The 119962-nt window shown below is 49.9% G+C and overlaps 7 protein-coding genes and 1 non-coding gene across 32 annotated transcripts; 2 read left to right on the forward strand and 6 right to left on the reverse strand.

The window, feature by feature from the left end:
• Positions 1-299: 299 nt before the first annotated feature.
• On the forward strand, positions 300-3185 carry GAPDH (glyceraldehyde-3-phosphate dehydrogenase; the record flags this gene model as incomplete). The annotated part of the gene is made up of 10 exons (XM_062617201.1): positions 300-551; positions 760-866; positions 953-1043; positions 1209-1324; positions 1418-1499; positions 1645-1796; positions 1927-2005; positions 2211-2294; positions 2437-2534; positions 2884-3185. Coding segments are annotated over 10 exons (1131 nt in total), but the record flags the coding sequence as incomplete, so codon positions are not given.
• Positions 3186-14009: 10824 nt separating this feature from the next.
• IFFO1 (intermediate filament family orphan 1) lies at positions 14010-24589 on the reverse strand. 6 transcript variants are annotated; one of them, XM_062617251.1, is made up of 10 exons: positions 23726-24588; positions 18753-18813; positions 18571-18666; positions 18185-18325; positions 17678-17740; positions 17090-17274; positions 16497-16617; positions 15718-15810; positions 15400-15530; positions 14010-14776 (listed from the first exon to the last, which is right to left on the reverse strand). In XM_062617251.1, exons 1-10 carry the CDS (start codon positions 24403-24405, stop codon positions 14674-14676), a joined length of 1674 nt encoding a protein of 557 aa, XP_062473235.1. In that variant the 5' UTR covers positions 24406-24588; the 3' UTR covers positions 14010-14673. The 6 variants fall into 6 exon arrangements, with proteins under 6 accessions (XP_062473235.1, XP_062473209.1, XP_062473217.1 ...); XM_062617225.1 differs by lacking the exon at positions 17678-17740 and having other exon boundaries at positions 16509-16617; positions 18176-18325; positions 23726-24589; XM_062617233.1 differs by lacking the exon at positions 17678-17740 and having other exon boundaries at positions 17090-17250; positions 18176-18325.
• A 6817-nt stretch (positions 24590-31406) lies between these two features.
• NOP2 (NOP2 nucleolar protein) lies at positions 31407-37352 on the reverse strand. Its single transcript, XM_062617408.1, has 16 exons — positions 37201-37352; positions 37072-37117; positions 36894-36988; positions 35700-35962; positions 35365-35408; positions 35041-35204; positions 34213-34412; positions 34037-34126; positions 33867-33954; positions 33632-33772; positions 33316-33455; positions 32960-33049; positions 32371-32493; positions 32192-32289; positions 31968-32098; positions 31407-31857 (listed from the first exon to the last, which is right to left on the reverse strand). Exons 1-16 carry the CDS (start codon positions 37301-37303, stop codon positions 31604-31606), a joined length of 2070 nt encoding a protein of 689 aa, XP_062473392.1. The 5' UTR covers positions 37304-37352; the 3' UTR covers positions 31407-31603.
• A 1288-nt stretch (positions 37353-38640) lies between these two features.
• On the reverse strand, positions 38641-61144 carry CHD4 (chromodomain helicase DNA binding protein 4). 15 transcript variants are annotated; one of them, XM_062617284.1, is made up of 40 exons: positions 61004-61144; positions 59898-60058; positions 57840-57967; positions 57452-57643; positions 56940-57058; positions 56270-56511; positions 56061-56188; positions 55785-55920; positions 55130-55311; positions 54770-55009; positions 53624-53827; positions 53315-53520; positions 52938-53069; positions 52527-52623; positions 51960-52151; positions 51672-51872; positions 50555-50692; positions 47596-47717; positions 47297-47470; positions 46847-46988; positions 46246-46377; positions 46018-46135; positions 45691-45815; positions 45174-45411; positions 44830-45002; positions 44498-44678; positions 44310-44420; positions 44051-44157; positions 43846-43979; positions 43179-43323; positions 42824-42989; positions 42334-42443; positions 41961-42096; positions 41620-41697; positions 41364-41501; positions 41159-41267; positions 40703-40835; positions 39566-39761; positions 39315-39458; positions 38641-39192 (listed from the first exon to the last, which is right to left on the reverse strand). In XM_062617284.1, exons 2-40 carry the CDS (start codon positions 59992-59994, stop codon positions 39131-39133), a joined length of 5808 nt encoding a protein of 1935 aa, XP_062473268.1. In that variant the 5' UTR covers positions 59995-60058; positions 61004-61144; the 3' UTR covers positions 38641-39130. The 15 variants fall into 15 exon arrangements, with proteins under 15 accessions (XP_062473268.1, XP_062473276.1, XP_062473315.1 ...); XM_062617292.1 differs by having other exon boundaries at positions 41961-42093; positions 60972-61143; XM_062617331.1 differs by having other exon boundaries at positions 44051-44136; positions 60972-61142.
• On the reverse strand, positions 42658-42796 carry LOC134163832 (small Cajal body-specific RNA 11). Its single transcript, XR_009964863.1, has one exon. It is a non-coding gene; the product is annotated as a small Cajal body-specific RNA 11 (non-coding RNA).
• Positions 61145-79149: 18005 nt separating the features above from the next.
• Positions 79150-91648, reverse strand: LPAR5 (lysophosphatidic acid receptor 5). Of its 2 annotated transcripts, none has more exons than XM_062617423.1 (2): positions 91230-91648; positions 79150-84194 (listed from the first exon to the last, which is right to left on the reverse strand). In XM_062617423.1, exon 2 carries the CDS (start codon positions 83871-83873, stop codon positions 82761-82763), a length of 1113 nt encoding a protein of 370 aa, XP_062473407.1. In that variant the 5' UTR covers positions 83874-84194; positions 91230-91648; the 3' UTR covers positions 79150-82760. The 2 variants fall into 2 exon arrangements, with proteins under 2 accessions (XP_062473407.1, XP_062473397.1); XM_062617413.1 differs by having other exon boundaries at positions 79150-84191; positions 91226-91648.
• Positions 91649-93577: 1929 nt separating this feature from the next.
• Positions 93578-97335, forward strand: LOC134162841 (protein Wnt-4-like). Its single transcript, XM_062617132.1, has 4 exons — positions 93578-94842; positions 95672-95815; positions 95988-96115; positions 96829-97335. Exons 1-4 carry the CDS (start codon positions 94593-94595, stop codon positions 97333-97335), a joined length of 1029 nt encoding a protein of 342 aa, XP_062473116.1. The 5' UTR covers positions 93578-94592.
• Positions 97336-97699: 364 nt separating this feature from the next.
• ACRBP (acrosin binding protein) lies at positions 97700-112862 on the reverse strand. Of its 5 annotated transcripts, none has more exons than XM_062617163.1 (10): positions 112802-112862; positions 111430-111642; positions 108007-108101; positions 107788-107890; positions 107265-107667; positions 99606-99738; positions 99205-99384; positions 98934-99101; positions 98773-98859; positions 97700-98209 (listed from the first exon to the last, which is right to left on the reverse strand). In XM_062617163.1, the coding sequence occupies exons 1-10, from the start codon at positions 112824-112826 to the stop codon at positions 98096-98098; spliced, it is 1521 nt and encodes a 506-aa protein (XP_062473147.1). In that variant the 5' UTR covers positions 112827-112862; the 3' UTR covers positions 97700-98095. The 5 variants fall into 5 exon arrangements, with proteins under 5 accessions (XP_062473147.1, XP_062473133.1, XP_062473125.1 ...); XM_062617149.1 differs by lacking the exon at positions 112802-112862 and adding an exon at positions 112486-112795; XM_062617141.1 differs by lacking the exon at positions 112802-112862 and adding an exon at positions 112436-112550.
• Between the last annotated feature and the right edge of the window lie 7100 nt (positions 112863-119962).

The following is a 119962-nucleotide window of genomic DNA, read 5'->3' on the forward strand; positions in this document are numbered from 1 at the left end:
TGGAGGGGCTGGGGTGCAGCGGCTGCTGAGTCACTTCCATGCGGGTTCGGGGTGACTCACCCCGGAAGCGCAGCCGCTGCCCGTCTGCCCCAGCTCCCCCCCCCCTCCCTCCCGGGGGTCCCTGCACCCCACCGGAGGGCTTCAGCCTCCTGCAGAAAGGTCGTCCGATGGATCGTGTGTCGGTGGTGGTTCCGGGAGTGTGCCTGATCCCCCTGGGCTGAGGAGTAACCGGATCCCCGGGGCCCTCAGTAAATTTAGCGCTTGACCTTTTTGGTGCGGGGGTTGATCTTAATCTTTAACTGAGATGCATCGGCCTTTGGACACAGCTGCCTGACTCCCTGCTGACCTGCAGGGCAGGGAAGAGCGGATCATGCTGCGGGAAGGCAGTGGGTCATGCCCGGCCCAGCAGGTTCCCTGTTGCTCTCTCTCATCCGTGTCTATCTCTCCCCAGATTTGGCCGCATCGGCCGCCTGGTCACCCGGGCTGCCGTTCTGTCTGGCAAAGTCCAAGTGGTGGCCATTAACGATCCCTTCATTGATCTGAACTACATGGTGAGTTGCTTTGCAGTGCCCCCTCTGGGCCTTTCTGAGTAGGGCTCCTCTGGCTCTGTTCTAGTAGCTTCCTGGGAAAACCGGGTGTGAGGTAGAGGACACAGAGCTGGGAGCTTCAGCGCAGTGGTTAGACAAGGTCACTGTGGAGGTGGGAAGCTGAGATGGCAGCTAGCGTGCCTGACTTTTCCTCTCTATCTCTCCTTGCTAGGTTTACATGTTCAAATATGACTCTACTCATGGTCACTTCCGGGGCACTGTTAAGGCTGAGAATGGGAAGCTTGTGATTAATGGGAATGCCATCACCATCTTCCAGGAGTAAGTATCTGTCTCCCTCTTCCCCCCCCTGGAGAGCAAACCCGGGTATTGTGCAGAGCAGCTCTTACAGTTTTGTCGCTCCTCAGGCGTGACCCCAGCAACATCAAGTGGGCAGATGCTGGTGCTGAATATGTTGTGGAGTCTACTGGTGTCTTCACCACTATGGAGAAGGCTGGGGTAAGTGTATCACAGTAGCACACAGAAGAAGGGATACTGCTGTTTCTGCCTGTGGGATGCATCACTGTTGCTCAAAATGGGGCTGGGAGGGAGGGGAGGTTGTGTGGTAGAAGTGAGCTGTTGGAGGTATTCTGAGTTACCTAATCTTTTTATTTTTTCTTCCAGGCTCACCTGAAGGGTGGCGCTAAGCGTGTTATCATCTCTGCCCCCTCTGCTGATGCTCCCATGTTTGTGATGGGTGTCAACCATGAAAAGTATGACAAATCTCTGAAAATTGTCAGGTAAGGAGAAAGATGCTCTTTGGCCTGGGGTCTTGTCTTGTCTCTGTAGATGTGTTGTCTCTAGTTGATGTGCTTTTTTTCTCTCCAACCCAGCAATGCCTCTTGCACTACTAACTGCCTGGCACCCTTGGCCAAGGTCATCCATGACAACTTTGGCATCGTGGAGGGTCTTATGGTAGGTCTGAAGCTTGCTGCTGAGAAGAGTGCCCTATCCACAGCTCCCCTCACATGAGAGGGAAAGCATCTATACTCCCTGTGTCCTTTGGATGCTTTTTCTGGAGACTGTTGCCTGTGTTCTTATTCCTGTGCTTTCTTCCCAGACCACTGTCCATGCCATCACAGCCACACAGAAGACAGTGGATGGGCCCTCTGGGAAGCTGTGGAGGGATGGCAGAGGTGCTGCCCAGAACATTATCCCAGCATCTACTGGGGCTGCTAAGGCTGTGGGAAAAGTCATCCCTGAGCTCAATGGGTGAGTGTTGTCCCTTTGGTGTCAGGAGGAGGCAGGCAGTGCCTGGCCAGCTCTGAACCCTTCCTAGCAGCATGGAGGGCTGGCAGAGGTGTGCTGGCTGCTGTTCCCTGCTGACTTGTGTCTGTCACAGGAAACTTACCGGAATGGCTTTCCGTGTGCCAACCCCTAATGTCTCTGTTGTGGACCTGACCTGCCGTCTGGAAAAACCAGTAAGTGATATGGACAAGGCTCTGAAAACCTGAGCTGCCCCTGCTTCTTCTAAACTCTGCCCTCTCTGCATCCATCTTGTCCCCAAGATGTGATCTTTGTGAAAACAGCACCTGGCATGGTGCTTCCATGTATTGTCTCCTTCCCGCCTCTGGTGGATGTTTTCTGCAGGTGGGACCTGACCATCTTAAATTTGTCTCTTTCCAGGCTAAGTATGATGACATTAAGAGGGTAGTGAAGGCTGCTGCTGAAGGGCCCCTGAAGGGCATCCTGGCATACACAGAGGACCAGGTAAGTAACTCTTCATGTCTTGTCCTGTGGTACTGGTGGTTACATCATTTTTCTGATGCCACCAGTCTTGCTGGGATCCTAGTTTGGTAACTTCTGGCTGTGGGTAACAATTAATATGTGTTACAACTTCCCTCTGTTCCAGGTTGTCTCCTGTGACTTCAATGGTGACAGCCATTCCTCCACCTTTGATGCGGGTGCTGGCATTGCACTGAACGACCATTTCGTCAAGCTGGTTTCCTGGTAGGCAAAGCCTGGGGGTGGTGTGGGGAAACTGGGGGGTAGGAGCTGGCACAGACAAGTCACAGGCTTGTGTTCTGTTCATCACTGCTGGATGGTGGTGGGTGCATAAGACCCCTGCTGAGGAGGGTGGCTCCAGTGTGTAACACTGGAGTGAGATTGCTTGTTATCCAAAACTATACTGCTCTCACCTCCTGGAGCGTGGAAGGGATGCCTACTGCTGAGTTTCCTGGAAGTGGATGGGAAATTGCCTGGTTCAGTTGTGTAGGATGGAGCAGAGGAACGGGAACGGAGGAGGAAGAAGGTATTCAAGAAATGTGTCAGTCTTGACAGCACTTCTGTTTGTCCCTAGGTATGATAATGAGTATGGATACAGCAACCGTGTTGTGGACTTGATGGTCCACATGGAATCCAAGGAGTGAGCCAAACACACAGCCCCCCTGCTGCCTAGGGAAGCAGGATTCTCCTGCGTTGGAGCCCCTGCCCTTCTTCACCACTGCTTAGCTCTGCATCCTGCAGTGAGAGGCCAGTTCTGTTCCCTTGTCTCCCCCACTCCTCCAACTTCTCCCAGAGCCTGGGGGAGGTGGAGAGGCTGATAGAAACTGATCTGTTTGTGTACCACCTTACATCAATAAAAGTGATCACCATCTGAAATGCCTTGTCTGTCTGTGGAAAATGGGAGAAAGTGGGAGTGGGGGATGTTCAGTGAGTAAGTTTTACATGCTTGCTCTCCCAGCCTGGCTGCAAAGGCTGGGCCAGCTCCTTTGAAGCAGTGTTGCATGGACACTCTGGTAAATCTAGGCAATGGAGACAAGCAAATGCCTTAAGAGTTGCTTTGGACAGCTTAGATCATGCATAGGCATAGCACAACCTGGGCTACCTGACTTGAAAAGAGCAGCCAAGAGCCTATCGGCCCTGAGTGCTGGGCTGCAGAGAGCAGAGCTGTGGTATGCAGACTGGTGGAGCTACCTCTGCCAGATGTGAGAGCAAGACTTTTCTGCCCCTCAGCTAAAATAAGGTGTGGTGCAGTGCTGTGCTCACCAGGCTGCTGTGTAGTAGAATGAAAGGCAGCTCTGCTGCTCCATCCACCTTCTAGCTCTGGATTTGCTTGTCTGAGGCATGTATGCAGAATGAAGTGCTGAGCAGGTAACTTTTTTGCATTTGGTTTGGCAAAGGGGCACAAGAAGCAGGAATTCTTTCTTTTCCTTCCCTCTGCTTTTGCAGAAATCCTAGAAGCAGGATTGTTCATTTGCTTCTACCTCTTCAAATGAATCAGCTTGTCCTAGAGGAAATGGCTGCCTAGGGACGTGTCAGCAGCCAGTGTTACCATGGTGGAAGCTGGTCTTAATTCTGGCTTAATTCTATGCGTAAGGAGGGGCAGTTGCAGTTAAGCTCCTGAGCAGCAAATCTCTGCAAGGTAAGTGTCAGCCCTTTGACAGGGACTGTGTAACCTTCCCCAGGAAGCATGAACACTGCTGGGCAGAGGCTGAGTGTTCTGGGAGCGCTAGGGTAGATAAGTGATGTGCTGCATAAAATCATGTGGTGCTCCATTTTTAGCAGCTCAATTTACTGTCTCGGCTGTGATGTGTTGTCCTCTCCTTGGCAGTCAGGGTTGGAGCTCTTGTCTGGACCCCAACTGCTTTAGACCCTGACCTGGAGCAAAGACTTAAGCTGGAGGACTTAAACTGTCAGGATGAGGATATGTTGGACATAGTTTCCCAGAGCCGCTTATCTCCATCGGCTGGGCTGTGTAAAAATTACATGTTTACTGGACTACAGGGCAATGACTCAAAGCTGCTTTGCAAAGAGGAAAAGGTTGAATAGCCTGCCTCTGTACAGCAGCTGGGGCTCTGAGCAGCTTGCTAGCCCTAGATCAGCAGTAATACCTAGCTTACTCTGTAAGTGGCCCTGCAGGAGCTTTAGGTAACTCTGGAGTTAAATGGGAGCTGCCTGATGCTGGGGCTAACTGGAGGCAGCCCTCCCAGTGCAATTTGGTTTCTGCTGGGGAGAGGTGTAACCTGCAGCCCTCTTAGGCTTACAAATGAGTCTTGGGTTGGTCCCATCCTGTCCTTGATTGCTGCGCTTGGGTGCTCTGAATGGATGTGCTGTGTGCTGCTGCCTGCATACTTGTGTGCATGCCAAGGAGCGCCTTGCTTGGTAATCTGGAGGTGCAGAGAGGTTACTAAACACCTTGGGGGGGGGGTGGGCTGCCTGTTTTCCCATGTATAACAAAGATATTTTGAACTGGGTTTAAAGTAGGAGCATTTCTATGAGCCACGTTTTTCCTCGAAAAAGCCTTATGTTTGTTTCCTAAGCAAGATAAGGCTGCCTAGAACTTCACTTAAAGCAAAGAACTCTTGTTATTTAACAACAACCCTATCGAACTTGAGATCAAATTGCTGTGGGAATGAGAAAATTCATACAACCTGGGGGGCTAGAGGAAGAATACATGCTCTCAAACCAATTGCTGGGAAGGTCTCAGATAAAGGTTCGATTTGCTTTTAAAATACTATTTCAGCTGATTTACAGTCTTGCTTGAAATCCTTGGAAAACTGATAGGGTACCTCTGTGAGGCGAGCCAGGAATCACAGTTGCTCTTGTACTGAAACAGTGAGGGCAATCGTGGCAAACAAGTCAGGCAGCCTTTGGACTGCCTGGAGGGCTTGGTTTCCTCTCTCATGTAAGCTCCTAAAAAAGCAGAGCTCTTCCCTTAACTCCTCATTTTACATCCAGACACTGTGCCTGCAGATGGCACCACAGCAAGGCCCCTCTGGACAGATGGAAAAGCTAGCTCAGTGACCAGACTGTCCAAGAATGTGCAGTCCTGTCCTAAAAATCTTCTCTTTGTTAATTTGAAAAGCTGAGCTCTATGACTGCAGATGGCATTGGGTAAAGATGGGAGATCTGCTGTGGCAGCTGCTTCTCTCACTGGAGAAGAGTTTTCTGCTAAGTAGGGGAGCTCTAGGCTTATTCTGAAAGCATTTCTAAGGAAAACTGGTAGAAATGCTTGGTGAGGGAAGGCTGGCACTCAGGCAGACGTAAAGAGGCTCTTGGTCAGCAAAGGAACTAAAAGCAATTGTGCCACCCTGCTCAGACAAACTGGCTTCAGGAGCAGCTGCGACCAGCCAGAGTCCATCCTGGTTTATGAACACCTTGCAAGGGGAAGGTACAGAAAGACACAGATCCTGGCCAAAAGCCCTTCTTCCATAGGCCAGGCACCAGGGATCGCTGTGCTGGTGCTTGGCCCCTGGAAGAGGAGAGGAAAGTGCCTGGGAGATGGGTTCAAGCCTTTGCAGGGCTGTGTTGACACGCAGCTCTCTGGCTGACCCAAGGGACAACGTCTCCGATGGGCAGCCAGCCATTTCTAGGGGTGGTAAGCTGCACCTTTGTTTTCTGGTTTTTATAAGACAGAGGAAATTCAAGTGATGCTGCAGCAATTAGCGGTGGTGTTACAGGAACATTCCCTTTTATAGTATCTTTGAATGTTTAGACACATTATAGTCCATTTGCACTTTTACATGCTACCGTACCATTGCTCCCCCAGCTAGTTGTCCTCGGACCACCTTCTTCTCAAGATGCCAGCATGAAATTTCAGCATTAAGATGCCATGTAGTGAAAATCACATCAAAATGTAAAAAAAATGGTGACTGTAGAAGGACAGCAAAAGAAGTCTCGGACATTTAAAACATACTCTGTCCCCTTCTGAATTAAGTGAGTCTTTGAGCAAAGCACTTGACATGACCTGTGCAAGGAAGGGGAAATACAGGTCTCTGGTAGGACAGACTGTGACACAAGTGAATATATTGCACAGTTGCATAAGAAAAACATCTTGATCATGTTCCAAGCTCCTTTGTATCGGATGCCATTCGCAAAATGCAGGTTCATGACTTAAACTCGGGGTACTCAAACACCCCTGTGGGCACTGGCAGGACTCACAGCACTTCGTCAAAAACAAGCCACCTACCTTTGGGCAAATAACGTGTTGTTTACTCTTCTGAGCTGAATGTAATTCCTTACTACAGGACAGCCAACTTAATATTATCTTACTATAGAAACGTCATCTTCTTGAGGGAGTTATTCTCAATTAGATGTTCCTAGAAGGAACAGCAGTACTGGGTTATTTTGCATAAGCTTTGAAAAGGCAGCTGTCAAAAAGCTGTAGTCAAATGAATATAGCAGAAAAACTCATAAATACTAGCAAATTACACTTTAAGAGCCAAAAAAGGCAGACTTTTTAGGAAACTGGGACAAATAGAAAAGGTAGTATGAAAACCTCTTTCAAATGTATCTTGGAATGCATGGAGGAGACAAGAAAGCTGCCAAAAAGCTGTATGGGAGTGATTAGGGAAGATAAGGCCATGGCAGAAGAGTAAAACTGATCTTCTGCCATTACAGGAGCTTTTGGGTTATTTCCAGAAAGAGATTTTCTTCAGCAGCAATGAGACAAAGCCACTGCTGCAAACTGAACCATCAGGACTTGAGGACATGAAGGGCAGCAAATCCTCAGTACCAGGTGCCAGATCCAGATGCGGTCTCCAGCATGAGATGGATGAATAGGTAAGTGTGTGCTATAAGTAATTCACCTCTTGCATCAGCCCCCCACACACATGCGATGAAAAGCAACTGGATTTAGGAAGAAACAGACTGGCAAAGCCTTTCAAAGGACCTGAACTGCCCCAGAACAGGGAAAACCACCCTCTCCAGGCTGAAAACAAGTGGCAAGGCTGATGGTGATTGAGAAGGTGCGAGCGGACAGTGTCTGAAGACACCTGCCCCAGGGTTATTTCTGTTCAACACCTTCAGAACAATTTAGAGCACGGGCTGCCGAGGCTTGTTGTTTGTGCAAAATGATGCAGGCCATTCAACATTGAATCAGCCTGTGGAAAGGTGCAGAAGGATCTTGTGACTGGGTTATTAAAATGGTGGGTGAAATTCTAGGTTGCTAAATGAAAAGTAATACATGTAATGGGGGAGACAACTGACATTGGAAAGGTGCCTGACTCTCCCTAGAACAAGTAAGCAACCTTTTCTGGCCTTGCTCTAAGCCTTTGGACACAAAAAAGCCATAGGTAGTTTGTAATCTCCAGGTTTTTAGTTACTGAGTTGCTGGTTCAGGTGCTGGACCCCAAGCAGATACTTGAAATCTCACTGAATGCACATAGCCTCCAGCTTCTCCATCTCCTCAGATGCCTATAATATGTCTTTCTGAGCCTGACTAAGCTGCCATCTAGCCCATCATCATGAAGTAACTTTATGCACTGGACAAAAATGCTTGCTTGCCTTTTATGTTTTTAAGGAGCAAAATAACTAAAATTTTCCCTCTCAAAGCATTTTTCTCCAGCCTGGAATCACAGTGAGGAGTTTTTGCTTCACTTACTCTGATTTGTGATGCAAAGCACACCAATGCTTGAATATGTCACCAGCTTCAGCATCTGGCTGAGAAGTCACATGAGGGTGCTTGTGAGCCCTCCTGTTGTACAGGGCATGGTTAGTCACTAGTATATTTTGCTCTTAGAGGTATCTATGCACATCTTAAACATTGGCTACATATATATATGTATATTCACACTTTATATAAAAATACATTTTAATGCTTCTTGGCATTTTGGACTGAGATATTTACTCCTTTTGAGCCTGTATCATTTCCACGCATCAAAAACAGTCTCAGTTTTGTCTGTCAATTCCTTCTCCCTCCACAAATCTGTGCAGATTTTTCCCATTCCTTCATGATTTCCACCCTCCTCCTTCCCCCTCCACTGGTTTCTCATTGGTTTTCATACGTGGCCTGTCAGACCCATCACTGACGTCACTTGCTCACCCGTCCACTCAGTCTTTTTATAACTGCCTTCCCCAATGCATTTAGAAACCAACACCAGCAAACCACGGATTGCAGCAGCCAAAGCTTTCTCAGCACCACTGCGGTTAGTGCTTTGCAAAACACCGTTTGCAGGAGCACAACAACAGCTCTCTGCTTTTTCGCCAGCATCACTTACCTCAAGCAGCCTCAGCCTTTGTGAGGAGCCTTTTCACCCCTATAGCACCCCCTGCACCTCTGCATTAGCATGCTCTAGGTCACCTGTGCCTGGAAATGTGGAAGGGTTTATTCCGAGAAGATCCTGTCAAGGATCCTCCTTAATTGCTAATGGCCTGCAAAGTGCTTCATCATTCCCCTCTGACCACATTCTTTCCAAATACAGAACAGACATAGCTGGTGAGTACTTCCCCTTTTTTATGCCTCATTTTGATATTTTTTCCAGTTTCACCTAAGTCAACAGGTTTATATTACTGCTGGGATTGCTTTTTTTTCTTAAATATAACTAGAACAACTTGTTAGTGTCCTTGGACATGCAGCTATTGTGAGTTTTTTTCCTTGAGGTGATATGAGTAGCTGAAGACCTTGTTTTAGACAGCTTAATTATTTTGTCCCTCTATTCCTTTTTTCCCCAGCCACACTTGGTACAGTTGTTACAAGGTTTATTATTACTAAGTAGGGTCAGCCTTTATTGGTTTTATTATTCTTTTTTTCTAAGTACTATTGTCACATGGCCACTTATTCCAGAAGTAGTTTACTGACTGCTATCTTCTCATGTGGACTAACTCACAGCTTTTTGGATAACTGGAAAAATGCTCTGCTTTCCAAAGATCTCCATTTTTCAATACTTCCCTTAACTTCACTGTAAGAAATGGCTAAATAACACCATGCAATACTCTGTTATGGCATTTTGTCCTGGGTGATATCTTGATTTGTTTCTCAGTTGATCCCTTGTCTTTTAGGCAAGCATCAATCCCAACCCAGTCTTCATCTGTCATTGCCTTACTTGGGCATGCCATCATTTCTAAGTTGATAAGCAACTCCACAGCACAGCATATTTTCCAGTACCCCCAGCCAAAGACTTCCATGACAATGTAATTTGCCTTTTCACACAAAGCAGAGAGGCACTTAGAAAACAAGTCACCACCTTTTGTGTAGGAATTCAGATGTATATGAAAGACCCTTCAGTGCCTTGACACAACTGTATGTCAGAGCATATTTGTGGGGCTCTGATTTTTAGCACAGGCTGCAACCCCAGTTCACAATTGTTCTTGCCCATTCCACCTTTACCCAACAAGTCAGACTGGTGAGCTGGCACTTCCGTGATGTGGCTGTGAACATTAAAAATACCAATTACCCACATTTGCTCCTACCCTGAGAACTTCCATTTCCACCCTCTTCAGATCAGATGCAGTCTGCTGTTGAAGGTGAAAACGCTGCCTCTTCCCGTCTACCGTGATATTGGTCCAGCATGACGGTGATACCTTTTGGTGGCTGCTTGAACTCCTTTTCCACAGCGTTACCTTAGAACCTTCCCAGCTCTTACAGCTGTTCTCCAAGCTGGAAACCTGTAACCCCCGCTGCCAGAGGACCTACAGCATCCTCTCCTTGTTCCCATCTTAAGAGAAAGTGTCCCAAGCATTCAGAAAATTCACACCTAAAACACCTCTCACGATCTCATAGGAGGATTTTCCGCAGTGACTGGGCTTCCTTAAAGCTGTCTGTAGCACGCTCAGTTCTCCATGCTGTCTTACTGCTGCTCACAGTGTTACTTACCATGCATAGAGGCTTGCCGAATGCATCATCCAGGTGCACCTCCAAGGACACAACACTCCACTGTGTTCTGCGCTAATTCTGACCTCTCAAAAGGACAGCTTCTTGCCTGTAACCAGAGTATGTGACATCTTTCATCATGTGCAAGTTCTGGGACACTCTGTGCCACAGGTACCTGAGACAGCACAAACCAGAAAGAATATGGCCTTCTTGAGAACAAATTAAGCTTTGTAGCAGAGGTACAAGGCTTAGGAAAGCCAATCTCGCAGCTCAAAGCTAGAAATAAGAACAACTTTCTATGCAGCTCTGATCTCTCCTACCTCTTGCTTAAGAAACAGGATAAACAGAATAACAAACAGTTTACCAGGGAAGCAAAAGTTGCTCCAGCAGAGGCTGTCAGCATCACATTTAGGCCCACCTAAGGAATCCTGGAACAGGGAAAAGCTAACTCACACAAAACTGAGTCATGTGGAACAGCACCTTCAGTGGAAAGGTGCTGGGTGGAAAATACAGGACCTTAACTGAGTGGATGGACAAGTCAGACTCTTACAGTTCTGAGATATGATCTAAAATAGATGGGAACCAAGACTGAGTGAAGGCAGGGAGCATGCTTGCTCAATACAGGGAATAAGATCTGGGCTACTTAGTAGTTAGTCTGACTTGAACCCTCTCTACAGCCACTGAGAACATTCCACATCCACATGATGAGGTATAAGCAGTGTGATACTTCCCATCCCCTCTGGGAAGATCTGATAGTCTTCATCTACAAACTCAGTGGGGCTGGTCTCAAAGCTATCCTGCCATAGATGGCCTCTGAGAATGAGAGTTAACCTTTCAGATGAGTCCTAGGGAGCTTCAGTAGCGAAGGGACAGGGAAGGCCACTCTGCATCCACGGGATCAGAAACGCATTCAGCAGGGAGCCAGGGCTCACTTCTGCAAAATGCCTGGCACAGTCTGACATCCGTTGCCAAGAGGCTGATCTCAGCACGGGGCATGGAGCACAGTGGCCATGGCAGCAAACTGTGTCTCTCACCCCCAGCTCAAAGGCTGATTTGTCTCCCTCAGCGCCTTGTGGAGGCAGGATGCTCACAAGTGGGTCTGTCCCAGCCCAGGGACAGCTCTTGCCTCAAGGGAGGGGTTTTTGTGCCACTCCCACTGCTGATACAGAAGCTGTGCTCGTCCTCACCTACACACAATGGTCCAAGTGCTGTAGAGAGAGAAGCCAGAACAATCACCAGCATGGCTCCAGACTGCTCGAGTAAGTCTCCACCAACATGGCCTTCTGTAAGGTGGGGAAGCTGAATCACCCTGCCTAAATATTCAGTGGGAAGACCTCACTGCCAGTCCAGAGAGAAGGAATTCTGTACAGATGGTCTTGGACAAACAATCATGGAGGTCAACGGCAGCAGCCACAGTCCAAAGACGGATGCTGACAGAGGGATGGCCTGGATGCATCCTGCCATTTAACCCCATTCAGTAAGACATCAATGCATGGACTGTACTTGAGCAGTAAACATTAACGTACGTACACCAAGTGAGACAGGACTTAGTCCCCTGCGTGCCAGGGTCTGTGCTGGTGCACTAAGGACCATGTAAGACTCAGCTGCAACATGCTCGTGGGTGAGCACGGTCAGCTGGAAAGAGTAACTGTCCCACTCCTCCAAAGTTCATTTCATCAATTTATCATCTTGATCAAGAATAGGAAAAGGCCCGCTCCATCCACGCCCAAGCTGCCCCTGCAACCACGTCTTTCAGAAAGCCTAGGCCAAACAAACATTTCTGAATGGGCTAGAGCCTAAGGGGAAATGAGATACAATTATTGCCTGTGAGATGAATACAGACCAGGAAGTGTTCAGAAACATCAAGCAGCCATGACCTGGGTCTCTGCTAGACGATTTCTTCTGATACTGCTTCCTGAGCAGAGATTGCCAAGAAGCATCCTGGAAAAGGGATGAGGTTAGGGATGTGAGAAGCAACACAGTGCTGAGCAGTTCTTAGGCTCCATGGTTCCCAGCAGGGCTCCTGGTGGAGAAAAGTAGGCTAGATACTCCCCCAGGAATGAAGAGGAGCCCACAGAGAACAGATGGAAGGTTCACATCTCCTCAAAGATATGGGGTCACCACTGATGGACAGGTAGATGGAGGAGAGATGATCTAGTACTGGGGGCCTTGGGCTGTGCTTCTCATGCTGAGAAATTGCTGAGGCAAAGGATCAGCATTGCAGGCCCTGCAGTGAGATGTCAGGGGCTGTCACAGTGGTTGGGGATCTGAGCCTATTGCTGATAGTACGGAGAATACATGGGTGGAGTAGGTCTCAGCTTCACTGCAAATGAAGCCCTGATGAGCAGTGTAGGGCTGGGGTCCACATGTGTCTTGGTACACAGGCATCTGGCAGCACCAGTCAGTCCTTCTGTGCTTCACACTTGAAATCTCTCAGGGAACATGTTCTATAGTCCTGTGGGTTTCTTAAGAAGTACTCAGAGGCCAAGGTACATGTCATGGGTTATGCACAGGGGAAGGCAGGCTTAGCCAGCCACTCACAGAGATTTCCACAGCAGAGAAAGAACAGAAGACGCTGCAAAGACACATACTGGAGAGGGGATTTGCATGAACTAGAAGATCCTTCAGGCAGGACAGAACGTGATCTCTGATCTACTGTGCATGAGCCATCACCACTCAAAAGAAAAGGCCAGTTTACAGTATTTCCTCTGGCTTTAGCTCCTTTAGGAAGAAAAAGGGAAGAGGGAAAGAAGCAGAAACAGTTGGCAAGGGGGCATGGAGGGGAGGTGAGGAGATGAAGACCCTGTCTCAGGGTGGGCAGAGGCCCTCACCTCCCACTGTCTCTTACAGATGGGGCAGGGAGTACACTTCTGCGGCTACCCTGCTGCCCCCAAGGCTCCCCTGCGAGATGAAGATGGCACTTGTGAGTTGGAGCCCAGCCACAGCAGGCCCTTCGCTCAGGAGCTGCGCCCTGCCCTGGGCAGGGCCTCATGTCTCCTGCCTCACCGCGATGCTGGCTGCAACCAGCCAGCTTAGCCCATGCTCAAATGCCAGCACATGCCTTAACATGTCTTGCAGGCACAGGCAGAGAACCTCACCCTGCCCAAACACCAACCCTCTGCACTGCAGTGTGAGGATGTGCCTGTGCTTACAGCTCAAGTGCACGTCAGTGTTTGCTACCCAAGCCAAACCTACAGAGATAAAACTGTTGCATCCCTCAGCCCTCATTTTACCTTTCTTATCTAATCTTAGAGATGATCCAAAACCTCCACTGTCATCTACTTTCTCTTCTCTTCAGGACCTTGAGAGAAGCTTTTTTCTCTGGACTGTTGCCTGCCTTGGCTGTACAGCCCAGGTCAGCAAACAGCCCTGCGGAACACTGCTTCTTGGCAGGCTGTTCACCCGCTCCTGCCACCCTGCCAGACCCCAGCCTCCCATCACCAGAGGAGAATGTGCAAGGCCCAGCCAGGCAAATGCCAGAAGAGAAGGTGGGACAGGGGAAACCCCACCGTGGTTACACAGAATTTGGATGTGGGGTTGGGGGCAAGCAAGAAGATGCTCTGGGACTGATACCCTGGTGTGGCAGAGGAGACCAAGTGCTGGGAGAGGAAGGTCCACAAGTTATGAGACACATTTGGCTTCATTTTCAATCCCACAGCCCCAGCGTCAATGATGATACTGGTTAAGAATAAGGCACCCAATGCAGCACCAGTGCTACACATGGCCCATCAAGAGCCAGTGGCTCCCAGAACAGGGATCTTGCCCCATCTAGCACACCCAAAGGCCAGGAACACCCCATAGGAGGCCCCCACTGACGTGGGCTTGGGGGTCCGGTGGAGGACAACCCCAACCTCAAGCCACGCAGCACAAGGAAAGCCCACACCCAGCCAAGCTGTAGAAAAGGAAACTGTCCCATTTAATGACCCCTTGTCCCTGTAACACAGACATGAGCGCACCGCCAACGTGCGGCAAAGCGAAGTGCACCATGAGCGGGGCTCAGCCCCTGCCCTGGAGGAGGCAGGGGGGGATTGGGGTGCTCGGCTTGGCACGGGGACCAGCCAGGCACCCGGCCAGCAGCAAGGACAGAGAGCATCCCAGGCTCGGTCCAGTTGGCACCAGTGTCAGGTCCAGTTTGCAGGAAGATACGGCTCTTGTTTGGCTCCATGTGGTGCAGGGAGGGCAGGGGGCAGGACAAAGCGTACCAGGACGGAGGAGGTGGGTCTGGAGGAACCTGGGAACAGGTCCTGGCGAATGCCACTGTGGCAGATTTGGAGCCTCCCTGCCCAAACCGTGGTTTAACCATAGCAGGGAAAGGGAACAGAGAAGGGGCTGGAGGCTGAGCAGCCCCAACAAGGACTCTCAGGTCTATCTAGCTATTCCCATTTGTGAGATATCTGGTGGCAAGGGGGTGCGGGATCTGCCAAGCTCCCCAAAACGGGAGTGAGCCTGGGCGACAGACGTTTACCAGCAGCTCCATGGCCCTGACAGTCTCTCTCAGGCATGGCTCAGGCACCCCTGTACCAGGAAGGGTGTCCAACAGAGCGGGTCCTCCCCTCATTATCTGATGGAAGCGTCACTGGGAGGGTCACGGTCAGACTCCTCACTCTCCTCGTTCGGGGCTGACTCGCTGTTGGAGGCTGGGGTGAAGGCAGGAGACTTTCTGTGGAGAAGAGTAAAGGGCAACAGTCACAGCACTGACCAGAGGGAGGAAAAGGACCCAGTTCGCTGTGAGCAAGGGGCACCAGAGCAAGGAGAGAAGCTTTAGTGTCTCTTTCACTCCTGTGGGGCATGTGTGGGAATCCTTAGAGGCTGGTGAGGGTGTCCCAGAGGACACCATCAGTGAGGTCCAGAGCATGAAGCAGAGCTGGTGCTGGAGGGGTCTGCCCAGAGGAGGACCCTACCAAGGCATGTGAGAATAGGGGTCAGTGAGAGCCCACCACAGAGAGCCCCTGCCTGGAGCCACCCTGGCTCCACATGCCTGTGGGGACTTTTATGATGTCCCTGCACAACAGCAGCTCCTCTCACCAGCTGGGTGCGATAGAGATGAGATGGCTTCAGCTGTCAAAACTGACTCCTGTGCACAACCCACCTTCTGCAGCGGTGGCACCACGACCTGTGTGGACGCTGGTCACCAGGAAGCCAACAGCCCCTGGGAACTGCGCTCTCTCTGTGCCACACCAGGGCAGGGCACAAGTATTACCCTATGGAGCTCCCACTCACCACCACCCTGGCTCCAGTCCTTGCCCAGAGCACGGGTATCCCGGCCCTCCCGCTGAAGCTCACCGGTCCCCAGACTGGGTGATGAGCCGCCGGCAAGTCTCCATCTGCACGTCCAAGCCTCGCTTCATGCTGCACATCTCCATGTACTCGTGCAGGTGGCGGTTCATGTCGTTCTTGGCTGTGGCCAGCTCCAGCTGCACAAGGGAAATGGTTCAGAGATAAGCCCAAAGCACAGTGTGGTGCAGGGCAGGGGGCATGGCCAGACCCAAAGCTGCTGCCCCCCGTCATGAACCACCAGCTCCAGCATGGTGTCTCCCTCCCTGGACATTCACTCCACTCCATCCCCCTCTGTGCCATGCCATCCCCACTTCCTCCTCCTACCTCTATTTGGTCAATGGTTTCCTGGTACTCCTTCTCACGGCTCTTGAACAACGACTCCGTGTCCTTGATCACCTTTTCCAGGCTGTCATCTTGCTGTTGGAGGGAGGAGATGGCATGTTTAGAGCCACGGAAACATCCAACATGAGGAACCAAGGCAAGAGAGAGAGATATCAGAGAAAGAACTGGGAAAACATAAGCAGTGTAGTATAAATGAGGCACAAGCCAGTTCTGCCAACATGGGGTAGGGAGACCCAGGATTTGCCACGCAGGGCAGTCAGCATGTCAGATCAGAACAAGCCCAGCCACTGCCCAGCAGCTCTGGAGAGCACAGACCACCCCCAAGAGCCACACATCCCATAGAGAGTGCTGAAGGCCGAAGATGTGAAATGGTGAGGAATTTGGCCAGACATCGAGGCCTCTGTTTGGGCAGAGCTGCTGCACAGCAGGCAGTGGGCTGGAGAGCCCACCAGAGAGCAGCCCAGCCAGAGGAGGTTTTCTCTGCTGGGAAGGCTGTGGCTCTCCTCACATGTGGGCCATGCCCTCAGCACGTCTTTCATGCTACGTATCCCCAGTTTGTCTAACAAGGAGACCTTCACACGGATGCAGTAACGTATTCACGTGGAGAAGATGGGATGTAGAGAGGAAGCATCTGTACAGGCCTGCAAGGGATGGAGGCTCTGAAGTCTGGTCTTTGAGGGAGCATCTTCCCAGGCTCAGGAAGGACCGAGTCTCCCAACCCAAGGCTGATTCACACTGAGGGGACCTGACACCACTGTTACCTCCCCCTGCACCTCTGCGGCTGCAATGGCGTATCCGGAGAAGTCCTCCCAGAGGAGCAGCGTTTCTTCTGTCTCCTCCCACGTGAGGCTGTCACAGTCATCCTCAAAGTCATATTCCCTCCTGGGGGCAAGGGAACAGCGTATCAGCATGCAGCAGCAAAACCCCAGCAGGCAGAAGGCTGCACCAGTGCTGAAAGCCTCGTCCCCACTAACAGGCAGGGCTGCAGCCCTTGGAGGTCTGGTCAGGGTGAGCTTGAGTGTGCCCAAACCCAACAGTGGAATGGGAAAGGGCTGGTCAGAAGCCCTGGAAAATTCAGGCAGGGACTCCCAAAAGTTGGGAAGGGGGCAAGAGGAAGGGGGCTGGACCAGCTTCCACCCACAGCACGGGTGGGCTCAGGTCTCCTAGGTGTTTAGTCCCACTGTGCTGCAGAGCATAGGGTATATGCACCCTGCAGCAGCATTTCCCATCTCACCCTCCCCTGTGAGAGGAGCAGCAGCCCTCCTTGACCCCCCCATTCCAGGCAGCAGGGGGGAGCCTGGTGCTGGAGCCTGGCTCTGCGCCGGTGGCAGAGGTGCGGAAGAGCCGCACTCACAGCTGGTTCAGCATCCTCTGCATTTCCTCATTGATACTCATGGCTGTGGTCTCGTCCTCCTCTTCCTCTTCAGGTTTTCGGGAGGCATCGCTCTCTGACAGTGAGGTGTCTTCGTCGCTGACCTGCTTGCGCTCCCGCTTCCGCCCCACCGAGGCTGGGACCTTAACGGGAGACAAGTGCAGAGACTACAGAAACGAGGCCGGGTCCGAGGTCGGGAGCAGGCAGTCAGGAGGAGATGGAGGGGAAAGGAATGGTGGAGGGACAGAAAGGCAGGGAAAGAGAGAAAGAAAGAGAGAAAGGAAGAAAGGAAGGAAGAAAAGCAAGAGAGAAAGAGAGAGATGGGCTCATTATGATCAGGTTAAAGATGGTGCAATGGATAAAACATGGTTTTAGCATTTCCTAAAATTAAAACTAAGCAACTAAAGATGGGATCTATGACTCTGATGAGAAAATAACAATGTGGCTTTATTGCAGAAAAACTCAAATCACCCACCAGCCCCATACAGAAACAGGGAAACACAGTGACAGAAACAGGAAAAAAGACAAGAGTCTGAAGAAGGTGACATATGTCAGTATTTACAGTCCGACCTTATTTACACAAAGTTTAAAATTTGTACACTTTCCCAACTGAATGGAACTAACCAATTGCTTCTGTAAGGACAAAGAGAGCGAGACAGAAAGGCAGCGACATCCAGAAAGAGACAAGAGACAGAGACAGAGAAGAGAGACAGAGAGAAGATGACGGAGAGGGGAAGGGGAAGGAGAGAGATGGAGTTAGAGACAGACACTCAAGCAACTCATCTCCCTCCTGCAGCTGCTCCCCTACCACTGCGGGATCCCCGGGCCCAGAGCAACAGGTCAGCAAGAGGTTGAGGGGACTCTCGGTGCCCAAAGCAACATTTGGAGCTTTCCACCTCCTCTCTGTGCCCTTTCACCAGGTCCTCCGAAGAGAGACAGAGAGCAAGGGACTGCAAGGAGCAAGGGTGACCAAGCGTCTCCCCTAGCAGGGGCTGGTGTTGTCTCTTCTACCTCCTTCAGGAACTCTCCTCCCCAGAGCCAGTGGCTGAGCCTGGGGCAGCAGCAGACGCTTCTCACCTGAAACATCTTGATCATGTCCTCACAGTTTCGCTGCTGTGCCACGTCGCACAGCTTGGCAGTGATGTCAATGCGCCGGCAGATGTCCATGTCCACCTTCATGGCCTTCTCCTGGATCTTGGTGTCCAGCTCCGTGATGTTCTGAACCCACAGCACCGCGGGAGGGAGACAAAGTAGGAGCATTAGGCAAGGCAAACAGCAATCTCCACATTATCCCCTGTGTTGCAGCACCCCATCTGCATCCCCACTTTGTTCGCTGCACCCTGGACCAACCCTGCCAGAATACCATTGTGCTGGACATGTCCCACCAAGGAACTGCTTTTCTCTGCAGCCCCACTACTTGGGTAAGAGACTGCTGCTGGGTCGGAGAGGGGTTAGGGACTCACATTGCTCATCAGTCCCTTGAAGACAACAAGCTCTGCCTTGAGCTGCTCCACCTTCATGGCCAGCTCTTCCTGGCAGGCTTCAGCTTCCTGGGCTTCCTGCGCCGGAAAAAGGGAGATGTGCAAATCAGTGTTGGCACAGGGCAGCTGGGGTGCAGGGGAAGGAGGGGGACAGCGATGCTCACCTCCTGCAGCTCAGTCACCCGGTCCTGAAGCTGGACACGCACCGTGTACTCCTCTTCCCATCTAGGGAGACATACACGCTGGTCAAATCCCACCAGCCTTGCCAAAGAGAGAGGAGGGAGCGGCAGCTGCTCACCCCAAAGCTATCCAAGAGGGGGTGATGATGGGAAGGAGAACGTGCCCAGGAATGCATCACTGCCTGCTTGCAGAGGACGGCAGCTGCCAAGCCCATCAGCCCCCCTCCTGGCCACAAACCCTGCCCCACCAGCTCTCCCCTGTCCCTGCTGGGGGCTGGCCAATGGCTGCCTGCTCCACAATGGGGGGAGCTGGGGACACCAACCACAGGCTGCATGCAGCAGCTGCTCTGCATGCCCTGCCGCTCTGGGGCTGGCCCATGGCCCAGCACATCCCCACCAGCCTCTCTATCTCTGCCCTAAGCCCCTCAGCTTTGGGTCATATTAGGTTCAGCTCTGACACTCAATAACAGGATTGCAGACATAGCAGAGTTGCCCCCATCTCCATCATATCTGGGACCACATTTGCATGGCTGCAGTGCTGCAGTTCAGGCTGTTCAGAAGTACAAACCCCAACCTAACACCAAGCCATGCTGCAGCATGATGTGCACCAAAATGAAGGGCTGCTCTTCTGCCTGTACCAATGCAGAGGGCTGCCCTGCGCCAGGCCACACTATCCAGAACAGGGTACAAGCCTCCTTGACTGTACTGCTGCATAACAGGTTGGATTAAAGAACACTGTTCCATCCTACAAGGGAGCAGGATGGACTGTCCCAGTTTGTGCCAGGTTGGCCGGCGGGCACTGGATTAGGCTCTGCAGCTCTGCAAAAGACTGAGCTTCAAGGTGCCCGGCCTTGCTATATACATCACCTAGCAATTATTGTATTTCAACTGTGTGAGATCATCATTTTGGCCTATGCTGCGGTGTTGGCCCAGTCCATCACCTTCTGGGAGGCCACTAGGCTGTACTGCTCTTTGCTAAATGACTCTCTCATCGAGCAGACAACACTGACGTGTGCGCTGCAATGTGACACAGGGCAGGGCTGCTGCATTCTCACCCGGCTCCCTGCTCTTCTGGGAAAGCCAGGCTTCTCCAACAAAGTGGGATTTCTCTGGGAAAGCCACCAGGGCTGGGCCCTGCCTTGTGCTGTGATCTCCAGGTTCTATTTCATGCCTGCAAGCACCAACACAGGCACCGTGACCCTGCACAAGGATGTGAAATATCTCTCCTCTAGCTTACTCACACCAAGTCTGAAAAATAAATCCTAAGGTCTAGGAGACCAGACAGTGCATGAAAAGCCTTCCCACTTGTTATGTCTCGGGGTATCCCACAGCTGATGATGTGGGAGAATCCCAGCTTCTGAATTTCGAAGCTGTTAAGGCTGGCAACCCTGCTCCTAACTCAAAGACAAAGCATGCAGTCCTCTTGTTGGTGTTGGCTCCACACCGCAGCTATAAAAGGGGAGTCAAAGGGGCTCCCATCCCTTTGGGGGAAAAGGAGATGAAGAGAGAGGGAAGGAGAAAGATAAAACCTAGAACTGCCCTTATATGGGAACTGTTCAAACAACGCCTCGGTCCGCAGGGAGAAAAACGTCTTCCATCGTAAGAAATAATTTTTACCATCTTTCCCAGCGTGGCACTTCCTCCCTTTTTTGGTCCCCGCCTCCCTCCGGGTCTCTGTAATAGCCCGCACTGACTGGGGAAGTAAAGCACAGCTACTAATCCTTGGAAGAATTCATTTCACACAAGCACAGATCAGATAAACACCGATTTAAAGGCGGGAAGCAGCAGCGATTCACCCCGCCAGTGCTGAATCTGCACGTCCACCCGTTCCAAACCTCTCTCCTGCTCACCTCCTGCCTGGCTCCTTCTTCCCTGGCTCCCTCCTGCAATGCACCACTCCTAATAATAACCTGCCTGCAGCACTGCACCCACTGTGCTGCCCAGTGCTGCCAGGTCGCTTCCGGCTGGAAGCAAGGAGCGACCCACACAACCCCACGGCCACCAGCCCACGCATCCTTCCTGAACTGCTGCGAGACAGCAACAACCTGCCTGAAGGCTGACACACTGGGAGAAGGCAGAGAGTGAGAGCAGGAGGGTCCCAGCAGCAGACATACCCGGCCATCTTCTTGCCAGCTACAGGGCAGGCCTCCTAAAGCAGGGGACGTGACAAGATGCAGTGCTGTCCATACAGCCGCTACCCATTCCCCCAGGTGTGTCCTCTCAAGAAGTTCACTTAAACCTTAAACCCCCATTTGCTGCAAAAGGCATTGGGGCGCCTCACTGCCGGTGCCGCGGGGCAAGCTTGAAGCTTGAATGCTTGAAGCTTGAATTTGGGGCTTGAAGCTGAACTTGAACCTTAAGTTTCCCCCTCTGGCCATGTCTGGACTATGTTTGAGCTTCATCTTAATGGTGAATGCCCTGCAGCTTGGTGCACCTCCACGGAGGGTAAATACATCAACGAGACCTTCTTGCAGCCTCTCAATATGTAAAGAAGGCTTATCAGAAAGATGGAGACTTTTTACCAGGGCCTGTAGTGACAGGAGAAGGGGCAATGGTTTTAAACTGAAACGGTAGATTTAGATGCGGCATAAATAAGGAATTTTTTATGATGAGGGTGGCGAGACACTGAAGCAGGTTGCCCCATTACATATTGTGAATGCCCCATTATAGGAAGTGTTCAAGGTCAGGGCTTTGAGCAACCTGATCTAGAGAAACCCCATGGCAGGGGGCTGGATTAGATGATCTTCAAAGGTCCCTTCCAACCCAAACCATCCTGTGACGTACACACTGTGCCATAACACTACTCGCCCCACACCTCCAGCATGTCCTTGTAGCATCCAAGATAGAAACTACTTGAGAATACAGATGTAGCAGACAGCACAAACCTGATGAGACTTTCAGATCCCCAGTGCTTGGCAGGTCTATATGACACTCACAGGCACCATTTGCCCCTCTGCAAGCCATCCAGGCACAGTCCACTCCTCCCAAGTACAGCTCCTGTGAGCCTTTCTCCTGCTGCTGCATCTCTTCTTGTCCCACCCTGTTGCCCCTGCACCTCTCCTAGATCCCAGACTGGAATTCCATCCCTGCATATGCAACAAGAAGCTCCTCTGTGGCACCGCTCTGAGTGCTGTGGGGTGCACGGTGGCAACACTGCCCTGAAGCGCAAGCTCAAGCACCCAAGCCATAGGTCCGCGAAACGGGAAGTCTTGTGTTAACACGGCCTCTTCCCTCTGCTCCCAGGCAGGTGGAAAAGGGATAACACCAGCCACTCCGTCCCAGGTCAGAGCCAGTCATGGCAGGGAAGTGTCTGCTCCCCAGTGTCAGCCCTCAGCATGGGGAAGCATGTGGAAATGGGATCCTCCTGTTCCATTCCCCTGTTTGGGACCTGGCTGAACCCATCAGAAAGTTCCCGGTGCTGGAAAGGGTCTGGGGGTGGGGTCTGCTTTTCCCCAGCTCCTGGTAACACAGTCCAAAAATAGATCCTACCAACAACATTGGCCCGCAGCAGCTTGTGGTGCACCACTGCCTGCCCCAGCATCCCTGCTCTCTCCATCACCCCCCTGAAGCCTTCCCAAAGCCCACTTGACAGAGTGGGACAACTCCAAAAAGCTCCCCTCTCTCTCAGAGCATCACCAACAAAACACAACTTGGTCTCCTCCAGCTTTAAGTCTTGAGCCCTCCTGGCCAAAAGGCTGGCTCAAGCTTTCTGCTATTCAGTCTGAGAACACAAGGCAAGAAGAGCTGCCCGCCCCTGAAGAGGGAGCCTGACCCCTGGCTTAACGATAAAAGGCCTTAGCAATTGGTAGGAAAGAAGAGATACCAACTCTTCCTTTCCATGTGCCTTGCTCAGTGCCTTTGGAGAGTCTGACAGTCAAGTCTACTCAGCCAAAGCCTTATAAAGCCACAGACATAAGATGTCATCATGGATCCCTGGCCTTGATCTTGGCATCAGAGCCCATGGCTGTGAAGCACAGGTCAGCAGCGTGGCTCCTGCAGGTAGAGCACACCACTCCTTTGGGTACATAATCGGTTACTTTCAACTTGCTTCTAAAGCATCCTAAGGTGACTTCTCTTCTGAAAAAGCAGTCACTTGGGTAGTCGCCAGCAACGGTCTCACTCTGTCCCGCACCCTGACCCAGCGACGCCAGCCCCTGCCTGATCTCATTCTACGTGTGGATCTGGAAGCAGCTTTGGAAACTGGGTTGAAACAGAAGTGATGCGAGAGTGGCGGCTGCCCGGCACGGGAAAGAAGAACCGGCCAAGAGATTAGCTTTGCATTCTGCTTCACCCTTCTCCGAGGCACGTGCCAAGCCGCAGCTATTCTGGGTCAGGAGGAAAGCCCCTGAGGAGTGGGGTGCTCCCACACCGCTCATTGCTGCTGAAGCACTGCCCTGGAGAGTACTAGAGGTAGGAAGGGCCTGGGGGAGCCACCCTGCTGAGGGGCTTCTTGGTGCCTTCCTATGTACCCCAAGGCTTCTCCCCAGCAGCCTTTTCCAACCCAAACCCGCTCGCTGCTGCACATTCACCTTCCTCACCTACTTTCCAGCTGCTCCTCCTTCACTAGTGTTTCCAGACCCCCTTCCCTTTAAAACACCAGCTCCTGGAGTCACGGTATTTCTTCCCTGCTTGGAAAGGCATTTCTAGTCCCTCGTGCCGGGCCGGTAAGATGGAAAAAGGCTCAGCGACCATCCCGACAGAGTTCATACACCAGGAGGAAAGCGAGGAGACCCGGGCATAGATACATGTTTTCAGGGCTGTGTGTTTTTGCCATCGGACCCTACCTCTCACAGCCTGGAGCCTGCGCTCCCGGGAAGCCAGACCAGGGCTGACTCTCCCCCTCGCCTGCTTCTCCCACACCGGCTCCCGCCGGGTAGCGCCCCGCAGCCTTCCCGGCGATAGTTTCGGTCCCTCGGGGGCTGCAGCTCGGGCCCCTCGCTCCCGCTGCCCCTCCTCACCTGCGCTTGTACTCGTCGCGCTCCCTCTTCACCTTGGCCAGCACGTTGTAGAGCGCCCGGATCTCAGGGGTGATGGTGTCGATCTGCACGCCCACCCCGTCCGGGTGGACCCAGGAGACCCCCGGCCCTTGCACCAGGGTGGTCTCCGGCCCCGGGCCTAGCCGCCGGGCTTGCGAGAAGGACCAGATGGTGCCGGGCATGAAGCGGGAGGCGGTCGGGAAGGGGGATGGCTGGGCGGGCGCGCCGGGGCGGCAGCCGGGGGACCCCAGCGCCCGGGCCGGCCCCAGCCCCAGGGAGCGGATGGGGCCGATAAAGCCGGTCTGCACCGCCTGGTCGCGGCGCGGGGGTCCGCGGCCCCGGCTCCCGCCGCCCTCCTCCAGCGCCTGCTGCAGCTGCTTCTCCAGCTGCCGGTTGCGCCGCTCCAGCTCATGGACCTTGGCCAGGAAGCATCGGAACCGCAGGTTCAGCGTCTTCAGGACGCTGATGTTGGAGCCCAAGTCGTTGCGGAGGGCCATGGCGGCGGGCGGCGCGGGAAAGGGAGCGGCGGGTGGCGGGGCTGCTAGCTCTCCCCCGAGGGGCTCGGCGGGGCGGCCCGCGGGCGACGGCGGCAGCTCGGGGCCCGGCAGCCCCTGCTGCTCCTGCGGCAGAAGGAAGAGGTTGGGGCCCAAGAGCGGGTTCATGGCGGCGGCGGGACGGGGAGCGGGTCGCGGGGGGGGGAGCCGAAGCCGCCGGCGCCAATCAGGGCCCCGCCGGGGGGGCGGGATGCGCCGGGGGCTGCGCCCGGGCGGCCCGGGCGGCGGGGGTGCGGCTTCCGCTGCGGCGGGGATGCGGCGGGGCCGGAGAGACGCTCCCCGCGCCCCGCCGCCCGGCCCCGGGCGGAGCGAGCAGAGGAGGGGACAAGGCGAAAACCTCCCTTTCCTCGCCCGGCCCGGCCCGGCCCCCGCCCCTTCTCGCCCGGGGACCGGTGGGGGGGGAAGGAGCGTCCGGTCCGGCCGGTTTCGGGGCTGCCCAGGCAAAGGGATGGGGCACGGGCGGGCAGCGCGGCCGGGTCCAGCGGGACTCCGGCGTGCGCGGCCCGCGAGCAGCGAGACTGGGGGGGTCCTTCTCCAGCGCCACAAGCTGAAGTCCCGCCGGGCACCGTTTCCCATCATCAACCAACCCAGCACCAGCCCAGTGTGCCTGTGCTGCTGCTTTTTTGTTTATTATTAGTAATATTTGCATAGCTTTCATGCTCTCCCCGGTGCTGCCCCCCTTAAAAAGGACATTACTTTCCATATGCACCTCCGACCCCCCCCCCCCCCGTTGTCCTCACTCGAGCCTCCCTCCAAAGGCAGCCGTGCCCCTGCTCCATCAGCAGTCGCCTACGGAGAGCTGACACCGGACAATGGCGAGCCAGAGGGCAGAGGAGGATGTGTGGAGGCAGTCAGCCTCTCAAATATCATGCTTGGCTTGCGGCTGGCTTTCTCCTTTGTTGTTCACAAAGCAGCCTCGGGTCTTGTTTCTTGCCCCATGTTTTAGGTCTTTTCCTACAGTCTTTCCCCCTCTGGCCCTGATCTCAACCCCAGGTCAATGTTGCAAGAAGCACTGGCATGGTCCCTCACCTCGCTGGGATGAGACTGCACACATCAACACTTAGGGATGTGGACACCTGTGTTACCTCGCTGCCTGCGTGCTCATTACCCATTCCCCCAGGACATTCACTGCGCAGCTGAGCATGGCATTTGCACAAAGCAGTCTCTAAGATCCCAGCTGAGCCGACAGCAAAGAGTAAGCAAGCGACGGGTTTGAATTAAAGGAGATGCCCAGTACTGCCCTACATTAAACTCTGTGGCAGGATGTGGGCAGGCTCCAGTGGGCTGCTGCAGCCCTTCCCTTGGCTCAGTCCACGCTTCCAGAAACATCCTGGACTCACTGACGGTAACCAGCTTTGCTGGTCTTGACTGGGAGTCTGCCTATTGCGTTTTCTCTGCTGCCTCTCCTCCAGGCCTCCATTACTCATTTGCCTTTCTTGCCTGGGAGCAGACCAAATGAAATTTGTTCCCCTCTCCTGCCTTGCTGTGTCCAGCATCAGTTTTGTCCTGTGACCTGCTTGTCTCCCCTGTCCTGCCTGCAACTCTGGGCTCTCCATTTGCATTTTTAACATCTCCTCTCCCACCGGTAATGTGGCTGCATCCTCCCTGGCACACCCATGACTCCCACGGGTGTCATCCTCCCATCACACACATGGGATTTTAGTCCCACCCATATGGGTTTAGGGTGGGAAATGAAGTGAGCTTTCCTTCTCCTTCTGTCGCCTCCTTTTTAACACTTTTCTAGAGCAACTGGCCAGAGAGGCTGAGCTACTGCGAGCAATGCTTTTGTCAAGGGAGAGGAGCACAGGAAGGTTTTCCTAATGGACAGGAGCAGATCTCTGTCTTCCAAAAACCCTCGCTGCAACAGCAGCTGGAGCCATGCGCCCAGCAGCAGTAGTGCCAAATAAATAGCCAGGGCAAAGGGAAGGACAGAAGGACAAAAGGGATCCTGCTCAAGAGGCTTGTTTTGAAGCAGCAGCTCCAGCTCCAAGACCTCCCAGCATGTGCCCTGAAAACCATCACTGACTCCCTCCTGTCACATGTCACTTCACTCTCCCCACATGCACCGCAGCCTCCGTGCCTATGCAGCAACCCGTGCTCTCTGCCAGCATCCTCCCTCACGTACCCCTGATTTTACCCCCTTACCTGCCAAGAGCAATGCCACAAAACGTGGAGCAAGCGCTTTCCTCAGCCCTGCTTGTCCTGATTCTGTCCTGCTGGGGAAACCTGGCAAACGGAGCTGATTAATGAAGTGCCAGTGGAGGAGGGCATCACCATCCATCAGGAAAAGCCTTTTTACTAGGAGGCCAGCGCAGTGCTGGAGCAGGTGATGGGATCTCCATCCCTGATGGTTCCCAGAGCTCAGCTGTGCAGTGCCACAGGGATGTGACTTAGTGCCCAGACAGTCCTATTTACCACAGGGGACTGGGCTACAGAGCTCCAGTGCCTCTTCTTACCAACACTCCTCCTGTCTCCTGGAGAGGCCAGGGCAGTGTGAAGCCTCGTTTTTTTTACTGTTCCCTTGCTCGGGATACTTACAGAATCATGGAATGGTTTGGATTGGAAGGGACCTTAAAGCTCATCCAGTTCCAACCCCCTGCCACAGGCAGGGACACCTTCCACTGGAGCAGGTTGCTCCAAGCCCCGTCCAACCTGGCCTTGAACACTGCCAGGGATGGGGCAGCCACAGCTTCTCTGGGCAACACACAAGAACTTTTGGGCACTGTGCTGCCCTGCAAAGCCAGCAGCACACAGAGTGGGGAGAAATTGGCATAGAGGAGCAGCTGCCAGCAGGACCTGGGATCACCACACTGACCCACACTCCAAAGTGTGCCTGTCTAACAGCAAAGGAGGAAATAGACTTTCTCTTAAGAAACCCCAAACACCAGTCCAGGAGGGAGTTTTGTAGGCAGGTCGTGCATGTGAATGTCGTTTTAGGTACTACAGCCAAGAGCCAGGGTCCTAACTGACCTCACTATTCTCAGCAACTCCCCTTTGACTATATCAGGCAGGTGGGACTTGCAGACATCCTTGTCCTCCCTAGCAGGATGGACAGCTTGGGGGAGCAAAACCTACCAATCCGATCTTGGTCATTTGTGTATTCAGCCCCTACAGAAGTGTATACATCTATGGGGTTATGTGCAACAGAGCGTGTGCTCCATGATCTACATTTTATACCCAGGTCCCCGAAGTGCAGGATTTCAGTCCCTTCCTCTGGATACAGCCCAACACAGGACAACGCCACTGCAGGCTGCCTACCCAGCGCGGAGCAGACACTGCAGCACATGACATCACTGGAATTAGTGACCAAGCCACATTGCTACTGGAGTCTCTTCTCTTTCCATTACACATTACTGTCCATAGAAGTATTCCTTTTCCGTCTTCCACCATGCCGAGGGTGCAGCAGTGCCTGCCTCTCCCTCCCTTCCTCCCTCCCTCCTGGTTTGCAGACATGAACTGGCAGCACTCTGGAGCCGGGCAGGCAGGAGCTGGCTGTCTCACTGTACCCTGATAAGGCTTCTCTGAGAGACTCATCCCCTTCCACGTGGGGAGAAGGATTTGAAGAATCCCCACCGAATCCATGATCTTACATGTGTGATATTTCTCCCCCTGCGCTGGCAGTCATGAACACAGAACCTCACCTCTCCCAGGCACCAGGTCTGTTTTGAACACTTCTGGCCTTGTTTAGCCTAAATAACTTTACAGCGTGTGGCAACTCTATTCTAGAAGTGCCTACCTACTCTTTTTGTTTTTTCCTTCCTAGTCATTAAATGCCACCCCTGTGACATCTGTGCACAGCACAGAGGAACAGATACAACACATTGCACTGACTTCTCTCAACCAGCTTCTAATTTATAACATAGCAATTCTCCTCCTCAGCTCTGCTTTTAACCCTTGCTTTGCCTCAGTTCTTGCTTTGCTCTGCCTCAGCTCTTGCAAGCCACGTTGCCAGATATTCAAATATATTGAAGGAAAGTACTAAAAGATACCCACTAGTCACATTTTCCAAAAATCTCATCTTTCAGGCAACAAAAGATGAGATTAAGAATAAGAAGGCAGCTGCAAACACAAGGCTGGTGTGAACAGCAGCCGCATACCAGAACACAGAAGGAAGCCTGGTTAAAAGCAGCATCTATTCTCACCTTTCAGAAGGGCCTGACATAGTCTGGAGATCCACTAGAAACCAGACGGTTACATTGGAATCCCAACCAAGAACTTTCTGTTGCTGCCACTGAGGTTATCAAGATAAACTGGTTATCAAGCCAAGACTACACAGGAATCTCAATAGGCAGCAGCAAAGCGTTAGCACCGCTCTGAAAGGACTGGCTCACGGCTTGCCAGAGGTAAAAGTCCTTCTAGGTACAAGTCACCTACAGCTGGAAGATTGCCATATGGCTCCGGTTCTGAGCTGTATGCTAGCATCCTGTGTTTCACTCTGGGGGAATTCTGCTAGAACTGGAAAACACCTAAGGCTGGAGGAGCAGAGGCAGGGCTCAGCCTATCTGGAGGCTGCTGTTGCCACAAGCAACACAAGCTTCGTGCAGCCAGGGCCCAGCTGAAGGACACGAGGTGCTAGGCAGAGCTCAGGACTTGCCTTGGGAGCACTAAGGGGCAGGCGCAGCAGTGGGACCACCTCCTGGGGGCACAGGAGCTGCTAAGCTGGGTCAGAACAATGGTCCATCTAAGCCCAGGAATCAGTGTTCAGCGCAGGATGAGGATGGAGGGGATTGCAGCCAGGGCAAGTAAGCAGCAATCCCTCCCAGCCTCTAGCAGTTCATGGCTCGAGGATCTTCTGAGCCAGCTGTTTACCAGCCTCTGGTGCATACAGCTGGGTTTTCAACCTGCGTAAGCTTCTAGCACCCGCCATACCCTGCAGAAAGGAGTTTCATGGCTACCTGCACCATTGGTGCATTTGATGGGTCCCAGGGTTTTGGTTTTTTTTGTGTTATTGGAAAAGAGCCAACAGTTGCTCCCCATTCATCTTCTCCACAAACCATGCCACAAAGCAATTTTACACACTGTTATATCACTTCTTTCTGCATGGCCTCTTTTCCAAGCTTAGAGGCCTACATTCTAGCTGTTCCTCTTACAAACCATTCCATAACTTGTGATGTATTTGTCCTCCCTGAACATTTCCTAAAGTCATTCAAGATGGGGGGCACCAGAAACACAGTACTGAAGTACAGGTACAGGGGGTTGTAATAATTGTCTCCGTTTTGCTATCGAGTAGTTCATTTCCTAATAGCACCTTGCTTTTATGTAGCTTTTCTGAAAGACCCCAGAAAACTTCCCTTGGGTTCTGTGCATCAGAGACCTCACCACACAAGCCTGGAGTGAGACAGTTGCATTCAGAGGCTCCTCCCTGCCCTGGTTCACCGGGAAGCATGGGGAAAAAGTTCTTTTCCACTATAAGGGTATTTAATTAATGGCTATTCAACACAAAAAGACAAAGCCACCCCCCCAAAACAGACTTATAATAACCACAGAGATACTAAAGCCCTAAAAAGCAGAAGACAACATGGCCTGTAACAGGGACCAGGACTCCGGAGACACTGACAGATTGAACCATTACAGGAAGCACTCGAGCACAGCCTGGAATTGCTTCAGCCAGGAACTTCACAACTGGAAAAACCAGAAAGCAAAATTACTGTGGGCTTCATGGGAAAGTGCAGATTTATTATGGGATGCTTGAGGGGAACTTTGGGATTGTGTAAGGATTATCATGCAGTGTTTTAAGGAAGATTATGGGAGCAAAATTTACCCAGGGATGTTTAGGGGAAGGATCAAAGGAGGCAAAAGGGAAGCATCAAGCTAGATCAAGGGAAGTGAGCATGGGAAAATGGAGAGGAGGAATAAATAGAAAGGGGCAGTCACACAGGACTGGCTGCTGGTCAGCACACGTGCCTGGCTGAGCTCTGTAACCGATTACCACCATCCAACCTGGCCTTAGATTAAAGTAATTCTGGCTTTTTCCTCTGCATGCATGTGCATTCGTGATCCGCCAGCAAACTGCCAGCTAGACAAGCCCCTGCAGAAGAGGTCTGAGAGCCAGTACTGGTCAGACTGCAGTCTGAGGATCTATGTGATCTATGAACATGTATGCCCACGGTGCACTAACATGCTCTAGCTTTGATGGGCTTGTGACCACGAACAGGATTAGGCCTTTTCTGCCATCTATGTTTTGTGGGTGCTGTTTGTGTTTTCCTGGGTACCTGGTACAGCACTATGACTCCATTTCTGTTAATCAGTCTCCATCTGGTGCATTGAGAGCACGTGTGCACATGTCTGAGGGAGGTTTGTGGAGTTCACACTCAGCCTCAATGCTTGCTGAACCTGCTAACATGGGAAAGCAGCAACCTCACATGTAGCAGACCAGGGCAGAAAGGATTCGTCAGATCCTACAGTCCAGTGCATTCAGCTATCCTCAACATCAAACACTGGAATAGCACATCCAAATTCTCCCATGAACCCAAAGCTTGGCAAGGAAAACAAATCAAGTCAAAGCCTCACATGAGCTGAGCAAGCCAAGTGCAGAAATCATGCTTCAAGGTCTCCATACATGATGATGGAGAAACACACTTGGTAGAAAGCTTATTAATGAATTGGCTCTAGAAAGAGATTTATTGACTATAGAGCAGAATCAAAAAAGAGAATATCAACTCACACTAACAAGGGAAAGGGACCTGGGCTGACATTTAAATAGAAACACCCCAGACCCCTGCTTGTTATGTCTGAACCAACCACATCTGAGACTGCTGGGGACCAGCACAACAGTCAGATGGGAACAATCACAACAGTGAACTGGGTTAGTACACAGGGACAACAGGGAACTGGGGACCAGCAGAGGGCCACCGGCCCAGGAGCTCCAGCTCTGCCCTATGCCCACCTGATGAAGGACCCTGCTCACAGGCACCACACAATACAAACTTCAACCAGGCAGCTAGGGTTTGAACTCTCACTGCTTCTTCACAAACACCCATGTTGCAGAGTTTAAGAGCTAACACCAGAAATGCCAGGGCATCAGATGGGAACAAAGGGGTTTCTGCTGCAGAGGAGTAAGGGGACAGGGCAGAATTCTGTGTTCAAGGGAAAAAGGACAATACTTGAGCCAGAATATAAAACTTTTAATGGGTCAGTGCATCAGTTCTTGATGCGGAGGGAAAGGAGCAAACAGGGCTGTAACTGTGCCAGGCTCTCAGTGCTGCAAAGATTATCTACACAGAGCAGCAAAGCCAGGTGGTACATGCATAGCTGAGCAGCCTTTGCTCTCTAAGGAGGGGACCAGCACCTGGAAAAGCAGTCCCTCTCACTGTCCTTTTGATTTCACCCTATGCTTCTTCCTGGTAAGGACTTTTGGACGCATCATTTTGGGAGAAGGCCTGCCAGCCTTCAAGGGTTTCCTCTGTGCCTGCAATGAACGTTTCTTCTTCAAAGCAGGCTGTGGCAGCTTCTGCTCTTTGTCAGCTTTTGATCCCTCAAGTTTCTTCTTCTTTGGCCGAGGCTCCATGGCAGTATCAGGGACAGCAGACGGAGTTGCTGCTTCCACAGCAGGTTCTTCATCTGAAATGGAGAGTAACGTGTGGGTAAGAAGAACCTACATGGCTTCTGCAGAGGAAGCAGCCTGTAAGGGCAGGCTCAGGCAGCTCAGCTGAGCTCCAGCACTAGGTTACCTTTTGGTGCCTGGGGGATGGCATTAGAGAATTTCTTGAACTTGGCAATGAAGAACCCATCCATATTGTGCGTGTGGGGATAGAAACGCCGCGTTGACTTGAGGGAGGGGTGGAAGCGACGGTCCTTGAACCTGGAGAAGTGGGGTGAGAAGTGATAGAACACCTCTGCTCAAACCTGGCCACCAAGAAACAGGCACCTGTGCTGCTTGTGATGCGGCACGCACCTGGTGAAGCCTTCCTTGCCAAAGTCCAGGCCTGTGGCCACCAAGCGAACATTGCGTTTCTTCAGGGCATAATCCACAACCCACTCATTCTCCTCCACCTGCCAGAGACTAAGTATTAGGATCAAAAGCTCACCAGTCTCCCAAGTAGATGTGCACAACACAGTATGGAAGGGACTTACCATGACGGAGCAAGTGCAGTAGACAATGTAGCCCCCTGTCTCTGAGGCAGCATTGACTGAATCTATAGCACTAAGAATCAGCTCCTTCTGCAGGTGAGCACAGCGCAGGATGTCTTTCTCATCCTGAAAGAGAAAGATAGATTAGGATGCCAGAGCCAGAAAGAAGCACCCCAGGCCTCTGCTGCTGTGTGACTGGATGGATGGATGGGTGAGAGGAGAACAAAGCACACTTGATATAGAAGAGTTTTGCAGAACTAACCTCAAAAAACCTAGCTCTGGTACAACACACAGAACAGAATCACAGAATGGTTTGGGTTGGAAGGGATCTTTAAGATCACCTACTTGCAACCCTCCTGCCATACGCAGGGACACCTTCCACTAGACCAGGTTGCTCAAAACCCCGTCCGACCTGGCCTTGAAAGAGGAAAAGTGGAAAGGAGAAAGGAAGAAGGAAAGAGAAAGCAACAGGAAAGAGAAGGCAAAATCTGCATCCTTACTGCAGGCTTCTCTCAGGAACAAAGCTGCCCAAAGCCCTTCCTCTCATGACTTATACTTGAGTCCCCATCTGGTGTCCCTGCTGGTCACTCACTTTGTTGGTTTTGACAGCAGGATCCTTGGAAATGACACCTGTTCCGCTACAAGGAGCATCAAGCAGGACACGGTCAAACCCTCCAAGCACCTACAGGCAGATGTACATTTGGAATTACACTCATAGGCAGGAACACAAAATAAGACCAAGACCATAAGACTGGGAAGGAAGGAAGGAAGGAAGGAAGGAAGGATCCATCACTCCTCCACATCCACCTTCCTGTCTCCATATCAAACAACACACACTTCTGTGTCAGCTGTCTCTGGAGAACATGACTTTACTATGAGACAGTACAGCAGCTCCAGGTAAGCATATGTCAAGGTAGGTAAGGACACCAAAAACAGGCAGGAACATACCTTGGGGAACTGGCGTCCATCGCAGTTACTCACTACAGTATTGGTGACTCCCAGCCGATGCAAGTTGCCCACCACGCTCCGTAGCCGCTCGGCATTGCTGTCATTGGCCAAGATTGTACCTGTGTTCTTCATAAGCTGAGCTGCCAGAGGGCAAAGCACATCATCAAGGGGTTAAAATCCTCCTGCACTTGTGCCTGCAGTACAGCCACCCTCTCCTTCCCACAAGTTCATTCCCCCTTTCTGTATAGGCCAGTGGGAACTCATCACTTCACAGAGCATCCCTCCCAAGCCTCCACCCAAGGCTGCAGGATGGTACCTATGTAGCTGGTCTTGCCTCCTGGTGCACAGCACATATCCAGGATGCGTTCGTTTTCCTGTGGAGCCAAAGCCATGACAGGGAGGAAACTGGAGGCTCCTTGCAGCATGTAGTGCCCAGCCAGATACTCAGGGGTGGCACCTGGCCAGGGAAAGCAGAACAAAAGAAGATGACGTGAAAGTAAGGGAGCTAAGAGCAGGTCAGCTCAGCCCTACGACAGGAAATGTGATCTCACCAATGGGCACAGAGGAGTCATAAATAACAAGTCCTGTTTTTGACCACTTCCCCAAAGGGTCAAGATTCACACCACGGTTGATTAGAGCCTGCAAGACATGGACATGGGTCTGAGACAGAGACATCCCTCCGTGTGACATGCTACAGAGACTGCCACAGGCTCCTGCTCACCTGCGCCAGGTCCCGTCGCCGTGTCTTGAGCGTATTGGTACGGATGGTCACGGGGCGGGGAACCTCATTGGCTTCCAGGAAGTTTATCAGCTGGATGAAAGAAGGGACAGAGAATAGAGATACAAAGACCCATAGAGGCAGCCAAACCCTCAGCGGTAAGCAGGGGAGGATCCTACCTCTGGGAGTGGGAAGATGTCCATGAGCTTTGTGAGCAAGAAGTCACTGTAGGAATAGTAGGTAGCCATATCCCTGCGCAACAAGGCGAGGTACTCCTGTCGTGTGTGCCCTTCCTCCCGCTTCACCCCGAAGTCCTGCAGCACCTCCATGTTGCCCTTGATGCGCTGGTGAATGGTGTGCAGGTCAGGTGGCTCAGCAGGTAGAAAGATCATTAAGGAATCATAAACAGCCAAGGAACTCACACACAGGTTCTTTAGAAGCGTACCTGATCATGCAGGACTCCTGCATCACAACAACACCTGCAGCAGAAAGGTCTCACTGGAATATACTTTCATCAGAGCTCAGCAGAGGGGGGATTCAAAAGATGGAACTGGACAAAACTACAATGTATTTAAAAGAATTTTGTTAGCTACTTTAAATAAACAGAAAAAACAGGGGGCAGGAAATTAAAATCACCAAACCCAAGAGCAAGCACTTTGAATGCTGAAACTATGCTCACCAGAGGCTCTAGGAATGGGTTACACAAACACCTGCCAGGAAAATCGGGGTAGAGAGGAATGAATTGCATGTTAAAATACACACATGCATTTAGGACTAGAAAGGAAACTGGGGCAAGCTCCATACAGGGCATAACAGATCTCCTAACTATACTGTACAAAAGCACAACATTGCACACTATCTACTAGGGCAGCTAATGTTTTGTCATGCACAAAACATTCCTGCTAAGCAGTACTCATGATAAAGTCCAAATGAAGTTCTTTGGCTGTATCCAGGCTCCGTGCTGATGCACACATATGATTTATGGATGTTACAGAAAAAAAGGATATCCTCTTTCTCAATCTGTTCACTATTTGGCAATTTAAATTGCTCATCTATATCCAGGTTGATCTGCAGATCCGGGCCCTCTTCCTCCTTCTGTCCCATTTTCTGCCTGCTTTCCTCTTCTGCTTCTTCTTCCTCCTCTTCACTGTCATCCTCACTGAGGTCTTCCCTAAGGACAAAGAACAGGATGAATGTTTTAAGCAAGAACAGTATCACACAGGCACCTCACAACTACCACTTCTTAGATGGCAGAGAGCACAAGAAGGAACACAGGCTCCTCATCTAAACAGGAAATCTTCTGCGAACTGGCAAAGTTCTCAGATCCTTACCTGTCAGGCTTCTGCTTCAGGGCAGCTTTTTCAATAGGCAGCAACTAAACAGAGACAAAAGATAAATGAAACAATATCCCCACATGCCCCCTACTTCCCATGAATTTTACTTGCTCTGCTTAAGAAGGACAACAAACAAAAGCCCTGAATGTTATGCTGGGATCAGCTGCTAAACTTGTAATTGTTCTTGTGAAAGTAAGAAAAGGAAAGCTCTCCACTACCCCACCATCCACAACCCCCTCCATAAAGTTACCCTTTCCCTGCAGACCTGATGTGTCCTTTCAGGCAGCAAAGTCAAGTATTTCTTGTGTAATTAAGAGCAAAAAAGCTCTTACCTCTTCTTCCTCTGATGATGAGGCACCATAATCATCCACCATCTCCTCACTGCTCCCATCCTCCTCCTCCATCTCCCAGCTGCCCTCTTCTGCCTCACCATCGCTGGATAATTCCATGCTCTTTCTTTTAAGTGCAGTTTTCTTGGCCTTGGCTGGAGCCAGCCATTTCGAATTGCCATCACTGAAGCCAGACCGGCCACGAGGGGTTTGTCCTGCTGCCTTCACGGCATGTCTCTCCTTCTGCGGGGATACCTGCTCTTCAGCTACAGGCAGAAGAACCATTAAGTTAGATGGCATTCTCAAAACTTACTTAGTTTTCTAGTTGGTAAGACAAAAGAGGCCTTCCCATTAGACCTGAGCTGCCTGTCCAAGACAGGGGACTCTTTACTCTTCAGACCAGTTTTCTCAATCATAAACAAAAGCATGTTCTCATCTCTCCACCAAATTTTAGACCTAAATAGAATTACCAAAGAAAAACAGAGCCACAATTATTTTATTATCACAGAATCACAGAACGGTTTGGGTTGGAAAGGACCTTAAGATCATCCAGTTCTAATCTTCTGCCATGGGCAGGGACACCTCACACTAAACCATCTCACCTAAGGCTCTGTCCAACCTGGCCTTGAATGCTGCCAGGGATGAAGCATTCACAACTTCCCTGGGCAACCTGTTCTAGCACCTCACCACCCTCACAGTGAAGAGCTTCTTCCTTATATCAAACCTAAATCTCTCTTGTTAAAGTTTGAACCAGTTACCCCTTGTCCTATCACTACAGTCCCTAATGCAGAGTCCCCCTCCAGCATCCTTGTAGCACCCTTGAAGGCTGCTATATATAATGCAATTTTGCACTAACACATTACAGTACTTCCTCCCAAATCTTTACCCTTCCTTCTTCCTACTGCAACACCTTCCTAGGCTACATAGGACAACGCAGCGAGCTTAAAAGCCTCGGCTACCCAACCTGCCCCAACAGCCTTGCTGTGAAGGCAGGGTAAGTCAGAAGTGGCTTTCATATGTAGAAGAGCTAGTTTGTTCTTCAGGCAGCACCACTGCCCGGCACTGCAGGGACCACATACGAGGACAAAATCGTATAAAACAACAATTAACCCCACTTGTCCCACAACAAAAAAGAAGAGGTGGGCGCCCCAGGGGGCAGCAGGACAGGCAGATACCGGCCACGCACCCGGCACTCACCTGCCGGCTCCGGCTCTCTTCCTCCTCCTCCTCCTCCTCGAGGCCTCTTCCTCCCCGTGGGGCCGCTGCCCGCTCCCAGTCGCCTCTTCGCAGCCCTGGATCGGGGCGGGAGGGAAACAACAGTGAGACCCGGCCCGGTCAGCCCCGCGTGCGCAGCTCGCCAGACCGCTCCCCTCACCTCTTCCGGCCGTGACTGGAGAGCTTCTTCCTGCCCGTCTCCGGCTCTGCAGAGAGACACGCGGCGGTCGGTCCGAAAGCCCGCACCAGCGGCACCGGGTGCCGAGAGGCGGCGCAGGGCCAGACTTACCTGGCGGCAGGAAGCGGGCCAGCTCCACCTCAGCACCCCGCTGCTTGCGGGCCTTGCGCCCGGGGCCGCTCTTCGGCCTGGTCGGGTCCAGTTTCCGCCCCATGTTGCGCCACAAGCCCCGGCAGCACCGGGACCCCCGCCACACGTGCAGGCCTCCCGCCCACCCCGCGCATGCGTCAGGCCTCGGCTCCGCCCCTCTCGCCTCCGTCCATTGGCTAATGTCGCCGCTCCTGCTCGCTGAGTGGCTCAGCCGGCAACGTCATCAGTGCCAAAGCAGGCGGGAGATGAAGGGCTTGGTGCCCGTGAGAGGAGGAAGCAGAAATTCATGGAGGTGTAGGACAGATGGAAACGGGTGCTGGTACATGAAAACCGGCTCCATGGCCGAGCCTAAAGGGTGGTGGTAAATAGTGTTACAGCTAATTGTCAGCTGGTCTCTAGTGCCGTCCCTCAGGGCTCAGTTAGTTAAGGCCATTGTTCAACATCTTCATTGATGATCTGGATGAGGGGGTTGAGGACACCCTCAGTAAGTTTGCAGATGACAAGTCTGGATCTGCTAAAGGACAGGAAGACTCTGGCAAGGGATGTGGACAAGCTGTATCAATGGGCTGAGGCCAGTTATATGTGGTTTAATAAGGCAAACTGTGGTTTAATGAGCCACAACAACCCCCTGCAGTGCTCCAGGCTTGGGGAAGAGTGGCTAGAAACTGCTCATGGGAAAGGACCTGAAAGTGCCAACTGGTAGAGCTGAACATGAGCAGCTTGTGCCCAAGCAGCCAAGAACGCCAACAGCATCCTGACTGTATCAGCACCAGTGGGGCAGCAGAGCCAGGGCAGTGATTGCTTTCTACTGGGCACTGGTGAGGCCACACCTCAAATCCTGTGTTCAGTTCTGGACCCCTCACTACAAGAGGGACAGTGAGGTGCTGGAATGGGGCCAGAGAAGGGCAAGGGAGCTGGTGCAGAGCTGGAGCACAAGTGTGATGGGGAACAGCTTAAGGACCTGGGGGTTTAGGCTGGAGAAGGCTCAGAGGGGACTTTATCACTCTCCCCCATTACCTGAAAGGAGGTTGTAGCAAGAGGGGGTTGGTCTCTTCTCCCAAGAAGAGACAGGACAAGAGGTAACAGCTTCAACTGCACCAGGGGAAGTTTAGCCTGGATATTAGGCACAACTTCTTCCCAAAAGGATAATCAGGCACTGGAACAGGCTGCCCCGGGCAGTGGTGGAGTCACCGTCCCTGGAAGCATTCACAAACCGTGTAGATTAGTCCCTTAGGGATATAGGTTAGTGCTGGAGTAAGGGCTGGAGTTGATGATCTTAAAGGTCTTTTCCAACCTGGTTGAGGTTGTAATTCTACAAAAGACACAAGAGAGGTAATGGAGCACTCTAACCTCCTTTGTTACACTTACCCACCCTGCTTTTGCTAAACAGACGTAACAAAGTAAAATACAAGGAAACTTTATTTTTCAGTTTTACCAAGGTTTTGCTCTGTTTTTTGTTTTTTGTTTTTTTTTTGTCTTCAAGCTGCTTATTAGTGGACAAGTCCGGTCAGTTCTTGTATTAAAAAGGATCTTGATGGAGGTAGCTTTGTCTCTGTCCTGGCTTTCACTTGGTCTTGCCTGCGCACTCATCTCAGTAAACAAACTCAAAATAAAATTAAAACCAAAAACTGGAATTCCAGGCGAGGCAGCGAGCAATGCAGCCAGGTTCTCCGTGTAACAGACATGGCGCTGTGGCCTCCAGTCACTATGTACAGAGTCCAACATACATATCCCCCCTTTCTCCCAAGCACACTCCCTGCTCCAACGGGCTGGCTGCAGAGGAAGGAGTTCCTTCTCCTCCCTGAGACCTGTGCAGCAGCTTCCATGGAGGGAAACAGCACCCAGTCAGGAATGTCAGGCAGAGGCGTAGAGTGTGAAGGGGTGGGGTGGGTCACTTCAGCTTGGCTGAAAGGTCAACAGCACTGGGCCAGGGACTCACTGCTGCTGGGCCACCTGCACGGGGAGAGAAGACAAGCAGTCAGGAGGCCCTGGCTTTCCCCCAGAGCCCTCAACCTGCCCCTGGCAGCTCTAGGGGGTACGTACTTGTTGGGGAGGTGGCGGTGGAGGGGGCTCACTGCTGCGGTTGGCCAGTCGGCTGAGGATGTTGCGCTCGGACATCTGAAGGCGCACTGCCACAGGTGGGATACGGGCAATGGTAGCAGGCAAGCGAGTCACATCTGCCTTCATGTCACTCAAAAGCTCTTCCAACTGTTTCAGAACTGGAAAAGACAGGGGTTATCTGTTTAGAAGGGAAACGGACAACTCCACAGGGCAAAGACGAGAGTGGAAAGCAGTGTCCCACCCTCAGTTTAACATGCTACATTACCTTTGTGCAGCACAGCATTGGCTGGTTTATTACCAGCCATTGACTCCTTGGATAGGTGCTGGTGGCTCTCAGCCAGGCACTCCACCTCTGCAAAACGGGTGTTCAGAGCCATAGATGGATGAGAAGGGTCTTCTGACATGTTCAGATAGGCAGCTCGCCGCAACTGCTCCTCGATCACCAGCGCTTGCTCCAGAAGCTGCAAGATGGGACAGCAATGCCAAGTCATCTTTCAGAAGGTGCCTGAAAAGCAGCCTGCTTGCACCCCCAGTTCCTCCCAGTCCACTTCTCCACTATCTCATGAGATGAGATTCTGCAACTGAACCTCCTTTTACCAGCTTCTGTTAAAACTGACCTAAAGCCTGAAGACCTCAAATCTATTAAGGGCTCCATTAAGCTAGGCCAGGTACACAAGAAAACCAGGCCACAACTGGTTTAATAAAAGGCTACTATAAATTCTCTAAGAGTCTCATTTCTCCTCGAATTCTTTTTCAAGACTGAGTTTACTATTTTATTCTTTCTTTAGGAAGCAAAGATGAGGGAGCTTCCTCTTTGAACCCAAGTCCAATACTACTTACAGGAAGAGTCTGAAAATGTTATTCATGTCAGGGGCATTTGGAGAAACCAATCTGAATCCTGTTAGTGCAGGACTGATCAGCCAGACTACACTGAATTAATGTTTTTCCCCCAAACTGAGAGGAACTACATGACCTTTATCACTCCCAGAACTAAGCTGTGGTCACTCCCAAGTAAGTTCAGGCAGAGACTGAAAGCAACCCTCCCACCAACCCATACAGTGTTTCTAAGTTCTGTGTAGGCACACTCGGTGGGTTGTAGCACACCAAAGAGAAGCTGTGATGGAGACAGCCACTTGAACCTTAAGCCTCCTGCATACCAGTTGTTCAATAAACATTTGGAGAGAGTGCACTGGACCAAGCTCCCCAGTACCATTTCTAGAGTAAAGGAAGCTCCCATCCTGGAGCTTCCTTACCGTGCATCATCCTGAGAGATACTACTAGTTCCACACACCCCCCTAAAATGAAAGCCTTTGCTTTCTTAGTGGAAACAGAACAGCATGCTCTTGTTCTTAGAGGTCCAGATGACTGAAAGGCACTTATCACACTAAAGATAAAGCCTTACCTTGAATCTCCTTGCCAAGAATTTATTCTTTATTTCCAGGAAGTTACCCCTGTTCATCTCACCCTTGAAGGGTTCATTGAGGATGGCGTAACGAGGATCATTCTGAATGTCCTGCCAACGGGCATAGCCATGACTGAGATGGGATGAGCTCAGGCAAACAAAGGCAGTGAGAGAACAAGGGAATACACAGCCCAGGCAAATACAGTTCTCAAGAGGGGGGTGGGAGAAGGGGGTGCAGAGAGGGGGGGGACCAGAGCCAAAGGAAAAGGAATGAGAACTATGTCCTGCTCTGTGTTAACTATGCTGACAGGAAACTCCTCCCACAATCTCTTTCACTCTTGTGAAAAGATAAAGCACTCTCTCAATTAATATACTCCAGTCAGACCCAGGATGGTCACCTTCACTGTTATAATTTATGTACAAGGAGAGAGAACTGGTCCACCAGGGTAAGGATACTTGATAATCCCAGCAAGGAGCCAGTAGTCATGACGCCGATGCCAGATCTCATAGGTCTTCTTTGTGACAGTTGCAGCCCGCTCTTCATTCTGCCACAGGGAGTGTAGTTCTGGAAAGGCAAGAGACAAGAGCACAGCTGAAAGTTATTTCATGAACACTACCAGGGACACACAAACAAGTTCAAGAAGATAAGGATTCCTCATACCAGTGAAGCCACCATCTGCTATGTTGAACATGAAGCGCTGCTTCACTGCTTTCTTGTGCCTTTCATCTACTGACTCTTTCGGCATCTCTCCATTCTGCAGCATCACCACATCTCTCTTATCATCATCCTTTTTCTCATCTGTACACACAGGAAATTATTAGAGAGAACATGGCAGATATCACAGCAAGTCGGTCCCACAAAGAATCCTTGTAGGACAGAAGTTAAGGAAGAGAACGGAATTATGATCATGGCTGACCTTTCTCATCCAGAGTAATTATAGGAGGGTCAGAGGGGTTCTCAATAGGTGCTCTGTCTTCCACTTTCTCCACATCAGCTATAGGAGAGGAGAACAAGAGATGTAGGGTCACATGGAAAGTCCAAGGTTTTGTTCTTCAGCCTGTGAAAACTAACACTGTTCCCTAACTGCCTGATCAAACTGATCAAAGTCTTGAATCACCCCGACGATTATCTACATTTACAGCTGTTTCTTTAAGATGAAGTGCTGAAGCAAAAAAGATGCAGATTTAGGGAAATAGTATTTATGGGGAAGAAGGGTTTATTGATGTTCAAGGTATTAAATAACCTCCCTAGAAATACCTTTGCTTTCTACTTCCATTGGCTCATCTGATCTTTCCTTCACCTCCGGTTCCTCTACTTTTTTTTCATCTGCTTCTGTGGGGTTCACTGGGGATTTTGCTTCCTGTGGTGGTGTCTCCACAGGCTGGGCACACTGCTGAAGACAGATCAGTGAGAAACAAGGTAAAGCAGTGCACTGAAACAGAAGACAGTAACAGCAGTTTGGAAAACAAAGATGCACAAAGGTGTCAGGCCATCTCTGAAGACCTAGGAATTATCTTCAGATATCGTTCCAAGAACTCAGTCTGCCTCAGCAGCAGAACCACCACAAAAGAGGTGGCAGAAGCAGAGACATTCGCAATTGTATGAGGCAAAGCAGTGGCACAACACATACCTCCATAGGGACCTCTGTTTCAGTAGCAGAAGCACTAAGCTCTTTCTCTGGTTCAGATGATTCTCCTTGCTCCTTAGCACTGGCTCCTTCTTCTACTTTTACTCCTTCATCTGTGTATTTACCATCCAAGAGCAACAGAGCAGATAAAAGAAAAGCATCAGTAAGTTCTTCCCCTCACTGCTACCATGCAGACATCTCCTTTGCTTCCAGAGATTAGACCCATCAAAATGGGACCAATATCATTCAAGATTATATCCCCCCACTGCCACCCCCTTTCCTGCCCACTCCCTCTTCTCACTGATGACAGCTCATTCAAAGAAAGCTAGTGTCCTCTCTTGCCTTTAAGGGCTTGCACATATCTTTGGCAGCCCTCCTAACACGAGAGTAAGTTGATCTGTGTCCACCCCCAGACCCCACCACCACAGCTCCGGTGAGGGGAACAGTCAGCATGAGGTCAGGACACAGGAATGTGCAAGAGGGGAGCTCTCACCAGGTGGAGGGATGGGGGCAGGTGTATTTGGCTGCGTATCCCCTGGTGTTGAAGGAGTTGGAGTTTTGGGGGAGGGTGAGCTTGGCTGTGAAAGTTTCTTGTTCTCCTCTATCTCTGCCAGTTCTGGCATACTCCAACGGCCATTCACATGCTCAAATTCCTGCACCTGCATGAGAGGACGAGAAAGATGTATTACTGAAAGAGTCACACAAAGCTCGTCCTCAAATCAGAAAGGCAGGCCACTTGGCACGCAACAGAAATACGTATGAAAGGAGAGGTAACTCACTAACACAGGATCCCAGTGACTACAAGTTGTATGGAGGGCCAACGCTTCATTGCTCTGCTCGGCACCTACCTTTTTGCGTATAAGTGACATGACCCCAATGCGCGTCAGAACATGCTGTCGAGAAAGACCTTCCCGTGGGACCCCATCTGCAAAGGTCTCTGCACCATCAGCTCCAGGTTCACATAAATGGCGCATGAACAGCGAGACATAGGCCCTGGAGCAGTACAGAGACAAGCAATTAGAATACAAACCAGGTTAGCCAGAGACATGCATTATCAGACCCCTTTCGACACATAAAAGGGAAATCACCTGAGAAATCCTACCTCATAGTAACACCAGTTCTGGGATTCTAGGCTCCTTCAAGGGAGAATTTCTTGACAGAATTGCTACATGCGTAAAGGGTACGCACAGCCAACTCAGGATCTTGAGTCAGAAACAACCATAAGCCAAAAAAAAAAAAAAAAAGACTCTGGGAGAGTAGTTAACTGCATACTTGCCATACTACTCCACACTACTGCTCTAAAAGCACTTGCTTTTGGTGGCTGATGAGTCAAGTCCAAGGACAAGAATGAGGAACAATCCCTAATCTCTCCTACCTAGCTTATATTTTGTTCCCTCATAAAGAATCAGCTAATGCATAAGGGAAATGTAGTCTCTAAGGAAAGGCACAATTCTCATTCTTCCCTAAAGGGACTAGATGCTGCCAGTCTTCCAACCCTGCTTAACACAGACTCACTTGAACTCTTTCTCTGACTTGCCACGGAGGTCCCGAACAAGCCACTGAGTGGTGAAGGCATCCTGAGGTGGCATTCCATAACGCATGATAGCGTTGAGGAAGGCTTTCCGCTGGCGGGCGTTGAAACCCAAGACCTAGAAAGGAGAAGACCTACAGATATGGCAAGAGCCATAGAGATGCAAACGCCTACCCTGGTACTACTTACCTCAATGTTCCCTCCCACACGGGCAAGTAAGGGAGGCAGAGGCTTATCCTTATCATTTCTCAGGCCTTTGCGGCTAGGCCGACGAGCTGCTGGAGAGAGAAATGCAGCTAAGGAGGAGAGACAATGCACAGCATGTTGTTGCGTGAATATTTCCCTTGCAGAGCAGCACTACAAAGCATACAAATCACCCAAATCAAGTCCCAGCTGTTCCCATACTCAGAGAAAGCAACCCATGAACTCTGGCTTCACCAGAACTTACCTTCAGACCTCTCATCAAAGTCCTCATCTCCTTCTTCAGAAGCAACTGAATAGTCTGACTGATTATCTGACTGGTCATCCTGCCAGTCTGAAAGAAAAACAGCACGTGAGCCTGAGACGCTACTCCATTACTTCCCAGCAACACATACTTTATACTCATTTCTCCCTCAGGTTCCCATGGATTGGTACCTCTATCCTCCTGTGAGCCATCATTGTAGTTAACTTGCTTGCGAATACGTTTCCCCTTGCCCAGATTCCTGGCAAGATCCTCCTGCTGCTGTTCATAATGGTGACGAAGCAGTTTCTCCCAGTAATCAGGATCCACTGACTCCTCCTGCTTAATGATCTCCCGTTCAACCTCCTCCTCCTCCTGCCAGAGGGGTAACAAATTTAGTTCCAAACCTCAGCCTGTCCACGCAGATATATGCATGCTTGCCCTTAAAAGCATCAGAGCTCAATTTGCTTAACTGGTCCTACATCATTCAGCAGAAGATACTAGCTGACATCCACCTCATACTCACCCCCATCTCCTCTTCACGAACCACATACTGGGCCACCTTGAAGGAGCTGAGATACTCATTCATGCCCTGAAGTTCAGTATCTTCTGTTTCATCCTGGTTCCGATCCAACAGACGCTCAATTGCTTTGTCATCATAGTGGATGACACTGCTGTCCTCACCTTCTTTGTTATCCCCTGAGGGAAGAGCATAGGCACAGTTGCTGTGTGGATCTTCAAGGATCCAAGGAAAGGGAATGCCACCCTAGACCTCTCAGTAGAGCTATAATCAGCACTGTGCCTCTAGTCACTTGCTAAGTAAGGAGTCGGACCTCCCCGCCTCTTTCAGTTCTACTCCCAGGCACTCACCCCCCTCAGTAGCCTCATCCTTGAAGAGCTCTTCAGTGCCAAATTTGAGAATGTCATCAAGTTCCTGTTTGGACATGGAGCCTGTCTTGGAGCCCAACCCTGGTCTCACTACCAGATGAGTTAGCATCATTTTCTTCTTGGCCACCTGAGTGATACGCTCCTCCACTGAGGCCCTTGTCACAAAGCGGTATATCATCACTTTCTTGTTCTGTCCAATTCTGTGTGCACGACTGAAAGCCTAGAAAAGAGATGTGCTCAGAACAGTCTAGAGCTACACAAGTAGTAGTCTGATACACCCCACCTACCTGCAACAATTTTCCCAATTGCCTTCATGCTTGCGCTTAACATTAGTGAAGGCTGACCCCTGGAAGAACCCTCCACTATTTCACTTCCCATCTCTACCCATCCTCACTGCTCCGATTTTGCATATTTCTAGAGGGGAAGTCTTTCACAAACTCCTTCTGTTTCCTCTCATCATGAGGATTACTCCATAGTGAGTGGTCTCATTCAGACTCACCTGAATATCATTGTGCGGGTTCCAGTCTGAATCATAAATAATCACAGTATCTGCTGTGGCCAAGTTAATACCAAGACCCCCAGCTCGAGTTGAAAGCAGAAAGCAGAACTGCTGAGCGCCAGGAGCTTAAATGAAAGAAAAGAACAAAAGTAGTCAAGGGCAAGTGCATTATTTGTATCTTACACACACACCCTGAGGGGGACTTCCTTCTAATTTAAGATTCCAGGAGAGCAGTGGAAGAGTTGGGCCACAACAATCCTTTGCTGACTGCCAAGTGCATACAAGGTGACAATTTTCACTCTGCAAAGAAGGGAGGAGACTCCATACCATTGAAGCGATCAATAGCCTCCTGACGCATGTTCCCTGTGATTCCTCCATCAATCCGCTCATATTTGTACCCTTCATGTTCCAAGAAGTCTTCTAGAAGGTCCAACATTTTAGTCATCTGCATATCAAAAACATCACCACAAAAGAGTGAACAACAACAGGATACCAGATCAACAGGATCCTTTCTCAGAAAAAGCACTCCCAGCCTTTGGGGTTTTCCCCATATACCTGAGAAAATATGAGCACTCTGTGACCTCCTTCTTTAAGGTTCTTTAACATCTTCTGGAGCAGCAACAGCTTTCCAGAGGCTCGAATAAGAGCACTACCATCATACATGCCATTTGGCATTTTTGGAGCTTCCTGAGAAAATGAGAGAAGAAAAGTAGTATAGGGTGGGAGAAGAAAACTGCTTGAAGGGATATAGCTTACTCTTAGTCCCTAGAAGTGTTCATCAGATGCTGACTCACATCATTACTTAGCTTGGCACAACCACAATGTACAGCATTACTTATACAAAACATTAGTGCTACCCTTTGCTTCTTCTCTTTCAAATTGACTCCTAGGTGCCCTTGTCTCTCTTACTGACTTAGTCCCTACTTTGACTGTCTTCATCATCTTGCATGAGTCACAAGATAGCTTTTACTTGTCATACAAAGATACTGAAAAAAAGAAAGGTTTTCTTGCATGCTGGGTCTACATAAAGACAGGATGGGAAAGAAGGAATAGAAGAAAGAGGGGAAGGGGAACCCCTCGATGCTTTATAGGGAGGTAACTGGCTCCCTGGTAACAGCCAGCAGAGAATTTGCTTATATAGAGTAACTGGACATACCATAGCAGCCACAGGAAAGAGGTAGGGGTGGTTGCAGCACTTCTTCAGATCCATAACAACATTGAGCAAGGAGACTTGGTTACCACCACCACGTGCATTCAGTGCCTCAAAGTTTCTTGTCAAAATGTATTTATAATACTTCCTGAAAAGAAAAAAATACAGCTCAGACACCCCTCATGAGAATGACTAACACATTCTCTTGCTAAACTCTGCACAGCTCTTGGCATTACCTGCCAGCTACCCAGGCTCTGCCACTGGCATTCACTGTCTCTTTACTCCTTACATCAAAGCACAGGATTAGTACACCCTCTGCTGTAGTGGCAGCAGGAAATCTTCCTCCTATCCACTGTGCAGAAAGCCCTATAGTGAGGATGAGGCTATTTCAACATCCTCTTTGAAACAGAAGAGCAGAGCAACAACAGCAGGTACTCTCTCCATCCCCATACTCACTTCTGCATGGGGCTCAATTCCACTCTGACAATGAGTTCAGTCTTAGATGGCATATTCTTGAAAACATCAGCTTTGAGACGCCTCAGCATGTGTGGGCCCAGCATGTCATGGAGTTTCTTGATCTGATCTTCCTTGGCAATATCTGCAAACTCTTCTAGGAAGCCCTCCAAGTTACTGCAGAGAAACAGACACTCAGCAAAAGCCACAAAGGAAAAAGGAGGGGGGAGAGTGGAAGAAACCCACAAGGAACAGAATAGGAGTGACAAAACAGGCAGGCTGACTTGCACTGCAAGACATACTGGAATCTCTCTGGCGTGAGGAAGTTCAGCAGGTGGAACAGTTCTTCCAGGTTGTTCTGCAAGGGAGTTCCTGTAAGCAGCAGCTTGTGCTGGAGGGAGTAACCATTCAGCACACGGAAGAACTGTGAAGTAGAGAGCAGGGAAGAAATAGTGGCGATGGGAAGCAAAAAACACACACAAACATATCAGAGGCTTATTAAGTCATAGGCCTACAAAAATAAAAATAAAAATCTAATGCTGACAACCAAGCTAGGGTATGGCTTAGATCACATCAGCTGTTTGGACAAGAGCTCCAAGTAGCTCACATTCCAGTCAGGGTCACTAGACTGATCTCATTTGGATCACTGCTCTCCATAGCTAAATGGGACTGCAGCAAATCCTACAAGCCATCAGGTGCCAGTAGGCTCTTCTTGCTCTTTCAGGTTACAAGCTCTGAGACCACCAATCATTTCCAGACTACTATGCTATCTACTTTTTCTTGCTAAATTAGTGTTCCACATCCTTACAACTACTCTGCCTTGAGAATTCTAGAAATAGCCAAGTCATTCTTCCTATTCATATCAATCTGGGCAATGTTCCAGAGCTCTAAACAAGCAGAGGAGAGAAAGACCTAAGGGTTTTCCAATGTGTCTTTAAGGTAATTTGTGCTGGTTTTCACAACGAAAGAATTCCAGACAGAGGTATTGAGCAGATAAAGTACTGAACTGAAATGCACAAGTGTACCATGCTCACCAGCACAAATTGACAATAAAGCCATCATTTATTTATGAACATGGCCATTTCTTTGCTTCCTTTACACTTAGCAAATACAAAGTCAAACTTTCTGAAAGCAGCTTGTACTAGATGGCAAACAACAACAAAAAAACCTCAAAGAGAAACCCATCACCACTACAGTTTTGGTTATCACACCAGAAGCATCCTTCTCATGGCTTCCACGGGGTTTTATATTTCTAAATAGTAATACTAGAAAAAGAAACAACAACCCAAAACCCTATTTTGGAATCAAATATGGAAGTTACTGATTAGCAAAACTTTAGCAGATAACTGCACTCTGTCAAGAAGCTTCTGACCTGTCTTGCAGCCAAACACCTACCACGAGAGGAAGCTGCTCCAGAAAGACATAGATTTAATAGTCTTGGTAAACAACCAATTGTAACTATTAGTCATAGTGTAACCTTGAGCTTTTACATCCTTTCTCTATTAATGAATATTAATAGTAGGCATTCAGTACTACTTCCAATAATTTCAATGCTAAGCATAGAATGGCATCCAGTCTAATGCCCACAATAAAAAAAATAAGAGATCTGGAAACTGGACTGCAAGCACAGCTGTGATGTTTATGAATGATGCCTCATGCCAAGATCCAGAAAGCTAAAGCCATTTAAACAAAAAGAAATCAAGAGGCAATTTTGTCTTGCACAGTCACCAAGAACATATAAAACCAGATTTCCAACAACAATTGTTTTCAGCATACTAGAACCCAGCCGAAGACAGACAAATCAATAATAGAGAATTAAGGCACAAGGGCTTAGGGAGGGGCTGGATTAAGAAAGAACAGTCATGTCTACTGAATTCAAACAAGCTCAGTTAAGGTGCAGCCTCATACAAAAACACTTATATATCTTTCAGCATCTACCCAAGCACTTTCTTGACAGGCTCGGGAAGTGGACCCATGTGAACCTCGTGAAGTTCAACAAGGCCAAGTGCCAGGTTCTGCACTTTGGTCAGGGCAATCCAAGCACAAATACAGGCTGGGTGGAGAACACATCGAGAGCAGCCCTGAGGAGAAAGACTTTGGGGTGCTGGCTGATGAGAAGCTCAACATGAGCTGGATTCAGTGTGCACCTGCAGCCCAGGAAGCCAACTGCATCCTGGGCTGCATCAAAAGGAGTGTGACCAGCAGGTTGAGAGAGGTGATTCTCCTCCCCTCTTTGCTCTTGTGAAACCCCATCTGGAGTACTGTGTCCAGCTATGAGACCCCCAACATAAGGAGGTTGAGTAACTGTTAGAGCGAGTCCAGAAGAAAACAACCATGAAGATGATCAAAGAGCTGGAGGATCTCTCTTATAAGGACAGACCAAGAGTTGGGGTTGCTCAGCCTGGAGAAGAGAAGGCTTTGGGGAAACCTCAGAGTAGTTCCAGTGCCTAAAGGGCTACAAGAAGCCTGAAGAGGGGCTTTCTACAAGGGCATGTAAGGGTAGGAAAAGGGGGAATGGCTTTAAACAGAAAGAGGGTAGATTCAAGATTGGAGATTAGGAAGACATTCTTCACTGTTAGGTTGGAGAGGCACTGGCACAGGTTGGCCAGAGAAGCTGTGAATGCTCCATTCTTAGCAGTGTTCAAGGCCAGGCTGGATGGGGCTTGGAGCAACCACATCTAGTGGAAGGTATCCCTGCCTGTGGTGTTGGAACTGGATAACCTTTGAGTATCTTTTCAACTCAAACTATTCTATGCTTCTGTGATTTTTGAACACCCTTGACCACCTCCCTCATTTCTGTAACATCCAGTTAGTTCTGCTACAATTCTAGATGAATACAGAGAGGAGGCCTACTCTGGAAGCAGAATAACTGTACTCATGCAACCTGTATTATGCTCAGTACGGTAAACCTTTCCAGAACAGAGGTGGTGCAGATACGTGATCTGCTTCCAAGGAAGCCAGTTTGTATTTCAGAGTACCAACAGCATCCAGGTTTTTCCTCTTTTCCAGCATACACCAATTGCCTATTCACCTAGAGAAAGCTGTTTTAACCAGTGACATGTATTAAACTGAAGTTGTTACCACTGATACGTAATCTCCAAATGAAGGCTGTTTTTAAACACATCAAATTTACTATTGCACTAAGAGCTGACAGGTAAACTTACATGCTTAGAAGCAGCTATCTAATCTTCTGAATGCTCCCTGACCATTCTCCCCTTCAACATACGCCATGCCTATAAGCCACCTATGCTTCTCTGGTACCTTAGACTGATTGTTCTTCAGTCTGTGAGCTTCATCCACAATGAGACAGGCCCAGTCAATAGAGCCTAGTATAGCCATATCAATTGTGATCAGTTCATAGGAGGTGAGAAGCACATGGAACTTCACAGCAGCCTCCTTCTGCAAAGGAAACAGAAAGGAACATGGTAAGGGGATAGGGGAAAGCCTCAGAACCAAGTAGATGCAGTATTTCTCCATCAAATTATTCTGGTGAGCCCTGGTCAAACAGTACATCACTTTTCACACCCCCAGTTTCCTGTCACAAGATTCAAAATGCTACCTAAACCATCCTAGCCTTTTAATCCCTCATTACCCTCAACACACAAGAGTCTCCTCAACCCCCTCAGGACCTGCTACTTTTGGGCAGCTGCCAAGTATCATAACAGAGAAGTTTAAGAAATAAGCAGTGAAAAGAAGCACAGTAGGGAAATGAGATTCGGAGAAGACTGGCTCATCAAAAAACTAAGACTTAATAAGATTAGTAGTTCATCACAAAACTTTAAGTTATTATTGGTAGTTAATGCAATTAAGTACCTTCAATTTCAAGGTAAGGAAAGGAGTCCTTACGTATCTCTGCCACTGGAAAAGCTTTAGTTCCCATCTTGCTTTTATTAGCAAGACTAAAATTCTACAAACGCTAGCAATCTAGATCAGGCTCTTCCTTCCTGTCTGGGCACAGAGTGCAATTTCTCAGATGTCTAGGTATGGCCTCACTGTCAGCAAGTTCCTCAGATTAGAAAGTTCATACTTCTCGTATATTTATCTTTTCCACAGAATGGCAATTCTGACATTGCCTTTGATCTGTAGAAGTGCTGCACAACTTCACAGATTAAGTAGAAGAAAGAGGGACTTGCCTACGGTCAGTATTACCTTAGTCAGCCCTCTTTTTCCAGCACCGAATTAGTTCAGACTAGTAGGAGTGTTAAACAGTCTAGAGCAAGAGTCTAAACGCCCACCAGCCATCGATTTGCAGTTATTTCCCCTTGGAAACTACAAGTATCATCAGCTCCCAGGGACACTAGAGTATCTAAATCTCAACTGCCGAAAGCCAGGGCAACGCATCTTCAGTTCAGGCCTGTGTTTCCTCAGAGTTCTGTACCTTCATTCTGGATGCTTTCTTGCCTCCACGAATCGCATTATCCTCAAAAGTGAACTCATTCTCCCGGATGATGGCCCGGCTGTCTTTATCCCCAACATAGGTCACTACATACATGTCTGGGGCCCACATCTCAAATTCTCGTTCCCAGTTGATGATTGTGGACAGTGGGGCACTCACCAAAAAGGGACCCTTTGAGTGGCCCTACAAACAGAGTCAGTAAGAGCATTAGATGAATGCAACCACTAATGCAGGCAGAATCAACCTGGACAGTAATCTCCCAGTTCTCACCTCTTTGTATAAGGAATATAGGAACACAGCTGTCTGCACAGTCTTTCCCAGACCCATTTCATCAGCCAAGATTGTATCTGTGCCCTGGGCCCAAGAGAAGCGCAGCCAGTTCAGTCCTTCCAGTTGGTAGGGGTGCAGAGTCCCCCCTGTTACATCGAGGTACTCTGGTTGCCGATCATATTTCACTGTTGGCTACAGTACAAAAAACGAAGAGTTGGTATTTTCTACCTTAGCTAGACAGCTACCAAGACTTCCTTTCCAAGTCACCCATATATTCCCTAGTGCTGATAAGATTTCACAGACAAAAGAAAAATTCAACAGATAAGATTCCTAAATGTCCACCAAAACCCTTTTTTTGTTATACCCTTTCACCAAGAGCCAGCCAGTGTCTCACCCAAAGGAGAAGGTGGGCCTTTGTCTGAAGGCTCTAGAACCCATTTGTTTTTCGGCCCATGAAGAAACTCTAAAACATACGCTCTTTAGTCTCCAGTTTCTCATTTACCTGCTCCCTCCCCAAAATAAGTAGATGTATCAGATGGCTCCTAAGCAATAAAAACAGTAACTTACATCTACTGTGGGAGTCTCAGGGGGCCTTTCCAGTTTACGCATCTTCACTTTCTTTAACTTCTTACCAGGCCTGCCCTCTTCACCTCTCATCAGCTCCCTATGCAGAGACAGTCCCAAGAACATGCAAGTTTAATGGCTTTTGTAACAGATCAAGGGAAAACTATTGCAAAGAATAGGAGGGCAATGACTCAACTCAAATATGCTCAAGAGAAAAGGACTGGAGCCTTCATGAACTGGTGCAGAAACACAAAGTACCTTGCGTCCCTTAGCGAAAGGAATAAGAAGTCACCAACAAGGTAATGCTTCTTGGGTATCTCCATATATTAATCCAGCCAGTGCTAGGGAACTGAAATCCTCTAGTTTTCTCATGAAAGAAAGCAAAGGAACACAAGCTCTAGATACTTCTCTTACCTGTGATTCCAATAGGCTTGCTTGTAGAGGTCATAATCTTGGATATCCACATCTTCACTTTCCCAGGATGCCTGATCATAGGGTAGGTCTCTCCATTTGATCAAATAGTGGACATTCCCCTTCTTGTCCACACTGTGGAAAAAAACAGTCTTAAGTACAATGAAATGACAGTATTCACCCAATCCACTCCAATGGGAGGGAAGGAAAGGATCCCTTAGTGAAGCAACAGAAACAAAAGAACTTTGTCATACCCACTGTTTCCCCCGAACAAGCCATCTCCCACTGTTTCCCCCAGTCATAGTGCAGTTTAGCTCATCCACTCTCCCTTATCACTGCTTAAGGTCTTTGTGGAAAATCCTTTTTGCTACGTCCCCTACCTATGATTAAGGATTCTGTGGATCATCATCCACTCAGGCTTGATCCCGTATCGATAGAAGCGCTCCTCCATCTCAGCATATTTGGGGTCCTTGTTTTTTCTCTTTCTGCTTTTCTCCTCTTCCCCTCCAAAGTCCCCTGAGGGAGGCTCATCCATGTCATTTTTACGTTGGTAGTTACGAAACATGACCTGGCAGTGTAGCTCCAGCTGGAATAGGGACAGAAGCAGTTAGTAGGTGTTTTCCCCACCAACTATCCAAAATACCTCCCCTCAACTATTCAGCCAGGTGTGGTTAAAGTCCTCCACTCACCTGCAACTCAGAGACCCAAGAGCAGTGCCAGTAGGACATGCCCTGCCATTTGACAAAGAACTGCCTTTCTGGCCGACCTTCCAGAGGCTTAGGGGGTGGAGCATTAGGGTCAGCATCAGGTGGACGTGGTGGTGGTGGGCCAACTGGGGGCTGACCCCATTTCCAGATCAAGATCTTCTGCACCTTCCCTTTCAAGGCTGGGCACTGAAAGGTTAAACAGAGCTTGTTACATCAAAGCGTACATACTCTGCAACACACAAACACTGAGAAAAAGAAGCATAGAGTCACAGCTCTTTTCCTTAACTATAGCTTTACTATGCAGATGGAACTTGCTTTTTGGACTTAAGATGTTTTATCCTCTTGATCTCCAGCATTTGTTTGAGCTTTCCCCAGTTTGTCTTCTTTTTCTAGGACTGACAAACCCTAAACTGAATTCAGAATCTCAATTCAGTTGTCTCCCCAGGGCCACAGCAATTCAGAAACTCTACATGAAATACAAAAATTGCTATGCTTGATGAGCCCCAGTAATATATCCAGCCACAAGTCCCAGTGGAACTTTGTACAGAAAGTATTTTGCTGTAGAACTATTGGCCCAGCCTATAGATATGTCCTGAAGCAGCTTTTGTGTTCATCATCTTAAAATCACTTAATGAAAGCACCTAACACCACTTATAATACTTCATGAGCTTTCTGGAAAGGCGTGACATTTCTGCCAACCACCTACTAAGACAGGGCTTGGCATTCTCAAGTTTACAGTCCAAGTAGAGGGTTTGGCTCTGCATTACTTCAAAATGTATTTTAAAAATCACTGAATTTGCTTGCACTCATTCTCCTGCTTCTACACACAGGATCTGAGAAAACTGATCCTCGTCATCCTAGACCCAAAACTGCCCAACTACTACTCTGCACAAGGGCAAACCCCATGAGACTCAATGGCTGTAACCCTGTCCTTCCTGCTGGCTGGAAAAAGCAGCCAACTGACAAAGGGTTATACAGGCACAGAAAGCCAGGCCTTGATACTTTATGACAAAAGTGTGAGAGGAGGTAAGAGTCTTCAGAGAACTAATTCTTCCCCACAAAACATGATCCAAAGGGATTAGATTGATCATCGCCTGCAGCAGGAGAACGGTACTAGCAGAAACTCACAGTGCAGCGAGGACACAGCCACTCTCCGTTGGGAATCTCTGGCAACGGGGGATTCAGACAGTGTATGTGATAGGATGAAGGACAGGCATCACAGCAGAGCAGCTCTCCTCCATCCTTGCAGACCCTACAGAACTCCATATGATGGTCATCCTCTTCCTCAGCATCCCCCACAACATCCTCCAGGATTTCCTCACCTTCAGAGTTATCCTCCTTTGCTTCCCACTGAATGCCCTCTTTTTCCTATAGGAGAGGGAAATCAGAAAACCAAATGGCACAGCCGTGATTATTACAGGAGAAAGGCAGCCCCGAGTCACTTTACACTCCTCCCTCTATCATCAGTTTGGGGAATCCAGTACTCACACAGTGTGGGCAGCTCCATTTGCCCTCTGGGGCTTTCTCCATGTCTGGGTCCAGGCAAACCATGTGGTAGGCACGAGGGCAGGTATCACACAGTATAATTTCTCCTCCCTGTTGGCACACCTCACAGTAGTCCTGGTGATCAGTCTCATAACCATCCACAGCCACCGTGGAGTCTTCCTCACCTGCAAAGGATGGTGAAGAGTTACTATACAACCCACAGGTAGAGGCTTCCAATAGTAAGGGATTATACTCTCCCAAAAGTGTAATACATATATAATATATATGCAATATATAATATTCTCCCAACATAGTAACATAAAGATCCAGAATCCAGAACTATTCTTGTTTTACCTAAGTAAACAGGGCTAGGAGCAAGAGCTAGAACAGGAGTAAAGTAAGCTCCTTTGTGCCTTCCACTTATGAAATTAACAGTGTAACTGAAGTGAGGAAAACTCACCTTTGGCAGGGGAATAGACACAGTGCTGAAACAACTGAAAACCTTTTCCTTATTAAAAACAGTATCAGGTTCTTGCTTAACAATTCTCCTCCCCCTCAAGTATGCTGTTAAATATCCAAATTCTGCGTAGACATTTCTGTAATCTTTCTACACACTTAGCTGCACTGCTGTCTCCAACTGAGAGCTAAATGTCCATACCTTTCTTCTTCTTTTTCCCAGCTTTGAGTTTTTTGCGGCTGCGGCTACTACGGCTTGTAGATCCGTCTGAAACAGAGTAGCTGTTGATGCTGGCATCATCGAAGTCTGACTCCACATCCAGATCATCATCTTCACTCTGAGGTAGATTAGAAAAACACTGTGCTACTCAGGCACGCATACTGGAGACAGCAAAGAGACATGAGACAGGCATCCCAGAATTTCTAGCACATCATCACCTCCGCCTCCTCAGGAGGTCAAGGAAGGAGCATCACTTACTGATGATCTTTTACGCTTGGAACCAAATCCTCCCAGTTTTATTTTCAAAGGCGCCACCTTCTTTGTTTTAGGTTTCTTGATATCAGGAATACGAGGACTGGCCTTTGGCTTCCGCCGCGCATTAGGACCTGGAAACAGGAGCCTACAAGTCAGGATTACTGCCTTGACACTACTCACCTTCTACCATCCTGCCAGATTCTTCATCTCACCTTTGCCCTCCTTTGTCTTGGCTTTCCTGAGTGGCACATCTACAGGGGGTTGTGGCAGGACAGCATCCACATTTGTCACCATACTCTCCACTACTGCAACAGCTGCAGCTGCAGCAGCTGCCACAGATGCACCCGAACTTCCCTTGAAGGGGTTGTTTGTGCTGAACTCTCTCCATTTGGCTCCCAGGACCATCATCATCTTCGACACTGCTATTTTAGGGTTCTTGGCTGCAATAAGTGGCCTGCAGACATTTAAAGAAAGAAAAGTTACCAGACCACCCTGAAATCCAAATCATTATTCCTCCCTGCCACCCCCATAAACATTTCTACCTCAAACCACATTCCTTTCTAATCTCTGATCTCAACAGCCAATGAATCTCTTCACTCCCATCCTTCACTCTGTGTGGAGGATGCAAATACTCAGGGGGTTGGAAGGTGAAACAGAATTTAGCCTACTAGGGAAGAAGGAGGACAGGGAATGAGAGCTTTTATCATCTCCAACACCAAAACCAAAAAATTATGTGGATCAATTATTTCACTGTTGCTTCATATTTTGCTAGGTAGGACAGTGGTGTGTCTAATGTGTCTTGAGTTTCAAGCCAAAGGAACTTAGTCCTTGTCCCATCTCTCTTTTTGCTTGAGTCCTTCCAAATATAGGCTTGCAGTTTACCTGACAAACTGGCTGAAAGCTTTGTAGTTGGTAAGAGTGCGGTAGTCCTCCTCTGTGAAGATGTGATCTATATCCTCCATGCCCCAATCTTCTAAGAGCTGAGCAGATGATTTTGGCTCCTATGCAAAGAGAATCACAGCAACCTTGAGAAAAAGCTCTAGTTCCGCTCCAGGAAAGATCTGGACTTTCATACATCCACAGAAGACCCAATGAGTAAGGACAAGGGGATTTTTCCCCTCCTGTCCACTTATCACCACCATATGACACATCCTCAATAGAACATCAGTGGAGGTGGGAAAAGTCTTTGGATTCAACACATATCCTAGGCATGTTTAAGGCAGAAGAGAAAGAATGTAAGGTGTGAAAATGGTCAAGTCAAGCAGGTCTAGTGGAGGAAGAAACTTAACAGCCCCAACTCCACGTGCCATCTTAAACTGAAAGCACAATGATCCCCAAAATCAAATACATGGGAAGAAGGACCATGCAGTCAGTCAGCAAGGGTAGCTTCTCACCTTTGAGTCATCATCTTCTTCCTCCTCTTCCTCCTCCTCCTTGCGCTTGGCTTTGTTTTTCTTTTCCTTCTTGGGCCCTAATTTCTTCTTTTTCTTCTTCCCAGGTGTGTAGTCACTGCCCTCACTGTCAGAGCGCAGAACCTCCTCTTCCTCCTCCACAAACTCATTCCCCTCACCAGAGCTGTCCCCCAGCTGGGGAGGGAGGAAGGGAGAGAGAAGATCAGGTAGCTGTGAGAAAATACCCTGGATAAGCACTAAACAGCACACTCTCCCCAAGTTTGAGAGGGATCATACAAAGGATTGCTGCCATGGGCCAGCAACAACAGAAGGCAAACTCACCCCATCTATCCACGTTTTAGAGTGTGACCTTGGGCATTCTTTTCCTTACCTCCTTCTTCTGACGCTTGTTGAGCTTGGGCACTTTGGGTTCCTTTAGTTTCTTGGGCTTCTTCTTCTTCTTGATTTTGGGGGTGTCAGCCTCTGACAGAAGCTCTTCTTCTGGCTCTTCTTCAGGCTCTGGAGGGAAAGAGATGATGTGGCTTGTTCAAACCCCATCTATACACTACAGTATAGCCACCTCTCAAAGACCTCAGAACACTTCTGCTTAAGTATGTAGCAAGTAGACAACTGCTTACTTTGTTACTGTTCAAAACAGATGTCAACAAATCTTAAGCTACCACTGTATACAGTTTTCCCCCTCCCTCCAACACCACCTATTTCCACAATATTCCTTCTCAGAGCAGAGCTGCACTCAGATCTTGCCATAATCCAACAAGAACAGGAAAAATTATAGATGTGGCCATCTACTCTAAAGGAGGCAAAACGGCGAACACATCTGAGAATATGACTAGAATGGCATTAAGGTACACAGGTCTCCAGGAAAGAAACTCACTATTTAGCAGTATAGAGCATCATACAGCCACATGCAAAACAGAGACCAGTAAGCCACTACTTCTCCATAGGAAAGCTGTTACTCAGCAACTCTATTCCAATCCGGATTTGACACAACCTTCCCACAAGCCCTTCCCTCTGCACCAACAGCTAAGCAAGCTCACTGCCCAGTCAGAGGAATGCATGCCAGCTCCCATCTGCACAGCCCCCCTCCCTTTCCCTGCCTGCCCCTGGGACGAGGGGCAGCCACAGAGCCCTTCCCTTTGTGGCAGCCTGCATCAGCCACCCGCCCTCCCCACTGCCCCGCCCACCACACACAGCCAGAGTCACTCCTTCTCCCTCCAAGGGAAAATGGCCTCCTGACCACAGGAGCTGGGCAGGATGGAGGAAGCCACAGGTCAGATGAGCTACGGCAACCAGGGCTGAAGCTGCACAGGCTGAGCTCTCAGAACCTGGAGTCCCACACCTGGCTGCTGCCATATTCCCAATCGGTGGAGATCTCTTCACTCCCACAGTGCTGCAACACCAGGTCCTTCAGGAATCCCACCTCTTCTTCTCCCCCAAGTTCTGACTGTCCCATCCATTCCAACATATTACCTAAAGCTCTCTAGTTTGCACGATTTTAGCAGTTTTTCTTCACTGAGACTTTCCTTACAAGACTTACTAACAGTCCCCTTCTAAGGTTTTATAGATGCCAAAAAACCCTAGTGTTAAAGCTTTAAGAAAAAACAGCAAACAAAATAAGCCAAAGCAGACAACACCATTTCCCACTTTCAGTGAAACATTTCTCTCACATGTGACAAAGACACTACAGCACGAGTTAGCAGGAAAACTCAACCTTGTCTTACAATCCAGCACATCAGGACAGACATTATCACTTTTCACAAGGAAGCAGAAAATCCAGATATAGATCCACAGAGCAAGTCATCAACAACCACAGCAGCAACAAGAACAAAAACCCCAACAGAAGAGTACCCAGAGCTCTTCCAACTCAAGTCTTATGCTGATGATGAGGATGTAAACATCAGGGAAAAGGCAAGGTACAAAGACTACAAGAAATGCAAAGGTGAGCAAGCAGCACCGAGCAAGAACCACAAGAAACCTCAATAATTGGGTGTGGTGAAGGAAAGTGGGTCATGCAACAGCCCAGGGCAGTTTGCTCTGGACGTCAGCCGGTCTGAGTTCCCAGATGAAAGCAAGCCAGGCACCCTGTCCTTTCACATACTCCCCCCACTTTCCCCTCCCCAGGCATAAAATGCTACACTTGCAGGCATTTTGGTACCCCATCAGAACTGGACACTCTGCCTCCACCCCTGACACCTCCTCAGAGCACAGGCTCCAGCAACCTTGGAACAAAGTCAGCTCCACCTGACATAAAGCCACAAGCCTCGCACTTTGAAGTAACCCTGGGACTCAGCTATCAAAGCCATGTGTGAAACTTGTAGTAAAAAAAAATAATACAAAGACATTCCCCAGCACATAGTGTGTTTCACATATTCAGCTTAAGACCAGCATTACCCCCACTTCACATACATGCCCTGCGTGCTCTCCATACCTGGATGCTGGGGGATAGCATTGTTCAATAGGATCTCCATCTCATCATCATCACTGCCCCCTGAGCACGGTGATGGAGAACCAATGCCCGATGCCATGTCCTCCAACTGGGGGAGGCCTGGGCTTACACAGGGTGTCACCTTCTTGCCAGTCAAGCCAGTACTTCACTGAAAAGAAAAAAGAGAAAGTTAGAGCAAACCTGAACTCCGTTTTCCCAAGCATTAATGCTACCAAGATCCATGAGAAAGCTTAGACAGCAACTTCACTGGATTTGGAGTCTACAGATAATAGAAACACTGGCAGCAAGTATCATCTGAGAGTTGTGATGAAGCAGGCTTTGAAGACACTAGATATTAACCTGAGTCAGCAACTCATCCCTGGCGAGGAAGCCAAAACAGCTGTCCTATAGGAAAATTCTCCCATCCCCTGCAGCCAGCTGCCCTAGGTTATTGCTACCTTGGCAGGGGAGGCTTCCAAAGAAGACCTAGTGCCACCGGGACGCAGTCAGCGAGCCGCCTCAGGGAGGAAGGGGAGCCCACGCGGGGCCCGATGCGGCGGAACTGGCACTGCCGGCAGAGCCCAGCTCGCCCGCCCCAACTCGGCGTGCCGGCCCCGGGCTGACACGGCCGCAGAGATCGGTCAGCGTCGCCCCGCTCCGCCGGCGGCCCCACACAAAGGATAGGGCTGGCTCGGCGGCGCCCGCGGCGCAGCCCCGCTCCGCTGCCCGCCGCACCCCCGGCTTCCCCCGCCCGGAGCGGGGTTGCGCGGCGCAGGGCGGGGGCGGCGGGAGGGGGCGCGGGGCGGGGCCGGGGCAGTCCGGCTAGCGTGCGGCGAGGGCCCGACACCCCCCCCCCCCACGGACGGGCGGCAGGGACCGACGGTGCGGGGCCGGGGGGGGAGGGGAAATGCCCTGCGGCCGCCGGGGCACGGACACGGCGCGGCCCTGGGGGGGAAGCTGCGGCCGGGAGCTAACGGGGCGTCCTGCGGAGGGGGGAAGGAGGAGGGTCCGGCCGCAGGAGCACCCCGAGAGGCGGCAGGAGGCCCTTCCCGCCCTCGTCCCTTCCCTGCTCCTCACCCAGCTCCAGACCCCGGCTCCGCTCTCACCACTACCACCGCCGCTGCTGCTGCTGCTGCTGAAGGGAAAATGGCTCCAGCCCCGGCACCGCCTCTTAAAGGGGAAAAAACCCGGCCAGGCCACGCCCCGCTCCCGCCTCCATCCCATAATATGCCCCCGGACCCCAGCAACAGGCCACGCCCCTATCTCCTCGGCAACCACCCCCCCACCCCCCCCGAGACATCCCATAATACCCGCCCTCCCCTCAGAACTTCCCACTCACTGCCCGGCCCGGCATCCCATAATAATAACCCCTCCCGCCGGGAACATCCCATAATAAGCCCCCCAACCCCCCTGAGAAACATCCTATAATACTCCCCACGCTCGCACCCTTTCGCTCCGGCATCCCATAATACTCGCCCTCTTCCCCCCCCCCCCCCCCCCCCCCGCACCCGGGACCCCGCGCCAGGGCAGGGCGCCCCTGGCGGCTCGGCCCCTCGCCCGCGCGCGTGCCGGCCGGCCTGCCATCCCATAATAGGCACACCCCCCTGCGGCGGTGGGGCGGAGGAGGACGGGGGGCACACTGTATATCCCCCAGAACATCCCATAATAGTCACACCCCGGGCGCACATCCCATAATACTCACACATACACCCCCTCCACCCCACCACACCCCCCCCCGCTCAGGCAGGCATCCCATAATAGTCGCCGGGAGCCACCGTCCAGCCAGGCATCCCATAATACTCGCGGCCGCCCGCCCCGCACCCCAGGGGGCTCCGTCCCCCCCCGCCATTACCCTCTGTGGCCCACCCCTCCCCGCCCCGCCCGGCCCGCGGCCCGCCGCGCCGCCGTCAAGGTCCCGGGCACGGGGCCAGCCACGCAGCCCGGAGCGCTCTGGCATCGCCCGGCCCCTGCGCGCCGCCGGCCCGCCCGTTCGCTGACACAGCGGGCACCACCCTCTGCCGGCCCCACACCGGTGGCACCCAGTCTTGGGGCAGGGTGCTCCGCTCGCTCCCCTTCCCTGTGCCATGCCCCATCCCGCACACTCTGCCCGCGGGGCTGCAGGGCTGCTCCAAGGCCATCCATCCCCACCGGCAGCACAGCCACCACGGGTGACTTCTGTTGGCTCCCCTCCGCACACAGCGCCAGGCCTTTCCTCTCCCAACGGCTGGTACCTACACGACTATCGGTGCCTCAGGGATGCACGGTGCCTCTGTGTACTGCATCCCTCCCTCTCACATAGCACTGCACACTGCTCCCCACCAAGGCCCTCTGCCAGGAGAGTCATCCCTGTATACGGACATGAGCTGTCCATAGGCATAAATATACCCCGATTATGCATGTGTAACTGTATCATTAATTTCCCATTAAAATCACATCCCATAGTGTTGCGTATCCCCCATTTAGTATTGTCGTAGCACTGTTAATCTCAACCGAGAGGCACAGTCCTGTCCACCTCTCCTGGCAAAGCATTGGGTGTCGACGTTAGGTTCCTCCTCACACAAACAGCTCCGCTGTCCCATGCCTGGTAGTTCACATGCACGTTTTGTCCCAACGCAGTGAAACATCCATCCCAAAATACGAGCAGAGGATTTACAGTTACAGACTGCAAAGGGTCGTTCACAGATCCTGCAACATGATCCACACTGTGCCTGCCAAACCACACCAAAAATGTGTCCACATGTACACCAGGCATGCAAGTATTCCGTAACACCATCCTCTCACCTCTGCCAGGTGCTAGAGTGTCTTGGACTACTGGCCTGCTCTCCCCTAGCTGCACGTGCAGCCTCCGATGGCCCACCTCCTTGCGCCAGCACCCCTCTGTTGAGGTACCATCAAGCTCCATCCTGCCCATGTGCCCATCAAAGCCATGCGCTCTGGCCCACTCCTGCAACATGAAATGTGCAGGCAGCTGGCCCTCCTGTGCGTTGTCCTTCACTCCTCACTGGCAAAGACCAGACTTACGTCCCAAAATGCCATTGCATTACCCACCTTCTGGTACACATAGAAATCCCACTGACGCTCCACCCAGCCATGGTACACGCATGGGCACTGTCCCTGTCTGTGTACCTTCACCTGAATCACTGCTGTTGTTTATCCCACAGAGGAAAAGCTATTCACCTTCCATGTGGATCAAGCATAACAGCACTATAAACACGCATGGTGGATAACACCACCACCAAACTCACGTGGACCCCGGCAGGACTTTTCATTCCCTCCTTTGTGCACTGACAGCTGTGATCCTAACGGGAGCCATGTGGACAGCCACACCAAATTCCCTGTGCTGAGCAGCCTGGCCTCAACCAGCAACCGCTGGACTTGGTGTGCACACCTCTCTTCCGGCGGTTTGGCCACATGGTGATAGCTACGATGTGGGTTGGACTTGATGATCTTAAAGGTCTTTTCCAATTGAGTTCGTTCTATGATTCTATAACTGAAGGGGGTTAGTTACTGAGGCTGCCTCTACAGCCTGACACTGTTGCTGGCAGAGTTATGGTCTGGGGTTATTATCTCTTTCCTAACGGTTAAGCAACTGGTAGCACTTCGGTCACGAAAGCTCCAAGCTTCCCAATGAGCCACTGCTTCCCTCAAACCCCTCTTTGTATGCCCCTTGAGCACATTTTTATCATTAATGCCCCCAAGGTTCCCCACCTCACCTCCACCTCCTTTTTCTTTGTAACTCAAGTTTCTCAGTCAGAAAATGTCTTAATTTTCACTCTAAAAGAAAAATCCATACAGGATATAAGTGCTTATGATTAAGGTGTTTCTTTGTGAGGGCCAAGTAGATTAAATGGATTTCAAACAAAAAGAGACTTCTAAATGTTTTCCTTTGATGGTAACACCGTGAAACAAATTTCTAGTTGTTTGGCTGTGTTAAACCTGGAAGTTGCCCTACCTTACTGCCATTTGATTACTTACCTGGTTTAACTGAATCTTCTGAGTTTATAGCACTTGGCTTGGAAACAGTTACAGCAAGATCTGTGTAATATAATCTTCCCTACCCACTGATGGGTGACAGTGCCCCTAACAAACCCACAGCACACTTCTGTTGGGGAAAAATGCCTGCAACTTCCCTTCATGTCAGTGCTGCACCCTTGTTAGGGAAATCCAAACAAAAGAGGACTCTCCACATCCTCCCCCAAGCTGTGCTTCCAAGGACAACTGCATGAAGAGGGCTCTGTACCCCCACAGCCCCAGTGCTGGCCCAGCCTCTCATTTATTTCTGTGGTTTTGTGCATGGTGAGTTGCCCAGGGTCCAGGTCCCTGCCCCACCTTCCTCCACCTCACAGGCAGCCTCTCCTGCCCAAGCCTTTATCAGGCCCACAGCCCTTTCTCAGTTTCACTTTCGACAGAGACACGTTCCTCCAAAGTAACCAGGAGAGCAAAGCGTGACCCTGGTATTCCTTCGGTGTTCTCCCTCAGGAGCGGGTGCAGGCCAACCCCCCCCGTCCAGCATATTTCAGTGCTGCCCTGTGAGGGAGGCAAGGGGGGGTGGAGAGGAGGGAAGGGACTCCAGAGCATTTTGGAAAGAAGGGTGACTTTCCAAGCTAGTGTTAACTGTGTAGGACACAGATAACACACTATAAGCGTGACTTGCTGGTACTGCAGACAATGTGATCTGAAAGCTCAGTTTATGGTCTCACGAGCTGTTTTTTGTTAGCTCCTTTCACGTCTAATAACAAAGCAGAGGTGTTAATGGGTTTAGGTGCTGGATGCTGTGAGGGTGACACTGTATTGCTTCAGTTGGGTTCTAGGATACAGACATACCTCTATTTTACCCATCTTCGCTTTTGCTGTTCCTCTGACTGAGGATTGCTCTAGCCTGACTGTAATATCTGTTTTGTCAGGTTACACACAACCAGTAACATGAAAAGATATCTTTCAGTATCTGTGTAAAACTGCTATCATCTGAAGCATCTGTAAGTGTGATGCTGTTTCTCAAAGGCTGCAGGTACATTTCACTTCTTCTCTTAACCTAGTTTTGACCATTTGTAGCTCATGTGAATGGACTTACCCCTTGTGTTTTCTATTCAGCAGCTCTCTTGGTCATATCGATGCTTGCTGTGACCCTGAGCTGAGGTCTTACAGCTTCTGCCAAGTAACCTTGAGGCTCTCAGGATTTCTCAGAAGGCTTGCCTTTTGTTTTTCTTTGGTAAGGCAGAGAATTTTGCCCTAGACCATTTTGAGAGGGAGAGGTATCAAAGCCCCAGATAAGTAACTTCTACTTTGAAATTAGTAAGAAACAGGTCCAAACTTTCACTCAATATTCAGTTGTTGTCCCAGAGTCAGTGTCTCTTCAACCCTCCTCCCCCCCATTTTAAACTATGCTGTGAGGATCCTGTGTCCCCAACACCAGCCAAAGCAACTGTCCTGAATTCTGAAAGTCTTCCCCAACACAAAAAAAAACCTCTTTCTTCTGCCCAGAATACTCTTCTCCACTTCCAAATTTCTGCAAACTCTCCATAGCAAGCTAATGGATCTGATGGGTCTAAATGATCCATTTTTATTCTTGCTTTCTTCATCATGCCCCACTCCCTTTCTATTTTTTTGCTTATTTTTCACAGTGAAGCGTGATCTTCTTAACACAATGGAAGTATCTTTGCTTTGGTGTCAGACGTGGAAGAAAATGACACAAGAAAGCCTCCTCATCTTGCAGAACAGAGACAAGAGCTTTTTCCTGTCATGTCCAAGCTGCTATTCCTGCACCAAACAAATACCACTGGAATAAGAGGCAGAGACAGACGTGCACACGGAGAATTTGGGAGTATACAAGAAGGATAAGATCAAGAACCACTGAACAGACCACGTGTGTTTCTTTTTTGGGAACAACATTCAAGCAGATCCAGTCTCAAACAGCCACCTAGGTGAGGGCCACCCATATGCATGCATGACTCTGCATCTACTTCCCGTTAGAAGAGCAGCAGTTCAGACTTCGCTCTGTGCTCGTCATGAGCCTCATCTCCTGTTTTGTCAGGAGAAGGAGGGGGCAGGGTGAATGGCGCGGCCGTGCAGGCAGAGCCGCACCGCATCAGCCAGACGTGCATGGTGCGTGAGGCAGTGCTAGCGGCAGAGAACTGAGGCGTGGGGAGAGATAGAGAAGATTGGGGATTGATCAGCCCCCTGTAAATCTGAACGGCTGATCTCTATCTCTGTATGCTTTGCTAGCTTGCTTGCTTTAAAAAACATCACATCTTGGTACGGGCACCTATAGCTAAGGTTGCTCGATATTTTCCATTACAAGTTTGTTTTCAGTTACTCAGAACTTTGCCAGACACCAGACATTCAGATTAGAATTTTCCATGTTTATCGTCACCTTTATTTTCCTGAAGATAAAGGCACTTGGTAAGAAAAAAATGTTATTTTGTAATTGTAAAAATTTGTCTTTGCAACATTACCAGACACAGAATTGCAACACAGAATTTTGTATACAGTGAATAATGAAGGCTGCAAAAGTAAAGGACTGTTAGATACTATTTTTTGGTTTCTATTTCTCTATTTAAAGCTCCTTAGATAGATATGCCCTCCTCCCCTTTTGATGAAACAAACAGTTGGATCCACTCAGAGAAAAAGCAAGTGGTCTCAAAGAGACTTCAGTAACAGCCTGCTGGTTCAAGCTGCCTGGATTGCGGTTCCGCGATACCTAGTTTTGAATCTTGTATTAATGCTGGTGCATGCTAGCAAAAATCACTGAAACATCTTCTCTTGAGCTCATTTAGCAGAAATACTGAAAAAACAGGCTGGGACGGAATTCTCTTTCATTTCCTACTTCCAGCTGGATCTGGGAGAGGCATTTCCAGCACTGCACGCACCCAGCAACAACTGTGCTACAGGGAGCAGCGCAAATTAACCTAGAGGCTGTGTACCCCGTTTGGCTGGGTGTGAACCCCACAGCTGCTGAGCAGGACTGACAGACTCAGGCTTGCTTGAGAAGAAAAGGACATACAGAGCTCAAATCTCAGTGGTGACACCTACCAAGTCACCTTTAGCTCAAAACCAGCTGGAGGTTTGCAAAGCTGCTAGAGCCATGAGTGTCTGGATGAGGTTTTCCCTTGTGTCCTAACAGGCAATCAACCAAGCAGGTAACTCTTGGGCTGTGCCCTCGGTGCAGAAAACAGTGGTCATGTACCAGGTCCTGAGATGGAGTACTCGGGGATGGGTCTTGCTCTGTGCCATGCACGGGCACGGTTCTTGTAGTTGCCAGCTCCCAGCTGACACCTGGACTTAGGCGGCAAGTTTTTTTCTTGAAGAAGATACATCTGGGACCAGTGTCTCACAGAGTCATTAGGGTTAGATGGGAGCTCTGGAGATCACCAGGTCCAATCCCAGAGCAGCTCACACAGGAACATATCCATGGTGGGTTTGAATGTCTCCAGAGAGGGATGCTCCACAGCTGCCTGGACAGCCTGTCCCAGTGCTCTGCCACCCTCAATGGAAAGAAGTTCTTCCTCATGTTGAGGTGAAACTTGTGTTTTAGTTTATGGCCACCTCTTCTTGTCCTGTCGCTGGGCGCTACTGGAAAGAGTCTGGCACCATCCTCCTTGTACCTGCCTTTGAAATACTGATTTGCATTGATGGGATCCCCTCTCAGCCTGCTCTTCTGTGACTAACCAGACCCAGCTCCCACAGTTTCTCCATAGGAGATGCTCCAGAACGCTGAGCATCCTTGTGGCCTCCAGTGGCCCCTCTCCAGTAACTCTTTGTCTTTCTTGTCCTGAGGAGCCCAGCACTGGCTTAAGCTACTGCAAGTCACTGGGAAGCTCTGGACCCTCAGTTTTGAAGGGCTGCGTGTTCTTCCCCTGCCTCAACCACACAGGCAACACAATTTGCCCTGAGAGCCAGCAGAAGCCCGCAGACTGCTGGAGGCGCGGACCCACCCTCGGCTTTCCTTGGAACCCACGTGCGGTGGCAGCCGCGGCCCCCACCGCGGTTTTGTCTCTGCCCGTGTCCGACGGCGTGTGCCCCCTCCCGCCTCCCTGCACTGCCCCGAGGCCCCGCACCGGCGAGAGCCCCCGCAGCCCTCCTGGGCAGCCCCACCCTGCCGAGCCGGCCGCATCCCATAATAGTTCACAAAGGCGAGTCCATCCCATAATAGCCACACACGGGAAACGCTCCATAGCAACCACCCCCCCACCCCACCCCCAATCCCCACACCGCTGGAGCAGGCAGCCCATAATACCCCGCCGGCTTTATCGGTTATGACTTGCCGAGGGGCACGGGAAAGGGGGGTGAAGGGGCAGGCTGTGGGACGGGGGCAGCAGGGCTGTACTGCAAGGGGTGACTGAGGTGGCAGCTCTGCAGCGGCATCCCATAATAACCCCCTTCTCCCTCCCTCCTCCCTCTGTCTGCCGCATCCCATAATATTTCCCAGGGAGGCAGCCCGCCCTAGGTATAGAGGCATCCCATAATAGTCGCCCCGGTCACACGCGCAGGGAATGGTGCCATCCCATAATACTCCTCTCACGCCGGCTGCGGCGCGGGCCCTGCCATCCCATAATAACCGCCTGCTTCTCTCTTCCCCACCCCCCATCCCCTTATGGGGCATCCTCATCCCATAATACTCCCCCAGCGGAAAGCAGGGCCCGCCATCCCATAATACTTCCCCACCACCCACCTGCCCCCCTCTGGTCGCGGGAGGCCTCGCCATCCCATAATAGCCGCGGCTTGGCTCGCCCTCCCCCGCCGCAGACGGCCTCGCCATCCCATAATACCCTCCGCTTGCCCTCACCCCGTGCACACACACACCCCCCCCCCGCGGGCCTCGCCATCCCATAATATCCACCGGCTGAGGCCTGACCCCGTTAACCAGACCTCGGCGGCCCCGCTCGGCTCGGCTCGGCCCGGCCCGGCCCGGCCCGGCCCGGCTCTGCTTCTCCTGGCCAGGCCCCCCCAGCCTCCGCAGCCCCCTGGCACTGCCTCACCTCGGCCCTGCCGCCTACCTCTGCACTGGATTCACCCTCTCCCGGTGCCCCCGGGCCCATCGCCGCCCCAGCCTTGGCCCCACGCCCTTGCAGAGCCTTGCCCAGGATGCCCCCTTGTCCCCGGTGCCTGCCCCGCTCAGCCCTCAGCAAGCGTCCGCTGGCCTTGCCCAGGTGCTGCCCGCCGTCCCACAGCTGCTTCGGGTCAGCAGGAAAGCAAGCGCCACATCGTGCTGCTCAATGGCAAAGTGCAACGTGGCCGTTCCTGGTCTGGACAGAGCCCCCGCTGCCATGGGGCCTGGGGCTGTGCTGGCACTGCCTTTGTGGACACCTTACGTGGGTGCTGTGCTGCTGTCTGAAAGGGCTCCCACTCCTCACCCGTGAGCACTGCGTGCCACGTTCTGGTCAGCTCATGGAAAGCACGGCTATCTAATCGCATCTGCGTTATCACGCATCTGCTGTGGAAGGTAACTCCTCATCTTGCCTTCTGCTCACATGAGTGTGAATATTTCTGAACACAGTTTTTACTGTCACCTTCAGGTTTTACTTTCAGCTTCATCGCTGCTTTTGTGCTTTTGTGTTGTGTTTAATGTTTATTACTTGCTCAGGGTAGCCTTTTGTAGCTGCTTGGTGGTTTTACTGGACGCACCACCCATCCTTACATGTATGGTTTTGCACTTCCAACGATTACTTATTGCTAAAGCCAGCAAAAGTGTCTCAATACCTAAGGGAGGAATAGAAAGCGTAAACCCGAAAAGCTGAAATAACAACATGCAAAAGGTTTATATGCAGAGAAGAACACAAACCCCAAACCCCTGTGATTTCCAATATCCTGAACAGAGGCTCCAGAATGACCCACTTTGTGTATTTAAAGTTCCTAGGCGGTCTGGGAAACAAGGAATAGGCAGCAGCATGGCAGCGAGGCGTTCCCTTGGAGCTATAAGGGTGGTACACGGTGAAGGCGCCCACATCCATTCAGTCAGGTCCTCACAGAGCAAACACGGGGCTGAGGTTTTCAAGCGGCAGCAGCAGCAGCATTAAGTTTGGACACCACTGCGATGAAAGGTGGGAAGGATTCTGTTTTCCCAGTGACAAACACACTGCTGCTGCTTCATGGTGAAGGCTATCGAACCTCATCCGGGTGAACCGGAGAAGGGGTCAGCCAGGAGCACGCCTGTGGCTGTGTACCCAGTGGCTGCCGGTTACCAGCACTGGCAGTGCTGGCGAGGTGTGGTCCCTTTGTCTGTTGGCTTTCCAGCAGCGGATGCAGGAGCCCCCTGGCAAACTGTGTGTTTTACAGAGAGTGCCCCTGCAGCAGAACTGTTAGCAGGAGGGAAAGCATCTGCAGGGGAGTGCAGGGCTGTGGTGGAGGATGCAGCCTACAAAGTGCCGCTTGTTTTCTGCCTGTCATGCATTTCGTTTGCAGATGATCTGGCATCAGTTAGAAACAAGCAAGCAGGCAAATGCACTCATCACTCCATGGTCTCGGAGAAAGGAGCTCTGGACTTGGAGCCTGGAAGTGCTGAGTCCTTTTGAGAATCCTTCCTTCTTGCTGTTTTGCACGTTTCCATGTACTTGGGCGCTCGCTCAAGCTGGTCTCCAGCCTGGGTCCTTGTGAAGAGAGTTGTCTTTTGCTTCTTTTACTGAAGGCAAAGCAAGGTTGTGTCAAGCTGAGCTAACACAGAGATTTAATTTGCAACGTGTGGTCCGTACTACACCATCTGCACGTGACACATTTGGATCGACATTACAGCTGCTTAGTAAAACACCCGGAACACCTAATGCAGAGGAGGAACTTAATCTGCTCTGAGCCTGGCTTTAATTGGATAGATCTGTGGTTTGGGTACACGCTCTGCTCACTTGGTGGGAATCATCGCAGGTTCGGTGCTCTTGTCCCCTGGGTGTCCACTGCTGACCTAGCGCAGTAGTAGTTGTTTATCTCTCGGCCTTAGTGACAGAGTAGAAATCGTGCATGCTTGATGCCTGCTTCAGTGTGAAGTCCAGCACTTCATGCCACAACAGCTGCAAGAGTAGAAGGTCTGAGCTAAGGAATCTAGTTCAACCTCAGCCCTGCCAGGGCACCCCACTTTTCAGGGCCTGCCTGTGCTGCCAGTTTCCTCCTCTCTGCATGCCCTCCTTCCTCTCCTCCAGTCCTCAGCCCCCACAGCAGGTCCTGTGCCATGCAGCTTTCGTCTTGCACCTTTCACAGAGAAGTAACACAAGTGTTGCCCTGGGGAGCGGGAGCCGTATTGCTGCAGGGGCAGTAGCTGCACTGGGCACCTGCATGCTGCAGGCAGGCACAGGAGCATCATTAGAGTCCCAGGCAGCGAGCCACACCAGCCCGGAGGCTCTCTGGTTGATTGCACTAAGTTAACAGGTGCCTCATCCTTTACTTTAAGAACTCACCAAATTAATTATACCAGTTTGAAACGGTCCACCTTAGGCGAGGCTTGAACATGTCCACATTAGCCATTTTTAGAGGTATAACAAGACTGTTTCTAAATGGGTTTATTTACACTGGTGACAATGCTAACAGACCAACCATATGCAAAACTCCAGGTTCCAGGTTTGCCCTTCTCTCTTCCCACAGAAATATTGCAGGCTTTGAGTGTAAAGTAACAGTTTCCAGCTATCAGACGTCATGTCTCCATCTGCCTTACAGTTCAGACAAAGCTTCTGTGAGAAGGCATGATCTAAGGCAAAGCAAATGCTGTGTTCCCGCCTTATTCTGAAGCTACCAGAGACAGTGATGTGACTGATCCCAGAGTGGCAAGTTCAAACTGCAGCTTTTTGGAAGGAGAGACTTAACAGCAGAGCTGGAATCAGGCTGTCTGGGCATTCCCACTCTAAAACATTAAGTGGCTTATAACTTTTATGATTGGAGCTGAAATTTTCCATTTGGCTGTCTGCCTACATCTGATTTTTTATATATTCTTTTCTTTTAAAATATGGCTTCATTTAATTTACTTAGGGAAAAAAAAAAGGAAAACACATTTTGGTTTAGACCATTAAACTATATGTTAAACGGAACAGCCCTTTACTACAGCTCAAACCCAGATGCTTTGGAGGAAGCTGATGTGCATGAAGGAGAGCTGTCCTTGCATCAGGGTGACACTACTCAGGGTGAAGGAGAAGCATCTCAGTGCAAGGAGGACAGTTAAGTCCCTTGGGGATGGAAAGCACAGGGAATAGATGAGGGCAAGGAGCGTAATGACACTAGAACTGGTGTGGGGATTAAGACAGGAGTTACCGGAAAATGAAGGGGTGGAAGTGGGAGAAAAGAACCTTGACTGGGTGAAAAACATGACTAGATTGAAAGTCAGAGTACACAGGGTTAAAAAAAGGTCAAGACTAATACTGTAGTGGAAGCAGGGCCTAGAGAGAGGGAAGGTGGGCATGTTGAAGAAGCACACTAGGCTTGGGAGCTGTGGCTAACGGAGGAGTAAGGAGCCAGCAAAATGAGGAGAAATGGGAGCTAAAAGTGATGGGAAGGGTGTAACAACCTTCCCTGGAGACAGGAAAGAACAAACTGTGATAGACCAAAGAGCAGGAAGAGCACCCGGATAATCGAGCAAGGAGATCTGAGGCAGAAGGGTGGGCAAAGAACTGGCCAAGCAAGAACCAGCATGGATCCTGTTCTAGGGGCATAAGCAAACCCTCAGGTTCCTTCACCTCATCATTCCTGAGTCATGATTCAGGAATGCTGAGGCTGGCAGCACTGCTACTACCTTGAAGAGCTAAGGGAGAGAAGGAAAAAAAGAGAGTAAGACAGAGGGGATTCTACAGCAGCTTCTGAGCTGCCATTCTCCATATGAAAAAGCATATGTTACTCCTAAAAAAAATCTGCTTTCTTCACCAGCTGATAAATGACATTCTGTGACCATCTTATGGGCAAAAGAGCATCCCTCCTGGTCCCCACATCCTCATCTGCTCCCTTTCCAGACTCCTTGGTAATGACATGGAGACTGAACCACATGAATGAAGATTTATTTATGAAGACTCATTTTTTAAGTCTTTGATTAACAAACCCAACTTTTATTGTTTGTTTTTTTGTTGTTTTTTGTTGGGGGGGGGGGGGGGGGAGGGGAAAGGGCAGGGTGGGATTAGCAGACCAGATAGAAAGCTCTTTATGTAAAAAAAGGTGAGGTGTTCCCAAGGTCTGTGCTGTACCTCTTCCTGATTCCTACATGCTCTGCCCAATTCCCCTTACAGATACCATACCTGCCCTCCACCCTGGCTTACTTCCCAGGCTGTAAGGGGTTTTACCAGAATTGCTGATGGGGCAGATGACTGGGATGCCAGAGCTGGATGCGGTTCATCCAGAATTGTTGAAGGCTGTGATTCTTCTTTCCTCATCCTCTTCAAAAACTATGATGCCATGGAGGATGAAGTGGGACAGGCTGAGAGTGACTGAGCCCTACAAGGTGTGCTGTTCCAGATGTGTTTCTGTCTTTATAACAACACCTGATACGTTTGCTGGCAGATGCAGTCACCTAGACTTGAACTAGAAACACGGAAGGCATTAAGAAACCCTGCAGACCTGCATATAGGAGCAACATCAGATGTTAAAATTGGTCTTCAAGTATTTATGTTAACATCTTTAAAACTGTTATTTCATCAACAGCCAAATAAACTTAACCAGCCACACAAAATAGGGACACTGCACCTTTCCAACAAAGTTTCCAGTTTACCCTGCAGTAGTTTCATCTACAGCCAAGTGGAATCTCTCTTTTTGTAATTGTAACTTGCCCCTTTTTATGGATGGTTGAGATTTTTATTTTCTTTTCCTTCTCTGCACCGCTCCCCATTACCCCCCCGGAGAAGCTGTGGAAGCAACAAAATACAAGAAAGAGATGCTAACTTCCCTTGACCACCTTTCTCTTCAAAATTATAGCCTAGGAATCACTTCCTAATCTATCTGGGGAAGGAACTTGAGATGTATTTGATGCAGGTATGGTGCAGGACAGGGAGTATCAACTTGTGAGATTGGAAGCTGTAAGCTCTAAGTGGCTGCAGGTCCAGATACAAGCAAAGCCCCATCTCAGCTTCCAAAAAGCATCCGTCACTGTGGCATGAGGCCAAAGAGCTGAGACAAAAGGCTGTTCTGGACATCTTCCCTGGCATCCAAGCACAAAGACAGTGCTATGAAGATTGTGTGTTATTGGTAGGGTCACCGTGCTGTCAGCATCTCAAAATGTTCCTCTGGTGATGAGCACAAGCACCTTCTCCAGCAGGTCTCAGAGCCTTTCCTGTTCTTTTCAGGCTTTGTTGCTGTGCAGTGTCTGATGTCTCATAGGCAACCCTGGCAGTCTGGAACATAAAGCAGGACAACTACCCTCCACAGCACTCGGCAGCTACCAGAAGCTGCATGAGGAAGAGCTGTCTGTCAAACTGAGATCCCCACCCACCAGTCCGCTCAGCCAGACCGGCAGGAAAAGCAGTACAAAGCTCAGCCGGATCAAACCGTCAGCACAGAGGAGGTTATTTCCTAGGACCACTAACGCCATCTCTGTGCTAAATCCAAGCCAGCAGGGAACAGTTGATTTTCGTTCTGCTTTGGTTTAAATTATTCTTTAAATTGGTGAAGGCTACCCCCTACCAGAGAGCTACAGAAGACAACCCAAGGACAGAAAGAAGTGGTGGAAAGGCAGGCATCATCAGATTCATGCCATGTTTTGGTGTCCCTGGGGAGCTGCTCTCCCAGCTGAATCATGTTTTTGGTGCAAAGTGCCTCGGGTTTTTAGAAGAGAGTAGTTTTCTTTAGTACTTTCAGACTGCATGTCTAGAAAATGTCATGAGGAAGGATAGCATGGAGGGAATAGAGCAGCAGCACAGGGTCAGGTTTGAAGAAAGCAAAATGGAGAATTGTATGTATGACAGGGCCCTCCCAAGCTTCAAGAATAACTCAAATGATGAGCCTGACCATTTCTCTTTGAAGCATTGATGTCAACCTGCCTGTGGCAATGATCTACTTACCAGATTGACAGTATGTTGCTACTGGCAGTTACTCTGATGCAGCTAAAGTCAGTAAATAACATTTCTAAATTAAGTAGCCTGAGAGTTTTCCTATTGCTTCTCCTATATTTAATTCTTCCTTTTCCACTAAGTCATGGTGTCTCACCCACTGGCTTTCCTTTCCCTCACCAGTAGAAAATACAAAGTGCAGAATGACAGAATGACCCATGTCACCTTTTTGTCTGTCTTGACCTTTTACTTTCTAAATTTCTCATTTTTATTACCCCTAAACTAAGATGGCATTTTCCCGTTGGCTATAGCCGTGGGCTCTCTGGCTGGGTAATAAACTTTGTGCAACCAGCCACCAGTATTTTCTGTATAATCACTGGTATTTTTCTGTGACTGGGTTTCTTCTGGACTAAATCCCCATGCCACTCCCCTCCTCTGGAGGAAGGTCCTTTTGGAGCACCAAGCATGCCTGTTGGTGGTTCAGATTACTCTCTAGATACACAAATAAAGCAACCAGGTCAAGAAGACAACCTCTAATTCCCAGGCCAAGAACATACACCTCACTAGCCACTGCAAGGCACTCCAAAACCAAGCCAGCTTGTGGCAGTGCTGATCCTTGCCTTGCTTACAAATTGTCATCAATAATTTCCACAAGTGCTAACGGGGCATCCTTTATCCCGTAGGTCTCCCAGATGCAGGTCTCTCCCAGGATCCAGATTCAAGTCTCCCAGAGTATCCCCCCCCCCATTCCACAGGCACACCGCAATGCTTCCAGCTGCTGTATAGCAGCAACTGCTGTCCCTAAGCCATAGCCAGATGTTTCCCCAACACTGCTATTTTTTTGTTTAACCTCCCTGTCCCCTCTGAATAGGCCATAACCGGGGATTTAGCGCTGCAATTATGCAAATTGTTCTACCGGGTTTTTTGTAATGCTAATTATATCAAATGCATGCTCATCAATGAGAACGTCTAATTCCCCTTGCTCATTATCTAGATGTCACATGCTGGTGTAGAAGCATCTGAAAAAACTCATCTCACAACACTGAGGTTGTGAACCCCTTGCTACCACCTTCACAGTCCCTGCCTCTGCCCCCGAGCCCCCAGGTCAAACTGGGCACCAGCACACTCATCAAATTGTCCCCGAAAGCTAGCGCTCCTGTACCCGTTCTTATACAGGCTTTCGGCTGGGGATTTTGGCGTTTGGTTTGCAGGATTGCTTAGATCTTGTGTTTGTGACTGAAATCAGTAGGAGAACACAAAGAATGCATACGTGCTATAGAGCACTCCGAAAAGTGACACCCAAAGTAATTTGGAACATACTTTTCAGCTACTAAGTTTCCTTGCCCATAAAATCCTAATAATACCATATCAGCTTATGGGCCTCTGGAGAAAGAAGTTAATTCAAATTTACGAAGCCATTGGATGCAGCGATGATAAATACTACAGGGAAGCAGAACAGTCTCCCTGTTTGCAGAATGGAGTTCAGGTATGTGCAGTAAATACCCAATGGGTTTGTATACAGCATGAGGGGAAAAGAAAGAAAAATAAGGAAAAATATCAACTAGCTGCTTTTTTTTTTTTTCTCTTTCTGAGCACCATGTTCTTCCTACACACAGAACAAAGAAGGGACTTGGTGGGGAAAACAATCTGTTATTGTGTAACCAAGGACAACCGTGACACCTAGGCACAAGGAGTCCACAAGGAGAAAACTAACTCTGGCATTTCTGAACCCAAAGTGCAGAGTTGTGAGACCTTTTTCAGCTGTGTTTTCACCTATTGCAGCACTCCCCGAATGTGGGAGTTCAGCACTGGCCAGGCTCTGCCCAGGTCAAGCCCTCACGGAAGGCTCAGAGCTCCGATGGGCAAGACTGCTTTCCAATGCTTTCTTTTATAGTTGTTGCTTCTCTATTCTTCATTTCGTACTGGGGTGATGCTACCTTGACCACAGAATTACCTCCCCTTTTTTTCCCCTGCTCCTGGGGAAGAAGCACTCTCAGCTTTAATTCCTTCTGCTTTGCAGCTTCTTTTCTTTATTAACACTTATTTTTTAATTGCTTTTTCCTCGCCGGGTACCTGCCCCCAGGACTCGACGGCCTCGTTCTTTCGGGTTCTCCGGTGGGTGACCTCCCCCCCGGCCTCGCTGCTTTGCCTCGGGACACCTCGGAGGCGCCGGTGCTGCAAGAGGAAGGGTCCCTCCGGAGTCCCGCCCCGAGGAGCCGGGGGTGGCCACCCCTCTGCCGTGTGCCGGGACCCCCCCGGCTAGGGGTTCCGCGGGTTCGGCTCCGAAGAGCGGCAGCCGTCGCTGCCGCCGGGGGCCGCTGTTGGCCGCGGAGAACGCGAGTGGGGCGGGAGTAGGAACAGCAGCGAGCGCTCCTCCCGGCTCGGAGACGTCCTCCCGCCGGCAGCGACACCGGGGGAGCCTGTGTGTGTGTGTGTGTGTGTGTGTGTGAGGAAGATGAAGGCTGCAGCCGGCTCCTTCCGCCGAGCTCCTGGGGGGGACACCCTTCCCGCTTTGGTACCCACAGCCGTGGGGCTGTGCTGGTGTGCGCGGCTGCCCAGGGACGGGTGGCTTTGGCCACGTGCATGTGGTGTCGGGTTTGGACATTCTTTTGTTGTTTCAGATTAAAAAATAAACCCAGCCAACCCAAATCAGAAAGCAAATGGTTATGTTGGTCGCAATGAAATTTTGGTGAAAGCTTCCCTGTCATTGCAGCCGGCCCTGGGTACATCTGGCTGGGTGAGTTTTACCCACACAGGCTCCTAAGAGGGCAAAGAAGAAGAGGCTGAGACCCTGCAGGTATCCCTCTGAAGCTGGGACAGGCTGTTCCAGGTGTCACACTGTGCTGAGGGTTTGGTCCTGTCATCTGAGTCCATTCCTGATACAGTGACAGGTTGCTTTGTAGCCCGATGATGTCTGTACTGTTTTTATCTTCTTTTTCCTTTCTATTTTTTTTTTTTTTTCCCACTCAGAGTCAGAAAATGCCTTTCATCATCACTTTGTGGGGAAAAGTTTGATCCTTTCCTTCCAGCCCTTGCCCTCCTAAGGAAAAATACTTCTTGTTCCCTTGTATTTCAGGCACTGAAGTGTAGACTGCCTGCGCTTCAAGGTGTGGTATTTGCAGGGCAGGGAGGAAGACTAGATCACCTCTCCCTGCTCACTCTTACTATTTGAGTAAAATAGGTTAAAGCAGTAATAGCGATGACTGCCTTTATCACATCCAGACTCCCAAATATCCTTGAACAAAATTAGCAGCAGAGCCAGTTCTTCAGTGATATTATGCTATTTCTTCCTGTTTTGTTTGGGAGCCCTTAGAGACAACTACCTGACTGTACAGGGTGCCACACAAGCCAAACAAAAAATGATACAAATCCAGATTGATCTGTGAGTGTAAGAGCAGAGACAGTGGATGACAGGGAAATGTGGGAAACCACAAAGAAACCCTGAGACGATTTTGGTCAGCAGGATGCACAGCAGTACCAGCGCAGTGACAGTCTGGCCTCTGCCGAGATTCTGTTAGCATTGCAGAATACAAGAGTTTGAAAGAAAGGCTTCAAAAGGAGCTCATGAAACGTAAAGCTTAGACTTAAGGCTGTCAGCCACGGGATCCGCAGGATCAAGGACTCCAGCTGCAGCTGGAAGTCAGGCTGGATACGCAAAGCGTAATCTAAGCAAGAACAGCTTTAAGAGGGAATGATAAAGAAGGAGCTGAAAAAATGCTTGGGATGGCAAATCAGCATCTAAACCACCAGGTCAGAGAATCACACAGTTCTTTAGGTTGGAAGGACCTCTGGAGGACATCTGTTTCAACTCCCAGCGACTTCGGGGTGGGAGGGAAGGAGGGGGAGCAGAGGCAGGGGGATATCCTCCCAAGCTCAAAGCAGGCACTGCTTAAGTTGCTCGGGGTGTCTGTAATACAAAATACATGTTTTGTTGGAGGGATACATCAAGCGGTGGGAGGCGTACAGCCAGTGCATGGTGAAAGGCATACAAGCAGTAGTAAAAGGGATTTGAAGATTATGTCTGGCTTGTTCTAGGACTTCTGAAACATCTTTTCAAGCTGACTTACAGAACCCAGAGTGGCAGTGGGCTTCTAGAAAGTATAAAATACACTTCAGATCATGGTTAGTGGTCACAATGTTTCTCTATAATCCAAATAAGGAACCGTTTCCAGAAGTGATTGTTAGTCTCTTTTGGAAATCAAAAGACTCTACATGCAAATGCATTTATGCATTTTTGCAGATACCCTGTCTGATCCATATAGAATAAGCATTCGGTGCTCCTTTGCCATCTCTCTGACCTTTCACTTGTTTAGTCATACTTGATAAGAAGACATTTGTTTAATGTTCACATCTGTGAATGACATGAAGTGCAGGGAAGCAGCAAATGACATCTTTTACCCCTGACATTCTTAGCAAGAATACTAATTCAGGAATTACCGCAGTAGGATGTAGAGGGTCAATTACACAGGTTGAAAAAGATTTGCTGAGCTAATATTCCCCTTTAGCTTTCCTTTACTGAATATGATTGCTTTGTGTGGTTTGTTCCTGTTCCATGCTTTCAAGTGGTTCTATTCTGTAGCAATTGGTATTGTTGGACTCCATCATAGTGTGGGGCTTTCAGGTTTGTTTGCTTGGATTTTTTGTTATACATAATCATTAAACAGAAGCTATAAAGCAGGCTAGGGTGACTCATTTCCCTGAGAGACAGTACATGCATGTTCTCTTCTTATCACCACGTGACAGAATAAAAAAATCAAGCTAACAAAAGCAAAAAATGCAGAAGCAGGAGACCTACCTAACACTGGTTCTCTCTGTCAGACAGGAAAAATATCCAGAACCCAAAGCAATTAAATTTGACTAGAATCCTCAAAAATGAAGCAAAACCAATTCAAGCTGAAACAGATTGAAAACCTAAAGAACAAAACGCAACATCCCACACCGGGCACACCATTGCCTATGTATAACAATTAAGGAAAGGTTTCAGAACCCTGAAGTCAGGAGCTTTTCTGCTCGGTGTAGCATGATCAGCATCCCCCTTTATTGTTAAACTGCTTCATAGGATTCATTAAGAGATCAGCTTTTCAGTTGTTCATAATTTTGTCAAAATATTTGAGCTAAATTTTCCTCGGCTGGAAGTGGAATATTTATAAAATGTTCCAGGTAAAAATAGTTCCGCTATTTTCAGGGATGAAACTGTAAGAAAAGATTATGTTTTCTGATGTTCTTTTTGAGAAGTTCGGTACTGTGTTTTGAGGAGGATGCTGAAACTCTGGCAGAGGAGCAGCCTCTTCCAAAGGAGTGGTGTCTGCCACCTGACATTTCATTCATACTTGGCAAGCTTACCAAGAGGAGATGGAGCCAGAGTATGCTCACAGTGGCCCTGAGAAAGCACAAGAGGCAACAGTCATGACTTGCAAGGGAGGTTCCTGCTGAGCATTAGGGAAAGCCTTTCCCCAGGGCATGTTTCAGCCCTGCTGTGAGTGTCCCAAAGGCTGTGGAGCCTCCATCGTTGGAGGTGCTCAGAAGAGACGTGGGCAAGGCTCTGAGCAACCTGAACTAGCTCGGAGTGCTGAATGCATCCTCCCTGCTCCAGGGGCTTTGGCAGTGTGAGCTGGGGCCAGATCAGAGAGTGCTGCTGAGGGCTGCCCCTGCCCTCTGGTGACTTTGGGGAGAGTTTCCAGAAAGCTCTGCTGGAGCTCCAGCCAGAGCTGACCCCCTGCCCCAGGAACTGCTTTTAAGCTGGTGCTCTTGCCCTTGCATCCTGCCCAAGCAGTCTTGCCTGTGCCTGACCATGCACTGTCGATCCAGACTGATGGATCAACTTCCTGACTTGACCTGAGACCTGCTTTGTCAGGATGGACTTGTCTGGCGATCACTGGACTGTGGGTCACCCTGGTTACTGCCTCCAGAGCTGATCCTGGTGCTGACTTGACTTCTTAGTTTGACTTTGGACCTGCCTCGTCACCGCAGGCTTGTCTGGAGATCTGGATTCTCTGATGAACCCAGCTGTCGTCACTGTACTTGCCTTGCTCACGTTGCTTGCATGCTTACCCTTGCTGCTAAAGCCTCTCCCTCTGCCTGCCTTCTTACCATGCCTGGCTCTTAGGTGCTGTTCTTTTGGGGGGCATCCAGCCCTCACTGCCCCCAGCAACCTGCTGTGAGCAGGGAGTGCAGGTACAGACCTCCAGAGGTCCCTTCCAACCCAGATCTTCATATGAATTTATGACAGTGCTGTAGCCAAGATAAAAGGAAACAAAACAAAAAGAGTTTCTCTGGGCAGAGAAGAAAACATAGCAGTGAAGGCATTGTATTGATGCTTAGGTACATGGTGGGTTAGATCTGGGGAAGGGAAAAAGGACCAGAGGAAGAGGGACAAGGAAAGGGGTCTAGGAAAGAGGAAGGCAGGAAAGAGGAAGAGGTGGAAATGGGCATCAGTGCCACTACTGTAATATCACTTTGCTACCCTGTAAATCACAGAACAAAAGGGTAACATCAGACCCTAGCAGAAGATACGTACACAGCTCTCTTTCCTCTCTAGCTGTACTATGTCACAAATGATTCACATTCACATGGTAGTCTTGAGTTTTCAAAATAGAAATACCTCCTGCCCTGCAAGCCCTCCTCCACCTCCCTCACCGCATCTCTCAGACACCATTAAATGTCCTTCATCTGCAGATATATTTCAAGGCTGGTTGGCTGGCTGCAAGGCTCAGAAAGGGGATGGAGCTTGCCTACCCAGGGCATATGTCTCCCAGGGCAGCCTGTGGCACAACAATCTCTCTGCAGAGAGGTTTATCATCTTCTATAGGTCTTTTTGAAGACCTGCTTCTACAGTCGCCTGTGGAAGCGTCTTCAAGGGAGACTGGAAAGATGGTTTTAAAATGCTGTGTCCCTTATTTTGTAACACAAAACCGTGATGCATTGCAATACATAGCACAGCAGTTATGAGGTAGGGAACTGGTAATTTAGAAGTCTAAGAACCAGGACTTCACCCTGAACTGCATTTCATGTCATTTTCCTTTAACAGGGGTAGCCTCAGTCCTGCTGGAAGCCGCAGAGAAGCTGTTTTACAATACAAGTGTAAAGGCGACTGCCCTGTTCACTAGCAGGAGTGAATAACAGGTTTCTGTCACTGCCTATGTACAGCTGGATCTCTCTTCTGGGAAGATTTATGGGGCTTTCACATGGAGCGAGGGCTGAAGAAGCATGTACAAACAGTGCAAGCAAATACATTGCACTGCAGCCTCATTCTGTGACATCATTTCTCTTTAACAGTGAAAATCACTCAGACCTGAAATCAATTATCCTGTGGCTGAGCAGCAAGAAAGTGCAAAGCACTAATGTTAGTGTGAGCTTCACAGATGACAACAGTATTGGTATCCTCTCTTTTTTCCTGAGGTCATTATGAAAGTTGGGTGTATTTTTAAGTATGCTAGTGTTTCCCAAGCCGTTTTGCTTTAGGAAAATGTATGGCCATTGTGCTGCATGTGTGCGTATGGCTGCACAAGCACATTTGACATACCTCCTAAAGGTTGCTTTGCTAAGGTTTGTGACTCTCTATACAATTAGGAACCTGTTTTCTGCAAGGGTACGAAACACTCAACTGACCCCAACAAGGGTTGCTAAATGTTTCATCTCTTCTGGAAAATTAAGACACTTACTTAGGTGCCCCAAGCTGGATTTAAGACTCAAAATGAAGCATACTAGGTTTGTTTCAAGTCCTTGTTCCCTTGTTTCCTGTACCAAAAGAGTGAGGTGAGACCATGTCACCAAGACAGCTCTGTTTATTCAAAACAGCCATTCATCCTTCAGTTTTGTATCATCACCTTCACCCACATACAGTCTGCCATGCTCCCTCAAACAGTTTGCTCAGCTACCTGAGCTGTAATCAGTGAAAGGGTGACTCTGCAATGGTATGACCTTTCTGTGCTTATATTTCTGAGTCCTCAATAGGGCCATTCAAAAATACTGCAGTAGGAAGTGATGGCAAAGATTCATTGGGATGGATATCGTTTTCAGTTGAGAACTGCTTTACTTTTGGGACAGCATGGTCTCGGGTTGGCTTATGCTCCACAACCTGATTCTTAAGCACCGCTGTTTCTGAGTCCCAGGCTTGTCCCCGCCGCAGTTTCTTAAAGGTGTTACGGAAACCCTCAGTACTGAAGTAGTAGATCAAGGGGTCCAGTGTGCAATTCATGCTGGCCAACAGCATTGTTATAATTAACACTTGGCGGACAGAGGCCTGTGTTTCTTTCTCAACCTTAATCACCCGGGCCTTCATCATCCCATAGACTGCCAGGGTAGTGTTGTAAGGCACAAAGCAGATGATGAAGATGACCAGATTGACCAACAGGAGACGGACTGTCTTCTGCTGTCGCAGGGTCTTTGTCTGGCTGTTCCGGTAGAGCTCTTGAAAGATCCGAATTGAGCAGTATGTCACAGAGCTGAGAGGCAAGAGAAACCCCAAGATTTCAGCCAGGACAACTAGGGGGAAGAGGTTATTCTGCCACATGTTGTCACTAAAGCTTTCAAAGCACAGATAAATGGTCTTGTTCTGTACCTCACAGTGGTTTTGCTTGTGAACTATAGCTGTGGGGATGGAGCCTATGAAGATCACAACCCAGACAATCAGGCAAAGGAGCTTGGCTATCTTGGGGCGCCGCAGGTGCCGCCAACGAAGTGGGTGAACAATGGCAGCATAGCGATCCAGATTGATGCACATGAGGAATAGGCAGCTACCATACATGTTGATCTGGAAGACAGAGCCAGAGACCTGGCACAGGGTGTTACCAAAGGGCCAGTGGTGGTTAAAATAGTAGTAGAGTCGCAATGGCAGAGGCAGTGTGAAGGTGAGGTCGCTCATGGCCAGGTTGAACATGTAGATCATGACTACGGACTTCAGGCGCAGGTAGCGGATGAATATCCATAGGGCCATCACATTCAGCATCAAACCTGTCATGAAGATCAGGATGTAGCCAGGCAGGAGCAGGTGGTGGTTGAAAGTGTAATCCTTGCATGTCTGAGATGCATTGGAAGCTGACATGCCAAGTGGGGATCAGAGGAGGGTGATGCTGAGGTGGCTGAGCCTGCTGGTGGGCTACGGAGGCACAAAGAAAAGCTCTGAGAGAAGTCATTCCCTTCTAAGAAGCCACAGGCTGATCATTCCCCTTATCTGGAGCTGGGAGGTAGATGGGCACATCTCTCTTTCATCCAATTTGCTTTGGATTGCTGCTCTGTGGTCATCTAGCAGGGGTGGTAATGTAGTCACCTAGAGTCAGCTTCTGCCTCTAGTTCAGCAATTCTTTCCAGTGCTTATGGGGATTCTGATGCGATGGAGGGTCATTGCCAGTTGTCAGCACAACTCCTGGTCAGAGTGGAAGACCAAGACAGAAGATTTTAAATTAGAGGAGGAAATCTCTTGAAATGTTAAAATCATGGTGACTTCTGCAGCAAGAGCTCACAAAGAAACCAGAAGACTAAGAAAAACAGACAATAGAGAAGTAAGTAATTACATGGCAGAAGAAGCACAGAGCACAGAGAAGGTAACTGTTGTACAGAATCATTTATTGCTCAGCCTCAGGAAATGCACTTTGATCACTGCTGAGGGCACATGTATACAAGAAAGGGACAGCACAAGAGCGAATGAGGAAAGTAGTGAATACAGGTCCAGAAAGAGAAAGAGAGAGACAAAGAAAAAGAAGAGAGCAGGCATTTTGAGGGGAAAACACTGACTGGAAGGAATTGAAAATAAAAACTCTTTTATATCAGAGAAACAGGACTTTGTACATCTGTGGCAGATAAAAAGACTTAACTTAGACTTAGGCTTGACTCCACCCTAGCTCCTTTTCCTAGGTTAAACAACCCACACAAAACTGAGTCCCAGCAACTAGCTGGCAGTTCCTTACGTTGCTTATAATCCTATAGTTCCTTGCTTGCATGGGACAAGTGGTGCTTATTTGGGTTGCATGTCCTCAGGGCATTTTCTGACTTACAAGATGGTAAAGCATGTTGCTGTCCATGCCCCACAAACATAGCACAACCAGGTAAGGCAAGGGAGCACACAGTAAAGAAGGATGGGCCATGGGTTTCAGTGGTCTGGAGGCTGGAGCACTTGCCCCATAAGGAGATGCTGAGGGAACTGAGCTGGAGAAGGGAAAGCTCCAGGCTATACAATGTATACCCTATATTGGGTTTGCCTGGCAAGGTTTTGGTGACACAGTTGGCTTCTGTGAGAAGCTGCTGGAAGCTTCCCCGGTGCCCAAAAGAGCCAATGCCAGCTGGATCCAAGAAGGACCTGCTGCTGATCAAGGCTGAGCCCATCAGTGATGGTGCTATCTCCTCCGGGATAACGTATTTAAGAAGGGGACAAGTTGCTGCATGACAGCAACTGCAGCCAGAGCAGAGGAGTGGGAATGTGTGAGAGCAACAACTCTGCAGATGCCCAGGTCAGTGAAGGAGGAGGGCAGGAGCTGCTCCAGGCACTGCAGCCTGTGTGCAGACCATGGTGGGGCAGACTGTACCCTTGCAGCCCATTGAGGTCCATGCTGGAGCAGATATCCCCCTGCAGCCCATGGAGGTCCATGGCAGAGCAGAGGAATGCCCAAAGGAGTCTGTGACCTGTGGGAAGCCTGTGCTGAAGCAGCTCTTGGCAAGACCTGCGGTCCCGGGGGGAGAGAAGCCCACATTGGAGCAGGTTTGGAGGCAGGAGCTGTGACCCCCCAGGGAACCCACGCTGGAGCAGCCTGTTCCTGAAGGATGCACCCCATGGAAGGGACCCACACTGGAGCAGTTCATGAAGAACTGCAGCCTGTGGGAAAGACTCATGTAGAAGAAGTTAATGTAGAACTGTCTCCTGTGAGAGGGACCCCATGCTGAAGCAGAGGAAGAGTGTGAGGAATCTTCCCCTGAGGAGGGAGGAGCAATAGAGACTATCTGTGATGAACTGACCACAACCCTTATTCCATATCCCCCTGTGCTGCTGGGGGAGAAAAGGTAGAGAAAATCAGGAGTAAAGTTGAGCCCAGGAAGAAGGGAGTAGGGGGGAAGATGTTTTAAGATTTGGTTTTGGCGAAGATGTTTTAAGATTTGGTTTTACTTCTTATTATCCTATTCTGATTTGATTGCTAATAAATTAAACTCATATCCCCAAGTTGTGTCAGTTTTGTCTTTGACAGTAGTTGCTGAGCAATATTCCTGTACTTAATTTGTGAATCTTTTGCTGTATATTTCTCCCCTGTCCATTTGAGGAGGGAAGTGATAGAGCAGTCAAGGTTAACCCACCACACTCTCCATACCTGCAAGGTGGCTACTGAAAGAGAACACAGTTAGCTGCTCACTGTAAGGCATTGCAGGGAAACAAGAGGCAATGGACATAAACTGAAGTAGCAGATTCAGACTGGATATAGGACAAACTGTTTTCATTGTGGGTACAATCAGGCATTGCAACAGCTTTCATAGAGAGGGTGTGGAGTCTCCATCCTTGGAAGTTTTCAAGACCAGGCTCTGTAGAGTCCAAAGTAACCTCGTCTGATCTCATAGCTGCCCCTAGAGACTAGGGACTAGTCTTAATTAGGCTAGAGACTGTCTTAATTATTCTATGATCCTAAACCCAGACGTCTGCTCTCAAAGCTGTCACAGTGGAGTAGGAGTTGGTAAGTATGACACAGTTCCCCCACAGCTGTTTACAGGGGTTAGATAGGGTCTCCCTCACAGAGCCCACATAGATTGCGGTCTACTTCAAAAGGAAAGTAGAATTTCTTGTCTAGAGGAAATCTTTACATAAGGTTGATATTACTGGAAGAGGAAGATAGTCAGCAACTTGTCAGCCACGACAAGCACGTCAGAACTTCTGGATGGCACTGGGGGGCAATGTACAGATCTAGAGGGAGGATCTATTAAAGACGTAAGTGTGTGCTAACCTAGTAAGTAGGAAAAGGTTCATCCTGGCAACAATATGTTCAATGATGGAAATGGAAGTCTAATACGAGAGAGCAGACAGCTACCAAATTGCCCATCCTTTTGTGTCGTTGGGCAGGTCCACCACCATGACAGGTTTCTTAGAGGAACTTCTATTGGTTTATCAAGCTATATCTGGATGGATTTCTCCCTTCTTCGTGGATGAAGACTTTGTGTGAAGACTTGCTTAAGTTTAAAGTATAAAATAATCCAGCAACACAAGGCAAACGTGCAAGAATGTTGGTTTCAAGTGAAATGATTAAATGTCTTAACAAATCTCAAGGATTTTGACTGGGATAAAGTGACGGAGACCGAGTCTCTGAGAGAGACTGTAACCTGCTCTAACTTGTGTGCTCAGACCAGCCAGGTGTCAGGTGGAGGTGACTTGTCTCAACAGACAAGCTATTCAAGAGGAGGTATTCAATAAAGAACTTGAGAGGGAACTTTTCTTTCATAATTTTACATGAAAAGAAAAGTCAGTGCAAGATTTACCATCTACAACATGCAGTGCCAAGGAGTTCCAAAGCTTAATTCCATCTCAGGTGAAGAACCACTTCTGTGTACTATTATTTGAATCACCATCTGCTAGATTCAGTTCCTAGTTTTAGTGCTGGAACAGACAGTGGTAAAAATACCCCAATTTACCTTCACCTTATCATGGGTGGTTTTGTAAGTGTCTGCCATATTCCCTTCATTATCTTCTTTTTGTTTTGGGTTTTGGTTTGGTTTTTTGAAGTTAAAGGGTCCTTGTCTTCATAGTTGCTTCTCACAGAGGAGCCATTCTGTTCTTTTGAACATCCTTGTTGCCCTTCTCAGCACCTCTCCACTTTTACTACTGCCTTTGTGAGCCCTGTGGCAGAGTGCTCAAAGGATACACAATGTTGATGGGTTGAATTGAGTAGGCGTAGATCTCACTTGCAAAGGGCTACGGTCAATTCAGATCGTCTTTTCTCATCCCCGGCTAGATGATGGTATTTTAAGGCCACTCACTCATACTTCTCTTAACCTCTGCAGTTCTTCACAGCCAAGCCTCATCTTTTCTGACTTGAATAATCTTATTTCTCCAATATATTTGTTATTTTATTAGTATTCATCCCTCGTGAATAAGTCAAACAGTGCAAGCCTCAGCACTGGTGTCTTACAACTCCACTGTGAAAACCAAGCATCTGCCTTCGTTCTCTGTCCTATCTTGTAAGCACTTTTTATCCAGGTAGGCACCTTTTGTTTCAGTTTCTTTAAGCACCATTGGTGGAAAGCCCTTTTGGAAATTCACATGGGCCACTGTTCATGTGCTTGTTGGCTCCTTCAAAGACGGACTGTGAGACACAGCATCCCTTTATAAAAGCTATAATGACTCTTCCCCAGTAAGTAGATGTGGCTGCATGGCAATTGATTTTTCTCCTTTATTATAGCTTATAATTTGTTCAGCACAGACATCAAGCTCCCCGGTCTGAAATCCCTCAAGAGCCTTTGCTCAAACTGTGTCTGCAAGTGAGCCTTTAAAAGCAGTTTTAGGCAAATGTTTTTACAGCACAGTTAGTGAGGTCATCCACCCTTCAGCTGCTTTCTGACCTCTGGGGTAGGAACTATGGGGTTTCAGACACCGTTTAGTTCATCGTGCTGCTCCACAGCCATCCCTACCACCATCTGATCAGAGAACACCCTCTGATTAAAGTAGTTAAGAGAGAGTTTTGGCTGTGGAAATCTCTCAGACTTTCCTGCCATGAACACCAGTGCAAGAAATCTGTTCGGTGTTTTGCCCACCATCACCTTTTCTCTATTTTCTGAGTGGTCTTTCCTTACATATGAGCCCATCAGCCTTCGAGACACCAAGCAGCAGAGTTCTAAACTGGCAGCAAAGATCACTGAGAGCAGAAAATAGATTGGGGTTTTCGAAGGGATTTTTTTTTGTTGGTGGGTGGATTTAAGCACTGAAGTAAAGAATCCTCTACAGTGGTGTTACTGACGTTAAGCTGAGAGTCTCACATTTGACATAACGGATACCATAGTCAAGATCTCAGAGACCTGAAGTGAGATGTGTACATATGCGGTCTTTGGAAAGACGAAGCTGTGGGAACAAAGCATTTCTCTGAAGAGCTCTGCAAGTACTGTTTTGACTGCCCCTTTACCATTAAAAGGTAATTGCTTTAAGCTAAAAGAGAGGGGAGATTGAGGTGAGATCTTAGGCAGAAGCTCTTCCCTGTGAGGGTGCTGAGGCACTGGCACAGGGTGCCCAGAGAAGCTGTGGCTGCCCCATCCCTGGCAGTGTTCAAGGCCAGGTTGGACAGGGATTGGAGCAAGCTGGTCTCATGGAAGGTGTCCCTGCCCATGGCAGGGGGTTGGAGCTGGATGAGCTTTAAGGTCCCTTCCAACCCAAACCAGCCTGTGAATCTATGATTCCTTCACTGAAAAGGAAAGCTAAGAGTAAAGCAGGTTGGTGTCAGGAAGCTGAAACTGGTTGGATTATCCTTGTTGGTTAATGTCTGACTGCCACAGACCATGTTCTTTGTGTTTGCCTCTGAAAGAACCTCAAGTACCCATTGCTCCACATGAAAGCTACTGAGGGGACTCAACTCAACAACTGTGTAAGGAGGCAATGGTACCACAATCCTCCTCTTCAGGATGAGATGCTGACTTGAGATCTTGAGGGAACTTCTGTTTGGTGACTGACCTTACGTGGCCCAGAAGGTGGAGGAAGCATCTTTTTACCTCTCAGTGAAGATCAATATAAGCCCCTGAAGGCCATCTGCCAAGACCATGGTCCTTTTCCCAGCAGGGACAGAAAAGAGCCATTCAAACCTACAGATCCTATCTAGGCAGATGCTTCTTTCTGGTTTTAGGTAGAAAATGAATCTGCTGCCAATATTCTTGCCCTGGGAGGGGGAACAGGGGGAATGACATAGACATGACACGTGCAGGTGCACCTGTGTGCACACGGACACACATACGCCTCTGAGCAACTGCTGCAGGGGAGGAGAAGCTGCAGAAACAAGAAGGAAGGAAAAACACCAGTGCGGGAGGAAGAGGTGCTGGTATAGGTGTGAGATGGGGGCAATGTCGGCTGCTGCTGCTGTGTGACGGAAGAGGAGAATGTGATGCTGGGAGGTGGTCAGACAACCCCAAAACCACAGTTGAAAAGAATGCACTGTCCTCCCCTCCCACAGCTCCCCTCCTGTGGCCACCCCACTTGAACAACAGCCATGTCAGGGGGGTTGGAACTACAGGATCTTAAGGTCCTTTCCAACCCTAACTATTCTATGATTCAATTCTACATGCCTCTCATGGTGCTCAGGAGCTGCATAGGGCCCTGGCAGGTGTGGGGTGCTGGACTGAGACAAGCCAGAGATGGGGCCCAAGGTGGGCATCTCTCTCCAGAGGCAGCAAAATAGGTGGTAGGCCTGGAGACCCCACAGGGCATGCAAACCCCTTGAGGATTTGGGTAAGCACACATCCACCCACCCCTACTGTACTTGCATACAGGGGCCAGAACAGGCAGCGTGCCCTGAGGTGATGTGTGCCTGGCATCTCATTGCATGGTCCTGGGCTTCTTTTCTCCTGACACTATCTCACCAACAGACACTGCCTCCTAGCACTGCAAATAGGAGCACAGCATGGTGGGCAGAGGGCTATGCACACGGCTGAGAAACGAGGTGGAAAAAGACAGCAAGAAAAAGCTTGCTGAGCATGCCACAAGGTCAGTATTTCTGAGAGTGACTTGTGTTTTAAACCCTGGACCTCTTTGGGGCTGGGGATGCAGACAGAGAACGTAGCACTGGGGTGCAGAGCAGAGCAGCTGAAAACACAAACTGCATGATCTTGCTTAGTAAATCTGAAACCAAAAGGAAATAACAAAGAGTGCACCGAATCTCAAAAACACCCAACTTTGCTTTAGAAATTGAAGGTACATTTTATCATAAATGTGGATGCTTTTTATCTACTGTAAGTGATATTTAAGCCCCACTTTTCATCTTTTTTTTCTAACCAAGAAATTAGATTATTGTGATGATTTATCGTGATGATTAGAACTGTGAAGACATTCAAGGATGTCTGTTTTTTAATGAGAGATAGATGACATAAAAGCTGAGACCTCCACACTTAACTCACAAGGTCTGGTCACACTTCTACTGCCTATTCCCTAGAGGTGACATCCCCCTTCATCTCCTGAGGGCCCCACAGAACAGGGCTTCCATAGTGGGCACTTTGTCAAGTAAGCTCTACAGTCTGCCCGTGCTTTTAGTATCACAGGATCCTAAAACCAGGATCCTCTGAGTAAATACTGAGACTTGCCTTGCACTTCTAGGCTCACTATGCAACCGAAAGAGGTGTAGAGGGTTCCCCAAGGGCCCCATTTTCAGGTCTGGCAGCACATGTGCAGCTTCTCATGGGGACCAGTGCCCAGTGCCCCCACACCATCCAGCTCTCCAGGTGTTTCCATCTCACTTACCTCTGTGCTGGTGAAGAGCCAAAGGTGCGCGCAGGCTTGCTCGATAGCGACTGCTGTCACTGCAAAGCTGTTGATCCAGGCACCAAAACTGAAAGCAGCTGGAATCAAAACAGGACCAGACAGGCTCTTTGCCTACCTGTTCATCCAAATCACAGCCATCCTCTACCTCACCATATCTAGTTCTACATCTGTCATGCTGCAGATCATCTCTGCTCCTTTCTCACTTCCTGATGCACTTCTGGCTGCCCACAGAGAATGAACCTTGCTACCCAAAGCTGATTAAGATAAAACACTTCCTATGAAAACAAACATAATCATGAAAGAAGCAACACCCAGATGTCCTTGCAACTGAGGAGACATGCCCAGGGTCATAGTGCTGAACACTTGCTTGTCTTTGCTCAGCCACCCCCAGGACTGACAGGGAAAAACTAAAACATCCCCCTCCCCAGAATACTGCTAAACAGGAGGTAGAAGTGAAATAGAGGAAGTGAGAGCAAAGCTGATTTAACTGTCAGGCAGTGCAAAGGCTCAGGGTCCTGTCAGTCCCATGGGTTGGGTGCTTTGGGACTGAGCTCCTGCCAGCAGGAACCCAATAGAACTGAGCTCTGAAGAGGTGGCAGTGCCCGTGGCAGGCAAAGGCACGTTTGCCACAGATATCAGTCCCTGTAGTTTAAAGCTACAGGAGGCACGGTGCTAAGAAAGTGCAAGGGCTGATTTAGCAGGACATCGGTGACCTAGCACTGCCAGGCATCGTTGGAAGGGGATCTGCCCTTCTGCAGAGCCCATCTGGCACTCTGTTGCTTCAAGTCCCATTTCTGCATTGCCAGTCCCAGCACACCTGCAAGAAGACAGGGGTCATGGGGACACTCCCAATCCTAACAGTAGTCCTTGCCAGAAGCAGCTGCCTTGAGAAGGTGCTGTGCCTGTGGGATCCCGCTTTCCCTGCAGCCCTTGACCACCTCCTCCGCCTGCTGGCTGCTGCTGCTGCTGTTTGACTTTCTCACTGCCTGCCTCCCTTGTTCTGCCAACACTGCCTCCTCATTCAGGGAATGACACACCGAGGGATGTATGTTCCTGCTGCTCATAAATCCTTGGAGGGTACAATAGCACTCAAACCACTGATCTCACCCTGCTCCTTTTTAGTGCTTCTCTTTTTTAACGGGACCCACCCCTTCTCATTTCCTAGTTGCTGGGGCCTTTGTTCTCACAGCTTTTTGTGTCTCTCCAGTTCCCATAGAGGCTCTGGTGCTGATAAAGACTTGCAGATATACCGGGGAGGGGGGTAGGTGTCCTTCTCCCTTTGCAAAAGGAGTCTCTGATAGCCTCTATGGGAACTTTCTCCTCCCCTCACACATGTGCACACACCTGCCTGAGCCTGGCTTTTCCATGCGTGCCAGAAAAGGAGAACATGGTGGCACTTAGCCCATGAGCCCCAGAGCATCCCTCACCCAGGTTCACTCACCTCACCAGGTCTCAGTGCATCAGCCCACGAACTCCATCTCCCCCTGCCCAGGTGGGCTCACACCTCTGCTCCTCACTGTCCCTTGGAAGCTCAGCTTGTGGTGAAGAGCAGCGCAACCCCTGGCATTTCCTCACAGCTGAGTCTGTAGCAGGTAAGACCAGATTAATGGGGTGTGTGTCGGAGGCTACACCCTGGTGCTGCAGATCCCAACATGCCTGCTGCCCCGGAGAGCTGACTCCAGAAATCAGGAACAAGGACCCAACAGATCTAGGGATGCAGGTTGCTGTGAAGGCAAGGGGAGAGGTGGAAAGCGTGCTACAACAGAGGGGCTGCTCGGGTTTGAAAGGATGACTATAAACCCTAGTACTCTTCATACCTCTTTGTGCAGGGAAATGTGGAAGAGCACAGCAAAGGGAGGCCATGGTGGAAGAGCCATAGCAAGGCTGGAGCAGCCACGCTTCACTTTCTGAATGATTCAGACAGGAAAAGCAGAACCTTCTAGGCTGTGAGGAATTTCAGCCTCCAGGATGGTGGGGACGGCTGGCACTTCCCAGGCCTGCTAGGGAATGACAGGCTTGTTTCTCCCAGGACATTCTGGTGACACAATGCACATTTTCTGGGGCTCCCAGGAGCTCTTAGGAAAATCCTACCCACTGCGAAGAGGGGCAGCCCCCTCATCATGCCTGCTTAGGAAAAGGGCAAGGACTGAACCTCTTGCCATGGGGAAGAAAATGAGTGGGGTGGAGAGAGACCTGCAGAGAAAGAGTTAAAAGAGCCAGGGAGCAGCCAGGCTGTGTTTGTTTGCTGTGGCTGTGTGGGCTGCAGGGTAGAAAAGAAGAACCTCCAGCCTGGAGGAGGCAAATGAGGGAGGGTCCTCAAGGATGGTGGCTGGGGATGAGGGAGGCTGCAGACCTTCCCCTGTTTGCTCCCATGAGCTATCACTGCAGGGAAACTCCGTCTCTCCAAAGGGCTTGGTGACAGAGCAGTGATGAGCTGATGGGTCTAACAACTAGTTTGGTGCTGCCAGGTTTTCCTTGTGTGGAAGGCTCTGCTGTTGGCTGGGGGTCTGGCTGCTTCCTGCTGATGGAGTGACTTGGCTGTGGATGAAGACAACCAGATCGACTGCTGACAGAGACCAGGGCTCTGACACTGAAGCTGTCCCCAGCCATGTGAGCTCCCTCTGACAGATGCCTGCCCCAGACCCCAAGTTCAGAGCCCTCCCATGATGCTGCCTGAGCTGTAGGTAGGGAACAGCACCAGCGTGGAGGCTCTTCAGGGCCAACCTGTCAGGTTTCTGTGGGATATCAGGTCTTCGATGCTGGCACTGCACACCAAAGCAGCCCACAGTCATTGCCCAGGGTAGGGGCTACCTGTGTGCTGCACTGCTGCGCTGGAGCTGCTGTGAGAGCGACTGTCGGGCAGAGGCAGTGGGAGGCCACAAGAGGGGATTCAGGTGCTCTTGCACAGTGGATGAAGTTGGAGTTTCACCAGGGACAGGATGGAGATGGTGTGGCTGTACGTGGTGCTGATCCTGGTGCAGCACGTCCTTGCTGTGACCTGGCTCTAAGTATGCTTTGTACTTGTCTGGATTGGAAAGTCACCTGGGGAGGTGCTGTCTCCCAAGAAAACAGGCAGATCTGTGAGAAAGGGTGGAAGAAGGAACTGGGCAGCCCAAAGGCAGCCCATTAAAGAGGGGCATCTCTGGGATCATGAGGGGAAGGGACAGTGAAGCTGGAGAGGTGCAGACCAGGATGAGAAGCAGGAATGTCCAATTTGGTACAGACAAGAGGCAACACATCCCCTTCCCTGCTCCATTTCTGCTCTAAAATAAGGCTACAGAGGGCTAGTCTACAGAGGGCAGACACAGCTCGGGCTCTCTCTTATCGGCGACTGACTCTCCCATGCCCCACAGGTACCTGGCCAAGCAGACTTCCCTGTGGGTGCTCCTCCGGGACCCCAGGGCCTGCGAGAGCCTGGCAGGGCTGGTAGAAGAGCAGGTCCGCCTTTGCCAGCGGGAGGTGGAAGCCATGGATGCGGTGAGGCGAGGCGCAGAGCTGGCCATCGAGGAGTGCCAGCACCAGTTCCACTCCCGGCGGTGGAACTGCTCCACACTGCAGGGCCTGCAGGTCTTCAGCAAGGTGGCCATCCAAGGTCAGTGATGGGGAGGCGGTGCAGGGGGTCCCTTCAGTATGTCCATGGGATCTCCTTGACACACTGGCTCTTTTCGTGGGCTAGTGTGCCCAGAGTGGCCAGTGCCCTCCTCCATGTACTACCATAGCTGTCAACGCGCAGCAAACGGAACCAAATGCATGTGTTATTACAAATATTAGTATTCTGGCTAAACTTTTCCTCATTTGTCCCGATTTGGCTTTTTGATCCCATGTGGATTATTGTGGGTACTAGCTGGTGCAAACTGGTGCAGACTGACCAACCCAGCCCTTTGGAGTAGCAGCTCCAATTAAACCTTTTGCTCTGCAGCTGCAGTCCATTTTTATTGCAGGCCAAAAGAAAAGGATCTGCCTATGCCCCCAAACAGCACTGAATAGATTTTGCATGTGTTTGGGTGGGAAGAGCCATGCACAGAGCTATGAGCAAGAGTCTCTTTGGCTCCTAGGCACAAGGCAGCCGGGTCCTCCCTGACAAACCCCTCTGTGTGGGAGGCTCAGACCCTGGCATCCCCCACCATGGCTTCCCTTTCACTTCTCCCGGTGGCTGATGAGTTGTCTCCCACAATGGGACACCTAGCCCAGGAACTGAGGGTGTCAAAGGGTCCCGAAGGACCCCACAGAGCCGTCTCCCTTAGTGGTCCAAAGCTTTAGAAACAGCATCACCAGGCGAGCATCCTTACAGTGATTTCTCCTGAGCAGTCTCCATCAGAATACATCTTCCCTGCATGCAATCGCAACCTCTTTTCCCTTGTGCCGTGTCCCATCAGTGCCTTTCCCCCCGCAGACTGGTGCCATGTCTCTCCCCACTGCAGGCACACGGGAGCCTGCTCTCATCCACGCCATGGCCGCGGCCGGCGTTGCCTTTGCTGTCACTCGTGCCTGCAGCCGCGGGGGGCTGGAGAGGTGCGGATGCGACCGCAAGGTCCGAGGAGTCAGCCCCGAAGGTGAAGGAGGAGGCTGGGGGCAGGGAGGGGTGGCAGAGGAGAAGGTCCATGTAGGAAACCCTCACTTGGGGGGGGGGGGGGTCACCTCCCTTCTCCGCAGCCCTCAGCCCTTTAGTTGCTCCTCCCAGGGCTGCTGCTGCTTTTTCTCACGGCTGCTTTCCCTTTGCGGGTTCCCAGCGGTCAGGCTGCTCTGATAACCTGTCTTACGGGGTTACTTCCTCTCAAGCCTTTGTAGACAACCCTGAGAGGAGCCGCGGTGCCTCCTCCAGCCGAACGCTGATGAACCTGCACACCGATGAGGCTGGGAGGAAGGTACGGGCAGGAACAAGGGCTGGGGAGCGAGCCTGGCTTCAGCGGCTTCTCCCTGGCTCGGTGGAGCTCGGTCCCGCCCGCTTACCCTGAGGAGCCGCTCGGGACAGCCATGGGTCCCCAGGGCAGGTCTGTGTCCTGCTGCCTTTTCCCAGCCCAGCACTGCGCTGCTCACACCGAGCTGGCTCCCCTCCTGTGTGTGTGGGTCCCAGCCTCCCTAACCCACCTCTGTGCAGAGTCTCCTTTTCCTCACAGGCCTCAGCCGTGATTTACCTTTCTCGGCCTTTTTTGCGAAGGAAATGGATTTCTCCATCCTGCTCTGAAGGGCTTCCCTGTTCCTTCAGTACCTCCTGAATAAAACCACCATCTTCTGCAGGGGACACTTAGATCTGGTCCTCTGAATGTCCTCTGGCTCTGGGCAGATCTGTTCCCATCCCCACAGCCCCATGGGTCACAGCAGGTCCCCATCTGTTCCTCTGCAGCAAGGATTTCTTTTACATACCCATCCAGTTTCCATAGAAGGGGGTCCCTTCTCTTTCAAAATGGCTTGGCTTAAAGAAACTTTTTTGCTCCCTTGCCTTGCCTTGCCTTCCCCTGGTCCCTTCCCTTCCCACCCCATGGAGGTGTGTGGGTACAGTGGCTGCTGCACCTGCAGCCATAGGAACTATGGGTCAGGGTGTCCCAGGTCTGACTGGCAGCTGCCTCCTGCTCCCCAGGCTCTCCTGGCCCACATGAAGGTACAGTGCAAGTGCCATGGCGTGTGCGAGGTGCACACGTGCTGGAAGGTGATGCCTCCCTTCCGCAAGGTGGGCAACATCCTCAAGGAGAAGTTTGAGGGCGCGACAGAGGTTTACCCCAAACGGGTCGGTTCCCACAAGCTCCTGGTGCCCAAGAGCTCTCGCTTCAAGCCCTACACAGCTCACGACTTGGTCTACCTGTTGGCCAGCCCAGATTTCTGCGACCGGGGCCCCCTGTGCGGGGTCTTTGGCACCTCGGGCCGCCAATGCAACCGGACCTCAGCAGCCATGGATGAGCTCAGCAGCCATGAGGGACAGCCTCGGGAGGGACATGGGGAGCAGGGGAAGGCGTGGGGAGACACACAGCCTGGGGGGGAGCGGAGGAGGTGTGGGGTTCTGCTGTCCTGGCAGAGAGGAGCCCCTGGCTCCAGGGGTGCCACCCCTGTGCTCCCCGCATGGCACCCCCTTGGGGTTTCTGTTGTTTGAATTGTTTTTCCAGAGGGAGGGTGGGAGAACACAGGCGCGATAAACCCTTCAACTTGAGAAATAAACCGTCTGCAATGGAAAGCCAAAGGTGTATGTCAGCTCCTTCCTGGTGCTGCATTTGGGACTGGCTCTGCTGCTTCCCATGGGCTGGGAGGAGAAAGGGCCCTCCCATGGAGTCCTCATGCTCAGGGGGATACATGGACTACAGCAGGTGAGAAACACCATGGTGCAGAGCAGGGGGGCATAGGGACCCACCTTGGACATCAGAGGGGTCACTGAGTGGTGTAATAGAGCAGTGGCATCAGAGAGAATGGAGTGAGTTAGGTTTATGGAAACAACAGGCTCTTTATACATTGTTGGGAGATCTCCTAACTGGTATAGACCTGCAGGGAGGGAGGGAGGCAAGAGGTGGTTGGGATGTCAGACAACGATGCTTGGACCAGAGACTCTAAATCCAGGTTCCCAGGGCTGATGCCTTCTCAATGCTCAGCTGCTCCTTTGGCTGGAGAAAAATGTTTCCAGGGGTTCCAGCAGGTGCCACAGTGACATGCTGTTGAGTGAGGCTCCCATCATGGTCTGCTGCTGCCCCTGGTGCAGAGCAGATGCTTGGAGGGTGAGATCTGGCCATGATGAGCTGCCATAACCAGCAAAGGGGTCTGGGAAGAGCTGTCCAAGCCTATCCAGGGTACTACGTCCCACCACAGCCCCAAAGAGCCTGATGGAGCCCTGTGCTCCCTGCATATGTCACTGCTACTATGCATCACCCCCTGGAGAGGTCGAGGAACCTCTGGCGCCACAGCTCCACTTCCTCCTCTCCTTCCTTCTCACTCAGCACCCGGTATGTCTTGTTCCTGTGGCAGCTGCGGCGAAACACCTGCAAGGACAGCCTGAGCTCATGGGACTGATACCACTGCCCATCCCTCCCGCAGGAAAGGAGGATCTCCGTGATGGATGGCATATGGAGGCTGGGATGATGAGGGCACGAGGGGGAAAGAGGGGAGAACCAGCAGGGAAGAAGGATGAGGGGCTGCTATCTAAATGTGTGTTTAGCTGAGATATGGGCTAGTGCTCTGTGCTGCTCTTGTGTGTTTGGGTTTTGTTACCACCTAGGAAGCACCCAGTAGATGAGGGAGACATTCCCCTGCAGGGATAGACAGGGATACCCAGACAGATGGGGGCCTCCCCACAGCTCTTCTGTCTCTCAACATTAGTGTCTGTCTCTGATGCCATCTCTTACAGCATCTGTGCAAATCCCATGGCCTCAATTACATGCCAGCTGCGCTGGGTCACTATTTGTCACCCCCTCCAAACACACACAGTTCTGTCCTGCTGGAGGGAAAAGCAGTGTGCCTGTGAGTCCTGCAGGGACTTGGGCTGGCTGTGGAGGGACCAGTGATGGAGAAGGCTGTGTAAAGGGAAGTGCAGGCTGCTTCTTACCCTCTGGTTTTTGAGGCTCTGCTGGAGACACTGGTGGCTTTTGAACCCGCAGTAGCTAGGGTGCTGAATTCCATCTGAGTCACAGATCTGGGGGGAGATGTGAATGAATGCCAGAGGAAGAAGAGGAGAAAGAGGGATGGGAGTATCCACTGGGCACCCACCTGGTTTGGGACACCTCCATCTTTGAAGGCACTGTACTCTGCCTTCAGCCAGAGGGCCACACGAGCGTCCTCACAGCCATAAGTGGCCATCCGGCTGCACCAGTACTCTGCCCTCAGCCCTCTGAATACCTCTATGCCATGGTAGTCTGAGGTCTCCGGGAAGCTGGTCTGCAAAAATGGGATAAAGAGAGCTATGCTTCTTCCTCCTCTCCCCATCACCCAGCCTAGGCTCCTCCTCAGAGGCCGGCAGGACATGCAGCATGCTCAGTACCTTGTTGCTTGCAGCCTGGTGCTGGGCTGAGATCTGAGGGTTGATGTAAGGGGAGAAGCTGCCTGTCTCACAGTGAACACGGTTCAGGGTATGGATGTTTTGACATTGCTCCCTCTTCAGCGAGCAGAAAGCACAATCAGGACACAGGTTCATGTGATGCCGCCCGAGGCTGTCACACACCTAGGGTGGATGCAGTCAGGAGGTCAGTGGGGAAAAGGGAGACTGAGGAGCTCCCATATCCCTGGCTTGGAGCTTGCCTCCCTGGTCACCAGGTCAGCTTCTCCCAGGAGGTGGCACCTGAAAGGACAGTGCTGCTGAGCTCTGGCTGCCCAAGGACTGTGTTCAGCGCTGCAGGGAGCCCTGCACCCAGAGAGAGTCAAGGTGGACATCAACATCTTTACCGAATCTCCGAACCCAAAGACGCTTTCTTCCATCTCCTTCCAAGCCTGAGCGACCACTGACGAGAGACAGTTTCCCTCCAGCATTGCATAGCACAGGATCATCACTGCCTCATCCGTCTTCAGGGCTAAAAGGCTGACAGAGGAAAGGACAGAGGAAGTCAAATCTCACCTCTTGTCACGAGCTGAAGAGAGACCTTTAGTTAAAAACTGAAGGAGGAAAAACAACCCCAAGGCAGAGAAAAATAAACGTTCCCAAAGAAACCTGGGACTCTTGGCCAAGCTGCGCAGAGAAATGCGGGTATCTGCAGAATATGTGCACATGGAATGGGCTGCCCAAGGAAGTTGTGAAGGCTCCATCCCCGGCGGTGTTCAAAGCCAGGTTGGACAGAGTCTTGGGTGATACAATTTAGTGTGAAGTGTCCCTGCCCATGGCAGGGGGTTGCAACTGGATGATCTTAGGGTCCTTTCCAACCCAAACCATTCCGTGAATCTATGATTCTATGGTTCAGGAGTATGTGAGAAGGACTGGACAAGGAGCACAGCTTAAGAAACCTTCCCATAAGGTCCTTTTTTGTCCATCTGGGTGTACACCAAGGAGGTGTTAGAGGTCTGCTGAGTGTTGACCATGGAGGAGCTTCATTTGGGTCTGGAGTATGTAACTTATTAAGTCTCCCTCCTGCTTGAACCAATATATTTGTCAGAAGGGGGAAAAAAACTGGTGACAGTGAATTAACTGTTCATCCAAACCAACATGGGAAACTAAAAGCAGAAGATTTAATGCCAGCGGGATAAAGACATTTCTCATTTCTTAGGAACAGTAGAAATTGTAGACATGGTAAAATGGTGCCAGTTATCAGTAATGAAGCGTAAGAGGTAAAAATGCTCATTTGATATTTGTCTTCTGTGTCTGGAAACAAAACCAGTGATAAATAAAGCAACCGGTTTAGTTCCTGATCTTTCAGAAAGTAAGAACAGCAATTGCTTATGTTAAAATGCTCTTAAAATCCATACATGGGCTAACCTGTATGGAGAAGTTTTCCTGAGAGTAGCTTAAACTTTCTGGAGACCTTCAGGCTAGCATTAGATTTTCCAAGGCCTGGAAAACTTTCACCTAGGGTGAGAAGCTAAAGAAGCTGTACTTAGCTGAGCACAGACGCTAGTGGGTGGCCATTCAGGCAGTCAGTCAGTATGGGGATCATCTGGAAAGTTCTTTTCATTAGCAGATGGAACAGCAATGACTTCTAGTGACTAGAATTCGGGATGAGATTCATTCAAACCAGAAATTAGCTGCATTTTCCTGTCACAAAGGGTATCTACCATGGGAGCAACTGATGGGGTGGTTTCTCCACAGCTTGGAGACTTCAAAAAGGTATCACAAATTTCTCTTAGTAGAAGGCCACATGATGCTGTTTTTTCTTCAGGGCTCATCAGGCAGGGCTCTCCATCCTGTACGGAGCAGGAAGGCCAGGGTGAATGATCAGAGTAATAGCCAGGCCTGAAGGCTAAAAGAGATCAGCCTCCCCGCTGTTAAGCTCTTGCAGTTATGTGGTGTGTGAAGAAATGGAGATGTAAGGAATGACTAGAATATGTGAGATATGTGAGAGTCATACACTGCATGTACAGGAACATAGCGATGCTTGGCATTTGCATTGAGTTTGGGTGTGCACTCCCATAGGAGAACATGAGTGAGCATTAGGGTTACTAAGAAGTTTTGTGAACCTCCTTAGTGCGCACCTCTTTTTGTGCATACCCTGCCATACACCGTGGATGAAGGAGCTTACAGCATGTGCTCTGTACTTGCAGTGAGTCAGAAACAAGTGATGCTGTACCCAAACACTAACCAGCAGCAAATGAGCCTGTCAGAATCTCTGAAGGCATCTCTCTCTGCTAAAAGAGAACCTTGAAAGTCTTAGTCATGGAAAATATGAATATTAGTTTTTTCTTTTAAAAAGGCATTACAGTCAAGCTTGTTTTATCACAGTGCAGCAGATGTTGCTCTGAGCCTGCATCCAGGCAAGCAAAGACGTTACTTCAGCACGCCATCCTGTACTGTACTGTGGACAGCCTGCAAATGGTATTCTGTAGATACAGACATGTGAACAAATTACTGCGCTGCCAGCCCACAGCATGTCAACCACATCCACTGGAAAGCTGAGGACAGCTGAATACCTGGAAATCTACATCTCCCAAGCTTGTGCATCTCTTACTGCAATGCGCCACAGTGTGACCAAACTGGTCAGAGGTTTGTGAAAGTAAGGTCTGAGTGCAGAGAGGACAATAGAATGCAAACTGAGGAGAGCAGTGACATGCAATAATTCTTCCAGGAAAAGTTGAAAAGAATTAAAATGTGCCAGTAAAACACAGAAACAACCCCCCCATATCCTGTATCCTTACACAGCCTATAAGATCCTTTATGTTCATTCCTCCATTCCATGGCTCCACATGATACTTTTAATCTAGGGGGTATTTTTGTTTCCTCTGTAAACATTCAGACCATTTAGGATACCAAGAAGAACAGGAAGTTTTAAATTTAGACCAAAAAGTCTGTGCTGATCCCACACTAAATCCTGTCTAAGCTTGTTCAGTTCAACCCTCTCAGCATTTTGCTGTGACTGGGAGCTGAATATTACTGAGAGAAGAACCAGTGACAGCCTCCAAGGCACACCTAGCATTCCTCTTCTGTGAAGGATTGCTGTTTGTGTGTGGATTACCTGACACTGACAGTTTCTCTCTTTAAGCAGTTGTAACCCAGGAGAACAAGTGCTCACTCCACGTTGCTGATAAATCTGTGACAGCCAAAGGGAGTCCCTGCCACCACTCAGATGCTTGACTGCTTAGGAGCAGTTGGAGTTTCACCTTCAAGATTTGGTAAACTGGCTGGGGCATCCTGATGAGACTCACACATTTCAGTTAATGACCCTGATATTATTCCCCAGACTCCTCTGAAAGAATTTACCCACAAATATGTCACTAATGGCTATTGTTCCACTACTTGCTTGTTATCCCAGCGACACATTGTGATTCAATTGCTTCTTCATCACACCAGGATGATCGGGCCAATAAAGCGAGAGGCATATTCACAGTCATTAAAGTGATATGAACGGCTCTGGTGTTTTCATCACTGAGGTATTAAAAAAAAAAGAAGAAAAACTGTCCAGCGTGCTGTACTTTTTAAGAAACAGCAACTCCCACTAAAAGGGTTTAACAGCCTTTGCTTTCTCCAGCACACGTACTGGTCCAAGAAGTGTAGCCCAAACAAGACACAAATAGATTACAGGCAAAAGAGGCATAAAAGGGAACTTTTCTATAAAGAGTGCTTCCATAAGTAGCGATGAAACATCTGCTGAGTGTTGATGACCTACTTGTTCAGAACAGATGCCAAGTCAGATGTGGGCAGGAGCCTCTGCTGCACAGCAAACTTTAGATTTGTAGACCACATTTGGTATGATCAGCTCTCGCATTCCTATTCACTACCTTCTGACACTTTGCTGTTGACCCTATATGCACATGAATTGTGTCTGTAACATCCACTCACCCACCCACCCAGGAAACTGAGTTGTGCCATCAGGTTGAGGTTACCAAGAAATTCTGTTGCCCTGTCTGCCGCATCCTCCTCTATCTCTGTTCTCCATCTCTGTTGTGAGGCTTTCTGGCCTCCTCAAGGTTACAAAATCAGCAGCTGGTTTACCACCTCTGGATGAGTGAGATGCATCTGTATCATCCCCGAGTGACAGCCAGTTCCTGAAAGCAGCTGAGAAGTGTCAGAAGAATGGGTCCACCCCACATCACCAGACCCAAGGAGAGATCCTGGGCTCCTCCCTTGCTTGCGGGCACCTGGAATCCACAATGCCGTGGCACTAGCTACACCCCAGGGCTGTCCCTGGTTTCTCTCCTAGCGATGCCCAGCACCCTGGCACTGATCTTCAATGTAAACAGCCACTCTCCCACTGCTGCTGCCTTATGGCAGTGCTGGGGCTTTGGGTCCCATCACAGTGGTATTATAGACAAACAGTATGGACCCTGCAGAGTATAACAGCACTGCTGCTGGTCCCCTGTAGTCATTGACATGGTGCTGAGTATGTCAGTGGATGTACATAAGTTTCACCATGCATCAGGGAAAGTCATAGGTCTAAAGCAATTTTCTAATGCAAATCCCTCCCTAGCTTGGTACCTCTGCACATTGGTGGCCTAACCTGGAAAAAGCCCAGCAGTTACTTGGAGGCAATTTCAAAGGGAATGTGAAAAAATGTAATTAAGAAGAATCTGTGGGCCCAAATCAGTAATTGCTCAAAGGCAAAAAGAGAAGAAATCAGGTAAAAGCCTGTCTTGCTCTAATATCTCAAGACACGGAGTGACACACACACAGAGCCTACTTCAGCGTATCTCTGAAGAGTGCTAGGTAACAACATCCACCTTTCCCTCGTCATGATGACAAGGATTTGGGCCATTAACTTTCAGCTGCTGAACCTCTCCAATATTGGCTGGCTGTGTGAGATGGAGTGAATACCTGAGGCAAGCAAAAAAGATTATAAGGAGCAAACAGCAGCTCTCTAGCACTTTGTAACCTCTGATTTAGGGCAGCTGCTGCAGGAAACTAAAACCACTAAGGAAATAGCCATTCTTAGCATTTTCAGAAACAAAAGAGATCTTGGCCTGCATGCCAAGAAGACAGGCAGGCTGGATAGGTACCTGACAGATCAAACCCAGAAAGTAACCTGACACAGGAGCTATTGGGAGGATGGGGATGTAAACACATCTCTCCTGCTGACCTGTTCATATTGCAGTCCTTTACCTCTGCCCCTGAGACACTGAGAGACCCCTGCTTTGAGAATCCCAGAAGCCTGGGAGCATTTGAATTTCATCTAGCCTGGTGGTGAGAGGCAAACCTGCCTTGTTACGATCCCCCTTTCACAGTTAGTTGTGCACAGTAGCAATAGTGGGACACTAAACTGATCCCTGGGCTCACTGAATGGTCAAAAGATACCACTACATAATCCCCAAGTCACAGCTAGTTCCTGAAGCAGCTGAGAAATGTGAGGGGAATGGGTCCCATCCTGCACTACCAGACCAAAGTGAGAAAAGGAATTGCAGACAGGTGATGATGCTAAGTCTTAAAGAGTGGTGTTTTTCTGGGGATGGTATTTTTAATGAATGGTCTGATCTTAAAGCTGCTGGGGATGAAGTACATAAGCAACACAGGAACTGCTTGGAGGGGTAAAACAGGAGGAGGAGGGTGCAGCCACTGGGAGGGCTCTGCTCAGCCTTGTTGGAGAAGCTGGGCTCATGAGCATCCACACACAAATACCAACAGGGTGCGGGCTGTATCCAGGACAGCCCTGACACTGCGAGAGGTGTAGGGGTCGCAGCAGACAAACAACGCGCCAGCAGAAAGCCATGGGGAAAAGGGCAAATGCAATTCCTGTGTGCAAACAGAAGAGCAGGGGAAGGAGGTTGAACTCCTTCTGCACACCCAACTGCCAAAACCCGTTGCTGAATGGTGCACGCAGAGCTGGAGCGTGTGGATGTTTTGAAAGGACACTGAAAATTGCCACAGAAAATGAGAGCTGGATGGGCTTTACAATGGAAGAGCCACAGAGCTCTTTTTAGCAAGGCTGAATCATCCTATATAGGTAACTTTGTGGAGAGGAAATACTTGGAAATAAATAGCTCATTAATTGTGGAGCAGAAAGCACAATAAGGACTAGAAATGGAAAGTAAGTGCACTAAGAGACATTTCCCTCCCATAACGGCTCACTGCTAGCAGAAAGACCACAAAACAGTGCTGCAAATTCCTCACCTTGTTATACTACTGCCTTTGGCCTGTCTCTCTCTAAAGGTCATAGCTGGCTTCAGCAGGTACTATGAAAGCTGGTAGAGCTACCAGAGCAGCCACCACAAGCAGGAGCGAGGAAGAAGGGATCTGTGACCTGCTGGACATAAGACCTTAGGGAGGACACGCAGCCCTGGTTTGTGCCTGTCACAGCCCTGTGCACCTTGCATTAAACCAGGTGCTGAATGGCACCTCTGCACGGCGACCAGTCCCACCCAGCACTGCTCCTCTTGCTGGAATGGAAATGCCTCAAAGCATTTTGCTCTTTTTTTAGGTCACGCATTGAAGTCCCTTTGCGAGGAAGCAGGATGTGGTGAGCAGCAAAGCTGACAGGCATGGTCTATCTTGCCTTTTAATCCTCACTTGGGTTTATGCTTTGCTTAGCATGATTGATGGGGCTCGGCTGCCGGGTTACAGACACACAGTCAGCTTTAGGGTCTTTGAGAAACTCTGCAGCAGCATAGTGAGTGTCATCTGCAATCACAGCAGACCCGCAGTAATCCCAATGTAACTTAATCAGAGCAAGGCTCAATTTCAGAGGCAGGGAAAATGAACATGTCCTCAATGAAACGGAATTTTGCCTTAGAGTACATACACAAGAAGAAGTTCGTCAAGCAGTAAATTAGGAATATAATAGGAATAATATGAGGAAGTAGGATGACAGAAGTTACAGCCTTGCACAAGGACAGTTACAGCTTTAACAATAGGATGCAATTCATTTTTACATGCAGAAGTGGGAGCTCTGGTTAACTGTAGTAGCGTGCAGTGTGTTTAATAGACCCCACAGATGTACAGTGGTGCACAAAACGTGTGCTTGCAGGAACATCACTAGCCAGCAACAGACTTGAAAACAGCATGATTTCTCTATGAAAGGTACACCTACACAGCATTTTTGTTTTTCCTCTTGGCAAGGAAAGTAATCTTTGCAACTCAGTCAAAGCAAGTGATCCTCAGCTACAAAGGACTAAATGATCAAAAAGTAAATTTGAATGAAAACAATAATCCTTTTGCAGGTCTTTTCTGTTTGGACTCACCTCAGCTGCTTGAGGACAGAGGCAAATTGATCCTAGCAGATCACCTGAGAAGAAATCAAGATGCTTGACAAGCTCCTAGAGCATCCCTAGACCAGAGAATCTAAGAGGGGTGTGTAAAAGGATTGCAGTAAGCTGGGCTGTCACAGGGCATGAAGCTGCTTTCAAAGCCAGAACCTGGAATCAGAAACTCCTTAAGAAGAGCAATGCACAGGTCCAGAACACAGAGACATGCTCAAGGAGCAGTAGTGGTCCTGCACAGCCAGGAGCAAGGCCCTGTGCTCCTGGCTCTGACTTCTATCCCAGGGCTGCTTTTGCTCTACCTGGGTGAGGACAGAGCACTCTGCAGAGCAGAAACATCTGCTTCACGTTGCACAGTGAGATATGTTTACCCCAAGGAAGCTATTTCTGCAGGTCACCCAGATTGCCAGGAGTTGGGAGGATGAGAGCAGGAGGTGGTTGCACACTGCAGATGACCACAGGGTGGGGATACACCTGCAGACGAGAAAGCCCTGCCTGCAACAAAGGCCTATATCCACTTTGCTTAGGATGCAGAGGCAATAGCATTGTCAGGAGCTAGCAGTGCTGGGTCACCCTCTCCCTGCTCACTCTGCGCTGGAGGAGGGGGCTCCCCGGCCGCAGTCTTGCTCTGTATGGGTCATCTTGCTCCAGAAAGCCTGCCTGCACTCACCAGCTGAGGGCAGGAGCGTGAATACCATGTGCCGGTACGCATTAGGACATCCCTGCCCGGGTGGCATGTGGTACCCTGGCAGGCAGGGAGATGGGTGCTCCCCTTACCTGCCACGGAATGCCGTTTCCTGCACCTCCTCCTGAGGGCTGCCTGTTGTGCTCTCCGAGTCTGGCTGGGGGCTGGAGTTCAGAGAAAAGCCCTCCCTGCCCACCTGAGACATCTCCAAGTCGAGGGCCATGTGGATCAGCTGCCAGATGCCCTTCTGCAGGTGCTGCTCCCAGGCTTGCTCTGGCTCCGGAGGGGATCCCAGCCAGGGAGGCACTGGGGCAGGGGTAAGTGGGACTGGCAGGGTCAGCCCCCTGCCTTGCTGGGCTGTCGGCAGCTTTGTTGTGCTCAGGGCAAGGTTCCTCGGCACTGGTTTCTGATTTGAGAGCGCGTAGGAGTACTTCAGGAGAGTGTCCACGCTGGCGCGAAGCAGGTTGTCAGCAGGCAAGAAAGCTGGCCCTGGAGCTGGGGAGAGAGTGGGATGGGGGTACTGAGCCAGCCAGAAAGCTGATGTGAGGGGGGAAAACAGCTATGGGATATCAGCAGGAGAGCAGGGATACCCAGCACGGATAGGTGCAGCCATACCTTCTTCTGCAGGGGAGCTTTCGCCCCTTGTCCAGGAGCCCCCTGTGTGGGTTTGCCCCGTCGGGAGAAGGCTTTTTGGAGACAAATTCAGGCATGGGATTCGCTGAGCAGAGGAGAGAGGCAGAAACATGAGTCCCACTGTGCTATGTTCCCTTCCTCCTCACTCCTTCCATCTCCCAGGAAGGGGTTCCCCACCCTGTCCGGAATTTCGCACCACACCTTGATGTAGAACTGGTGTGTGAAGCAGCGGTACTGGGCGAAGTGGCAGAAGGTCTGAAACCACGGTGATTCCTGGAAGTCAGAGCAGACTGGCCCTGGAGAGAGGTGAGAGACAGATGTGGGATGAGGGCAGGATGCAGGCTTGTTTGTCCCATTGGGCTGGGTGCAGCAAGAGGTGGGGACCCCTGGACAGCTGTTTTCAGAGCAGCTTGTGCTTGAAGCTATGCCTCCAAGTGGAGACCACAGCCTTGTGCTACTGCAGCTCCCAATCCCAGGTGACACATGTACTTTCCCTCCAAACTACCCGGCTTTTCAGTTTGCCCTTCTGCCTTTTTTTCACATGGTTATCTTCCCTTTTACAGAGACTCAAACCTGCTGTTTCCAGTTCCTGATAAAGACTCTATTATCAGTCCTTGAAGGATTTAAAAATAGAAAAAAGGCAAGCAGAGATGTGATGGGTTAAAAAGGTGGCTGGAGTGGGCCTAACATCACCGGAGGAGACAACCTCTTCAGGGCAAAATAGTCTGACATTGATTCCATCTGTGCAGGGGATGGAGCAAAGTCCACAGGGCCAAGATGCCACTGGCAAAGTCTGTGCCTGTACACACATGCACCATAGTCTTGACCAGCGCTGCTGACACTACTGGCTTAAAAGCTGCAGCTCTTCCTGCAGGGATTGCAGAATAGCTGAAAACCCTGGTAGGTTTGGGGAGGGGGTAATCTTGTGCTCTCTCTGCTCACCGCCAGCCCGTTCCACACACCAAATGGGTTAAGTGCTGGCTGAGGCAGAGCAGGTTAGTAGTGGAATTGCACTGCTCTCCTCTTAGTTGCTTGTACACCATCTTTTACACCGTATGCACTTCTCTTGGGCTAAGCATATGGATTCACTAGCAGAAGTAGGATTTCAGGTATCCACCAGGATCCCAGCCCAGAAAAGTGCCCAGATTGTAGGGGACATGCCAGATCCCCACTGTGCCCTTTGCTGATGCTCTGTGGAATCTCTCCAGGATGTGGAGGTATGGACTCAGCCAGTGCAATGCTCTTCTGTGCGGACTGGGAGCTGCAGAGTTACACTCCATCACACAGCCACTGCTTGCAAAGGAACATTGCTGCCGTTGGGCAGGGCAGGAAGCCCAACCACTTGCTAACCCCACTGTTAGCCTGGCTCTCCCAGCGTTCCCAGCAGTGCACACCAGGCCAGACTTGGAGTATTACAGCTTGCTATATCCTGCCAGAAACCATTCCTGTGCTGATACAGAAATGTTCCATTTTGGTGTGGAAGAAGAAGAAAAGCACATTTTCATTCCAGCGTCTGGGAAGAGAAGGAAAACTTGACACAGATGAAATTTCCCGTGGGCTCTCTTTGCTGGTCTCTTTATTTCCATGATGGTTCAGCTCTCTCACAGTCTGTTGAACACTGATGACATGGCCTGACGAGCAGCTTGCCTCCTTTAGCACTGATCCCTCTTTTCTCTCATCATCTCATCTCCCCTATGGAAATACTTGCCTGGCTTTCAATCCTCTGACTTTCCTGCCAAGAGCAGCCTTTCCCAGCAGTAGCTGCTTGGTTTAATCAATATTATCTTCTGCCTTCTTCCTCTGCTCCTCCTGCCCATGTGGTTGCTGGTTTGCTGCAAACACCTACAGCTTCTGCTGGGTGTCAGGAGGCCTCTGGGCTTTGTGGCCAGCTCACAGGAGCTCCCAGCATGGGGGAAAAGGAAGGTAATTGGGGCAATTAATTAACAATCACTAAAGAGCTGGAACCAGCCAAGATGTTTGCATGCACTCAGCAGGAAAACATCTTCCTGAGCCATCTTCCACAGCAAAGAGTGTTAAAAGGCTTCATGTAGGCTTCCCTTGTTTGAAAGGCAAGGTAACTGCTTTCCTCAGCACCACACCTGAAGAGGCTCATGAATACTTGGATATAGACGGCACTGCCATTTTAGCTGTGAGGATGCTAGAGACAAAACACATGAGGGCACGTGCTCTGCTGTGTCTGCTCATCCGCTCAGCCCGGCCGCAACATGCGCCAAAGTAGCCCTAAGGCTGGAAAAAAGGGGACTATGGAGGGGAATAAAGTCTGCAGATGGGGGTGTGGGGCTGAGGGATGAAGGCAAAGAGGGCATCCTGCAAAATTGTCACATCTCCTGGAATTCCCAGGTGTTTCTGCTCTTGGCACCTGAGTTTCCAAAGGCAGCAGTAGTGGGAACGTGTCTGGATATGCCAAAAAGTGGTGCTAGGGTGAAGGGCATCACCAGGCGAGGAGCCATGGACAGATGGTGCACTGGAACCCTGGGTGCACCTAGTACCATGGCACTGTAGATCGCAGGTGCCCGCAAGCGAGCGAGGAGCCCAGGACTCATCCCTGGGTCTGGTGATGCAGAGTGGGACCCATTCCCCTGACACAGCTGCAGAAACAAGAAATAGTTGCCCTCAAGCTGCAGTCCAAATAAGCACAGTTGGCTGATCATTCAGTTCATTGACGTTCATAGCTAAATATAAAGACATATTTTTTATGAGAAAATTGGTCCTATTTTTTTTTTCCTCTGAAGAAAAATACAACAGAAGTAGTCCCAAGTTTTTCAGCTGCACAGATATAATTATGCCACTTAAATTCTCTGATGCAGGGGTGCAGGGAAAGTATCTCTGCAGAGATTTAAAGGGTGCTGTTGCTATGGCGCTTTCTGAACTGGGATGTTTCTTGGCTCCTGAAATGTTTAACACTTAAAAAAGCAGCTTATCAGCTCAAGCTTTCTTAAAGGCCCATGAGAGTCTGTACACCAAGCTTCTGTGTTAAACCCCACATCAAGCTGGAAGCAGGCAGTCAGGTTGCAACATGAACGGTTGGGAAGAGATGATGAGCTTCAGCAAGCTTCAGAAAACCGTGGCCAGTTTTTTGCCCCACCAATGGAGATGTGGAGAAGACAAAGAGCTCAATGAAGGGCCAACAAATTGGCCGTGCTTTCAGCCCATGACCCGTGAAGAGAGTTCAGGGCAGCTGTGCTTCTTCAGCTGGGTGAAGAGGAGGTGGGAAGGTGACTTAACAGCAGCCCACAAGGACCTGAAGGAAAGCTACAAGATGACAAAATCAATCTCTTCTTGGTGGTGCCAGACAACACAAGAGGGAAGAAACTGCAATTCCTGTTTGGGAGGTTAGGAATGCCCATTAGAAAAAGCTTTTTTTTATTCCAGGAGAGCAGTGCAGCACTGGAAGGGGTGCCCAGAGAGACCACAAAACCAAACTCCCTTGAACAAAACCAGGGTGCTCTAGTGCTGCAAGTGTCCTGCTCCACACTGGACTTTGGGCTAGAAACCCCAAACCAACCCATTGCAACTCATCCCCATCCCCATTCCCTCAATCCCGGGTCGTTCTGCGGGGCATAGAAACAGCAGGCACTGCTCCAGGAGGAGCAATATCCCTACCGTTGGGGACACGGCCATGGTTCTCCTCTTGGTCCAGCTGCAGGATGATGGGGCTGAGGCAGCCGTGTACCTGGCGCAGCTGGCAGGACACCTCTGCCTTCCAGGGGGGCTGCAGGTGGGCGAAGAAGAGCCGGTACTCTCTGTCTGACAGAGGGCTGCCCGGAGCAGGACTCACCGGAGGGGCGACACAGGACATGAGCAAGGCCAGCAGACCTGGGGGAAATGTAGGCTGTGCTTAATCCTTCTGCATGGGGACAAGCAGGGAGGGGAAATGAAAGAGCAGCCTGCTCCTGTCTGCTGGTGGTGAGTGGGGCATGGGGTATCAGCTCCATCACCCCTGTTTGCAGGGCGCTGGGGGAACCAGGACCCCTGGGAAAAACGAGAAAAGAATGAACAACAAAAAAACAGAAGAAAAAAAAAGAGAGAGAAAGAGAAAAAAGTAAAGAAAAAAGAATAAAGGAAAAAGAAAAACAAGAAAAAAGGAAAATGTTTTAAAAGAAAAAAAAAGAAAAAAGAGAAAAAGAGAAAAGAGGAAGAGAAAAGAAAAAGAAGAAGGGAAGGGAAGGGAAGGGAAGGGAAGGGAAGGGAAGGGAAGGGAAGGGAAGGGAAGGGAAGGGAAGGGAAGGGAAGGGAAGGGAAGGGAAGGGAAGGGAACGGAAGGGAAGGGAGAAGAGGAAGAGAAGAGAAGAGAAGAGAAGAGAAGAGAAGAGAAGAGAAGAGAAGAGAAGAGAAGAGAAGAGAAGAGAAGAGAAGAGAAAGAAGAGAAAAAAGAGAAAGAAGAGAAAAAAAGAAAAAGTTACAAGGAAAATATAAATAAAGAAAAAAGAATAAGAAACAAGAAAAATAAGAAAAAAGGAAAAATTTTAATAGAAAAATAGGATAAAAATTAAAATGTTAGAAGTTGGGAGTTTGGGGAGTTTGATTTGGGTAGAGGAGAGAGATTTTTACTTTTGGTTTTATTTAGTTTGAGGGATTTTTTTTGGTTCTTCCCCTACAAAAGCCTTACTTGCCTCGTGCCTCTGGAGGCACCCACAATGATGCAGGCTCTGCTCCCACCTCTGTGAGCTGCCCACTCCACCACACCAGGGGCCTGAGCCCCTCCATGGGGACATCCCTCCATCTTTTCCCTTCTCTCCTTTGCCTTCAGCTGGGTCCTTTCCCACTGCCTCCTGCACCGCCCGCAGGGATGCTCTGCCCCAGCCCCATGTCCCTCCAGCCACCCTCCTGGGGGAGGCAGAGCCTGTGGTCCCAGTGGGGAGGTCTAGTGGGGCAGGAATGAGGGGTGGCATCAGCAGGGGCTTCCAGCCTCCCTCCAGCACTGCCTCTGTGGTGGCCCAAAGAAGGTGGGCAGGGAGCAGGCAGGGGCACTCACCCACTAGGCACAGCAGCCTCAGCATGTCTGCCCCAGGCCTCAGCACTGGGTTCTCCTTGGTGGCCCGGGGCAACGGTGGAACGAGAAGGAGGTGGTGTCAGAATGAGAAGGGAACGACATCACAGCAGGGCTGGGGAAGGGCACGTGGAGGGGGGCTGAAACACGCGGCTGGGGGGAGATGGGCACCCCATGAGGAAGGCAAGCCTTTGTGCCACTACCGGGACAAGGCAAGCAAGGGGAATGGGAGCCAAGCAGGGAGCTTGCCCCTCTGCTCGCTGACACAGTGGGGGCTGGCAGCAACCTGCAACAGCATCTGAGGCATAGCCAGGCTACTCCTGTGCTGAGAGTGCCCCCAAAGTTGTACCTTTGGGGTACCTTATGTCCCAAAGCATTTTGTGCTCTTCTGCAGGGGAAAGGCAACAAAACCTCTTCCAACTGCAAGGGATTGAGGACAACCCCCCGTGCCTCCCTAGGTATGCATCCCAGCACTGGCTTCCTTTGGGATGCAGGGGGAAGATGGCTTGATCTTTTCTGGGCAGCCGTGCCACTTTCTGACCCCCCATGGAGCACTCGCTGATCTCCCTTTGCCTCCAGCATGGGTGCCCTGAGCACCGCTTTCTGCATGGGAAAGCTTTCTCAGGCAAAAGTGGGAATGGTGCCAACAAAAGGGGCTTTGGGACCACCAGTGCAGAGGTGCCCAGAATCCCCAAGGGCTGAGTTTGAGGGACACCCACACCCATGTGCCCACGCTGGTTCTTACTGCAGAGACCAATGCGTGGGGCACAGACACAGCGACCCACATGTGCACGCTGTCGATTGCCACCAACGCAGCACTTCCCATGGCTGGGCACTTTGTGATGTGAGGGGGAAAGACACGACCATCACCACCACGGGCAAGCAGCTGTCAGGGAGGTTGGAAAGAAAACGCCTGGCACAGCAGCTACAAGAAGTGCAGCCGTAAGCAGAACGCAGGGCAGCACAGTGGCTTTGTGCAGCCGCTGCATCACCCCACAGCCTCCGCTTGCCTGGGAATTGGCACCCTTACAAAACCGAAGAGGAGCTGCAGGCAAAACAGAGGAAGTTTTCGCTGTGTAGCAGGCTGCTGCTGAAGGAGTCACTTCTAACATAAAGCCCAGGAGATTGGAGCAGTATGCAGTGTATACTGCAACACATGCAATGGCAGCAGAGTGCTGCGGATGCCCTGGCCGTGACTGCAAGGCTGGCACACCACCTGCCTGTCCCCTGAGTAGCCATACAGGCTATCACAGTGAAAGCTCAAATCACTTCAGTCCATTATACAGGTGTCTGGCAACAGCACGTGGCTTTGCTGGTCCTTGCAAGAGACAAGCTGTGGTTTGCTGTAAGATGTCCTGTTGGAAGGTAACGTGTCTGAGAAGCTGGAAGCCTGACCATTTATCAACAGCATTGAGCTTTAGGATGGTTTTGCAGCTTCTTAGAAAGACAGAGAGCAGGAGAGATCTCCCAGCCACCTCCTGCCACTCACATTAAACCAGGCAATGCCGCTGGCACTTGCAAATTATAACCAGTTCCTAGTCTTCCATTGCTTAGCTTAAGATATATTGCTTATTAGCTGATGTTAGACAACTCCAGGTCCTTCAGCTGCCCAGCTCTGTTAATCCCCTCTGCTCCCCCATGACAACAGAGCCCTGGCTGAGTTCTTGCGCAGCTTCCCAGAGTTGCTCAGTGCTGACCTCAGTGCCTGATGGAAATACATGATGTAGGGAAGCACTCTAGTGTGTCATGTCACACAGTGTTATTAATGTTTGGCAGGTGCTGGCTACACAGCCCGTGTGTACATGTGCCAGAAAGAGATTTATGGCTTATGAAAACAGGAAACAAGAACGAATGGACCAGAGTCCCTGGGCATAAACTGAGAACTCAAACATGAGGCAGAAGATGAAGGAGCTGTCAGAGCTTGATGCTTGGTTGGTGCTCTAAGTAGCAATGCCTGTGGGAGCTACTGTATAGTTGCAAAGAAAGTGATTAGCCATGTGAGGACAGGTTGGCCACTTAGTACTTCTCATGCGCTGTGGCATGCCCTGCATTTGGTTCAGGTTGTCTGAATCCTTCAAGGAACTCTTACGGTCAATGCACCACACGCATTGAGAAGCTGGTCTGCAGCGTGCACCCAGCAGGCTTGGAGACTGCGAGTGCAGGAGGCACTGCTGTGCTGTGTCGTTCAGCCTGGTTTGCTGCTGGCTATGGGGCACTTGTGTTTTAAGCCACCACAAAAAAAAAGAAGTCATTTCTGTGGGAAGAACAGTCCTTTGGACAGGATGCATCAGTGCTGCAAGCTATGGGGGAGTCTTCCTTTCTGGTGCATCAAGCAATGAGAGGGGTCAGTAATGCGCAGCACAGCGGGGATGTTAATCCAGTATTTGCTGACTCCCAAGGGTTAACTTGGCACCTTTAAGCCTTCATCCGTGACGACGCAGTAGAAGCTGTGTCGCTTTTGCACTGAAGCAGATTTGCAATCTTGTTCTCAGAACCACCATGAAATGGAGTTTCCTGCAGATGCTGTTCCTGAGCTGATGTACACAGTTGTAAGCCCCAGGCCCACAGTGTACCTGGTGCCAGCAGCAGGAATGTGTAACAGCAGGATAACAACTCGCTGGAGTTGTGTTTTCCGTGTTGCCATCTGATTGCTGTGTTGCTTCTGAGCTTCGGAAGAGCCTGTGTGGTTTGTGAGGGACCACCTCCGGCAGACAAGCTCCTCTTGCAAGTGAGCCTCGTTCTCTTACTGCGGCTGTTTCACAGCACTTCCCACTCTGTGCGTTCCACCACAAACTCCACCAGCAGCAGCAATGTCTGAAAACCGGGCCCCTGTGCCCTGGCCTCGTCTGTGTTCAAAGCACAGGCCCCACCAGCAGCAATAAAGTCACAAGAAAAACCAGCTTCAGAGCCAATGTTCAGCCATCTGCCCCTAAATCAAGTATCCTGGTGGGGGAACCTCAAGGAGAGGCAGAAGATGGCAGTAGTAGGCTGAGACGTGGGACAATGAAGCCGCTGGCTAAACAGCAGTGCCCCCCCCAGCACCTACAAGAGGTGGATTGAGACGTCCTCCAGTGCTGCATCTGGAGGATGCAGAGCTGCTTCTCAGGAGCATGCCTGGGCTCTAGACCAGCTGCCACCTGGTGCTTAGGGCAGAGTGGACAGCCCAGCCAAGAAGCCGTGAGAGTCATTGCACAGCAACTGAGTAAAGGTCCTCTTCCAGTTCAGCTCTAGGTCTTTCATGAAGAATAGACTACTTCAAGAGCCCTATTCAGAACACCTTCATCCTGGTAGCTATGGGCCTGTGTGAAGGGATGGGGGTACCAACCCCCTCAGACAAGGGCTGAGTTCTCCATCTCCACAGACAAAAGCGTCAAAGAATGTTCTGATTTAAACCATAATGCTACGAATTGCTGACTTTAATCACAGGTTAAACAGTCTTCATTCCACATTTGTACTGTATTTTTGTAGGTTTACTGTCACTGGCTGAGAGCTATGTGATATACTGATAAATATAGACTTTACATTAAAATTGGCACTCATTTTAATTTGCTGGATATGTTAATCTATTCACATTTATTCAAGCACTGTACAGTTATAACATGCATTAATTCAGACAATTTACATTTTATTTTGTTAGGAAATAGTGAATGAAGCAATTTTTTACTTGTCATTTAGAAAATGGAATATTTAATTGATTGCAAAACCAGCATTTAAAAATGGTTTCTTGAATTCATGAGACAACCTCTAATGGAGTGGATTCATAAAAGAGTGCTCGACTGAACTGCTCTGGTCTTTTCAAGGACTCGTTTAGTGCAAGAACAACCTGATCTAAGCACAAGGCTATTCCTAGTGAGAGCAGGGGCTTGGTCTACAGAGCTCCAGAGAGGTCTCTTCCCACCTAGATCTTCCCATGGTAACTGAATGGGTTCTTCCAATGACTGGATTCTTCAGGCTTTTGGAGTGAGGAGATCTCATGGGGTCAAACTTTATTTTCTTGTTTGCTATTGATGTGTAAAACAATAACTCCAGCCTTTTCTCCTCCCAGCCTGGTGTTGAATGAGTTATTCCTTCAACGGCAGCAATCCAAAGCACTGAAATTACATTGTACATCTGCAAAAACAGACCAAAGTGGGCAACTTGCTGAATACTTTTTCACACTAGGCTTTAGGAGTTGAGTGTTTGCCATGGGTTTGCCTGTCCTCAAGATTAGGGCAAAACCGTAATTTTTAAACTAACTCTCCCATTTCTTTCATGTGCTCAGAAGAGGAACCATAAATTAGCAGAAATGAAGATGCTTGGCTATTTTTACAAATGAAATGCATTTTATTTGATAAAAGCATCTATATTTCTTCTAATACTGTAACTGTGAGCTCCACTGAAGAAACGTTCACTTTCCTTTGGAAAGCAAGATGGGACATTTTGTTTCCTTCTGTCAGTCCTTAACTGTTGTAATGCTGCAGCCTGCCTTGCCTTTTGCTGCTGCTTTAGAGCAGTCAGGGATTGCATGCACTGCAGATATTGCCACTCGGCTTGCCAGCATCCCCCCAGTTTGTCCTCCTGCTTCACACAGCAGAGAAAAAGCAGCGCTGTGGTTGGTTATACAAAGGAGAACGGCTCAGGAGCTGTCAAACCAGCCAGGTCTGCTTCGTACAGGCCCCTTACGCTTGTTCTGGAGTTTGGATAATCACACTAGGTTGAGTAATCTACTGATGAGCACTTGGTTCTTGGCCACTGTGCCTTGCCCTGCTCCAGGAGATAGGAAACGTTAATGTTCCTGTTGCCAGTTTGCCAAAGACTGTTCACTGGGCTCAGTCACTTTAGTGTCCTGCTGTGCTTTAGCTAAAAATTCACTTAGGAGAATAATTACACATGCTTCATATCCCTCCTTCCTGGGACTTGGAGGAACTGCCACCCATTTCTTAGTAGATGTGTGAGGGGAGCAATCCTGCTGTCACCACTTCTCAACCATGTATATCTGCTATCTTCAATGAGAAACATCATGGGAGGACCTGGCCCTATTTTCAGCCAGTATAAGCAAGTTATATCTTAGGAATGCTCTTCTTCTCTGCTGTATCTGGAGATCTTTGGACTGACTTGGCCAGTTCTTGAATCAAGCCTTAAGATCTTCAGCAACATCACCTCTCACCTGGAGCTGCTTCTTACCCTAGCTTGTTCTGCCACAGAGTGTGATGCTACTCAGCATATATCTGACCTGGTTTAGGACTGACAGCAGCCCTACTTTGAAGTGGAAGCTGAACCAGGTGACCTCCAGGGGTACCTTCCAATTCCAAGATATATGTATTTATATGCAGTAATTGTCTCACAAGAATTGATCCCCCAAAATCAAGTGAGCATCACTGAAACACAGCCTATAATTGAGCCTCAAATAGCCTGCCGAAGCACAGAAGCCTTAGTCAACATGTTCAATAAACAGTAAGATACTGGCTACCACATGGCTCTGAGCGTAGAGCTGGGTAAATAATACCTTAAGAGAATTTAATGACAGGCTGAATGTTGCTGAGCTAGGGTACTAGTTTAATTGCTTGCTGTTTGGAACAAGAAGGTGGTCCCACTGGTGGAAGGCAACAGATGGTGCACATCACACAACGTACACGGTGGTGGCAGAGCCCAGGGAACAGAGCTTGCTGAGTGCATCTGCTTGCTGGAAAGAGGAATACTTTGCTGAACAGCAGCATGAGCCACACTTGCCCAGCTTCCTAGGAATGGTGCCCACAGTTGGGGCAAACACAAGATAAACCGGTCACCTGAGTGCATGGTCAATTGTTATTAATAAGCGGACTCAAGAGGCCAGCAAAAGTCTTCTCTCTTGTCTTCCTGCATGGCTCCAGCTTCCTGAAATCCAGACTTGACTTTACTCATCAACTAGGTTATTTCCAATCACTCTAAAGGGCAATTTCTCCAGCTCCATTTTAGAAAGTGTTTATGTTGCACTGACAGCTGCTCCAGAAATCTGCAAGCTAGCCAGTTCTTTAAAGGACTTCATGATTACTTTAACTTAGTGTATCCCCTCTTTAAGCACTTTGAGTCTAGAAGTAAACTTTTTCAGATCTCATAGCACTGCAGTGATACAGGTAACGATTTACAGTGATCTTAAAAATAAGTCATTTTTGATTGACCTTTTTTTGCTACTTAACCTGCTTTTATTTTGCTATTGACCTGGATTTCCTGCTTGTTTTAGAAAGAAGCAATTTACTTCTCTGTTGTTTCAGTGTTTCACATCTGGACTGCAGTGGCAGCCTTCTTGACATCCATTGTTAAGGACCAGCACAGAGTTGGCTCTTTTCCAGCTTTGTAGGCTTTCCTTGGCAGGCCAGAGCCTGACAGGGAGCAGACCATGGATGCCTTTGGGTGGCTTTTACAGGCTGACAAGCACCATTTACTGAAGACTGCTGATCAAAAAAATCCTTTGCCCCAGTAGATGCTATTTAAAATCTTCCTTACTGTTTGCCTAAGAAGTGCCTCATCCCCATAGGACACCAGCACCAACACAGAATAAATATTTACAGAACACTTCCCCCTCCTCTCATTAGAAACAATTCTGCTGGCTGCAGTTGGTAATGGACATGTGCCATGTTCAATTATACCCCAAATAAAAGGCATTCTAAAAAAAGCTGCTGTTTGTAGCCTTGTCGCTTACAGGCTTTGTTCCCAATGGCTTCATTTTTGTACTTCGTCATTTCTGACTTCTGATTCTTTTATTTTCTTCCTTTGGTGATTAAAGATTGAAGAGTTACTGCTGTTATCCCCTCTCTTCCAAGGTTAGTTTTCAACATCCTTTCGTTTGCATACATACTTGTCAGCCATTTAAAAAGTCTCAATTTTTAGTCCAAGTTTCCTCTTCCTATGTCAGAGCATTCCCTCAGCTGCAGTAAATGTGCTCTGAATGCTGCTGGTTGAAGCACCCCTTTGTTGGACAGAGGCAGGATGCAATGGTAGAACGGCTGTTAGTCGAGCACCCACAGCCTTCTCACCTATTTTAAGATGGCACAGTGCCTCCTGTTACAAAGACTGCACCAGACACACAATCAACGTCTCCCAGAATATGCTTCCTGTCTGTTTCAGGAAGGAAGCCCCAGAAAAATGGTCTAAGACAATCTGGGGACTGGGATCCAGACTGTAGCACCA

The sequence above is a fragment of the Pezoporus occidentalis genome, unplaced genomic scaffold (genome assembly GCF_034315485.1).
Source record: "Pezoporus occidentalis ecotype Australia unplaced genomic scaffold, CSIRO_AGI_Poc_V1 ctg104, whole genome shotgun sequence".
NCBI classification, from domain to species: domain Eukaryota; kingdom Metazoa; phylum Chordata; class Aves; order Psittaciformes; family Psittacidae; genus Pezoporus; species Pezoporus occidentalis.

What these genes read in the sequence shown, in the direction of transcription:
- IFFO1 (XM_062617251.1), bottom strand. Translation starts at nt 24,405, where the DNA reads ATGAACCCGCTCTTGGGCCCCAACCTCTTCCTTCTGCCGCAGGAGCAG. An exon ending in ACATGATCAAGATGTTTCAG is followed by an intron (nt 17,741 to 18,184) that starts GTGAGAAGCGTC and finishes TTGTCCTTACAG; the next exon opens with AAGCAATTGGTTAGTTCCAT. An exon ending in TTAAACTTTGTGTAAATAAG is followed by an intron (nt 17,275 to 17,677) that starts GTCGGACTGTAA and finishes TCGTTTCTGTAG; the next exon opens with TCTCTGCACTTGTCTCCCGT.
- NOP2 (XM_062617408.1), bottom strand. Translation starts at nt 37,303, where the DNA reads ATGGGGCGGAAACTGGACCCGACCAGGCCGAAGAGCGGCCCCGGGCGC. An exon ending in CATCATCAGAGGAAGAAGAG is followed by an intron (nt 35,409 to 35,699) that starts GTAAGAGCTTTT and finishes GTCTCTGTTTAG; the next exon opens with TTGCTGCCTATTGAAAAAGC. An exon ending in ATGGACGCCAGTTCCCCAAG is followed by an intron (nt 33,050 to 33,315) that starts GTATGTTCCTGC and finishes ATCTGCCTGTAG; the next exon opens with GTGCTTGGAGGGTTTGACCG.
- CHD4 (XM_062617284.1), bottom strand. Translation starts at nt 59,994, where the DNA reads ATGGCATCGGGCATTGGTTCTCCATCACCGTGCTCAGGGGGCAGTGAT. An exon ending in CCAAGCGTAAAAGATCATCA is followed by an intron (nt 55,921 to 56,060) that starts GTAAGTGATGCT and finishes AATCTACCTCAG; the next exon opens with AGTGAAGATGATGATCTGGA. An exon ending in CACAGAATCCTTAATCATAG is followed by an intron (nt 53,070 to 53,314) that starts GTAGGGGACGTA and finishes TTTTTTCCACAG; the next exon opens with TGTGGACAAGAAGGGGAATG.
- LPAR5 (XM_062617423.1), bottom strand. Translation starts at nt 83,873, where the DNA reads ATGTCAGCTTCCAATGCATCTCAGACATGCAAGGATTACACTTTCAAC.
- LOC134162841 (XM_062617132.1), top strand. Translation starts at nt 94,593, where the DNA reads ATGCCCCACAGGTACCTGGCCAAGCAGACTTCCCTGTGGGTGCTCCTC. An exon ending in CAGCAAGGTGGCCATCCAAG is followed by an intron (nt 94,843 to 95,671) that starts GTCAGTGATGGG and finishes TCCCCACTGCAG; the next exon opens with GCACACGGGAGCCTGCTCTC. An exon ending in CCGATGAGGCTGGGAGGAAG is followed by an intron (nt 96,116 to 96,828) that starts GTACGGGCAGGA and finishes CCTGCTCCCCAG; the next exon opens with GCTCTCCTGGCCCACATGAA.
- ACRBP (XM_062617141.1), bottom strand. Translation starts at nt 112,541, where the DNA reads ATGTCCCCATGGAGGGGCTCAGGCCCCTGGTGTGGTGGAGTGGGCAGC. An exon ending in CCTCCAGAGGCACGAGGCAA is followed by an intron (nt 111,643 to 112,435) that starts GTAAGGCTTTTG and finishes CATTTCCCCCAG; the next exon opens with GTCTGCTGGCCTTGCTCATG. An exon ending in CACACCAGTTCTACATCAAG is followed by an intron (nt 107,891 to 108,006) that starts GTGTGGTGCGAA and finishes TCCTCTGCTCAG; the next exon opens with CGAATCCCATGCCTGAATTT.